A 125,449-nucleotide genomic window follows, 5' to 3' on the forward strand; every position below is an offset into this window, starting at 1 on the left:
CTAGAGCCAGGCAGGCGGGTGATGCCTTGCACCACTCTCCCAGGGCTCATCACATCTGCTGCACAGTCAGCTACAGTAGGAGGGCTTTCCAGTTACCCATCCCCAGGCATTGGCAGCAGCACTGTTCATGAAGCCTTCAGGGGCCTGCATTCAGCTTCCAGGGCAGGGATGTGTATGGTGGGGAAGGAAGAGATGAGGAATGAAGTAAAGGTTCTCCCAGCTGCATTCAAACCTCCGTTTTGGTGCTTGTTTCTCTGACACCATCTTTCTGTACACAATAAGGGTGACTGTGTCAGACCTTGGTCTCCTATTCTGCCATCGCAGGGCTTTCCGCATGGACAGTTATGTGGGCACATGGAGGATTTACATTTCAGAAGTGACATGAGCTGACAGCTTTGGTGTAGTTCAGAGGTGGGTAAACTACGGCCCGTGGGCCACATCTGGCCTTTGGGACCGTCCTGCCGGGCCCCTAAGCTCCTGGCCCAGGAGGCTAGCCCCTCCCCCTCCCCTGCTGTTCCCCTTCCCACGCAGCCTCAGCTCACTTGCTTTGCCGCAGGCGCAATGCTCGGTGGTGGGGCTGTGAGCTCCTGGGGCAGCGCCTGACCCAGTCTTTGTGCTGTGGGGGCAGCGGCGTGGCCTGGCTCCAGCACCGCCAGCTACCAGTGCTCCAGGCAGCAAGGTAAAGGGGCAGGGAGCAGGGGGGTTGGATAGAGGGCAGGGGAGTTTGGGGTGGTGGTCAGGGGGTGAGGGTGTGATTTCCCTACACCCCCCCTTAAATTTCCCCAACAACCCTCCCAGTTTTTTGAACTAGTGACACGCCAAACCTGGTGGCTGAACTTTGCGACTTTGTCCTCACCCACAACTATTTCACATTTGGGGACAATATATACCCTCAAGTCAGTGGCACTGCTCTGGGTACCCGTGTGGCCCCATAGTATGCCAACATTTTTATGGCTGACTTAGAACAACGCTTCTTTAACTCTCATCTCCTAATGCCCCTACTCTACTTGCGCTCCATTGATGACATCTTCATCATCTGGACCCATGGAAAAGAAACCCTTTAGGAATGCCACCATGATTTCAACAATTTCCATCCCACCATCAACCTCAGCCTAGACCAACCCACACAAGCGGTCCATTTCCTAGACACTACTGTGCTAATAAGTGACGGTCACATAAACACGACCCTATATCGGAAACCTACTGACCTCTATACTTACCTACATGCCTCCAGCTTCCATCCAGGACACACCACACGATCCATTGTCTACAGCCAAGCTCTAAGATACAACCTCATTTGCTCCAATCCCTCAGACAAAGACAAGCACCTACAAGATCTCTATCAAGCGTTCTTACAACTACACTACCCACCTGGGTAAGTGAAGAAACAGACTGACAGAACCAGAAGAGTACTCAGAAGTCACCTACTACAGGACGGGACCAACAAAGAAAGTAACAGAACGTCACTAGCCATCACCTTCAGCCCCCAACTAAAACCTCTCCAGCGCATCATCAAAGATCTACAACCTATCCTGAAAGATGATCCCTCACTCTCCCAGATCTTGGGAGACAGGCCTGTCCTCGCTTACAGACAACCCCCCAACCTGAAGCACATACTCACCAGCAACCACACACCACAGAACAAAAACACTAACCCAGGAACCTATCCTTGCAACAAAGCCCGATGCCAACTTTGTCCACATATCTATTCAAGTGACACCATAATAGGAACCCAATCACATCAGCCCCGCCATCAGGGGCTTGTTCACCTGCACATCTACCAATGTGATATATGCCATCATGTGCCAGCAATGCCCCTCTGCCATGTACATTGGCCAACCCGGACAGTCTCTACACAAAATAATAAATGGACACAAATCTGACATCAGGAATCATAACATTCAAAAACCAGTAGGAGAATACTTCAACCTCTGGCTATTCAGTAATAGATTTAAAGGTGGCAATTTTGCAACAGAAAAGCTTCAAAAACGACTCCAACTAGAAACAGCTGAACTTGAATTAATATGCAAACTAGATGCAATCAATTTAGGCTTAAATAGAGACTGGGAATGGCTGAGCCATTACACACATTGAATCTATTTCCCCATGTTAAGTATCCTCACACCTTCTTGTCAAACTGAAATGGGCTATCTTGATTATCACGACAAAAGTTTTTTTTCTCCCGCTGACAATAGCGCATCTTAATTAATTAGCCTCTTAGAGTTGGTTGGGCAACTCCCACCTTTTCATGTTCTCTGTATGTATATATATCTCCTCACTATAAGTTCCATTCTATGCATCCGATGAAGTGGGCCCACAAAAGCTTATGCTCAAATACATTTGTTAGTCTCTAGGGTGCCACAAGTACTCCTGTTCTTTTTGCGGATACAGACTAACACGGCTGCTACTCTGAAACATGCCAATTTAGTGACTGTTTGGAAATTTGAATTGAAATTGAAACATTAATACACACTTTAAAAGCATATACAGTGCATGATAAAATATGTGTATCTGAAAAAGTATAATAGAGTTGAAAAGTATGAACATAGACTAGCTTCCTTATACAGCTGTTGTTTTTTTATGACAACGTCAGTGCATTCATTTCGGTGATGTTGGCCAACCTAATAATTTCAAATGATGATTTGTAAGCAAAGTCTAAATGAGCTCTCCCTGACAGCTAATGATGAGGTGGAGGGAAAGGCTTCAGGACCAGATTGTATTTACATTCACACCTAATCTACCTAGGTATCCAGCAAACAGAGCTGTGTTGCCCAAGTGATAGATTTTGGCTGGGGTTGGCTTACAAATCACTTGAATGCGGGGGGGGTGGGGGAATGAAATGTTCTTATTGTATGAGTAAAGGGCAGTAGAACTGTACTTAGCCTGTGCTGATTGAGGGCATCAAGAGAGAGGGTGGGACATGTCCATCTCCACTGTTTAAAGACAAAACTGATTAGGCGCCATAGATAGTCTTTTGTTCTGTTAAGTGACCACTGCAGCTGAAATCACTGATAATCAGGTCTAAGTGCTTAGTCCTGCTGTGGGGACAGTGTTCCTGTGGGTACAGTGATTTTGTGTAAAATACAGCCCAGACTGCACTAGCAGCGAGGTTCCCCCACTGAGAGCTCAGCTGAAATCACTGAGAGCTGGTGGAACCTCAAGAGACCAACTCGCAGAGGTCACAGTGGTAGGTGGCAGCAGAAGGTGACTGCACAGGGCCATTGGCAACAGAGTGGTGGAGTGAACAGTGGCACAACGAACAGCCATGGCCAGAGCGAACAGTGAGCAGCTGGAGGAACCAGCAAGGTGCCTTCTTGCCCCCAACCTGGGAGGTGTACTCACGTGAAAGCACCTCTGAACTCTGAGTCTCCACTGACCAAAGACACCACCAGTGAGTGGGGTGCGGTGGAGGGAAAAGTGAGGAGCATGTTAAAGAAACATTTGTTTGTTGGACTATATTTTAGTGACTTTGCTCCAGAATGCTAGATTTGTGACTGGGAATGGAAACTTACATAAATATGTTTCCTAGTAGGCCAAGATTTTTAAAATGCAGTATTTGCCAAGGTTGTTATCTCACATTGTTGCTATCTTGAGAGGTCATTATGTTGGGGAGTTTCTGTACTAAACATTTTTATTATTATAATTAATTTTTACATAAGAATGGTCATACTGGGTCAGACCAATGGTGCATATAGTCCAGTATCCTGTCTTCCAACAGTGGTCAAGACCAGGTGCCCCAGAGGCAGTGAACAGAACAGGTAATCATCAAGTGATCCATCCCCTGTTGCCCATTCCCAGCTTTAGGCAACAGGCTAGGGACACTCAGAGCATGGTGTTGCATCCCTCCCCATCCTGGCTAATAGCCACTGATGGACCTATTCTCCAGGAATTTATCTAGTTCTTTTTTTAATCCTGTTATAGTTTTGGTCTTCACAGCATCCCCTGGCAAAGAGTTCCATGGGTTGACTTTATGTCGTGTGAAGAAGTACTTCCTTTTTAAAAAAAAACAAAACCCTGCTGCCTATTAATTTCATTGGGTGACTGCTAGTTCTTGTGTTATGTGAAGGATTAAATAACATTTCCTTATTCACTTTCTTCACATCAGTCAAGATTTTATAGACCTCTATCGTATCCCCCCATAGTCATCTCTTTTCTAAGCTGAAAATTCCCAGTCATTTTAATTTCTCCTCCTGTTTCATACCCCTAATCATTTTAGTTGCCCATCTCTGTACCTTTTCCATTTCCAATATATCTTTTTTGGGATGGGGTGACCAGATCTGCACACAGTATTCAAGGTGTGCACGTACCATGGATTTATATAGAGGCAATATGGTATTTCCTGTCTTATTATCTATCCCTTTCTTAAAAAAGCAAAGGTTTCAGAGTAGCAGCCATGTTAGTCTGTATCCGCAAAAAGAACAGGAGTACTTGTAGAACCTTAGAGACTAACAGATTTATCTGAGCATAAGCTTTCATGGGCTACATGCGATGAAGTGGACTGTAGCCCACGAAAGCTTATGCTCAAATAAATTTGTTAGTCTCTAAGGTGCCACAAGTACTCCTGTGCTTTTTAAAAAAGCCAACAGAATGTTGGGAATCATTGACTGCTGCTGCACATTGAGTGGATGTTTTCAGAGAACTATCCACAATGACTCCAAGATCTCTTTCTTGAGTGTTAACAGCTAATTCAGACTCCTTCATTTTATATGTATTGTTGAGATTGTTTTCCAATGTGCATTACTTTGCATTTATCAACATTGAATTTCATTTGCTATTTTTGTTGCCCAGTCACCCAGTTTTGTGAGATCCCTTTGTAATTCTTCACAGTCTGCCTGGGACTTAACTATCTTGAATAGTTTTGTATCATCTGCAGATTTTGCCACCTCACTGTTTACCCATTTTTCCAGATCATTTATGAGTATGTTGAACAGTACTGGTCCTGGTACCGACCCCTCAGGGATACCACTATTTATCTCTCTCCATTCTGAAAACTGATCATTTATTCCTACCCTTTGTTTCCCATCTTTTAACCAGTTACTGATCCATGAGAGGACTTCCCATTTATCCCATGATGGCTTACTTTTCAAAAGTCAATTTAAATTAAATACTTTTTTTAATTTATATTTTTTTAGAAATCTAGACCTGTTATGTGTTTTGGTGTAACGTGCATTATTCTTATGTTAAATTTGCATCATCCTAACAAAACATTTACTTTATTCATATCTCTTTTATATATCTCATTGGTCCTGACACCCCCCCTGTAAATTCAAACACCCCCCCCCATTTCAATTCCTGGGGAAACCACTGAGGGTGTGGATGGGGTGGTTGGGGGGGGAATGGGGTTGAATGGGGGCTGGGGTCCCAGGGGTAGTCGGGACAGGGAGAAGGGGTGGTTGGAGGGAGTGGTGGGGGTCAAGGGGCAGTCAAGGGACAGGGAGCAGGGGTGTGTGGATGGGGCTGTCAGGGAACGGGGGGGTTGGATGGGGCAGGAGTCCCAGGGGGGCAGATAGGAGGTGGAGCCTGCCCTCGACCCCCTCCCCTAACTGGCCCTCCATACAATTTATGAAACCCTCAGGCCAAAAAGTTTGCCCACCCGTCTGCTACAAGAATAAAAGTGAGGGAAAGAAATGTCCTCTCCCTCTGTTTCCTTTCTGCTGAGCCTGACCTCCAGGGGAACACTAGTGTGAGCAGGGTTTGTGTGTCTCGTTATGAACTGGTCTAAGATCCCCATCTCATTACCCTAGTCCAGTAACTGTACCACACTCCTAACCATAGCAGCTGCACGCCTTGCAGCAATGCACTTGGTGATGTTACTGCCAGCTGTCACGCAGGCTGATTTCCCTCTGCCTCTCTTCCTTTCCCCAGGGGGAAGTTGTGGGTAAATTTAAAATAACCTATTCTATTAGTCTGAGCTGTGTGTGAGGGTGATGAAAGGCAGGGTTAAAGCAGCAGTGCACTTTCTGCTTGGAGTGGAAAGTGCAGAGGCTTGTGGTAAATGCATTAGCCTTGCTAACACCACTCCCCCTTCTCTCTCCACAACTATCCCCGTGTAAACACAGGAGATAGCAGGAGGATACCGCCTGCTGTATCCTCTGCATGGAGAGCCAAAGTACAGGGTACATGTGACCAAAGGACCCAATCTCTTATCCATCTTCCCGTACCCCAGCCCTTGGAGACTTGATGCAACTCCCTCAGGGCCTCACTCACCCTGTTCCTTCAGTTGGCCAAAGGAGGGTTTGTCAGTGGAAAGCCACAAGAGGCTCCCCGCCCCTTGCATGCACAGTTCCTACTGAGCCAGCGGAGCAAACTGGATTCTTTCACACAGAGCCCCTTTGGGGCCACAGCAAGAGGATGCTTTGCAGATTGCAAACATCAGATACCTCATCTCAACAACAGTGGCCACAACCACCAGATTTGTGTTTCAAGAATCGCCTTCCTCCTTCAACAGTGGAAAGGCTGCAATGGCCCTGGCCACACCATCCTCATTACTGCAGACCAGCAGAGGGCAGCAAGACGCATTAGCTAGTCTTCCCCTGCACTGGAACAGGGCAAGCATCCTACACACACCACCCCTGGGGTCTGGAACCAACCACCCTTCAGGAAGAGAAAGGAGACCCTTCTCTCTAGGGCACTGGTGGTAGCTTTGGTACTAAGTCTCCCAAGAAGAGGACTGCTTAGCACCAAGGAGTACCAGTCCTACTAGCAACTACACCAGGGGTGGGCAAACTTTTTGGCCTGAAGGCCGCATCGGGTTTTGTAAATTGTATGGAGGGCCGGTTAGGGGAGGAGGTCGGGGCCAGGCCCCCACCTCCTATCTGCCCCCCTCCCCAGGACTTCTGCCCCATCCAACCCCCCTGTTCCCTGATGGGTCCCCCAGGACCCCTGCCCCATCCACACACCCCCGCTCCCTGTCCCCTGACCACCCCTGGACCCCTGCTGCCCCATCCAGCCACCTCTTCTCCCTGTCCTCTGACTACCCCCTACCGCTCCATCCAACCCCTGCTTTTTCTTGACTGCCCCCCGTGACCCTTGCCCCCATTCAATCTTCTGTTCCTGTCCCAACTCCTATCCACACCCCTGCCCCCTGACCACCACCCTGAACTCCCCTGCCCTCTATCCAACCCCCAATACCTGCACCCTTACCGTGCTGCCTGGAGCACCAGTGGCTGGCGGCGCTGCAGCCAGGCCACACCACTGCCACCACGCAGCACAGAGACCAGGTCAGGCCGGGCTCTGCAGCTGCGCTGCCCCAGGAGCTCACAGCTCTGCTGCCCAGAGCATTGCACTGGCAGCGGAGCAAGCGAGCTGAGGCTGAGGGGGAGGGGCCGGGGCTAGCCTCCTGGGACAGGAGCTCGGGGGCTGGGCAGGACGGTCCAGCAGGCTAGATGTGGCTGACGGTCCCGCGGTCCGTCGTTTGCCCGCCTCTGAGTCTGGGCTATGAGGTGGGGGCCTCAACTTTCTCTCCGGTGCTGGTGGGGTCTATACATGCAGAGGGTCCTGCAGCATTGTTTGCAGTAATGCATGGAGACAGCGCACACACATACCTGCACTCAGCTGAAGCATCTGGGGAGCAAAATCCAGCCTGTGTTGCTTTAAGCCATGGGCATGTACAGGAGAATGAGCTGGAGGAGTCTAATCCAATACTCGCCCCTAGAAGCCCATGAGGTGACGCTCCTCTGTTTATACAGAGTAAAATGGGATCTTGGGCAGAAATTAGCTTTCTTTACTGGGCCATCTGGTTAGTTTCCATGGGGCAGGGCGTATACATGAAGGATCTCAGTCACTGAGACTGCAATGAGCTGTGGCCATTTTAGTGAGACTTGTGCCCTTTAGTAGGTACTAAGGTCCAGATCCTCAAAGGTATATCGGCACCTCACTTCCAGGTGAAATCAGGGTGTTAGGCACCTAAATACCTTTGAGGGTCTGGGCCTAACAGGCCCCCTCATTGGCAGCATCAGCCACAAAGCCAACAGCAGCATGGGCCATGAAGGGTGAACGCCCTGTTCCTCCCGATGGATGGTTCCTCCAGAACAGGGGTGAGGCACCTTGCGGTGTGTGTGGGAAACTTGCACTGCCACTACCTGTTCTGTGTGTTAACAGAGCCGTCCAGGCAGTCGTGCTGACAGTCTGGCAAGTTTCGTAAGCGCGGAGATCAATGTAGGAGGCTGACAATCCGGGGTTGGTGTGCATTTGCCAAGGTATGTGCAAGGGTGGCTAGGAGAGTGCAATCCAGCAGGAGGGTGGGGCCACCTCCTCCCGCTGGAGGTTGTGCTGTCTCCTCCATGCCTGGGGCCAGGGTGTCCTGGGTACTCCAGAATGAGAGGACTTTCCACGGCTAAAGGAAATGTAGCCAAATGTAGTGCTTATGACAACTGCTGCTGCCTAAAAGATGTTTCAGCTGTTTTCAAATTGCAAAGCATCCTCTCGCTAGGGAAGGTGCCTCAAGAGAGCCTCTGCTGGACCAGACCCATCTCTGTGTTCTTGCTCAATGGGAAGGAGCTGGGGTGAGGGGTATGGCACAGAGAAACCTTGCCTCACTTCCCAGCAACAAGCCCTCCTGAGGGAGCTGTGTCGAGCTTGTCTGTGTGGTTGCAGGACCGTGTGTCGATGGGGTAAAGAAGGGGTCCTGTGGCTCCCTCACCCCTTGGGGCGGAGTCCTACGTGGAGAATGAATTAGGAAGTGCAGCTTTCCCTCTCTTGCTGCCTCACATTTGCCTCTTTTGTTTGCACTGGACTAGTTGTGAGACCTGCTGCACAACCTCTGTTGTCAAGGCTGTTGGTGGTCTCAGTCCACCTCCAAAGGGTGGCTATGCCATGTAAACCCCATTCACCGGCTAAGGCCAAGATCTGCCAAAGTTATTTGTGATTCTGAGTACCTAATTAGGGACCTGTGGCGCTTTAGCAGGGCCTGATTTGCAGAGGTTGAGTGCTCAGCACTTTCTGAAAATCAGGCCCCCTAAAGTTGTCTCAAGTTGGGTTCCTCTTAACCAAGGCACGCAAAATCGCTAGTCACTTTTTCAAAATCTTGGCCCGCTTGCCTCCCTTGGTGACAGTCTGAGCAGAAATGCTAAAGGTGGCCGGAGCTCAAGTGAATTCCCCATTTTAGCCTGTACGTGTCCCCTACAGTGGGGTTGCCAAGGGGTGATATATGTGGGAAGCCGGCAGTCCTGCTGTTTGTCCTGTGCATAGAGAGGACTATCAAGTGCCCCGGAGCACTTAACAGGTGCCTCTTGCCAAGACTGAGCTTACTGTGGGGATGGGGCAGACCTGCCAAAAGTTGGGGATCTGAGAGTACAACTGGTGGAGACGGGGCAGTCACTGCATCTAGCTGGGCCTCTTGCCATCTCCTCCGGCTGCCTGGCAACAGGGTCATCCTGCCCACAGGTGCTGGGGACTTTCCATTGCTGAAGGAGGCTTCTTCACCCTGCAAATGTAGCTGCTTTGCCACCCAGTGGTCACGTGACTTATCAGCTATTGTTGATCTTAAAAGCATCCTGCAGCTGCTAGAGACTGCACGGAAATTAGATGACATGAGATAAGGCCCCGGCTTGCTGTTCTATGTTGGTGCATTTACCCATCTCTTTCCAATGATGCACTCGCACACCCACCCTTGACTTAACTGAGGCAGATGCAGAGCTGCATTCAGCTTTTATCGGCTTAGAACAGCCCCTGTCTATGGGGGGTCGTACGGTTGTGTTCATCCCTTTACTCCCGTGAGGTGCCTCTGCCATTCTCCATCTGTCTGTACGTATTAAAGTGCAACCCTGAGCTGGTATTGGCCTTCTTTGGCTCCACTGGTTTAGCTGGTAGGAATGGAGAACTTCAGCCATCAGGAAGGCAATGAGCTGCAATGTTCACGTCCTAGGGAGACTTGTGTCCAGTGGTCGGCCCCCTTGTCAACATTCCTACCTCCCAAGCCCAGGGCAGAATGGAGCACCGAGGGGGAACTCCCTGCTCATCCCAAAGGACGTTCCTTTGCAGCAGGGCTGAGGCACATGGGCAGGGTGGTGTGCAGGGGAAGCGTCCACTGGCCCTATTTGTTGTGTGTGTATACAGCAGCCCAGGCACTAGGGCAGCACCTTTTACAAGTGCTGAGTTCAGTTTAGACCCCTGAGAATGCAGGGCTGGGGTGAGTTTGCCAAGCGATTAGAGAATACGGCCTCCCGAGGAGTAGGCAGCCTCTCCCGCCGGTCTCTCCCAGGTGTCGAGTGGTCTCCCACACTTTGGTAACCGGGGCACCCTGGCCATTGGCACTGAGGACAAGCCCTTGCTGAAGAAGAAGCGGGACATTTCACACCACAACAGTGGTGGTTGTGACAACATCTGGGCAGATGGTTTTTCAGCATCTTTCAATCTGCAAACTACATGCGAAGGGAGTGAAGGGCCCCATGCTGTTCTTCTGGGTTGGGGGTGCTGTGCAGGCAGATCGGGAGTGGCAAGGCTTAGCAACACGTCCCAGGAACACCCTCCCTCTGGCTGATGAAAGGAGGGGGTGACATGCAGCCCTCCTTGCCAGACGGAGAGTCCTCCATGGGGGTGGGCGAGAGGGTAAAACCAAGGAACCCTTTCAAGAACAAGCAAATGGGCATGGCTGAGACATTGGGAAACTAGATGGGGTTTGACTAGATGACTGTGGGGAGGGGTGAGAGGCACATGCAATGTATCTAATGTCCAGGAACCTGCGTGCAGCTATTTCATGTGCAGCCACAGCCTCCCCTCTATCAGCCTCCCCTCCATCAACCTTGCCAAGTCACAGAAAAGAACCATGCAAATCAGCCCTGCTGAGCCCCTTCCAGGAAAGAGCAGGGCAAAAGCCAGCTGTTGAGCAGCTGGGCCCTGACATTTACATCTGTAAAGGGAGGTTTTAGAGCTGTGGAGAAAATGAAACACAAATCAGTCCCCTGCCCACGGGAAGTGCCGTCGTGCATTTTCAAGAGCACATTGTCATCCGCTCTGTCTTGGGGGTGGGAAGGGAGCTCTGCCCAGTGTTGGCTGGGAAGGGGAATGGCACACCCTTTGCTCTTTCTTGAGCCTCTCTCCCAAACACACTGGTCCCAGGCCAGTCCTGGGGTGACACCCTGGAGTCAAGGGCGATCACTGAGGAGGCCTGTCTTTTTCTTACACTATGGCAACGCGTGTGTAGCTTGGCATGCTCGTGCAGCCTCACTGAATTGGACCTATTCTTTCCCCAGCCGCACTGGGGAACTCATGCCTCTCTCTTTCATTCTCTGGTAACACTGTTTCTATTAATGATTCTGGCTGATTGTGTCCATGGCATAGAGTCAACCAGGCTCTCCTGCAGTTGCTAATTCAATTTCTATGGGCAGTCATATTCGGATGAGTCACCCCAGGGAGATGCTGCCGGGGACTGATTTTTATCACAGGCATCTGCTAAGAGCTCTGCTATTTGACTCAGGGAGTTTGCGGGGGTCAGCAAAGAGGAGCCTGTGACTGAATATAAAAGGCAACAGCATTCCCACCCTTTTGGCCCAGGAGTAGCTGATTATTTTGGAGCTGGGAGTGTCTATTGCCCTGCAGCATGTCTGAGGTCCCCCTGCTCAAGCCCCTACACCTATGCAGATCTCTGCCAATGCACCACAGCCCTGACCTGCAGCACCCCCATATCTTTGCCAAGGTGCCTCTCTCCTGCACTACAATACCTCCTGCTGTACCAATCCTGCCCTGCACCACACCACAGCTCTGCCCATGTGCCCGATTCCTGACCTGCTGCCCCTCCTGCTATCCCGGTCCTGAGTTCTCCCTCCCAGCTCTGCTGATGATCCTCTGTCCTTTATGGTTCTATCAAGCAATTAAATGGACTCTAGAGTTAGTTTTTCCCTTGGGGGGGATGGGAGCCCCACACAGTAAATGTGGGCATGGCGGGCCTCTCAGAGAATGAGCGCACATGCATTTCATTTCTGGGACTCTTGAAGGAGCCTCTCAGCTTGCCTTGTGATTTAGAAACAAAAAAAAAAAAAGACAAGCAAAGCCGTAAACCACAAGAGCAGAGGCTTGGCCCACTGCCTGGATTCACTCTGTTCTTTAGATTTAATTATAGTTGAGCCGTTTTGCAATGAAGTAACTTTTTCCAGAGCAGCCCTTTCACTCCACAATGAATCACCCTCACATGGACCTAACCCGATGTGGTAGATAATATGCAGAACCTATGGGAACGGTCCATTGTGACTGAGCACAATGCTACCCACACTGTCTACTCAGGGGTGGATTTGAAATTTGGGACAGATCTGCACAAGCACTGGGTGCCCCAGAAAGCTTCACCCACCTCCCCCCAGAATGGTGGTGGGCATGCACCATGCAGGACAGCTGAGTTGGAGTCACTTGCCTCCCAGCTGTTATGCCTCTCTTCCCTGAGTGACTTGACAGGGGGCTGTATGGATCGGGGCTGTATCAGGTGGTGGGCTGGCCAGCATTGGGTGTGCACTGGTGGCCACAATGTCAGGAGCTGAGAATGGAGCTCAGATCCCAAGAATCCTGTCCCAATCCTCTCTGGATAGGCAGAGAAGCTCCCATTTCATTTTGCATGGACCACTTCTGGTCCCCCATGCATGCACCACTTTGGCTGTGGTGCTTCTAGCCACCCTAGGCTGTCTGGAATGAAGGATCTAGCCCTGCTCCACCCCACCCCACCCTGCCAATTCTCATTCAGTTTGACAGTTTGGGATATTTTTCTTTGAAAATCTTGGATTTTTGTTTAAAACACTCTCATCCTAAAACTATTTTCCATTGGCTCTGTGGCGACTGGAGCAGGATCTGACTCCAATGACTGGCTGGCTGCTTGTGGGAGGTGGGGTTTAGCATCCGGGGGCTGGGGAGAAAGCTCTGCCTGGATAGCTTTTGGGAGGGTGTGACCTATCTTCAAAATCCCACCCCATCCCACCACCAGTTGCTATTTCTGATTGGCTGAAGGAGGGGTGACTCAGGGGGTGACTCATCAGCTGCCCAACTATTTAAGGGCATGGGAGCAGCCCAGCCCTTGCCCACATCTGTCTGTTAGATCTCAGCAGCTGGAGGGAGAGTTAAAAGAGCAGCACCATCATCATGTCTCATGTGAGTGAATGGGGCAGCTTGTGCCTGGGGTGTTGGCTGCAGGAACAGAGGGGTGAAATCAGTGGGGTGTTGCAAAGGGTGACTGCGCTGGCAAGCTGGAGGGAGTGGGGGGGGGGCTTTGCTGAGGGTTGTCTGTGCTGCCTAGAAGGGATGAAAGGGTGGTGTGATCCGAAGTGGGCTGTGCTGTCCCCTTTTAATGTCCTGTAATCCAGGAGAAGAGTGGGGCAGTGAGGTTTTACAAGAACTGAACTCCGATGAGAGCAGTGAGGTCTGTCTCTGCTCCCCAGCAAGGCTCTTCTCTGCTCCTTTCATGGGGACGGGGTGGGGTTTTTTGGGTGGGGAATAGTTTGCAGTTGCTTCAATGCCAAGATGACTCTTCCGCTAGTGACTTCCCCCTTTCCTACCCGCAAATGGGATACTATTGTAACAGCATCAGGCTCTTTCTGAACATCCTATGCCCAGAATACCTCGCCCCATTACTTGTACTTGTTTGTGGCATGAAGCTGTCAAAAAAAAATTTTTTTTTTAAACTATTTTCAAAGGCGGCTGTTGGGGAGTGAAAGGACCAGCAGGGTGGAGTTGCAACAGGGAGTGGCTGCAAGGGAGTTGCTGGAAGGGGCTAATACCAAAGGAGTTGTTGTACCTACTGGTCTTCCCCCTCCTACCTTAGGGGAATGACTAGGAAATACCCACTCTCTCTCCTTTCTCATCCCTAGCGTGGTAGGAGGAGGAATGACTTTAGACAGTGCAGCCCAGATGCATAGATTGTGCCCAGGGTCTCTGTTCCAACTAGTTGCTATTGTTTGCTCATTGGCTGCTGGGGGCAGAGACGGGTGTGGGGCTGGGACCCTGGGTATGCTGGAAGCTGCAAAATGAGTCCACAGCTAGGAGGCTGGGCCTGGGAGTGGGTGAAATGCCTGAGCCATGGTGAAAGTGCCTTGCAGTCCTAATCTGAACCCTGTGGCACTATGTGGTTCTAGAATGGGTGTGGGCAGGGGCGGCTCTAGGTATTTTGCCACCTCAAGCACGGCAGGCAGGCTGCCTTCGGTGGCTAGCCTGCGGGAGGTCCCCGGTCCCGCGGATTCGGCGGCACGCCTGCGGGAGGTCTGCCGAAGCTGTGGGACCAGCGGACCCTCCGCAGGCGTGCTGCTGAAGGCAACCTGCCTGCCGCCCTCGCGGCGACTAGCAGAGTGCCCCCCATGGCTTGCCGCCCCAGGCACACGCTTGGCATGCTGGTGCCTGCAGCTGCCCCTGGGTGTGGGCACGACTCTCTCCTGCTGAGGCTCTGGTCTTTGGCAGGCTGCCCTCTTTCTCCTGTTTCCCTAGTGGTGCAGAGGAGAAAGAGCAGTTCAGAGAAACTCTAGGCTGGTAAAAAGTTGCTGATCTATGAGCACTGGGAAACTGGGTGGGGCAGAGGGATTCTGGCCACAGAGCAGGGCCAGCACAGTCAGCGGTTACCTCATGTTCAGATCTGGTCTGGGGGAGCAGTTCTGAAGGAGTGAGTTCAGTTGCACATGCCCACCTCAATCCTAGCTCTGAGGCTGCAACAAGGAGCCCAGTTAATACCATTTGGGTCACCCGGGGGATGCAGACAACCATTCAGACCACCCCACCATACAAATGCATGCTTCACAGTAGCTATCCTGGGGCAAAAGCTTCAGATGCTACCAATCCACAACGGGGCTGCAACCAGTGGTAGGAGTCTGTGCTCATACCTAACCAAAGGGGCTTCTGCTCCAATGCAGCTGGGCTGGTGTGTTAAGACTTGGGAGCTGCTAAGTCGGGGGATGGGGGGGGGAGAGTGTGTGGCCGAAGCTCTCTTGCATATGGGGTGTGTAGTCAGGTTTAGATTTCAGGAGCCATTTAGGACTCATGTTTCTGGAGGGAAGCCAGGTGGGGTAAGATTTCCCCCTTGTAGAATAAGTTAGTTTCCGTAGGGGAAGCAGTGAATGCCCCAACTGTTATAGGTCACTCCTAGTGGGTGTAGTCTTTGGCACTCCTCCTTGGGTGTGTGGGGAGGTGGAGCCTGTCTCTCACTGCCTGAAGTGATGGGCCAACACTTTCTCCTGTCCCCAGCACTTGTCCCCAAAAAGCTCAGTCTCTCACTTCCGTACTTATGCCCCGTTTCTTACTGCAGGCTGGGTGGGGTGCAGGAGGGGTGCAGCTAACAGAGCCAGAACCCATGGGATTAACATGTCCCGCTCTGGATTCCTCAGGGAATAGTTTGTACCAACATGGGTGTCAAGGCTGGAAAGCGCATTGGTGTGAAGGGTGAAATCGCTGCAGGTGCCAAGAGGTAAGTCATGCTGGGGGGGTGGGGATGGGTAGAGGGGGAGTGTACAAAGGGGTCTAGGGAACATGGTAGGACCTTTTTGACTATGGGGCGGAGGGAAGGATTCCCCCTTGCTGTGGGAGAGGGGAGTGGCTTTGAAAGGGTTAATGCCTAAAGCAGCACTTTCCAGTGCGTCACTACTTAACATACATGGAGGCAATCTCCCCCCTCCCCCTTCTGCCAAGAGGATAAGTAGAACCAGATGTAAGTCCACCAGTCCCCTCCCCTGGTAGCAACCGACATCCCCTGTAGTGCAGAGAGGGGAAATGGAGTAGCTCAGTGTGAAGAAGGAGATGGCCTCCCTCAGGGTGTGGTGAGCAGGCAGGTGGGGCTTTTGGTTGGAGGAGGGCTGTGGTGCAGCTCTGCCAGGCAGAGGCAGCCTTGGTAGAGTTGGTGCCTAGACGTACCTGTGGGGCCTCTACCCAGCAAAATAAAAAACCCCACAAATGCTGTCGCCAGAGCCCCGGTCTCTACACTCAGGCTTGTGTTACAGGGCTAAAAATAGCCGTATAGATGGCTCAGGCTCTGAAACCCACTCTCCTACCTGGGCTTCATAGCCTGAGATCCAGCCTGAGCTAGAATATCTACATGGCAATCTTTCAACACCATAGCATGACCCCAAGTCTCTAGACTAGGGTGACCAGACAGCAAGTGTGAAATATCGAGACAGGAGTCAGGGGGTAACAGGAATCTATATAAGAAAGATCTAAAAATTGGGACTGTCCCTATAAAATTGGGACATCTGGTCACCCTATTCTAGACCCGGGCTCTGAGATTCACTGCTCTGGTTTGTTCTGTTTTTTTTTTTTTTTTTTGCTGTGTAGACTTATTCTCTGAGGGCCTCTACTCTCTCCAGCATGTCTGGCCACCAAAGCCCAGCGAGTCTGTGTCCCCTTTGTGTATGGTTGGCAGGGCTCTCCTGCTTTGTGGGAGGGGAGTTTGGCTCCCACCCTGGGAACAGACTGGCATTCCAAGGAGAAACATGTCCCAACTCTTCCCATTCCCTTTGAAGTGTGATAGCATCTCGCACAGCCTTCTGTGCTGCCTCTCCCTAAACAGTACGCTCTTGTCTGCATGACTGAGAGCCCTGAGGGAGGGAGGAGGCCCATAGGGAAGAATGGCTTTTCCCCTGGAAGATCCTGTGGGATGAGATGTGCTTATTAATAAGTCAGTAATTGCTTCAATTGCCTCTGTGGTGGAAGGTGGCAGCTGTTTAACAGGGAACAGCAACAATTATTCATTTAGGATACGAAGGGAAGAATGTAGCACCCAATTGAAACCCCAGGGGGACTTCAGGGTGCAGAATGCAATTCTCCAAGCTGGTCAGGGCTAATGCCCCACCCTTCCTCTTCTGAAAATTTCTGTGGACCCAAGTATCTAGGGCCTCTGTCTCTAGCCAAAAGACTGCACCCTGCTGAGGCAGTGCCTCAGAGGAAAGCGCACCCCCTACTCACTCCTCAATTCCTCCTTTCTTGAAGGGCTCCTATACAAATTCTGACCTGGTGCTGGTCAGATTGAGGTGACCCCCAAGGCCACAGAGGTAAGAGCGTATGGTGCTGCTGCAGTCTGGGGTGCCATGCATGAGGCTGCCAGTGTCTCACTTATTTCTTCCATCTTGCAGCTTTGTGCTGAACCTAGGGAAAGACCAAGCCAACGTAGTGCTGCACTTCAATCCACGTTTTGATGCTCATGGGGATGTGAGGACCATCGTGTGCAACTCCATGGACAAAGGGGAGTGGGGTGCTGAGCAGAGAGAATCAGCCTTCCCCTTCCAGGAGGGCACCAATGTGGAGGTGAGGCCTGGAATGACCTGGATCTGGGTGGTGTCCCTGTGCATGGGACACACTCAGCTGCCTCCCTGAAAGGGAGGGCTGAAGTATTACACAGAGGGGGCTCAGTCTAAGAAGTTGGGCAGGACCCTGTCTGGGCAGGAGACCACACCCACCTTCCACATATCTATGCTGGGTAGGCAGAGTCCTGACAACCAGTAAGTAACTGCTCCGGCCCCATGCTCTAGCTTAAAGATCCTACTACTTGGGCAGGGCAGGAGGAGAAGATGGGCATCTAGCAGACCCTGGCAGACATGTCCTCTGTGTTCCTCCCTTGCAGATGTTCATCACTCATGACCCAAGTAATCTAACAATTGCTTTGCCAAACAACCATCAGTTCAAGTTCCCTAACCGGTTGGGTCTCCAGGTCATCGACTTCTTGAATGCAGAAGGTGACTTCACAATCAAATCCATCCAGTTGGAATAACTTCCCACTCCTCACACTCCAAAGGGATATTTAAAAGGAAACACAATAAACACCACTGAATTTGGTCTACTAAACCAACTAGCTCTTTCTTGTGTCTTCTGTATTTCCCACAGCACTCAACAACCATTCCTGGGTCTGTCACTTCCTTCTGTCAGATCTGATGGCACCTTGTGTAGCTGAGTGGGATTGGGCCAGCTTTTGGCTTGTTGTCCAATAGCCTCTCTGGGGACACTGGAGGGTGGACTTCCTGAAGGACCAGGATAATGTGACCAAAATATCAATAACAGAAAGTAATTCTATAGCAGGGTGGCTGTGCCTGGCACTAATGAATGTAAGAGCAGGTCTTTGCTCTACTTAGCTTATTGCACTAAAAAAAAAAATAATATCACGCTCTAGCTTCACACTCATTCAGACTGAAAGGAGTCTGGTAAATGTGTCTAGTCCTGACTCTACACGTCACTAAACACTGCAGAACTGCTCAAGAGGTCTAAGACCTTGACTAGAATAACAGTGGTTGTTCCCATGTCAACACTGAATGTGTACAGAGTTGTATGGAGGCACAGGAGTGGGGTGTACTAGGTTGTCTCACTTCTACGTACATTCATTGGTGAAAGCCCATCTCACTCCCACAACACCACCTGTTCTCTCTCCTAGAGCTGCTAGCCATCCTGAAGTAGCACTAGTATAACACCGACAGACCCTGGTCGGTGGTGGGCAGAATCAGACTGGGGACTTCTGGAGCTTAGTGCATGAGCCTCTACTGCATGAGCTAAAAGCCAACTGGCTGTTAGCTAAGGCTGTAGAGCAGACTCATTTTCTCTCTCTCTCTCTCTCTCTAAGTGGTCTCAGTGCCACTAGATGGGACAGAACACCACACCCAGAGGTGTGTGTGCTCCACTAGGAGCAGTGCAGTACTTCTTCGCCAGCCATACTCTCAAAGATAATTGACCTATTGTCCCTGCTTCGTATGCACCGTGCCCCTGCTACAGACTACACTAAGGTTTCCCTCTACTAATTTACTTTGGATTCCAAGCATGAAATCTATGTGGCGCTTAGGGCTTGTACACACTACCACGTATGCCAATGTAGCTGTGTTGCTCAGGGGTGTGAATAAGCCACCTGAGCAACATTAGTTACTGACCTCAGTGTCAGTGTGGACAGTGCTACGTCGTCAGGACAGCTTCTCCCGCTGACAGCTGCTGCCACTCGTGGAGGTGGTTTTATTATGCTGATTGGAGAGCTCTCGCCTGGCAGCTGTAGAGTCTTCACCAAGTGCACTGCACTAGTGCTGCTGTAGTGCTTTAAGTGTGGACTAGCCCTTCAATGCTTGCAGAATAATAACTATGGAGGTGGAAGCAGAGGCTAGGCTCTGCACAGACCCATCAGAGACTGTAGGTGGTAGGGGGAAAATAGGAGCCACAACAGTGGGCTCTGATTGTTTTGTGGCACCCATAAGAGCCAATCTCTGTGCTGCTTACTGCTTTCCTGTGTGCAGATAAAGTAATGCAGTGTGCGGGCTGGGCTACAGCATGATGCTTCTACCCCTGCCCACACCTTCCCGTTCCCACATTAAAGTTATACTGCACTGTCAGCACTGAGTGTGAACTGCACTCCTACTCCCAGCAGCTCAAAGCCAGGAGCTGCTGCCTATGGCAAGGCATGTAAGCTGTGCTTTGGTTATCCCTGTTTATGTGCCAGTGACTGGGTGCCTCTTTCAGGCTAGTCCTGGCTCGTGTGACTCTCACCGCTCCTTCCATCTTGGGCATGTGATGATGAGGCATGTTACAAACACATGATACATTTCTCCCCCTGCTGTGGGTAAGCCAGTCTGCTGGACTGAGCCTGGCCCTGCCCTCCGCCGGGAGCTACCCCCCTCCTGCTGGAGCTGTGCTGCCTCAGAAGCAAGGGCTGGCCATGGGTGGGGAACTGGGATAAGTTTCTCTATTAAAATATCTGAGGGGAAAGCCAGGGACTCTGTCCTCATATTCATGCTAATTTCTAAACAGGGCCAGACTAAGGCAATTCTCAGCCTGCCCCTGTGCCATAGCCATGCCCCTCTTGGGGGTTTTAGCAGCAGGAACCACCCACAAGAAAACTGTCTACTGGGCTGGCCAGGGGCCTGCTCTTTCAGCCAGGGAGGCTTCACGCTGCTCCCTAGACCATCACTCCCTGTCTTCAGGCAGACAGGTATCTCCAGGAGGAGGTAGGACAGTATCGCCACCTGTCTGAGCAGGACTCTCTGGGTGTTGTTAGCAGAGCTGGCTCCAGGCACCAGTGCAGCAAGCTGGTGCTTGGGGCGCCCATGGAAGGGAGTGGCACATCCGGGTCTTTGGCGGCAATTTGGCAGCAGGTCCCTCAGTCCCTCTCAGAGGGAAGGAACGGCTGCCGAATTGCCACTGAAGGATGAAGCGGTGTGGTAGAGCAGCAGCCAAAGTGCCGCTGATCGCAGCTTTATTTATTTATTTAGTTAGTTCGCTTTGCCGCCTGGGGCGGCAAAAAAGCTGGAGCCAGCCCTGGTTGTTAGTGAGGCTCTACCTTCAGATGCCTCTGCTGAGGGTTGTGCACAGCTCTCTTCCCCCACCGCAAGCAGTGGGGCACGGATCGGCAACCTTTGGCACATGGCCCGCCAGAGTAAGCCCCCTGGCAGGCCGGGATGGTTTGTTTACCTGCCGCGTCTGCAGGTTCGGCCGATCGCAGCTCCCACAGGCCGCGGTTCGCCGTCGAGGCCACGTCCATGGTGCGGGCCAAGGGATGTGCTGGCCGCCGCTTCCTGTGGCCCCCATTGGCCTCGGACGCTGAACTGCAGCCTGTGGGAGCTGCGATCAGCTGAACCTGCGGACACGGCAGGTAAACAAACCATCCCGGCCCGCCAGGGGGGCTTACCCTGGCGGGCCACGTGCCAAAGGTGGCCGATCCCTGCCGTGGGGAATTCAGTCCCTCCCCCATTAAAATGAATGGGAGCTGTCCACAGGGAGCTGCCCCTGTGCCATAGCCATGCCCCTCTTGGGGGTTTTAGCAGCAGGAACCACCCACAAGAAAACTGTCTACTGGGCTGGCCAGGGGCCTGCTCTTTCAGCCAGGGAGGCTTCACCCTGCTCCCTAGACCATCACTCCCTGTCTTCAGGCAGACAGGTATCTCCAGGAGGAGGTAGGACAGTATCGCCACCTGTCTGAGCAGGACTCTCTGGGTGTTGTTAGCAGAGCTGGCTCCAGGCACCAGTGCAGCAAGCTGGTGCTTGGGGCGCCCATGGAAGGGAGTGGCACATCCGGGTCTTTGGCGGCAATTTGGCAGCAGGTCCCTCAGTCCCTCTCAGAGGGAAGGAACGGCTGCCGAATTGCCACTGAAGGATGAAGCGGTGTGGTAGAGCAGCAGCCAAAGTGCCGCTGATCGCAGCTTTATTTATTTATTTAGTTAGTTCGCTTTGCCGCCTGGGGCGGCAAAAAAGCTGGAGCCAGCCCTGGTTGTTAGTGAGGCTCTACCTTCAGATGCCTCTGCTGAGGGTTGTGCACAGCTCTCTTCCCCCACCGCAAGCAGTGGGGCACGGATCGGCAACCTTTGGCACATGGCCCGCCAGAGTAAGCCCCCTGGCAGGCCGGGATGGTTTGTTTACCTGCCGCGTCTGCAGGTTCGGCCGATCGCAGCTCCCACAGGCCGCGGTTCGCCGTCCGAGGCCACGTAAATGGTGCGGGCCAAGGGATGTGCTGGCCGCCGCTTCCTGTGGCCCCCATTGGCCTCGGACGCTGAACTGCAGCCTGTGGGAGCTGCGATCAGCTGAACCTGCGGACACGGCAGGTAAACAAACCATCCCGGCCCGCCAGGGGGGCTTACCCTGGCGGGCCACGTGCCAAAGGTGGCCGATCCCTGCCGTGGGGAATTCAGTCCCTCCCCCATTAAAATGAATGGGAGCTGTCCACACTTCCCCTAGCCCTTCTTTCAGGCCGTCTCATGCAAACATCAGCATGTTGGTCACCTGGAGCGCCATTTATTTTCCTGAAAGCTGAGATTCCAGGAGCCAAGCCCCTTAGTCCAGCCTTGATGCTAAATCCAGGGCTGCCCAGAGGATTCAGGGGGCCTGGGGCAAAGCAATTTCGGGGGCCCCTTCCGTAAAAAAAAAGTTGCAATACTATAGAATACTATATTCTCGTGGGGGCCTGGGGCAAATTGCCCCACTTGCCGCCCCTGCCCGGCAGCCCTGGCTAAATTGGGTACTGCTGGAAATGACTCTGCAGTCTAATCTCCCCAGAGCCTGCTGTGACTCATTGCTAGCCAGAGCTTGCTAGGGCTCAGCCTGTTGCCAGAGTGGAGAGAGCAGGCTTCCCTGCTAGAGGCACTAACAGCACGTGTCTGTGCCCCTGTTTGGAATCAGCAGCTGGGAACTCCTGCTCACTTTTTGGTGAGAGGCATCAGAAGAGGAGGAAGCCTAGGGTTGAATTCCCTTTCTCCCACCAGCAGAGGGCCAAGTAAGAATCCAAGAGGATTAGCATTCAGAGGAGCGTCTTTCTTGGAGAGCACTAAGGGCTGGTGGAAGGTTAAGTGAGTGGGGGCTATAATGGACAGTGAATGAGCAGGGGCTCTGAGACATTTGGGAAGGAGAAGGTGCCAGGCAGAGACCATCAGTGCTGCTCGGTAAGAGAACAGGAGACACTGCAGGTAAGTACAGAAGGCAGAGCTGGAGATGTATTTAATATTCCTTGGGAGACTACTAAGCATCAGCAGAGAGTTGCATTAAGTCCTGACTGCAGCTGTTCTTGGAGTTTAATTGCCAGAGGTTCCTCCCTGCCTTCCTTTCCCAAGCCCCCTGCCTGGTAGTCCCTTGGAGGTCATGGGCATGCCTTCTGCGTGGACCCTACCCTGCTTCCCCATCGGGATGAGGACCTGCTCCCCTGCTTGCCTCTCCCCACTATGGGCCAGGTGCTCGCGGTAGTTCCGGGTGAGCAGAGTGTAGAGGAACGGGTTGATGCAGCTGTTGCCGTAGGTCAGGCAGGTCACTCCAAAGTTCAGGTATGCCTGGGTGGTAGGGCTGAGCCCCAGGCCCTCACTCCAGTACAGCTTAGCGAGCTGCCAGGCCCAGAAGGGTACAAAGCAGGCCCAGTAGGCTGCGATGATGCTGAAGATCCTGGAGAACAGCTTCTGCTTCAAGGCCGGGCCTGTCACCCACGGCTGCATGGCCGCCACTGAGGTCCAGTAGGCTCTGGCAAGGCGGCAGTACAGGAAGCCTAGGATCAAGCCAGGAGCTAGAATGCTGGTGGTGAAGAGCACCGTGAAATAAATGCGGAAGGCCTCGGGCGTCCAGGTGGGGAAGCAGATCCGCTTGTTGTGGCTGCTGCTGTCCCGCAGTTGGATCATGACCATCATAGGCACCGTCAGCAGCAGTGAGAGGAGCCAGAGGGCCAGGCTGGTGAGTTTGCGGCAGCTGTTCCCGGCCTGCCTGGCCCTCAGTGGCCTGGTCACTGCCCAGTACCTCTCCAGGCTCATGGCTGTCAGCAGGAAGATGCTGGCATGCATGGTGAGGAGGTCCAGGCTGAGCAAGAGTCTGCAGCCCACATCCCCAAAGAACCAGTCCTGGGCAAAGTATGTGCATACCACGAAGGGGATGGTGGAGAGGTAGAGTAGGTCAGCCAGGGCCAGGTTGACCACATAGACACACAGGGAACCAGCTGAGCGGCCAGACACGCCTCTGGATGTCACCACTAGTGTGTAGACATTCCCTGTCATCCCAAAAAGGCACATGATTGTCAGGATGGTGCCCAAGAGCCCAGTAAGTGGGCTATCCTCTTCTAGGTTAGTACCATCATCTGAGAAATTACCACACTGAGCTTCCTCTCCCCCCACTGCCATCACTGGCCCAGGGTCACAACACACGTTCTGGTAATGAGAGAAACTACAGCATGCACTGCCAGAGATGCATTTCCCCTTGGTGTGTGGTACTCTTGTAGACTCAGTGTGGGGACAGCTGGGGAAGGAAGGAATGAGAAGAGACCTTGGCTGACCTGACACCAAAACATTCAGGGAGAGTCTATTTCTCACACCAAACAATACAGCGCATTAGGTTGTCCCAATCCTTTACAAGCCCAGCTCAGCAGGATTCCTTACCAGTTGTCAGCCCCATGGAGTTGAGAAGAAGTGTATGCCTTCAGATCCAGGGTAGCCAAATACCCTTCCATGTACCGGGAGGTGCCTTCGGCTCTCTTCATCTCCTTCTCCCCTCCCTAGTGTTCACTGGCCCTTGGAGACCAAGAGAAATTCCTCCTCAGTGGGCAAGTCATTTGTCTTTCTTCCGGATCTCTCCTTTCTCTCAGCTCAGAGAAAACCACAGGAAAATTGTGATCCCCCTCAAAACTATCCCATCATGCCCTCCGGGCGGAGGAACTTGTCTAACTCACAGCTTAACACCCAAGTGTCAATGCTGTCAGAGTTTGTACTGGGCTCTTCGCCACTAGGTGAGGAATTGCATTAGATTTCTCCCCCTTCTCCACCCACTTTCAGATCTTTCTCCTTTTCTTTCCTCCTCCTTTCACTGTTCATTTTCTTTTCACTCTTTTGGTCCTGCCTCTAATTTTCCCCTCTGCAGTTGCTACTTCTTCCACTCCTGTTAAGGAGGCTTTAGACATAGGATGACACTCCTACTCTGTTGGCTGGCTGAGAGCATCAGGGAAAGTCATTGCATCCCAGAGTCAGACTAGAAATGCCAGGGTCAGTGTTGGAAATGTGTTAATAGGGAACAAGTTGTCAGGGCAGCCAACACACTGCTTTTTTGCCCCTAACCTGGAAGGGGATGGGAAAAGAGGCATATGTGCTGCTTCCTTCTCCAAGGGGGTCCTGGGTGGACTGGACACACTGTGGAGTGGCATTTGGGGTTGAATAAATGCAGTAATGCTTTGCATTGTAAAGCCCCACATATGCCCCACCAATAGTCATACACTGGTGCAAGATTTCCCACTGCTGCTGACGGGGCTGCAGTCCACCACTTGTCCCATTGTCAATAGCACTTCAAGGGGTGTGAGCACCACTCCGAGACACCCAAAGGGCTGGTATCGTTAGACCCCCAAAGTGTGATGCCCTGTCCCCTACCCCTCAACCAGGTGTACCTACAATGGGGTATCTATGTTTGCATCACTGCCCCCTAGTGGAATATGACAGACCTGCCTTTCTAGAGGGTAACTTCCCTTTGCTAGCTGAGCTACTGGAGCTGCTCCTTCCTTTAGCTATGGGGTGAACTGGATTGTGCTTGTCCACACACTCTACTACGTCTTACTGACCTTCGCACATCCATCCCCTTTGCCCAGACATGTGCCATGTTAGCTATCCACTTGGAGACAGCCATACTTTGAGGCCAGGGTTACATAAGCAAAGCCTATGTTTGCATAGTATAGGCCTACATGTAACCCAGAGTTATCAAATGTACCATTGTGTGTATATTGGGGAGCCTCCTGATCCACTGGATTCCATCCTCAGTATTGTTGCTTGTCTGCGCTGGAGCCAAATCCCCCTGATTGTATTTAGTTATTGGCAGAATCGCAGGGATTCGAGTGTACAACAGCAGGCGGGGGAAGCAGTCTGTACAGGGTCTATAATGCCCTCAACGCTGTAGTATCTGAATGCCGTCCCAGGATTCACTAAGCACTGTGACCAATATGTGTCCCATTTGGTGCATTCTCTCACGCTCATCCTCTCCCCAGGGGGAGAATTAAGTGTGCAGTGGAGTGTTTTGGTTTGGTAAGGTTTTGTTTTGGGGGTGGGGGGGCAGGGGGTGTTGTTCTTTTTAATGTACACACTGCTCTGTTTTTATTGGAGAAGGCAGGGCAAAGAAATGCACCTTGCACTTACAGAGGAAGGGGTGTGGTTTGTGTTGGTCCTTAGTTCCTGGGGGAGTTCATGCCACAATCTCAAACCAGCCCCTGAGAGAGCTCTAGCTCCTGCACAGATGAGCTTTACCCTCATGGAAGAAAGTGCCATCGTGCCAGGGGAGCAAGGCGGTCGACCACCGTCTTCATCCCTGAATGTGAGGTGATCTCCCGTCAGAAGATGGAAAGTCCCTCAGATCATGGTGGTTTCAGGCCAAAAGGCAGAAAGGGATCCCCCCAACAGGGGCAGAGAAGGAAAGTGAAGCTGGCTACATTTCTTCTTTGTAGGGTGTAACTTGACTCTGATGGAAATAGTCATGGCCCTCTCTGCTCACTGTAGAAAAATACAGACTCTGCCCCCTTTATTCTGCTATCATGTTAGCTTCTTTCCTTCAAGAATGAGTCCTTTGGGTTAACTTTTAACTGAACAGGAGTTCACCTAACCAACGATAAACTACAATGAAATTTTTTATTCATTTCTTTCTGAGCTTATTACATTACTGAGTGCACCATTAACTCTAGTTAGCCCCTGTTAATAGATGCTATGTACATACACATGCTGCTTGTGTAATAAACCATGGAGACATCAGAAGGGGTTGAACCTGCAACTTCCAGGATCCAAAACACAGGGTTCTACTGCTTGAGCTAATGAAGAATTCCTTTAACTATGTATAAGTAGCAGGTTGTTATACTGTTGGGGCCAGGCACTAATAGGAGAACATGAACCCACATGCCAATCCAGTGTATTACACTTCTTTGGAGGCAGTGTGGCCTAGTGGATAGAACATTGAACTAGAAATCAGGAGACCAGGGTTCTGTTTTCAGCTCTGTCATGGTCTGCTGGGTGACCTTGAGCAAGTTACTTCACCTCCCTGTGCCTCAGTTTCTCCATCTGTAAACTGGGGATAATGATACTTGTTCCTTTGTAAAGTGCTTTGGAGTCTATTGCTAAAAAGCACTAGATAAGAGCTAAGTAGTAGTATCATGGAATGCACACAACTGTTAAAATGTACAGCTCAGAATGAAAACAGTCTCAGCCTTTGCCATACTGTCGATAGTCATATAGTGTCTTCCCCATACTCGTATCAGTGATTCCCTAATTTATATATGCACATGTACCCCAGTTCTTTAATCTTTGCAGCAAAATTTTGGAGGAAGGTTGCCTGTGAATATGTGACTTGATAGTTGTTGAGTTGGGTTATTGTGTGCAGCTGGCATGGTCAATGAAAAAGAAGGTGCCAGCCCTGGCTGTAGAACTAATTTTCTACACGTCCTTCCTGGATTTATGATGGTAAAATGTCAAACGTCATCATATTTCCAGAAAAATTCAATTCTCCCTAAGCAACTGAGAAGCCGTTTCCTTGTAATGTTATAATTGCTTCTAGACTACGCCAGAGCTGCACTCCACCCTGCAAACCACCCATGTTGAATGAGTGCTTAACTGTTTCCACTTTTATGGTAGCTTCCCCTTTTCCAGTAAGGTGCGATAACGGAAGTTTAAAAGACAACACCCCCTCCCCAACCCTTCACCACTCCTGGTACTCAAACCTTCAAAGCCTGATTGGATGACAGACCCTTCCAGTCTCCAGTTCAATCACAACATTGCTTAGGAGTGGTCTCAGTGACTGGTTGCTTTGAGTATTCAGTCTTGAAGTGTCTTCCATTTAAAGGGGTACAGCCCAATTTGCCCCCCCCCCCCCCCGCAACAAAGGGAGGTTGGTTGATCTGTTTAAGAAAAAGTGCTCCAAACCATGAGGTACTGGGAGAGTGTAGATTCTCTGGTGCACAGCTCCTCTTCTCTCCCATAGCACCCTCCCAAAGGGCTAAGGCAGAGTAGAGTTGCAGTCCAGTTCTCCGGGGAGTTCCTAAGAGCTGAGCTTGAAGTAGGCTTCAACTGTAGGGAAGGCAAATAGAGGGTATATCAGAGCAGGGAGACAGGCCAGCCTCAGTTCTCTCTGTTATGAGGCTGGTGGGCGGGCACAGAAGGAGAGAAGTGAACACCATCCTGGCACTTACTTGCATACTCCTGGGGAGTCATGGGCTGTTCAATGACCCGACTGAAGGCCGCGATCCAGTCCTGCTGGTCGCGCGCTGTCTCGCAGGTGAAGAGATACTCCCGGTCGGGGGTGACAATGGTGAGGCCGTACTGCCAGGAGAAGCCACCCTGAGCCCCCGCTGGCAGCCCTTGTTTGACGCTGTATCCATGCTCCCTACTGCCCACAAACACCTCGCCTTTAGCAAATGCATCCTACACAGCAGGAGAGAAAGGCAGATGTGTCATGGGGAGGGATTCGCAGGCATCCAAACAGACATGCTCTCAGCAGCGCCCGAGCTAGGGGAGTTTGGGAGACGGGGCAGAGCAGATGAGTGCTGAAGGTCTAAGGAGGGTGACAACAAACGGGATAAAGGGAACTGGTGGTTCAGAACACCAGGGGAGTTATACTCAGAGGAAGCAACTAAGAGGGGATGGGATTTGGGACGTGGGGGTTGGGGATGAGCAATGATCTTTGGAACAAGAGACCAAAGAATATGGCGGGAGGAACTGGAGGCTCTAGAAAGGCATTAAGGGGGATTATGCAGAGGGTGGCTGGATAAGAAGGGTCTTCTGTCCTCTTCCTGCTATCTTGAGATAGCGTCACTTCCACCATATCGCTATTATAACCCAGTTCCCATTGCTCGCAGGACTGATGCAAGCACAGGACTTGGAATGACTGGGTGGTGAGGGAGAGATGTGTGTGGAACGGGGAGGCCAAGCATCTGTTGATGGACATTTGGGGAGTTGTGTCTCGCCTCCACCCCACTAGGGAAAGGGACCCTTTGGCTGTTCCTCGCCCCAGAGCACAGCACAATAGAGCTGGATGCAATCCAAGTTCTGACTTACCAATAGGGTGACCAGATGTCCTGCTTTTATAGGGACAGTCCTGATTTTTAGGTCTTTTTCTTATATAGGCTCCTATTACCCCCCACCCCCTGTCCCGATTTTTCACACTTGCTGTCTGGTCACCCTACTTACCAATGGATCCTTGAAGTACATGAGTCTGCGGTGATCCAGTGTGAACCAGCGCTTCTTGAAGGCCTCTCTCTGCTGTGGAGGTGAAGAGAGGACATTTATAGGAGGAGAGTGCCCTCTGCGGGGGAGAGAGGGGAATTGCTACTGCATTTCATTTAAATCCGGGGCTTCATCTAGACCAGGGGTCGGCAACCTTTCAGAAGTGCTGTGCCGAGTCTTCTTTTATTCCCTCTAATTTAAAGTTTCACGTGCCAGTAATACATTTTAATGTTTTTAGAAGGTCTCTTTCTATAAGTCTATAATACATAACTAAACTATTGTTGTATGTAAAGAAAATAAGGTTTTTTTAAATGTTTAAGAAGCTTCATTTTAAATTAAATTAAAATGCAGAGCCCCCTGGACTGGTTTGCCAGGACCCAGGGGCAGATCTATGTATTTTGCTGCCCCAAGCACAGCAGTCAGGCGGCTTTCGGCAGTGCACCTGTGGGAGGTCCTCCGGTCCGCGCCTTTGATATACCCGCTGCCAAAACGCCGCCAAAGGCTGCCTGACTGCCACCCTCACAGTGACTGGCACGCCACCCCCCGCTGCTTGCCACCCCAGGCATGCACTTGGTGCGCTGGTGCCTGGAGCCGCCTCTGCCAGGACCCAGGCAGTGTGAGTGCCACTGAAAATCAGCTTGTGTGCTACCTTCGGCACATGTGCCATAGGTTGCCTACCCCTGGTCTAGACCAGGGGTGGGCAACCTATGGCACGCCTAGACCTAGACCAGGGGTGGGCAAACTTTTTGGCCTGAGGGCCACATCGAGTTTCATAAATTGTACGGAGGGCCGGTTAGGGGAGGGGGTCGTGGCCTGGTCCCCACCTCCTATCTGCCCCCCCAGGAACTCCTGTCCATCCAACCCCCCCCTTTCCCTGACGGCCCTCCCAGGACCCCTGCCCCATCCACACACACCCACTCCCTGTCCCCTGACCACCTCTGGACCCCCGCCGCCCCATCCAACCCCTCCTCTCATTCCTGATGGCCCCCCCAGAACCCCTGCCCCATCCAACCTCCTGTTCCCCGCCCTGACCCCTATCCACAGCCTCGCCCCCTGACCACCGCCCCAAACTCCCCTGCCCTCTATCTAACCCCCCTGGTCCCTGCCCCCTTACCGCGCTGCCAGGAGCACTGGTGGCACTACAGCCACACCGCCCGGCTGCAGCCAGGCCACACCACTGCCACCATGCAGCACAGAGACCGGGTCAGGCCAGGCTCTGCAGCTGCGCTGCCCCAGGAGCTCACAGCCATGCTGCCCAGAGCATTGCGCCTGCAGCACGGCAAGCGAGCAGAGGGCTGTGGGGAAGAGGGAACAGTGGGGGACGGGCCAGGACTAGCCTCCCGGGACAGGAGCTCGGGGGCCAGACAGGACGGTCTCAAGGGCTGGATGTGTCCCGTGGGCTGTAGTTTGCCCACCTCTGATCTAGACACACAAACTGGGCTCAAAATCCCTGCCCTGGAGGGAACCCACTTCTGCTGAGGTGAGAAGGGGATTCAGTACCCATGTTCTTTCAATCCTGAGTGTCTCCACCAACATACAGGCTTCTCACCCAAAGGGCCCCTGAGCTCAGGTGACAGGGAAGGTCAGTCTCCAAGGTCCATGTACATACACTTAATAAACCCACTCTTGTGGGATGAGTGAGGAATTCAGCCTCCATGTTCATCTGATTTTGCATCTCCTCAGTGCCACCCTCACTGCTCCCCAATGAGACCCCGGCTGTGCCCTAGCTGAAGCACAGAGCAGCATTGCCACGGATCTTTGTGAAGTCTGGGGATATGAAGACAAACATGAGGAGCTGAAATGAACCTGGGCAGGTCAGGAACCCTAGTGTCTCTTTGGCAACTCCCCCTCAATTAGATTCCTTGTGCCATCCCATCTTACCCTGGGGCCAGTCTTCTCCATGTACCCCTCCTTCAGGAATTTCTGCATTAGTCGGCTTTTGATCTGCATAAAAGGAGAATGGTATATCCCAGCACACCTTTCACTTTAGCTGGTTCTTCTTGTTCACTCCCTCCCTCTCAGTCTGCCCTCAGTGCTCCAACTCCTCTCTTCTCCCTCCTTCTCATGATCTTAATCCCCTTCTAAGTTCCATCTGCTAATGTCACCTTCCCTGCTTTGTCGGGGAGAGGGCTGTCTCCATGGGATATGTCAGAGAACAGCTCTTCTCTGCCCATCTCAGGCCCCTCTAACCGCACCACTGTTAGCTTGGCATGCTAAGTTCCCTCTAAGCTGTGCAGCCGCGCAGCAGGGTATCAAGGGCCACTCAGGCACGCAGCAGGGAGAGGTGTCTCTCCGCTGGCCCCAGAGCTGCCACAGTAGGGAGAAGCACCTCTCCCCCAGCCCCGGCCCCAGAGCTGCCATGGCCAGAAACTCCCCCAGCCCTGGGTTGCTGTAGTGAGAGAGAGCTGGGGGGAGTCCTCTTTCCCCACCACAGCCCTGGGGCAGCCTGCTCCCCAAACCCCTCATCCCTGTCCCCACCCCAGAGCCTCAACCCTCTGCCCTAGCCCTGAGCCCTCTTCCACACCCCAAACCCCTCATCCCCACCCCAGAGCCTCAACCCTCTGCCCTAGCCCTGAGCCCTCTTCCACACCCCAAACCCCTCATCCCCACCCCAGAGCCTCAACCCTCTGCCCTAGCCCTGAGCCCTCTTCCACACCCCAAACCCCTCATCCCCACCCCAGAGCCTGCATCCCCAGGCAGAGCCATCACTGCTCCCTCCCCACACTCCAACCCTCTGCCCTAACCCTGAGTCCCCTCCCGCACCCCAAACCCCTCATCCTCGGCCTCACACTAAAGCCCACACCCTCAGCCAGAGCCCTCATCCCCACACACCCCCGAGCCCCCTGCCCCAGCTCTGAGCCCCCTCCCACACTCTGAACCCCTCAGCCCCACCCCTGCCACACATCACTTCCATATTGGTGCACATAGCAAAATTCATTCCGCACATGGATGTAAAAAATTAGAGGGAACATTAGCCAAGCCACAATAGTGAGTTCTTCCCCGGCGGACTCTGACAGAACAGATTAGTTCCTCTATCTGGGTGGTGTTAGATACCGATACCAGCAGGGGGGCTGGTTATTACTCTCAGGTGATCTCTTACCTGCAGCAGAGATGAGGAGCAACAACCTGACCCTACTAGGCATTAAAGCAAGAGAGCACAAAATGGTTGGTTGGAGCACATGGTCCCCAGATCATCATGGCATCCACGCAGAACTAAAATGAAGAGGATTAAGATGAATGTTGTTCAGTGCTATGCGCACAGTGGAGAGGAGGGAGAAGACTACTACTACACACAGAAAATATTAGATTAGAGACTCTCCAGACAACAAGACATTACCATTATATGGGGAGACTTTAATGCCAAATTGGACCCTGATAACACAGGAAACAACAAGTCATGGGGACACGCTCTGGGAGAGATGAGTGAGAATGGAGAGAGATTTGTGGATCTGTGTGCACTTAACAACCTGGTCATAGGAGGCAGCATCTTCACACAGAAAAAACCAGATCGACCATGTCTGCATTAGCAAGAAGTTCAGAAGATCCTTGCAGAAGATTTTGGATTGAAGAATGAAGAATAAATAAGTAGGATCAGTCTGAAGAAGAAGGAAGAGAAGAGGAAGACAGTGAGATCAACAGAGAGTGAGACACCACACAGGGTCAGCAGCATGCCAGCTTTGAATTAAAGAAATACCAGCAGAAAGAGGATCACAGCAGCAGAGTTGACAAAGATAGAAGAAGACAGAAAGAAGAAGGCAGCAGTCAACAAAAGTCTATAACAGGAATAGAACTACAGATGAACAGTGATCTCTTACCTCATTGTCACTGGCCACAGGAAATGCCACCTTCAGGTAATGAACCTGCACTGCACGTATCGCATTGAACCAGTCCACTATCTCCTGGGGCAGGGAAGCAGCACAGGAGAGAGAGCTTCAGAGTGACCAGTGCTGACCCACCCAATCCACCCCTCCAAACAGCATATTGGGAATATGTAAGAGCTCCTTCCATGGCCCACACTCTCACAGCGTTCCTCCGTTTCCTCAAAAAAGCCTATATACCAGTCTCTACAGTGGCTCCTAAATTATACAGCAACTCATCCCCCAGCCAATCCTCCTGCCCCTTTCCCTCCAGTGACACCCCCCCCCCCCCGCACACACACATGCAGCACTCCCACAACATTTAGTACAGTGATTCTGCCAGCATTTTCCTACACCATTCCCTCCAGCACCTGCTACTGCTGAAGGCTGGGATTGCTGTCTGGGGCTAGGACAGGCGCCCGTACCTTTCCATCCTCATGGTAGAGGAAGATATTGCGAGTCTTGTTGTCCTTGAGGTAGCTGAGCTGCAGGCCATTGGGGTTCTTGATCTTCACTGGCTGGAATGTGGCATTGATGGTGTCAATTTTAATATTTATTTTGGGCTCTTTTGCCTGCGAAAGGAAATGGAATCGGTGAGATCTGGCCCTAAAGATACAGATGGGATAGAAACCATTGGCTAGAGACTGAGAGGCACTGACAAGGCAAGCGGAGAGGAGTCCTCAGGGCAGAGAGAGTGGAAAGGCTTTCCTAGCACCAGCAGAGGGAGTGTGTCAGAGGTTTGGGCACATTGACTGTGAAGGGGAGAAGAGTAATGTCTCCATGGCACGAGATAGGGGCTTTCTCCCCAGGTTGGGCTGTGCTGGCAGCACCAAGGGAGAATCCCTCTGGGAATGTAGCGAATGGAAATTATCTCCCTTTTACCAGTAAGGGACGCTGTATTCCAGTGTGGGGGACTCTGAGCGTGCAAGGGGAGTCCTCAGGACTGTGTGGGGAGAATAGAAATGTCTCCGTGGCACCAGCAGGGGGCACTCTCCCCAGGTTGGGGTGCACTGAGAGGCAGGAGCTGTCCTTCAAGTAGACCATACTCACGTCCAGTTTGGCAAAATACTTGAGACACCCATCTTGCTCAGACAAGAGAAACTTGCGGGGTAAGAACTGCCCGTTATCCCGGCCCCGTTTCCATAGGATCCCTTCCTTCAGCCCTAGGAACAGAGAGGCCAGTCTGTGTGAGAGAGCTTGCTCTCTGCATGTACACCTCAGCCTCCCAGCCCGCCACACTTAGGCACTTGGCAGTGACCCAGAGCTCTGCCTGCTTCGTTCTGCTCGACCTCGGGTGCAGGAGTTTGCTTTGCTGCACTGACAGGAGAACTTCATCCATGACCACTGTGGTTATTGTGAGTGGGATGGAGGAAGACAGTGATTCCTTAGCCTGGGGCCCTGGCCAGACCAGCACATCAGTGCCAGCTGGGATAGTAGTGCTGTGAGCTTCCTTGTGGCAGTGCCCAGCCAAGATGCCAGCACCATGAGCTTCCTCAAAATAATGTCCTGTAAGTACAAGCCAGCATGTGAGCTCCTTCACAGTAGTGCTGACAGGGCCAGTGGAGATGTCAGCAGGGCCGCCCAGAGGATTCCGGGGGCCTGGGGTCTTCGGCAGCGGGGGGCCCTTCCATTCCGGGACCCGCCGCCGAAGTGCCCCGAAGACCCGCAGCGGGCCCCCCCCCCACTGGCGAATTACCGCCGAAGCGGGACCCGCCGCCGAAGTGCAGCACGGTCTTCGGCGGTAATTCGGCGGCGGGGGGCCCCCACCGCGGGTCTTCGGGGCACTTCGGCGGCGGGTCCCTGAATGGAAGGGCCCCCCCGCCGCTGAATTACTGCCGAAGACCGAGCTGAACTTCGGCGGCGGGTCCCACTTCGGCAGTAATTCGCCAGTGGGGGGTCCTTCCGCCCCGGAGCGGAAGGAACCCCCGCCAGCGAAGACCGGGAGCGGAAGAAGCTCCTGGGCCCGGCCCTGCAAGAGTTTTCTGGGCCCCCCGGAGCGAGTGAAGGACCCCGCTCCAGGGGCCCCAAAAAAATCTCGTGGGGGCCCCTGTGGGGCCCGGGGCCTGGGGCAAATTGCCCCTCTTGCCCCCCCCTCTGGGCGGCCCTGGATGTCAGTGTTGCGAGCTTTCTCATGACAGTGCCCTGTCAACACCCAGCCAGGGCTGGGGCAGTATAAATGTGAGGGATAAATCCATTACATGCTCTTACCGTTGGAATACGGCAGCTGTCTCCCTGGCTTGGTGAATTCCTTGCGTTCATACTTGGCCCGTATCCACTGCTCTCTCAGGACTCTGTGGAGTGACACAATGTGGGGCTTAGTGACAGACTGAAGGATCCCAGAAGTGACCACCCTCTCTTAAGTAATCATTCTTACTGGCAGTCGGCGTGGGTTGGCTGGTAATAGTAAATGGGGATGTGAGCCTCATACATGGCTTTAGCCACCGCATTCCCATGCTGCTCCAGGAACTGCAAAATAAGACAAGAGAGTCAGCGCCTTCCCTTTGATGCAAATTTCACTGTGGGCCTTTCCCACCCCCTACAGGCAGGGTGTAGCCATCTAAGCAGATTCCCTTTCCCAACCACTGAAATGTCCCTGGATGAGTGACTACACAAGGGTCAGCGTCTATCAAGTCTCAAAGGCCTGGTCTGACATAGCAGCAAAGAATCCTGTGGCACCTTATAGACTAACAGACGTTTTGGAGCATGAGCTTTCGTGGGTGAATACCCACTTTGTCGGATGCAAGTCAAGTGGGTATTCACCCACGAAAGCTCATGTTCCAAAATGTCTGTTAGTCTATAAGGTGCCACAGGATTCTTTGCTGCTTTTACAGATCCAGACTAACACGGCTACCCCTCTGGTCTGACATAGAGACTTACATCGATTGTACTGAACCCAATGTAATTATCCCAAAAGTGGTTAACATGGGGGCAATGCACATACATTTGGCATGTGTACATTTGTTTAGTGCTCTTGCTGTTCCATCCCGTGTACTGTGGCAGCAGCAAAGCCTTTTGGGAACATATCCCAGAGTTCTCAGCTCCTCTCCAAAGAGTGGTGCTATACGGATGATTTTGCATGACTGTCTGGGAGTCCTGGTGAGTGCCTAGGGCAGGGGTCGGCAACCGGTGGCTCGCGGCTCGCCAGGGTAAGCACCCTGGCGGGCCAGCCCGGTTTGTTTATCTGCCGCGTCGGCAAGTTCGGCCGATCGCGGCTCCCACTGGCCACGGTTCGCGGTCCCAGGCCAATGCGGGAGGCAGGAAGCCGCGGCCAGAACATCCCTCAGCTCGCGCCGCTTCCTGCCTCCCGCATTGGCCTGGGACCGCGAACCGCGGCCAGTGGGAGCCGCGATCGGCCGAACTTGCCGATGCGGCAGATAAACAAACCGGGCCGGCCCACCAGGGTGCTTACCCTGGCGAGCCGCGAGCCACCGGTTGCCGACCCCTGGCCTAGGGCAACAGTGGGCGGAGAAGACAAGCTCCCATAGATCCAGCACTATTTGGAAGCTTTTCCCAGAGTGCCGTAGAGTCTTCCAAGGTGGAGGTGGAAGAGGTGTCATGCTTGGACTATTGAGTCCTGCGCAAGACCTAGGGCCTGGTCTCCAGGTGGGGAATCAGTTGTGTGCAGCAAAGGGGACCCTGTGGCAGACTTCCACCCTAGTCATAAAATAACATGGCGTAGGAATAATGCAGAACCACTGCCTTCACTCTGCCCACCAAAGGGTAAGTGCATCGTCCATCAGCTTGGGGAGGGATGGGTTGGGGGGAATCCTCTCCACTGTGGTATTAAAACCCTACTACTAGCAAAGAGGCTAGTTATGAAATGAAAGTGAATGTCCAACAGCATGACTCAAAAGGCCTGATCATGTGGTTTCACTTTCCCAGGACCCAAGAAATTGAGTGTTATGGACAAAGAACCCCGACTTGAGTTGCACTGCAGCAGGGATGCAGGTAGAAAGACTCTCACCTGCACCTGGGCCTCATCCCAGTGGTCCATCCTCAAGGATTTAACTTTGCTAATGTTAGGGATATTGCGGTGGATCCCTGAGCAGCTCAGGCAGATAAAGACACCCAAAGTATGAGATGCCCAGTCAGGATCTGAGGGTAAATAAAAAGGGGATCAGTGGCAGGTACTCAAGGGAGATATGCCATGACTGAGAAATGTGCTGTCAAGGCTCCCAGGGAAATAGATGAAGAGGGCTGTATAACCTCAATTTCATGTGAGCTGAGTTAGTCACCTGCTGGGGAATAGACACCAGCTAATAAAATACATCACTATCATTCAGTTCTTCCTGCTGTTCCAAGCAGTAGGATAATGATCTTATATCTATATTGTGCCTTTTATTTTGAATGATCTGCAAAAAATTTACGGACTCTCTCTCTCTCTCAGAATCAGCCACCCAATACAGAAATGCAGCCACCTCTGGGGTGGAATATGGTAGCTATTTAATAATGCACAGCAACACTCCTCACTGTTCAACACAAGAAGTGAAGAACAACACTGAACTCAATTGAAACGAGTAGGAATTTAGGAAGGTAAAATGCGATTTATTACCAAAAATTGAATTTGGGGCTAACGCCCTCATTTTGCTGAAAGTGCCATGGGGTCTTTTAACGTTCCTCCAGGATTAGGACCTTGGATTTCTATTCCTTTCAAAGGATGGCACTTCCAGTAGAACAATATCTCCATGGCAGGACATTGATTCAGTGCTGGCTCCAAGGATGGCTTTCTGAATCACTCACACCACTTTTTGCAGCATATGCAATTTCTTTAGAAGCTTCTCTGTCAAGTCCTGACCGGGCCTGACCCCAAATAATTACTCAGCTTTGACATGACAGCAGCCCAAGGTGGTGTGGTTGCAAAATCTCCCCATCTTTCTGCACTTCAAGCGGTGGGATGTCCCTGTTCTTCCTCCACTGCGCACAATAGGATCTCTTCTACCCAGGTACCATCTCCACACACAGAAAACAAATCACAGCACCTAGTGTCCAGCTAGGTCAATGACTCTCTCACCATACCTTCCCCCTCCATGGAGGAGAAACTCCTCCAGACAGCCCATATCAAACCACCGCAACCTGACATACTGCTCCCCCAAGGCTAGACAGTTTCTGACACCTACTCCTCAGCTTCCTCCCCAAAACTCGCTACTCCAGCTGCCCCTCCTATGGAACTCTCTCCCCAACACCAAGCTCCAATATGGACCCATCTCTGCTAAGTGTCCCCTTCTCTCCGCTGCAGCCTTTTTCCCCCACCCGTGTTACTGAGACCCCAGAGACTCACCTGGCTTCCCACAGTCTGCGCACAAGGCATTCTCAGCTCTCCTCCACACCTCTTTTAGGGCTTTCATATTCTTGTCATCCTTTTCAGCCATTGTCTCCAATAGCTGCCCTTGGGTAGGGCAGGGCCAGGAAGGCAGCTACCTGTGATCAAGCCCACTGGCTCGCCCAAGGGAGAAGGGGCTTTGGGGCAGGGGATCAGTAGGGTTAATAAAATTGGAGAGCAAACCCTATTGGATTGACAGAGTGCAGCAGAGGAAAAGAGACAGAGGTGTATGCAGGCTGAGGAGGAGGAGAAGGCCAACTGTGTGGGCGTGAAGGGAAGTGCAGCAATTAACCACAGAACTGGTTTTTCCGCATTCTGCTGGTAAAAGGACAAGCTCCAGGAAAAGAACAGAAGCAGCAGGCAAGTTGCTAAAGCCAACACAGCCATGGCTCAGAGGCGACACCCAGTGTCAGGAGTAATGGCCACCAGGCCGCCTCATAATTAATAGTGTGCCAGTGTTCATCAGAGGATCTCAAAGCACTTTATAAGCATTACTGAAGCCTCGCAAGCTCCCTGAAAAGTAAATATTATCCCCATTTTCCAGATGGGGACAGTGAGGCAGAGAGAGGTTAAGTGGCTTGCCTGAGGTCATACAACCAGTCAGTGGCAAAGATGGGAGTCCTAATGCCCACTCCCCTGCTGTTACCACCAAATCACACTGTCTACATAGTGATTGGATATTTCAGGGGGTCCTGCAGCTTGTGTCTTGAGGCACGCTGACATGGCTGAAAACAACCACAGCACCCACCCTGTAACTAACAGAACAGCCTGTGTCCTGCTCCCACCAACATGGACCTGCAGCTCCTTTAAAGGAAGTCCGGAGATTTGTCGTATAGACTGATGGAAGAGAAACGGTAAGAACGTGTGACTTGATCTGTAGCTGTGAGTGGTGGGGAGACAGCTAGTTCATGTGACCCGATCTCTGAGGGGACAGAAGAGAGGGATGTAGGACCTGACTGCCAGAGGGGGGTCATAAGATATCATGTTATACACATCTGGGGCCTTGCACACCAGCAGCTGCTTTTAAACACCACAGTAGAAAGTGAACTTCAGCCTGAGCTGGAGGCGCCGAGATTGTGAGAAAGTCCCACCCCTGCCTGAACCTGATTGGGAGGGAGAGGCTCCAATCAGGAACCTGTAATCTTGGAGTTGAAAGGTTCCACAAGGTTCTGTGGCAGTTGAGGTTTGGCAGTAGGCCTTTAGCCCCACCCCCAGCCTGAGGAAGCTGACTGGAGTAGAGGTGAGAGTGACAGAAGATTTCAGCCAATGGGGCTTTGAGGCGGGAAAGCGAGTGCTGAGAGGAATGGAGCTCCTGGGATGATTGCCCTGTGGGTCCCCACTGTAGAGGTGCCTTGGGTTTAGGTCCTGGAACTAGAGGTGTGGGGGGGTGCTGCCGCACCCCCTGGCTTGAAGTGGTTTCCATCGTATCCAGGGTTTACAGTTTGGTTCAGTGGCTCTCAGCACCCCCCCCCCGTACAAATTGTTCCAGCGCCCCTGCTGGGGCACATGAGCGCAGCACGATCTGGAGGGCCATGTCTGTTGGGACTGTGTGTGCACCTTGCCCGTTCGTCATGCCCCCGAGAGCATAAAAGGAGGTGCTGATCCAACAACCACTCCGTTCCTTCAAACCACTGTAGGCAGCAAGTCGGCACTGACAGGGCATGTCACTTCCCGTTTGATCTTTGCTTTGCCCCCTAAGGAGAATTTGCTCTTTTTCTGTATGCAGCTGCTTGTTTAAAATACAGTTAGAGATAGAGTCTGTATTAGATTCCTGATCCACTGGGCACTTAACATCCTCCTTAGCCTCCATCAAGTGTTTCCAGTGCTGACGCGCACACCCTTTCATTGGTCAAAGCCAAGACAACTTACTTCAACCCTGTCTTTTCTTTGGTAGTTTAACATCCATCACAGATGACCACATGAGATCCCTCTTCCATTAAGGAAAAGGGCATGTTCCAGGCTGGGGCCCAATTTGTAAATCCTTTAGTTCTCACACTGTCAAGCCCTCGATACCTGCCTCAATTACATTTTTTACAAAGAATCATAAAGGCAACATCCTCAAGGGCAGAAATACCAGAGAAAGCCACACTGAGATCTCCGTCTCACATGGTTGAATCAGGATGCAGACTGGTTCCCCAATGGGCAGAGACACAGACCCCCAAGCCCCTGGAATCCATGCCAAGGATATTGTGAAATCATCCTTTCAGAGCCAATCAACCTGACTGTCCTCTTCTCCAAAGCCAAGTGTCATGGGCAATAAGGAATCAGCTCCTTCTACAAGCGCTACCTCTACCTCTGTGTCCTGCTCTTGAAGCAGGCCCAAAGACCGCTTCCCATTACAGTATTAGGGTTCTCCCTCACTGGTGAAGACAAAAATGTAAAGAAGCCCCAGGCATATTACTCTTTCAATATTACTCTAGATACGTCAGCCATGTCCTTGACAGCAGAGCAGCCCATCCTACTTCCTCAGTGCCAAGTGCTGCAGCCTCATCTACCTTGGCTACTTCAGCATCAGGACCCTCTGCATTGACTGTGGCATCCGTGTCTTCCTGGGACCTTTCAGCACTGAGGAGGTCCACACCTCTCTTGGTGTCCGTAGGCCTAAGTAAACCAAAGTTGTGACTTTGGGCCTGTGTGAACCAAAGTTCTTCCATGCTGTGAACTTTAACCAGCCTAAGATGCTAATAAACAGCAAGCAAAATGTGTAACTGTCAGCTTTTTTAGCTTGCAGCTGTAGGACAGCTCGAAACAGCAAAAAGCGGCAGTAAGTAAGGGGGAGAAGGGGGAGGAAAGTCTGCATGCGTCTGTGCTGTGAAGGCCATAGATAAATATGCGAATGAGAACAGTTCTAACATTATAGTGTTAAGTGTAACTGTTGCCAGGGGGAGGGAAAAAGGGGGAAAAACAAGGGGGGTATAAATGCTGGGACCCCGCCTGCGTGCGGGTGTGCAGGATTTGAGAATGCTTTTTCTCCCTGGCACCTTTTTTGAGCTCAAATAAACTTGGTTTGCTTCTCCACCCTGGTGTGTTAATTAGTGCGACGCACACCGGGCAACGAACTCCCACTGTTGCTCCTCCTCGGGCCCTTTGGGCCGGCAACACCTCCCTTCAGCTTGGCCCTTACTACTACTTCCTCAGCACAAAATAAAGAAGCCCCCACTTGCACCTTTCTATTGTCCTTGACATGCTATCTATGTGCAGCAGGTTTTGGAGCCAGAGCACCCCAGAGTTAACCTTGTTGTCAGAAACAGGACCAAGGTTCATCCTTGGATCTCTCACTTCCAACATCTTCATTTTGGTGAGGCTCCTTTTACCTCTTGGATGCCTCCTGCTTCCTGGGTTCCTCCTGGCATATCACCTCCATAGCCTTATGGTTCAGTGATATCGTAGCCTCACGGGACCATGTGGGTTCCATTGCCTGTACCTGAAAGGGGGTGAAAATCCAAGAAGGCAGAAAAGAGGTCAGGATGGTTACATTTTCTTCTGCTGTGAGAGCTCCAAAGCATCTCCCTCAGAAATTCTGATCCGAAGAATGGGAGGATGAAGAGACTGATGTGTATCCTGCCACAGAACCTCTTCATCCCTTCTATTCATCCCCAGATGACACTGTGGCTCCTCCAGCAACTTTGCCTAATGACTACAAAAATACCTATGGGGAGAACTGCTGAGACTCTAGACCTGGAGCTGGCAGCTGAGCAGAGAAAGTCTCAGTTTGTGCCACATATTACAGGCCCTAGTAGGGTAGCTATTCCCACAAATGAAGGTTTGAATGCTTTTGCAACCACCCAACCCACAAAAAAGAAACCAATAATCTATTCTTCTTGTTCAACACCTGGGGAGAGAAATTCAAAGAGGTTAGATCTTCTGTGGAAAACGTCATACTCCTCAGCCTCCCTCCAGATGAGGATAGCCAGCTACCAGGCAGTGTTAGCTAAAAACTGCTTCCTCACCTGCATAGGCATGGGAACTAGGAGTGTGCAGGGTGCTGCAGCACCCTCAGGTTTTGCACAGAGCTCTGCTCCCAGCCCCATGCCCAGGGTCCAAGCTGCCAGCCCTGGGCCTGGGGCTCCACTGCCGGCCCTGCGCTCAGGGTCCCGGCCCCACGTTCAGGGTCCCGGCTGCTAGCCGCACACCTGCCCCCAGCTGTGGCCCCAGCCTCAGCCCCCTTATCCCTTTCCAGTTCCCCTCCTCCCCCACTCTCGGAGACATGGCCCTGCTCCTGGCCCCAGCTCAGGGGACGGGGCGCAGACAGGGGTAAGGGAACTGGCTTTCAGCAGCCCCACTATTAAAAGTGTTACAGTGCCACTGCTCACCTGGGATAAACTGTCTCACCAGGATCCTGAGGCTGTTAAAAAGGAAACTAAGTCAGGGATAGCAGAGGGTCATCAAGTGACAAAACATGCCTTCTAAGCAGCTTTCGATGCAGATGATAGCAGCTAGAGCAGTGGCCATACCTGTGATGATGCATTGATATTCCTTGGTCCAGTCTTTAGGTTTGCCTGAGAGGTCCAAAGAACCATTGAGAACCTCCCTTTTGAGGGGCCCTGTATAAAATTAAAGAACTAAAGTTAGCTTAAGTTTGGTTAAGAAAATACATATGTGTTGTAAAAAAAAGGCTGTGACTAGCAAGTAGAAGGAAGGCTTTGGAAATAATGAGTTATAAGTCCAAAAATAATAAAGTAGGGAGGATGTCTGGTTCAAAGAATAACTAATGAGATAAGGGAATTTTTCTAAAAAGAAGGCCTCTGATCAATAGGGGTGACTGCAGATGGCTTTAAATCACATAGAGAATCTGTCTTACAATGAGCCGACGCAGCCCTTCGAACAACCCACACACCAGTGTTAAAGCCTATGTGAACCCAGATGCAATGGGAAAACTGTTCCTCACCAAGAAGGAGGGAAGGAAAGGCCTTGGGAAGAAAGGAGATTGTAAATCTTATCTGGATTAAGAGTGGAAAGAAGGGTGAACTGTCTCCAGTTGGTTTTTAGCTGAAGTCAGTAATTGGCAGTGACATCACTTGTTTGTTAAAAGGTATAAAAAGTAAACTCTTAAAGGGTTCATTGCTAATACCTTCCTGACCAAGTTGGAGCTGGCTGATATGAGTCTGAGAAATCCCTGGGTTTAGCTCAGTTGTAAGTATCTTGATCAAATGGTTCTAAATGTTTTGTTACTGTTTGGATGTAGTAAATTGCGTATTAGTTAGGCTTTTTAGGCATGTTTAGAGCAATTGTATAAGTACCATTGGCCTTTTGATTTAATAAAAGAATTAATGGTTAAATTAGTTGTTTGGTGATTTCCCATATCAATATTAATAATTTAAAATATTATTAATAATTCCAACAGGCCTAAACTAATGATTCCCTGCATTCTCTATTAAAGATTCAAGAGCCATGCTGAGGTCTCTAGAACTATTATCCTCCATCTGCAAAGAAGTTAACTCCTTAGTTTAGATTTCAGTCTCCGGGGTTATATAGGTAACACACTAACCAAAGGCCTTTGCACGAGTCCAGAGAGTTACTTATGGGATAGATGCATTTTCACAGAGATCAGCATCTGCAACTGCTAACTGGATGACCATGTCATCTGCTGCAAGGTCTTATATCTGACAGTCCAGTCAAGAATCTTGGACCAGCCTTCTCTGTGGACCTGTTCCCCTCCTCCTGCTCCTTTGGCAACAACCTTTCTTATTTCCTTGTTGCATGGAGTAGAATTGCCTCAGACCAATTGTTCTTAAAAATCACTTCAAAGGGAAACTTTATCCAATTTCACTCCATGCTGCCTATATTCCTCTTCCACATCCCTTTCAGGGATCCCTAGCATGAGATAGTGCCAAAGGAAGAAATGTTATCCCTTCTCCACTTGGGTACTGTAGAGATGTTCTGGAGAAAGGTCATTCCATTTCATGGAGGATGTTAATATTTCAAAATGTGGTTTAATTCCAAATTTCAAAATTCTCCATGAAAGGGAATGGAGTCCCATCTCTGGAGCAGTGCCCTTTAAGTGCTGCCCAGAGCCAAGGACCCTAGAGGGTTCCCAGCAGCCCACCATACAGGCAAGCTGGGAGGAAAACAGCTGACAGACAGGGTTCCATGGGAACGTCAGTGAAATTGCATCATCTCTGCAAAATATTTTGAATTGACAAATTTGTAACTTTTCCCACCTGCTCTACTCAGCAGCACAGTGGAAATAAAATAACAAAAATAAACAATGTAAATGTTTAAAGCACTGTATGGGTATTAACTTAATAACACCTACCATTTCCTAATGCCCTTTACCAGTTGCCTGCAAGAGGATCCATGTAGGCAATGCTAGAAGAAAAAGTAATTTACCACAGTAACTGTAGTGATCCACATTCTTCTCTACTATTGCAGTTTTGTGATAGATTCTTGAAATAGTAGAAGGTAATGACAGTATGGGCCCTCCAGAAAGTCCTGAGCTTGTGCATGCAAGGAGCATGCATTTCACCTACAAGTGGGATCCATGCAGGCAAATCATCTCAAACAATAATCATTATGGTAAGTAACCATTTTGTAAGTTGTTGTGCCCTTCTGTAAAGAGTGGGCACACCACTCCTGAGTTATGAGAGGGAAGAGTGGATGTGCTACTTCCAGGAGCTCTGATAGTATGGTGATGAGCACTGTATAAGAAGCTAGATAAGGCCATGTCTACAGTACAAAATTATGTCAACCTAACTTATGTTGGTATACAGCCCCCACCGTTATTAAATCACTCGTGTGTGTGCACACTTGGCTCCTTGTGTTGGTGGTGTGCATCTTCACCAGGAGCACTTGTATCAATTGTATTGTCACTGTGAGGTATTGTGGCTCCTGAAAGCCAGTAATGGTCAATGTAAGCAATGCAGTGTCTACACTGACACTGAGTTGACCTAATTACATGGAGTGTGATGCTACGCTGCTCGGGAAGGTGATGTTACTAAATTATGATAGAGAGGCATTGATGTAAGTGAGGGAGGGATAGCTCAGTGGTTTGAGCATTGGCCTGCTAAACCCAGGGTTGTGAGCTCAATCTTTGGGAGGTCACTTAGGGATCTGGGGCAAAAATCAGTACTTGGTCCTGCTAGTGAAGGCAGGGGGCTGGACTCAATGACCTTTTGAGGTCTCTTCCAGTTCTAGGAGATAGGTATATCTCCAATTATTATTATAATAAGTGGAGACATTCCACGGGCAGGACAATGCAAGGCAGCTTAGTAACCGTGACTTGTAGACCAGGCCTAAATAAATACGATAGAGAGGGGAAGATAATGGAGCTAGTCCAGATTGCTCCCTTAAGTACAGTTGCTGGACAAATGTATTCACACTCTTGGTGCCCTGCAGTGCATTAGGCCAGCCACTACATTGAGGGGAACATCTCCAGGCTCGTAAAGAGTTGGGGAACGAATATGCCCTCAGTCCCAGTGGCAATATCTCCAGTGTGTTAAAGGAACAGAGATAAAGGGCCACTTTCATCCCTCATTTGCACCCAGTGCCACTTTATTCTGTGGGGTTATATGGTTGTAACTGAGGGCAGAATTTGACCTACTAAGAGGAGAACAGGTAATTGACAAGAGGTGGGTACAGAAAAGCTGCACACTGAAGAATGAAGTTCAAATCAGGAAACTAGAGGAAAGGCAGCAAGGCTGTCAATTGATTCTGATTTTATTCCCTTGGTTGTTGTAGATAAGGTGTCAGTGCCTCAGAGAAGGACCCCCACAGAATAGCCAACCTAAGCATTCAAAAATCACAAGTCAGTCTCTCCATCTCTGCTCCCTGCCAACCTAGGATCCCAGGATTGGGAACTTCTAGCTATTGTTGTTATTAACGTGGGGCGACTGTTCTGGGAACGGCCTCAGGCATTGGGGGGGGGGAGAAGAAAGGGGAGATGCACCCCAGGAAAGCAGAGACACTGGTTTGAAACTCGCTGAGGAGCTCATCCTTGCCCAAAGCTGAGCCTGGCTGTAAGGGTGGGTCGGCGAGCTAGGGCTTGCATTGTGCATCCTGTCAGCCACACTTGTTGAGGCTGAGGGCCACCTGGCCCTGGTCTCTCCCACGCCCCAGGCCGAATCCTTCCCGGATGGGGCGTGGGGGAGGGACATCGCTTCACCCCCGGCCTGCCAGCTCAGTCTGTATCACTCCCCTCTCCGGAGAGCGGAGCCCATCCGCTGGGGGCGGTGCTGGGAGGCCGCGTGTGAGCCGCCGAGCGGAAGGAGGCGGAAGAGCCGGGCGGGGCCTGGCGGGCGGCTGTTCCCCGGAAGGAGCAGAGCTGCTGGGCCGGGATGGGCCGCAAGAAGAAGGCGGGGAGCGGCGCGGGGCTCCGGCGGGCGGTGATCTTCGATGAGGACAGTCGGCGGTGAGTGAGTGAGCGGGGCTCCGAGCCGGGCTCCATGGCCCGCAGCTGCCTGCTGTCACGAGGCTCCCACGGCACAGACGCCGCCAACCGTCCCCACGTGTGTGAGGGGCAGCTGCCCCCCGCTTCGGAGTCACCTCCCCACGTGTGCGTGTCAGGGGGAAAGGCAGCTGGACCCCCACTTCCTCCAGAGGTGCCTCCCCACGCGCGTGTGTGTGGGGGGGGGGAGAGTAGCTGGACTGCACCCCTTGCAGAGGTGCCTTCCCACGTGGGAAGCAGACAGACAGACAGACAGACACACACACACACACACACCCCATAGGGATGTTTCTTCTCTCCCTGCCCCTTTCTTTGTATGCTGAGTGAGGCGGGCCTCTTGAACTGGCAGGAAGTAAGATTGGCTGTGGCCTCAGCTTTGGGAATGCTTTATGCTGGCCCTCCTCCTCCTCCTCCTCCTCTACTCTGTGGAGAGCTGCAGGCCATATTGCCAGACTGCTGGTTTTCTTCCTCCCATTCCCCACTCCTCTCTCTGGGGACGGGAGGAGCTTCTGCAAGGGTCGGGGCTTCTCTTCTGTTCAGGATGGCTGTAACCTGCCCCATGTGCACTGCAGGGAGTACCTGACCGGTTTCCACAAGCGGAAAGTGGAGAGGCGGAAAGTGGCGGTGGAGGAGATCAAGCGAAAATTGAAAGAGGAGCAAAGGAAGATGAAAGAGGAGGTACTTTCCCCTAGGTGATCTTTGTGGTTAGCTGGTTAGAGGTGTTTAGTTCGTGGCAGTATGTTGTGGCAAGGGGCTATACAGTAGTTGTGGAATAGCTGGAGTGTTTCAGGCTAAGGGTAAGGTGTATTGACAAGACAGGGTGCTGAGAGGGGAACAAGACAGGCCCAGTTGTGGAGGAAGGGTGGGGGCATGCTTTGGGCAGGGGTTTAGAGGTTGTGCCATGGGTGACAGCTGGTAAGACTGGAAGTACTGCAGTGACTTGACTTGTTTCCTTTCTAGCGTCACAAGGAGTACCTGAAAATGCTGACAGAGAGAGAAGAAGCCCTAGGTGAGTGTTGTCTCCTGTGGTGGATCTGTACCTCATGATGACCAACAAATCAGTTGATTGGGGGGCGGGGGGATAAATGGCTAGGCAGCCCATTTAGCCCAGTGATTATTTTATTGCCCCCTGTGCCTGACTGAGAAGCAATGTTGATGGGCTATGGAGAGGAATCCCTCTGCCACCATTTTTCCAGGCAGAGACTGTATATGGTTGGGGTGGGAGATATAGAAAGCAGCAATTGGGAGGTGATCTGTAAGGCTTTGTTAAGGTGTGAGATCCTGTATATGGGGGAGAGGATGTTCTTATTGACTCCAGTCTCTGCCTCTGTGGCTTCAGAGCCTTCTCAGCCCTGTAATGCTGGGTGCAGCAATTGGGGCACCTACCCATATAGAGCAGGAACTGGTCATTGTGAATTTGCCCTGGGAAGCCCATTTGCTTTGTGTTTGCGTTGTTCACACCTTTCCTGCATAGACAGTGGTGTGTTTTGTTGACTCTGCAGATGAGGCTGATGAGTTGGAACATTTGGTGACATCCCAAACAGAGTCTGTGAGCATTGATCACCCAAACCACACTGTAACAGTGACTACCGTCAGTGACCTGGACCTTTCAGGAGCACGCCAGCTAGGACTCAGCTCCTCTGGGGTACGACTCCCTGCTGTGTCTCTGTCCAATCCTCATTGTGTCAGCCTCAAAAATCTCCAAAGCTGGTTGGATGGGACCAACATTCCCTAAATATGACAGTAGTTTGAGTCTCCTGGGGCCCCCAGTAGGAGCAAGGATGGGAAAGGAGACTAGCAACTTTTACACTCTTCCTCAATTGCCATAGTTGGTTCATGAGTGGGGGGTAAACTTTCCCAAAAGGCTGCTTCACGCCCAAAATTAAGTTCTCTGATATTCCACAGAAACTTAGTGTTGGTGAAAGGTGGTGAATTGTATCCCCAGAGCAGGTATGACATGACTAGCAAGTGTACAGACATCCCTACATTGCCTGTCCACTTGGCCTGAGTCCTGTCATGAAGAGCTCATCTCTACGGTGAGAGGGAATTTGTCTCCGTGACCCACTTAGTCCTTGGTCTCTCTGCTGAGACTGCAAATGAGGAATCCAGTTAGTTCCAGCTGTGGTGGCTTTTTGGTGTATGGAAACCCCAGAATTGAACTGAGATCTCAAGCTCATTTCCCAAGGGCCTCCAGGCAGTAATTGGTTGGAAATGCCTTGTGGTCACTATGAGCCTATGGAGTTGAACCAGTAACATAGAAACAAAAGGTTCCCTGTGTGGTAGAGGGAATCCTGCATATCCCTGAGGACATCTGCCCATCCAGAAATCCACCCTGGTGTCTTTTAAAAAATGAAACTCTCTGATTCATAATGAAACTCAGTTCTGTGTCCCTTTAGACCAGGGGTAGGCAACCTGTGGCACACGTGCCAAAGGCGGCACGTGAGCTGATTTTTTCAGTGGCACTCACACTGCCTGGGTCCTGGCCACGGGTCCAGGGGGATCTGTATTTTAATTTAATTTTAAATGAAGCTTCTTAAACATTTAAAAACTTTATTTATTTTACATATGACAATAGATTAGTTATATATAATAAATTTATAGAAAGAGACCTTCTAAAAGCGTTAAAATGTATTACTGGTACACGAAATCTTAAGTTAGAGTGAATAAATGAAGACTTGGCACAATACTACTTCTGAATGGTTGCTGGCCCCTGCTTTAGACCTTAATTACAGGTTGGGTCTTGGAATGGAACAGGATAGTGGTCCCCTCTTGGTCTGTGGAGCCCTTCCTTATGGTTTACTGAGACATTGGGAACCAAGTAGTGGAGGATTTGAAGAGTTTGAGAGGGTCATCTGTGAGAGGATCTTTTTTTTACAAAGTTGTTGTCAGAATGAGAGAGCTGTGGAACCACCTAACACTGCTCAAACTGACCTGTTATGTTTTGTTAGGGAGGAGGTAGTGGATTAGAAGAAAAGGAAACGTCGAGCAGATTCACAAGCACATTGCCCAAGAAGTCTGGAGATCCCTTCCTGTCCCAGAGGTGGGTATAAAACTACTCACCTCTCTCTTCCTGCACCAAACAATCCTGCAGCATTCTACCACCCTCTAACTTGGATATCTGGAGTATGCATGTGGGGAGATAACATAGGATTTTGATGTCCATCCTGGGCTTGCTGTGTTTTGTTAAGCTGATGGTATGCTCATCAGCTACCAGCAGAGGGCACCAGCAGAACACAAGCATAGATGGGCCATGGTGCTCCAAAGCTGGGTTTGCGGGGTGTTTTGCACTGATAGGTTTAGTGCTCAGTAATGTTAATCCCTGCTAGTGGCAGCAGAAGGATATTGGTGCAGTCTGGGTGAAGTCCCGCCCCCTCCTCAACAGATTTGTGAAAGGAGATGGTTTGCCAATCAGGTGACTTTAAAGCTTAAACCTGTGGCGTTCTCAACATTTTCTAGTGTCCAGGATTCAAAGCTGCTTTGGTGGCATTACAGGGTGGTATTTAATGCTAAAGTGACTGGACTGTGCTTCATTTTCAAAGGGATTAAAACTTTATGCAGCATACTTAGACTGCAAGTTCTTTGACATAGGGGTCATTTTTGTTGTGTTTGTACAGACCGAGTATAATGGGGTCCTGATCCATGATTGGGGCTCCTAGGTGCTAGTGCAATGCAAATATTAATAGCATGGTGCCCTGCATCACCACAAGCAGGCAAACTGCCTTTGTGGTGGAAGCTGTAATCCCCTTGTGTTTAGGCACCCCTCCATCCCAGCTAGGTCTCAAGGCTTGTCTACACTGTAGTGCTTAGTGAAGACACTGCCTATGCCAATGGGAGAGCTTAATCCACCTCCTTGAGAGGTGGTAGCTATATCAGTGAGACAAGGTCTCCCATCGACATAGCGCTGTCTACACAGGGAGTTATGTCAGTGTAACTGCATCGCTTAGGGGTGTGGATTTTCCACACCCCTGAGCAACATAGTTATATCAGCATAAGTCTGTAGCATAGACCAAGCCTCAGACTTTCTCTTTCCTCTACAGGATCTCTTCGCTCACTGCCTCACTGCACGCACGCAGCCGGAAGAAGCCCAAGGGAAAGCAGCTCAGGCGTGGCCAAGACCCACACAAGAAAACCCAGAAACCTAGTGCTAGACGAACCAGCAAGTCCCAGCGCCGGAAACTGACTGGCAAAAGAGGGCGCAACCAAGACTGATAGACAAACTGAAGTGGAAATTATCTGCAAGGCAAGGCTCTGCATTTGGCAACAGTCTCTGCCTGATGTGACTGCCCAGTTTGTTGTGGATGGGACCTTGTTTGGATTCTTGTTCGACAAGCTGTACAGCCGAGCCCATCTATCTCTTCTCCTGGTTGGAGCCAGTAAACGCTGGGCCTATCATTTTTCGTTGTAATTGCACGCAGTGGAAGGTTTGTTACAGTCTCTGTTGGGTGAGCTGTGAATCAAGCCTGGACCTGCCTTTTCTGCATAGGTCCCTCTGTTCCCTGGAATTTCCTCTTCCCATGGGAGCAGAGGAAAGCTAGTGTCTTACCTTACAGAAATGGAAGAGCTGGGTGTGGAGCGAATACATCTAGATGGTTTACAAGAGGAGGGAGAACTCAGCTTCCACCCGTGCTCTATTGCATTGACTTTGCAGCCCTCCTTGCTCAAGAAAGCTGGCCCCACTTTGAGTGTCTCGTGCTCTTTGCACAAAGCCACATGCCTGTATACAGATAACCAGGGTGAGATTGGTAACTTCCTGGTGTAAATCTTTATAAATATCACTTTGTAAGAGTGCAAATGTGTGTGCCTTATTACAGGTGGGATAGATAGTAGACTAAGGCCAGTTCCAGCTGGGAGGAAAGGAATGGATCCTGTTGTTGAGGGGTGAGGAGGGCCTTGAATTCTCCAGCACATAGCTCCTCAGCGAGGAGAACGCATGTGGAGATGTTTTAGTGACAGTACTGAGAGAGGCATGGCAGGAGTGAATTGCTCCATTGGTCACTGAAGGCTGCTATCTTACATCTGACAGTGTGACAGTTTAGAAGAGTAAGAAATCCCCTAGTGCACTGGCCCAGCTGTGTTGTTGTGCCCATGGTGATGGCGGCGACCTCTCCAGGCCTTTGCAGTGGTTGTCTTCTAAGCTCTTGAATGTTTGTGCCAGAGGGAGCTGTTTGTTCTCCTGTGGCTTGACTAGAAGATTTTTGGCTAGTCTATGCTACACTGGCATCGCTGTATAGCTGTCTCAACAAAGCCCCCTGGTGGAGACTCCGCGTATAGCTGCAAATGTATAACTCTTCACCCTGTAGTTAAACCACCACTAGATGACCTAAAATATGACTAAAGGAATCTCTTTCAGGTATCAGATGTGTCTACATAGGGGATGTTGCTGGCATAGCTCTGTTGGTCAGGGATGTGATTTTTTTTCACACCCCTAACCAACATAGTTAAGCTGGCAAACTTTGTAGCATAGGCCCGGCCTGTGTCTATAGGAATTGGTGACCCCTGATTATGGAATTTGGGGAGAACCCTCTAAAAGAAGATTAAAAGGGGAGGGAGCTGCCCAGCAAGTTCATTTTGACCTGGGAAAATATTCTCTCTGCCCCTGGTCAACTTTTCACCTGATGTTCTTATCCATCCCTCCAGAAGAGCAGCGCCATGGCACAAGCTCTGCAAGGCTTCTGGGCAATGAAATTACTATCACTCTTACAGTGAGCTCTTTATGGTGACTTTAATATACCAAATCATTTCTTCCCCATTCCACCCCTCAAAAATTCTGCCGGAGTAAAGGAGAAAAGGGCCAAATGTGGGGGTAGTGTCACCATTTGTTTTCTAGCTGCCATGCTAGAAAATTAACCTCTCTATGGCAGAATCTATGAAACCTCATTAGGTGATTCTGTGCTGGAAGAGTTCTGAGCTGCATAAAAATCCTGGGTGGGGAAGAAGCACTTGAGTTGTTTGTTGTTTTCTCCTCTTCGCAATAGAATTGTAGTCTTAATTGAGACAAGGTAAGTTAAATAAAGGAGCAGCTGTGTTCCATTTGTATGCTGTATGGAACACACAGGAGTGGGAGAGCGGAAGTGTGGCTTTATGGTTTAAAGGACTGGTCTAGGAATCATGCGGCGTGAGCTTAATTCTAGCTCAGTCACGGACTCCCTGGGTGACTGGCAAGACACTTAACCTCTGTCTCACTTCCCCATGGGTAAAAAGGGGGTGATAATCCTTCCTTTCTCTCACCTGTTGTCTGGATTGTCTGTTTAGATTGTAAACGCTTTGGAGTGAGGACTGTTTGCGTTGTGTTTGTATGGTGTCTGCCACATTGCAGCCCTGATCTCAGTGAGGGCTTCTAGATGCCACTCTAGTACAAATACATAATGAGGAGCTGCCAGTTCCAGAGGCGGTCTAGAGACAGCAGTGTGGATGTAAAACACTAGGTGATAAACCTATCGCAGTGTAGGTGATTTGAGGGGAGTGCCTTTGGAAGATAACTAATGGCACTTCTGTAAAAACTAGAACAAGATAAGCAGAGCACACATTAAATGAATTAAAAGCTGGCTAACTGATAGGTCTCAAAATGGAATTGTAAATGAGGAATCCTCATCAAGCAGGTGTGTTTCTAGTGGGGTCCTGTAAGGATCAGTTCTTGGCCCTACACTATTTTAACATTTTTATCAGTGACCTGGAAGGAAACATAAAATTGTCACTGATAAAGCTTGCAGATGATGCAAAAATTGGAGGAGTGGTAAATAATGAAGAGGACAGGTCACCGAGAAACAGCAATCTGGATCACGTAGTAAACTGGGCCCATGCAAACAATATGTGTTTTTATGTGGCTAAATGTATACATCTAGGAACAAAGTGTAGGTCATACCTGCGGATGAAGGGACTCTATCTTGGGAAGCAGTGACTGAAAAAGATTTGGGGTTTGTGGTGGAGAATTAACTGAACCGGAGCTCCCACTGTGGCACTGTTGCCAAAAGGGCTAATATGATCATTGGATGCATGAACAGGGGAATCTCAGGTAGGAGTAGTGAGGTTATTTTACCTCTGTGTTTGGCACTGGCACAACTGCTGCTTGGAAGACTGTTAATGAGTTCTGGTGTCTGCTGGCCCAGAAGGACACTTATAAATTGGAGAGGGCTCAAAGAAGAGCCATGAGAATGATTAAAGGATTAGAAAACATACTTTATAATTATACTCAAGCAGCGTAATCTACTTTGCTTAACAAAGAGAAAGTTATGGGGTGACTTGATTACAGTCTGTAAGTACCTACATGGGGAACAAATATTTAATAATGGGCTGTTTATTCTAGTGAAAGAAGGTATAGCACAAGCCAGTGGTTGGAAGTTGAAACTACAAAAATTCAGACTGGAATTTAAGGTGTAAATTATTACCAAGGGGGTATGTGGACTCTCCATCAGTGACCATTTTAAAATCAAGATTTGATCTTGTTCTACAAGATCTGCTCTAGGAATTACTTTGGAGAAGTTCTCTGGCCTTCATTATACAAGAGGTCAGATTTGATGATCACAGTGGTCGCTTTTGGCCTTGGAATCTATGTAGGTGGGAGTGTTAGCCACTCAGGCTTCATAAAGTGAGCTTTCATTTGAACACAACTGAATTTGTAGGCCCTAAAGTTGTGAAGAAAATCTTAAAACAGGGATCAGCAACCTTTGGCATATGGCCCATCAGAGAAATCTGCTGGTGGGCCGGGATGGTTTGTTTACCTGCAGCATCCGCAGGTTTGGCCGATCGCAGCTCCAACTGGCCTCGTCTCACCGTTACAGGCCAATGGGGGTTGCAGGAAGCAGCGGCCAGCACATCCCTCGGCCCGCGCTGCTTCCCACAGCCCCCATTGGCTTGGAACGGCGAATCGCGGCCAGTGGGAGCTGCGATCGGCCAAACCGGCAGACGCTACAGGTAAACAAACCGTCCCGAATGGATTCCCTGATGGGCCACGGTGTCAAAGGTTGCTGATTCCTGTCTTAAAAGCATGAATGAAGTGCAAACTTGGCTCAATGTTGTCTTCCTGAGTCTGCAGCCAGCCTGAAACAATAGGTCTGAGAGCTGTGAACTACCCCACTTATCTCAATAGGATGTTAACACCGAACCCAACAATGGCCATTTAAATGTCAAAGTTAACTATTTCACAGCCACTCATGTTAGCAGTAACACCCCACTCCTGTGTTTATTTAATATCTCTAAAATACCTCTTCTGCCTTCCCAAAAGTTGCCAAAAACTCCAGCTCCTGCTCCTGACAATTTCTTTGCTACCATTTTGTGTTGTCCACACAAAAATCCATGGCATGTGGAAACAATGAAAATGTGGGGATTCAATGTATTTATACCACGAAAGCTCATGCTCCAATACGTCTGTTAGTCTATAAGGTGCCACAGGACTCTTTACTGCTTTTACAATGTATTTATAGTTTACACTATTAAAATCACTAGCACAGGTCTACTATACGAAATGTTATTCATTTTCATATTTATTTTATTAACCTCCCCACTCCCATTTTGTAATGTAAATTGTCACTGCATGATTTCCAGTCTGTTGCAACAGTAATGCAAAATCCAGGGACCTTGGTGCAGGGTTTGGAATCAGACTGCCCTAGAGTAAATAGGTCAGGTCTTGGGTGTGAGTGGTTAAGGACGGCCAAGTGCCAAGTACTGGCCCTATGTATCATGCAGGCATCATTTGTCTGTAACTAAAATTTTCCAGAGGTTAGTCAGAGCCTCCCTCAAGTGTAGGAGTATTGGTTTTCTTTCAGTCATTTATAATTGCATTTCAGCCCTTAAGGAGAAAATGTCTTCAAAATCTAACACCACCTGTAAAAATTAACATGCAAGTCTAGCTCCTCATCTAAAGAGGAAATGTGATAATCCTCCCCCTTATTCACATGCTTGCAAACTGATGTTCATGTATGTATTTGCATACATGGTTATATATGCATGCATGTAGCTTTACATGCTGGGTGCAAGCATGCACCCAGGTTATGCACTCTTGTGCACACAGGCTTATACATGTGAGCACACATGCAATGGACTTTTGCATCTCTTCAGCTATGCTCGAGTTTATTTATGTCCATGCCTATGCACAGGTTTGCAGATGTGCCAGCAAGATTTTCACACTTGCGGAGGGAGAATTCTGTTGAGAGGATATGCAGCAATTTGCATTGCCACTGCTCTGGAGTGACTTTACCTCGAGCACATCACATTGTCTTATGTCCTACTCTGGGTTTGGATTAAATCCAGCCTGAGGGGGAAAAAAAGGGGTGAGGTGGGGGGCAGCTGAACCAATGGAATAAAAGAAACAAGGGCCCCCTGAATCTGGAGAGAAGAGACTTGATGAATTGAAAAGGGAGGCAGTTTTAAATAAGAAGGAAAATGGACGTCTGCATTGCTTTGTCACTTTCCCATCAAGGCCATCCTTCCCCCGATCGTTAGCCGAGCTGGCAACCGGACTAATATTGTAAAAGAGGGGGGGGGCAGCAAAAAACCCCACCAACAATCACACGATGCCCGGTGTCACTGTAACGTGGGTTACAAAACCCGGGCACAGAAGTCAAATCCTTCCCACACAACGCTAGAACACCAGCAAAGCGGAGGGGCTCGCACTCCCAAATCTTCCCCTCCCCGCCCTTTTGCTGGGAGCCACTAAGGGAGCCGTATCCAAATGAGCTGCCTCCCGGCAGCCAACCAAAAAGAGACTCCTGGGCGTGGCCTTCCTCCACTTCCCAGGGAAAGTTTACATTCATTGTTTTTTTAAAAATAAGGCAGCGGCAGATGAGCTGGAGCCGGGCTTGAGCTGGTGCAAGGTAACAGAAGTGCCGAGGGGGTGTGGGCAGGGGAAGGTTGGTATAGGCTATATCCTTCTACTAGAGGGCGAGGGTGTTACGCTATTCTGAAGTGATTGTTTTTATTTTTTGTATTAATAATCACAGCCCTTGTGTTGAGCTATTTTTGCTAGTGATCTCCAAGCCTTTCACAAAGGGTGGGTATCACCCCCCATTTACAGATGGGCCGCCTCAGGCCCTGAGAGATGATTCGTCCCAATCTGCAAAACCTCAGGAAAAAAAGGTTTTATCCATGGCTTGGAATTGGGAGTGAATGCAAGTGTTTTTCTCTTCCTGCCCTTCCAAACAAATCTCTGTGCATGGCAATTCTAAACACAGGGCATGGTGATTAAACAAGCTGGAAAAACATGTAGCGCTAGTTTGGGGAGTGAACCTGTGGGACAAAGAAGTGGATATTGTGTGTGATTTACCTGGCACCCGCAGTGAATTAGTGCAACAGTGACACTAAGAAAACCGTATCCTATTTTAGTTTGGGTGCTTTGGAGAGAAAATTAAACTTCTGGTCAGCAGCACTGCTCTAAGTTCCGACGATGAGAGGAGAAGCTGCAGGCTAGCACCAGGGATCCTTTTCATCTGGCTGTCTTTGACAGACAGTTTTTGGGGAGGAAGAGTACCCCTGAAGGGGAGGATATGTGGCAGCTCGAGTATCCCAGCCCATGGTGAGCCAGGCAGTCTTTGGAAGTAAAGCATGGCTCCTAGGACCAGCTTTGGAATTGCACTTTTGGTGCATTGTAGCTAGTAAATATCCCCCCAGTCTGAATAGCTCAGCTCAGGAAAAGGCTAAGCAGGTTTCTAAAGCTCCTAAAGCACTTGCAAATGGAGCCCCAGGTCAGGACAGCTGCTGGAAGGTATTAATATAGTCCATCCCTTTTAAAGAAGACTCAAATCAGGCCATTCTGCCAGCAATCGCTGAGATGGTGATGTAGTTCCCCTCCTAAAAGAGCTCAAGATAAGAACATTCCCTGGCTGCCAACACTGGCATATTGATGGTGATTCTCCTTCTAAGGAACCCAAGATCAAAACATTCCCTACTGGGGGCAGTGAACACCAGGCTGTTAATAAAGTTCCTCCTCCTAAATGAGCCAAATACCTAGGTATTGAAGTGTCTTGTCTCTCCATCCTTTATTGCTTCTTTCCTTTGCAGTTACCTCCCTAATGCAGCACACCTGAGGAAACGTCTTTCCCCTGGCATGGGCTATGTCAGATTTTGTAGAGCATGCCCCCTGTGAGAACTTTGAGGCCAATGTGTTTGCCAGGAGCCGATGCCAGAATTGTTTCCGGGCAGTTGGTGCTCACCACCAGCCCAGCAACCAGGTGAGCTTTTCATGTGACCTGGAGGGCTATGAATATTTCATGAGAGGCTCCATTGTTTTGGGCTGTGACTGCCTGAGCTGAGTGGATGCAAATTCTCAACACTGCCACCCCATGAGGCTTTTTGGATTTCACTGAGGTGGGGGGGAGGGGGACTGAAATTTCCTCTGTGCACAAAATCCATCATTTAATTATTCCCTAGTGCTCTGATGAATTCTGAGCCCTGATCAAAGAGGGGACTAGTGTTGTACTGCCTGGGAGGGAGGGATGGGAGGGAGGGCTGGGACTAGTGTTGTACTGCCTGGGAGGGAGGGCTGGGAGTTAGGGTTGAGATGCATTGGCAGTGCTGCGTGGGGAGTCTCAGGGCTGGAATAGCAGGGGGGTGTGGCAGGTCAGGACTGAGAGGCATCAGTGAATAATGTGTATGGGGGAAAGGTAGGATTGGACTATCGGAGCCGATACACAGCAGGATGGAGTTGTAGGCTTAAAGCTGTGTGTGTGTATGTGCTGCCATATGTTTAAAATCTTCCTTTTGAGGAAAGCCATTGGTGCAGGATGGGGAAAGGATACTGAGCCTTTCACCTTGTCACTGCTTGAATCAGCCCAAGTTAGTAGGGACTGAAGGTCTGATGGCTTCTGGTGCCCACATCACAACTGTCCCTGATTGGTCCCCTTACTGATAGTCTCAGCACAGAAGCCAAGGTCAGAACAGACCATGGAGACCAAACTCTCCTCTAGTCCCCAGGGCAAGGCGAGGTGCATTAGTGAGGACTGGTGCCAGTGAGGCTCACACTGCAGCTGTCCCTGCAATACATGTCTGAGGGACAGAAGACTTTGGTCTCCCCGGGCTAGGGTGACCAGATGTCCCGATTTTATAGGGACAGTCCTGATATTTGGGGCTTTTTAAAATATGGGCTCCTATTACCCCCCACCCCCATCCCGATTTTTCACATTTGGTATCTGGTCACCCTACCCCAGGCTGTTGATCAGACACATTTCATCAGTGCCAAACTCACTTTAGAAATGCACTGTGGGCCAGGTGTGTCACCTGCCGGCTCCTTGCCCTGCTGCTAGTGGGAGAGTGTGACGCTCCATCCCAGCGTGGGGTGCCAGCTGGTTTCATGTTCACAGAGGGCTTCGCGTTGTTCATTGTTCTCTGGGAGTGATCAGCCCAGGATTATGAAATAGTAATGAGGCTCCCACTCTCTCTGGGCCTGGGCTTCTAGAGTTACTGCCGCCTTGCCTGCGATCGGCTCAGAGCTGTCTCCTCTGAGCAAATCCCAGCGAGGGCGACACAATGGAGAGAAAGCGGCGCTGACAGCCAGGCTGCTAGGAACCTTCCCCCTCGCTGCTCCCATGCTGAGAAGGTAAATGGGCTGGGGAGAAGTGGGAGGCCAGCACCCTGGGGAAATGCCAGAGCGCTATAGAGCCAGGGGGAGGGACTTTGGCTCCAGTCCTCCCTTCGGACTACACCCTCCTTTGCCAGGAAAGCATTTGCCCTGCCCTATGGCACATAGAGCCTTGGCAAAAATCCTCCAGGGGCAGGGGAATGCAGGCGATGAGCAGCTCCTGCCAGTCGGGGCATCGGTTCTCGTGTGATGGGCAGTGTCTGATCTCATGAGCAAAGCCAGACTCTGGCTTTTCCCACTTGTCTGGTGAGCCTGACAGGAGCCTGGCAGCTATATCAGAGGGCACTTACCTGATCAAGCTAAGTCCTGGGGCTCCCCTGGGAAGGTTCCCCCTTTCTCCCCCTGGCCTGACATCCCAGATATCCCTCTCCTCATCCATGCCCTTCAAGTGTTCGCTTGGGTTCAGTGCCTCATCCCTCTTCTCCCTCACTCAATCTCTGTCTTGGGGTGACTGCAGCCCCAGGAGATGGAAGTTAACGGCTCCAGCATCCAACAGGGCCTCGCTAGGCCTCTCTCTGGACTGCTGAGGAAGGAGAAGAACAGCTTGAATGTGAGAGATCATGGAACAGTGAGGGGATCCAGCACTCCCGGAGGCAGGCTGGTGTTAGGGAGATGCCCTGAGAGCCAGGGTAGGAATGAAAGGTCCTCTGGAAGGAGGATGAGACTGATAAGAAAGACAACTTCCCCACTAGCCCTTGGAACGGTGGAGTCACCAGTACTTCCCCTTGCTTCCTGCAGGTGCCAGAGGAACATGCTGTGGAGGCCCCACATGGTGATGCCACCAGTGGGCCAGACCCAGGTGGACTTTGGGACCCCCTGTGCATCTTAGCTCCCCAGTGTGAGCTGTATGTGTGTGCGGGCTTCAAGGACAGGACTGAGGAGTGAGTATTGCACTGTGGGAGAATTCCCTGACACTGATCCCTGCTAGGTAAATAATCAGGGGAGAGGAGAGGTAGGTGTCATCCCATGATAGGAGAAGAGAGGCAGGTGTCTTACCATTGATCCCTGCATGTCGTGCAAAGGGCAGATGGGGCAAACTCTGAAAACCCACCATCACCAGTCCACTAGCCAAGCTCCTCACTGGCAGACTCAGTAGAGGCTAAGGGCTGAATGGGCCATGGAGACTGGACTCCCCTCTTCCTCAGCCTCTCCAGAGCCAGGCTGAGGCCCACTGGCAGCGTGTGCCATGTGGGGAGCCCTCGCTGGCACTGCCCAGCCTGGCCCTACTCTGGGGATTGAGGAGTTGGATCTCTGCTGGGCCAGTTCAGCAGAGCCGCACTCACACAGCTCTCCATGCCGGCCCGCCGTAACGCATTCAGCTGTACAGAGACCACCAGCTGTTTATGTTTCCCTGCCTCACAGCTGGCAGGAGAGCTTGGCATACACCCAGCTCAGCAGCCGAGCCCAGGACGAGCATGAAGACACCAGCACCCGTACTGATATCAGCACCGATACCAGCACCGGTACCGGAACCAGCGCCACGCTCTCAGGGGTGAGATGGGATCATCTTGTCTTTTTGGATTGGGCTGTTTAATTCCCCTTGTGCCTTAACCCCTCAGCACCACTTTCCCTGGGCTCCTTCTGAGACGAGCTGAACCCCAAAGATAAAGGGTAAATAGGCCCGTTTTGAGATATTCTGGGGAACTGCAGAGTTCTGGGTAATTGGGTTTGGAGAGGGATAGATGCTGATGTCATAGGGACAGTCCCAAGGGACCTTTAACACCCACAAAGTAAACTCCTCTAAAGAGCACATCAGCTAATGCTGGGAGTCCACATTTATTCTCAGTGCTCAATCCATTCCCCACAGCACCCCGTATTGGCTGAGGCTGGGATAGGAATAACTCATTGCTCGCCCAAGCCAGTATTCCTATACCATTTCCTATCATGCTTGCTGAAGATAGAGGTTGGCCATGAAGTAATGGTGTACTCGCTATAGCTAGCAGGTCTGTACTGCTCCCTGCAGTGCCTCCTGCTGGAAGAGCCTGGGATTGAAGTGACTGTGAGCTCCACACATCACGTGCATTTGCATCATTCCCCATAGCACCTCCTGCCAGAAGAGGCTGGGACAGTAGCTTTCTGCATCCTTTGTGCTGATGTGGTCTGTTTCATTCCTCAGGACTGGGAAATGACCAGGCTGCTGGACAGCATTTTGGGATCGGACAAACAAGACACAATGAACTACACGGGCCAGAGGAAAGAGGTGCAGATTGGAGCCCTGCAGTCAGACAGACCCAGGTGGGGTCAGACCATATCCTGGGGGAGAACAGAGTCCCAGAGCTTCATGAAAGAAATCTCCCCTCAGAAAGCAGGTTTGTTTTTCTCCCACCGTAGATCATAGTTCTGGATATAGGTGGCTCGTTCTGCATGTGGGGTTGGTCTTGGAGTCTATGGTTCAAGGCTCTATTTAGATTGTAACCTCTCTGGGGCAGGGATTGTCTCTTACTCTGTACAATGCCTGGCAGAATGGGGTCCAGTCTCAGCTGGTCCTTAGGCACTACTGTAATAAACGTGATCAATAGTAATAATAGAGCCCAGGGTCTGTGCAGTTTTGCTCCAGTGTCCCTGTGCTTCTCAGCCTCGCCTGCAATTCTCAACCCAATGTCCGTGCAGTTCTGGTTTTGGAGTCTTTGTGGTTCCTGGTGCTCCTCAGCCCAGCCTGGCACCTGCAGTTCTGAATGCAGTGTCTGCAGGATACTAGGTCTTATCCATGTCATTCTGGATTGTCTCTGGCTCTCATCCCAATATCCACTTTGTATCAGATCTGACCACTGCTGGTTCTGGCCACGCTGTTCCTGTGTGAGGGAGGGGATGTATCTGCTTCTTGGAGCTGCCCTAACCTCAATCTTCTGTTTCCCTCCCAGAATCCAGTCCTGTGAGCCAGAGCACTGGGGATGGCTGGGCAAAGCGTCAGACGGAGAGCAGTTATTTCTCTCTGGAACGCCGGAAATCTGACCCCACCTGGGTCTCCTCCCCTCCACGAGCCAGCTCCAGCACCTTGCCCACACGCAGTGACCCAGTAAGGACTGGCAGGCATCTCACTTCCTCCATCAGCTCACTGGACTCTGACTTACCTGGGTGCACGAGGGGCGGCGGCGAGGGGCGACATGCCCTGGTGCGGCAGGAATACACGGTGTTGGCTGATCTGCCCAAGCCCAAGCGGATCAGTCACAGGGAGGCATTTGAACAGGAACGCAGCAGCTCCCGCACTCGGAGCCCGGGCCGGGCAGAGGTGGAGCGGATCTTTGGATACGAGCGTAGGTGAGACATGGAGCTGGGTGTGTGTTGGGTTGGTATCACTGAAAGCCTGATTTTTGGATGTACGTAAGCGACCACTGCTCTGCTGAGTGCCTGCAAGTCAGCCCCTCCCATTGGTGCTCACACTGAGTTAGAGAGCCATGTTTAAACTCAATTTAAAGATTAGTGTAGACAGGGCTTGAGGCAGGGCCTCCATCTCTCTGTGAAGGGCCTCCTGGGAACTTCCCTATCTGATGTTAAAGTTATAGTGCCCATAGCTGGCGGGGTGAGGAAATGGAGGGAGAGCGAGTATAGATGGGGAGAAGAGATGATGGTGGATAGAGAGCACGAGTGGAAGTAAAAACAGAGTGGCAGTATGGTGGATGGGGTGGGAAATAGGAGGGGTAGATGGGCTGTGGAAAGCATTATTGAGGTACAGAACATGAGGGGGAAAGGAGCCATGGTGGGGCGTGGAGAGCATGACTAGGGATCATTGGGGAGATAGGGAGTCTATTGGGCCTGAGGAGATGCAGGTAGTTGAGGAGTGCAGCATGGGGTGGGATGGTTGATGTAGACGAGAGCTCAGGATGGGAGGCAGGCATGAATGCAGACAGAGCAGTTCATATTAGACTCTGATGGAGCTGGGAATCAAACTCAGAAATATGGTATCACGGTCTTTGTCCTACTGTGGTCTGTGAAGGTTAGGGCTGGTGAGGACTCTGGGCTGGGGGCCTCTTGAAGCCCAGACAGAAGAGCACCTGTGATTGTCTTTGTGTGTGGCTGTTAGGATGTCCGAGACGCTGGAGGCGTTCCAGGCCCTGGAGGACGGCCTCCTGGACCGGCTGGATGGCAAGACCCCACTGCTGGCCAAAGAAGGGCGGTTAGGCAGGAGGCAGTCCAGCCCCACTCTGTACAGAGAGGTGAGTTGCTGGACTCATCACCAGCCCTTTCCTTAGCCAGATAGCCGTAGACACGGCCCAGCTCTGGCTTCCTTTCAGCAAACACCTTCCCAAGCTGTGTCTTGTCCCCATCACCTTTTCCATTCTCTCTCTGTGCCACACAATTCTGTCTTCTCCTCTTATTATCACCTCCACTCCTCCCTTTCCACTTGATTCCCAGATCCTTCTCTCTCCCCATCTCCTTTCTCTGTGTGTGCCCCACTGCTGCCCCTATTGCAAAATTAGACCACTGCTCCTTCACTGGTTGGGTGACAGGGGCCACTTCTTTAGGCATGGGATAGGCAGCTCTGCGTGTGTGCAGATGCAGGTGTGCGCCACTGCCCCCTACTGGAGCATAAGACGTGTTGATGTTTGAAAATTCCCTCTGTGGGCTGAGCTAAGTGCTGCAGGTAGGTCTGTGCATTACTGCCCCCTATTGTAATTCAATGGCCCTGTTGGCATACAGTAGTGCCCCTTCCTTTGTAGGCCATCAGTAACAAGATCCAGCGGCTGGAAGTTGAAGGTAGACAAATTCAGACTGGAAATAACATGTAATTTTTTAACAGGGAGGGTAGTTAACCACTGGGACAATTTACCATGGGCCGGGGTGGATTCTCCATCACTGGCAATTTTTAAATCAAGATTGGATGTTTTTCGACAAGATCTTCTCTAGTTCATACAGGAATCCTTTGGGGGAGTTTTATGGCCCATGTTATACAGGAGGTCAGACTAGGTTATTATATAGTGGTTCCTTCTAGCCTTGGAATCGGTGAACCTCTGAACTGAATGGTCTCCATGTGCTAATTGCCTCTTTCCCTGAATGTGCATGAAGGATGTGGACAAGCTCGTTAGAGAACTCACTCCTTTATTCTTCCTCTGATCTCATCCCTAGGGGAACAAGAGGCTCCCACAGCAGCTGGAACAGCCAGGCAGACGTGGAGGACAGGCCCTGCACTCAGTGAGCCCGGCTCGGCGATCAGAAAGAGACTGGAGGAGCCAAGTGGACTCTATGTGCCACATGAGTACAGACAAGTGCATGGACAGAGAAGGGGTTTCTCCTCAGCCCTTGAATCCTGGAAAACACACAGACAGTAACTGGAAAAGCCAGAGGGATTCCCTGCACCCCACAAACCCCGGGAAGAGCTCAGATAACAGTTGGACTAGCCGAGGGGTGCACCTGCGCTCCTTGAGTCCTGGGAAGCACTTAGAGAGCAACTGGAAGAGCCCAAAGGAGACCCACCCTGTGAGTCCAGTGACGAGCACTGAGAGAAAGTGGAAGGGTGCAAAAGAACCCCTGCACCCTATGAGTGCTGGAAAACGCATGAGTGCACGACAGAGCCTAGAGGAGAAACCCCACCTTGTGAGTCCGGGGAAATGCACAGAGCGAGATCAGAAGAGCCAGGGCAAATCACTGCGCCCCGTGAGTCCACCCAGGAAACTGGAGAGCGACTGGAGGAGCCAGGCAGAGACCCTGCGCTCCAGGAGTCCAACCAGGAGGCCAGAGAGGGACTGGAGGGGCCACGCAGAGACCCTGAGCTCCAGGAGTCCAACCAGGAGGCCAGAGAGGGACTGGAGGGGCCACGCAGAGACCCTGAGCTCCAGGAGTCCAACCAGGCAACCGGAGAGGGACTGGAGGAGCCATGCAGAAACCCTGCGCTCCAGGAGTCCAACCGGGAGGCCAGAGAGGGACTGGAGGAGCCAGGTAGAGACCCTGCGCTCCAGGAGCCCAGCCGGGCAGCTGAAGAGGGACTGGAGGAGCCAGGAAGAGGCTCTGTGCTCCAGGAGTCAAACTCAAAGATCAGAAGACAACTGGAAAACCCAAGAGAAGTGCTTGTGCCACATGAATCCAATGCAACAGCTGGAAAGGGACTGGAGAAGCCAAGGAGAATGTCTGTACTCAGTGAGCTCAGGGCACCAACCAGAGACCAAAAGCCCGGTGAGTCCAAGTCAATGGTTAGAGAGTGACATGAAGAGCCATGAGCAGTCCCTAGACCTAAGCTCAGAGAAGCAATTGGAGAATGACAGGGGCAAAGAGGAGACCCTCTTACATCAAGTGAGTAGAACTATGGAGGAGTGAGAGTCCTGAGAGAACCAGTGGATGATGGGAACCCCTCCCCCAGCAGATCCAAACCCTGGCAATCAATCCTCAGTTTCCACAGAGAATCCCATTCCTTGCAGCCCCACCCAGTGAATAGCACAGAGGTTGGCTTCTCCTCTGGTGTTTAGCTCTGTCCCATTCCTTGTGATGCCTCCTGCTGTCCAGGACAGAAATAGAGCTCTGCCCCTGCATGTTTCCCTTTCCCCTGGTGTCCCCTACTGGCCTGAATGAAGAGTGCTTTGTCCTCAGCGCTGTGAGGATGAATTTCCCCAGGAGTGTGTTGGGAAATGGGCACATGCTTATGGAAAAAGAGGGCAGAATCCTAGGGCTTAGATCCTGATTTCTCTCCCTGTAGTCCCAGCTAGATCGAGGCACAACCCGACCCCTCAACAGTGCCAGCTCCATGGGAAGCCAAGATCTTTATTTGAACACTAACGGGCAACGCCACAAGGTACACCAGAAACTGGGGAAGAAGTGGGGGGAGGGGGAGAGAGCGCATGGTGTATGTGCATGTGCATGAGGGAACCTCTCAGAAGCTCCCAGAGTGAGTAGTATGACAAGGAATTGGCTGGGCCATTCTCTGTGACAAAGGCTGCTGGCTTCTCACACAGATGCTGTCTCAGCATGCAGCACCTCTCTCTCTGACACTGTGTCTGAGCTAGTCTCTGCCCGAAAGGCAGCTGTGAGGTACTGAATTGCTGGTTTTTGTGAGAGGTGGGTAAATGCATCTGCAATTGCACCTCCCCTCTCCCAATACATTTTCCATGCTCGTTAGCACATTATACACACTAATTAATCCTTCCAACACCTCCATTAGGCAGGAAAACATTACTCCCTGTATTTCACAGGTGGGGAAACTGAGGCGCAGAGTGGCAAAGTGATGTGCCCAAGGTCACAGAGAGAGTTGGTGGCATAACTGGGTTTAAAATGCAAGTGTGTCTGACTGCTAGTGCTGAGCTCAGCCCAACCTCTTTCTTTCTCTCATATCCTACGATGAATAAGGTGTAGTTGACCATTGCATATGGATAAAGGGAGGGGCTTATTTTACAAATAGAATCAAAAGTGCGTTATTGTGCTGGTGCTCTTGTGATTTAGTGATGATCTCTCAAGTGAATTTGATGCTGATGAAAGGTACCAGCCTATCTGATCATTCTGGAGCCTGAATCTTCTGTTGAACCCAGGTCATGTGCTGTGTAGACACCAGTAGTGCTCTGTTCCCTGCCTCCCTCCCCTTCAGTGTGCCTTAGCTCTCCCGGGGAAAGATCTCCTCCCAAGAGAGGGGAGTTGTCTCCATGGAGAAAGGGGAGTTGTCTCCATGGCCCATTCGCACTTCCGCTGAGAATGTCAAGGAAGGGGCCAATGGAGGAGGATCATGAGGGTACATTTGTTGTGGGATGTGGGCATCCATTCGCTCTGGACTGTGACTTATCAACTCATTTCCCATGAAGCATCAGACAGGAATGCCTTGAACTCCGTGTCCCCCAGGGTTGGATTTGAAGGGGTGACCCACATGCCATTCCCAGTCCCCTGAGCCATGAAACTCTTGATCAAGAGTTGAAAGGCTCTGTATCCCATCCCCCATCTCTGAACCAGCCACCTAGTACAGGGAGGTTGTGTGTGTGTCCCTCTTCTGAAGTTTGTATTATTTCTGCTAACAACACTGAATTTGCTTCAGGCTTGTTTTTCCCTCCTTTGTAGGGGGCATCTTCTCAATGCTGCAGTGTCCTGGGGCCCTGGCCATATGAGAGAACTGGCTCTAGCTAAACAGCAGCCAGGGTTCAAATCTTTCCTCCTCCCTACCCCCATCCCACCCTTCACCTCCCCCACAGGGGCTATTAAAATGCTAATACTCTTGAGTACCAGGCTGTCACTTGTAGGGAGGCCCAGCACTCTCTCCTCCACTTCCCGGAGCTCCTATTGCTTGCTTTCCTCACTTGTGCAGCTGAAAGCAGACTGAGTCCTGAGGGAAGGTGCCCTTTCCTCCTTGGCATTTTTTCTTTCTTAGTGCCCTCCTCTTTTGGCCAGGCTGGTGAACACAGAAGGAAGTAGAGGGCCACAAGGGTCACCCATCTTTAAGTGTTCTTTATAGTACCTGTCACCATAGTACTGAAGTACTTAAATACATGGTTTAACCGTCGGGTCCCCAACGCGGTGCCTGCGGGCACCATGGTGCCCACCAGGGCACTTCACAGTAAGTGCTCCCGCTTACTGGCCAGCAGACGAGCAGCCGCCGAAATGCTGCCGACAAGCAGCAGCATCCAGAGGCGTTGCCGCCGAAATGCTGCCGAAACGGCGGCATTTTGGGGGCGATGCCTCTGGATGACACCGCTTATCGGTGGCATTTCGGCAGCAACGCCTATTGACGTTACCGCTTGTTGGCAGAATTTCGGCAGATGCTCGTCCGCCGCCACGGTCCTCCGTGGCTCGTCGTCTGGCACCCGCCAGACGAAAAAGGTTGGGGACCACTGGTAACCTATCTCTATCCATTTTGATGGACCCGTCACCATAGTATCTGGGTGCAGCACCCACATTAATGCATTTAGCCTCACAACACCTTTGTGAGCTGGGGAAAGGTTATTAGCTCAATTTTACAGATACGGCAACTGTGGTAAAGAGAGATTGAATGACCTGCAGAAAGTCCAGTAGGAAGCCTGTGATAGAGATAGGAATTTGACTTGGACCTCCTGAGGCTCAGTCCAATGCTTGCTTTAACCACGGGACCACCCTTCCTTCTTACACTTCACCCTGACCCCAACATATACCTCTTCAATTCTCACAAAATGGCAAATGACATTTAATGTGGATAAATGTAAAGTAATGCACGTTGGAAAAAATAACCCCAACTATACATACAGTATGATGAGGGCTAATTTAGCTACAACTAATCAGGAAAGAGATCTTGGAGTCATTGTGGATAGTTCTCTGAAGACATCCACGCAGTGTGCAGAGGCAGTCAAAAAACAAACAGGATGTTAGGAATCATTAAAAAAGGGATAAAGAATAAGATGGAGAATATCTTATTGCCCTTATATAAATCCATGGTGTGCCCACATCTTGAATACTGCATACGGATGTGGTCTCCTCATCTCAAAAAAGATATACTGGCATTAGAAAAGGTTCAGAGAAGGGCAACTAAAATGATTAGGGATTTGGAACAGGTCCCATATGAGGAAAGATTAAAGAGGCTAGGACTTTTCAGCTTGGAAAAGAGGAGACTAAGGCTTTGGCTACACTTACACTTCAAAGCGCTGCCGCGGCAGCGCTTTGAAGCGCTAAGTGTAGTCAAAGCGCCAGCGCTGGGAGAAAGCTCTCCCAGCGCTGTCCGTACTCCACCTCCGGTTGGGGAATAACGTACAGCGCTGGGAGCCGCGCTCCCAGCGCTGGGGCTTTGACCACACTGGCGCTTTGCAGCGCCGCAATTTGCAGCGCTGGAGAGGGTATGTTTTCACACCCTGCTGCAGCGCTGCAAATTTGTAAGTGTAGCCAAGCCCTAAGGGGGGATATGATAGCGGTATATAAAATCATGAGTGGTGTGGAGAAAGTGAATAAGAAAAAGTTATTTACTTGTTCCCATAATATAAGAACTAGGGCCCACCAAATGAAATTAATGGGCAGCAGGTTTAAAACAAATAAAAGGAAGTTCTTCACACAGCACACAGTCAACCTGTGGAACTCCTTGCCTGAGGAGGTTGTGAAGGCTAGGACTATAACCATTTAAAAGAGAACTAGATAAATTCATGGAGGTTAAATCCATTAATGGCTATTAGCCAGGATGGGTAAGGAATGGTGGCCCTAGCCTCTGTTTGTCAGAGGGTGGAGATGGATGGCAGGAGAGAGATCCTGTTAGGTTCACTCCCTCTGGGGCACCTGGCATTGGCCACTGTCAGTAGACAGGATACTGGGCTGGATGGACCTTTGGTCTGACCCAGTATGGCCATTCTTATGTTCTTATGACCAGTCCCTTAAAGACCCACAGTCTGGTTGCAAATGGTCATAGGCAATATCGTGTCGATCCCAGGATAAGAGAGAGACCAGGTAGATGAGGTAATATCTTTTATTGGGTCAACTTCTGCTAGTGAGAGAGAGAAGCTTTCGAGAGAGCTCTTCTTCAGATGTGGCTTGAAAGCTTGTCTCTCTCACCAACAGAAGTTGGTCCAATAAAAGATATTACCTCACCCACCTTGTCTGTCTATAGGCAATATCCAGAGCTGTGGCCTAGTCAGAGGCTCTGCTGGGCATATGAACCTTTCTCAGATACCTGTAACCATGTGCCAATTTCCCAGTATCTGAGGTTCATGGAGCCAGGTGCAGGGGGCAAAAGATCAGCCAGTGTAATGGTAGATGATGGGGATGTTGCAGAGGGAGAAGGGCTTGTGTGTGTAAAGGCAGCTCTGCCCTGGGAGAGGATGGCGGATACTGAAGGTGGGCAGAGGAGGGAGGGCTCATCCAGGGTTTGTATTCAACTTGCCAGCTTCAGCCATGCTGTGGTTAGATAGGAGCACCTTCTCTGACTTTATTCCCCTTGTACTGCCAGTCAGTTACAGGAAAGATGTTTCTAAATGAATTATATTAAATGGGTTCAGGTGTGTATTTCAGAAGCAAACAAAGTAAGCAGCAAATCTGGTCTTCTGGGAATTACAGTTCATTCAGTCAGGGGCTACAGAGATCTCATGAAATCGCCGTAAAGAGTTGTAAGGCTGCTCTTCTGCTCACATTTCTGTGAGGCTAAAGGCAAGAGGGCATTTTCGTTCTCCTGCCCTTTCCTGTCTGACAGTCCTGCTGCAGGACAGGAAGCAGCAGTAAGAAGATCCCAGGTGCTACCAAGTGGATGATGCCCTCTGTGGGTGCGCAACTTTTGAGAACAGGAGTACTTGTGGCACCTTAAAGACTAACAAATTTATTGTAGCATGAGCTACATGTTAGTCTTTAAGGTGCCACAAGTACTCCTGTTCTTTTTGCGGATACAAACTAAGACGGCTGCTACTCTGAAACCAACTTTTGAGAGAGGAGCTGTGCCATGGGCAGTGGGCTCAGCTAGGAGCTGAGTGTGAACGTGGGGTGGGGGCAGCAGTCCTGGCCTGCTTGCACCGGGCACCCCCTTCCCCCTGCAGCTCTTCCCGGCAGGGGTCACCTGGCTTAACACTTCTGTTGCATCTGTGCTGCTGATCCCTTAGGCTCCCCCTGGCCCCTCCTAACCCTGCTCCCTTCCTCATTGGCTGCTCAGCTCCGCCTGGCTCCCCCATTGGCTACCGGCCCCTCTGGCCGCGTGCGCGTGCCGGCTCCGCGGCCTCCCATTGGCCGGGGGGACCCTCCCAGGAAGTTTAAAAGCGGAGGGGGAGGGGGAGGAAAAGTTTCTGGGCGGCTGGGAGCGAGCGGAGGGAAGGAGCCGTTGGCGGGGCTGGCGCCGCGGGAGCGCTGAGGCCGGGCCCCTGCGCGGGCCGGGCTCCCCCCTCCCGCCCCCGGCATCATGACAGTGAGTCTCTGCTCCGGCCCGGGCGCGGGGCGCCTTCGCCGGGAGCTGAACCGGCCGGGGCCGAGTGGGTTTTACTGGGGACCGTGGAGCCGCCCTGGGGCCTCTCTCCTGGCGCGGGGCGGGGGGGGCTGCTCGGTGCATGGGCGAGCCGGTGCCGTGCAGCTGCGGGCCGCCATCTGCTGCGCTGGGCGTGCGGCTCGCCCGGTCGGGAGCCGAGCGCGCCCCTGCTCCGGGGAGCCCGATCCTGGGGTAGGCGGGACCCACCCTCCGGCTGTGCATACGCCTTGGGAAGGCGCCTGTTTCTGCAGTCACTGGCCTCTGGGCGGCTGGCCCCCTGGCATGGACCCTCCCCCCAGGCGGGTCTCCCCAGGGCTTGTGGTTTGTTGCCTTTTATTATTTACAGGAAGTTCAGTCAAGCAGCAGCTGTCTGCTGGGGCCCCGCGGCGGGTTGGGCTCTTGGGGTGGCACGAGTGCAGCTGTGAGGGGCAGGTCAGCTGTGGGGTGGGGGATAGAGGCGGTATGTGCAGAGGGGGCTGTAGGCATGATGCCAGCAGGCGATGGCCTGTCAGTGGTGGGGCAGAGCTCTCAGACTGGTAACAGAGGAGAGGCTGCTCCCTGGCGAGTGTCTGAGGGCATTGGCTGTGCACACATGGGGCAGGGAGGGGAGGAGGAGTGAGTGAGTGAACAGGGCAGTGAGTTTTGGGTTTTTTGTTTTTTTTCCCCTCCACCCCAGCTTGAGAAGGGAGAGACAGCCTGGTCTCAGAGAGCGGGGAGTAGAGATTGTCAGCCTGGTGAGGGACCCATGGCGTGCGAGGGGGTGGGCTGGTGTCCAGGCTGGATGGAGTCCTGCTGGAACTGGATGGGGAGGCACCAAGGGAGGCCGGGATGTGATGACCCTGAGCGCCGTTATGAGCTGTCAGCCTACGCTTCCTTACAACATCCTGCAGCTTTTCCTGTCCTTCCTGGTGACACCCCGTCCTTTTCCTCCTCCCCCACATGGGGTCAGGCAGAGTGGGGCTCATGGAATGGGAACTTTGCCCAGCCTGGGTATAGGAGTGGAGCTCCCTGGTGAGATGCCGTGTTGTAGCTTCCCCCCACCCCAAGTAATAGAGTGAATCTTCCCCCATCGCTACCCCCTCCCTCCCTCTCCTCACTTGTCTGTTTTCTCCCTGATTTGGGGAGAGCAGATCCGTCTTGGGAAACAGCCAAGCAGTGCCCGTGACTGTGGTGGAATGGCTGTTATCTGTAGCAGAGCTGGGTTCCTGCCGATTAGATACCCAAGACTTAACAAATGCACTGCCTAAAGCTCCATTCTCCCCCCCCCCCCCGTTCTGTCCAGATTTGCTGATCCAAGCACCCCCTGCTAATTCAACCGAGGCAGCTCTCCCCACCCACTTCATCTCAGTCCTCAGCTGCATCACCTCTGCCTGTTGATCCCCACCTCGGATATTTCAGGCCTCATCAGGGAGGGTATATGTGTGAAACACACAAACAGAAACTAGGATGCCAAACTTGCATCACTAATGACCTTGTTCAGGATTTGAACTTGGCCTTTATTTAGAAGCGAGAGGCCCTTGCACTGAACCCTGCTGTGCTGCTGCCTCCAGCACACACTGTAAAAGAGGATGTGGTTTAGGGGAGAGGCAGTGGTTGGCTCTATCTGCTGAGGGTGGTACAGGAAGGGGACCAGCATTCCTAGGCCCTGGAGGGAAGGTTGCTGCACACAGCAGAATAATGGAGGTGACAGGCTGGGCTGGGCATCCTTGCGCCTGGAGGCAGTTCTCACAGGGCTAGTCAAAGCACAACATCCACTTGTTTTCATAGCATGAATGAAATTGGGAGCTGTGTAGGCCCTTGATCCAACAGAGGGAGTAATTCTGCTTCCACCAAACAGATCATGGGGCAGCTTTCCTTCCCTTCTGTCCTGAGTCCTCTGTCACATGACTACTCTTATATTAACAAGATGAGGGGGGAGGGTGTCTCCCTGGAGCTGAAATGTTTCAAAAATCACTGTGCATGGTAGAGCTGGTTCAGGCCAGTGGCCCTGGAGAATGTCTGGGAAAATGCAGGTGGTGGTACTGGTCCCCAGAAGTTAGAACTGGAAAAGACCCCTCAGATCACCCAGTCCCTCTCCCTGCAGCCAGGGTAGGATTGTCCCCTCGGGGACACTTCCATAGGGTTCTGGCCAGTCTGGTTTTAAAAGTTTAAGGGATGGGGCCTCCTCCAACCCCCCCCACCACCACCACCACCCTTGATAGACTACTCCATAGCCTAATAGACCTAACTGTGGAAGTGTCTTCTGAATGTTCCCTTTCTTTGCTTAATTCCTTACTTCTAGCTATACCCCCTGGTACCACCCTAATTCCTTTCCTTCTTTGGTGTTTACATTCTTCAGATATTTGCAGACTGTTATCATGTCCCCCACAGTCATCACTTAGCGAGGCTAAGCATATTCTGCGTTTATTGTAAACCAGTCACTCCACTTCTTCTCCAGAGCCCTTCCAACTTGTCAATCTCTTTCTAGAGGTGTGGTGTACAGAAGTGAATGAAATGCTCTGGGTGGAGCCACACCAAAGCTACAAGGCCTCTGGACATGCAGCCTAAAACGGCTGTTTTTTCTGTTTTGCTGCCATATCCGATTGCAAACTTGTCTCTAGTTTGCTGTCTGCTGTCACCCCAAGGCCCCTCAACATCCCTGCTTTCCAGCTTCTCCCTCTTGCTGAATCTGTGTTTCAGAATATTTTTCCCCAGACACACTATCCCATGCTGTTCCAAATGGAATCTTCTTTTTAGCATTCTGCCCATTGACTAGATTCCATGCTGTGCTTCCTGGGACAGAAGGTGCAGCTGGTGGGGGAGAGGGGGCAAAGGTGGCTTTAAGACATCTCTTGCACCTCTTGAAGTACCAGCCCCAGTGTAAGCTATAACTGCCCCAGGGCTGTCCTAAAACTTATGGCAGTCTCCCCACAGCTGCCTATAGGCTGCTCTGCAACCTCAAATAGCTATAAAGAAAGTGCCACAGTCAAGAAGACCCCTCCTAACCCTGGTGCACCCCCACACGTGGCTGCAAGGGAAGCAATACAAAGCCACATATGCTGCCCTTAGGTTGTTCGTGTGTTGGGGTAATTCTTCCTGAAGCCTCCTTTATGGTCCCTATACCGGACATGGGGGCTGGAGTAGGGTGTCAGAATCTGGTCCAATGGCGCTAATATGTTGTTGAAGTCCTCTGGCATTGCTGTGTCCCTTCTGGGGTTTGCAGCTCCTCCCAATGAAATACCCTCTGCTAATATCAGTTCACTTGATAATTAATGATCTGGTAGTGTAAATCACAAAGAAGTTGAGACTTTGCACTGATTCTTTGTGACAACCTCACTAGACACCTGACCTCTTGCTCAGTATACTGCTGTTTTATCTCCCCCTCCCCCCCCCACACACACACTTTTTTTTTTTTTTAGGATCATACTTGGGTTTTAATCCGCCTGACCATGGTATTTATCCAAGGCCATTGGAACTGTTTCATTGGTTAAGATTTTGTAAAGAAACTGAATCAAATGCATTACTAAAATCCAAGTTTGACATGTACTGTGTCCCTCTGTTCATTTAGATTTTTTTTTTACACATTACAAAAAATTAGGCTTGACTGGCCAGTTGTTATTTATAAGTCCCTGCTGCTTATTGGGATATCTATTACTCACCATGAAGTTCTGGGAAGCTGCAGTGTGGACATCTGGTGAAGTAGAGAATGATGCCATACTGCATCTGGGGACAAGGGGTGGGATTGGCTAGCGACTGTGGGGCTGGCTTTGCTCAGTGACCTTAGGGTACCTTAGTTTAGTATATGGGAGTGTATTGTTTGCGATGCACATGTGTTTGGCAGCATGTTGGTTTTATGTTCCATTTCCCTCCCTGCCCCGCCCCCAGTTCACAGCTAGCTGTGGGGGCACTGGATTGGACAGGGGAGCAGCTGCTGCATAGAGGCAACCACATAATGTGAAGAGTGTTGGGGGAGGCATGTGAGGGAAGCCTGGCGTGACTGTGGGGTGGACGACATCAACAGGATAGTAAAAGATTGGGGGACGGATGCGTGTCTCCCTCCTTGTACCCCACCCTCAGAGGCCGCTTTAGGTGAAGGCAAGCCAGCAACTGCCTAGCATGGCAGATTCCTGGCAACCTAGGGTATGACCTCTCCCACAATAACCTGTCCTGGTGCCGGCTAACTGTCCAGGTGGACCCCTCTGCACGTTAACAGTTTCTTAATGCCCTTTGATCTAGTGCCATTTCAGGGCCCTAGATCAAAGAGAATTACCGAACTGTGCTCCCTGTGTGCATTCACTCTCACCGAGACCTCAGCACGAGCTATGTGGCTGGAGGGCCTGTCTAGGTGGGGGCAGCTGCTGCCTGGTGGGAGCCTGCCACCTGGTCGGGCCCCTGGTGGGCTCTCTCTGGAAGAGCCTCAGGATGAGGGACTCACTGGGTGGGTGGCAACCAGGGAAGTGGCATGCCCTCCCATCTGCCCCATGCCCTAGTCTTCCTGCTCCTCTCTGTCTCCCGAGTCCTATGCTCACTCCTTTCCATCGCCCCTCACTTCTCCCTGTGTCTTAGCCCATCTGGCAACCGGGGTCTTGCCCTCACTTCATTTGCCCCCAACCAGAGATAGGGGGGCGGGGGAAGGAGGGCAAAAGGACCATTTTCTACCCACACTTACCCCATTTCTCCCAAAAACCTGGCTGGGGGAGAGCATGCCATGGCCCGACTGACCGGCTCCAAGGTCCCGCTCTATGGCATTCTGGCAGCTGAACCGTCAACCTGCTGGCTGCTGCCCTCTGGCTCACCAGCAGGGAGAGTGAGGTCAGGACTGGGGAGAGTCAGGGCCTTTGAGAGGATTGGGGGAGCAACACACACACACTCTCTTGCACTCCTTCTGGTACCTGTACCCCTGACCCCCAGGGTCTGCCTCCTTCCCCAGGCATCCTGCTCCACTGTACTGTGCCGCCTCCACCCCCCAAACTGCCTGGAGTCCTTTTCCTCCGTTCTGTTGGCTCCCTCTTCAAGCATCCTGCCCCTGTGTCTATCTTCCTGCCCCACCTGTCCCATGAACTTCTCCCTGCCCCCTGTTTTTCTAGCCCCCCATCCCATTTGTCCACCATTGTGTCCTGGTCTCCCCCTGGTTCTAGCTTCCTTCTCCCCCGCCCCCCCCCCCAGGTCCTGACTCCATTGTTCCACCCATCTGTGTGGGGCCCCCTCTCCAGCCTCACGTCAGGGACCCCTTTCTGGCCTGTTGCAGCTCCCGGTGTACCCTTGGGTGCCCTTCATCTCACATCGAGGGGTTTGATCAGGATGCGGGGGGGGGGGGGGCGCAGATGCAGTCCTATGCTGAGTCCCAGCAAATGGCGCTCTTGGGGATAGATTCCTAATGCGGTCCTAGGCAGGGCTGCTGGCTCCTTGGGGTGGAGGATCCCGGAGGAGTTCTTCCCAGGAAGCCTGTTTATGGAGGAACAAGCTGCTGTATTTGTCACTCTGTCACAGTGAAAGGGGAACTGACCTGAGGGGGATGTCGGAGTCACTCCTGTCTGCATGGGGCATCCCCTTTGAAATGTGGGTGCTGTTGAAAAGGAGTCACTTAGGTCCTATGCACCTTTATACCAGATGATGATGACAGGGGGAGGTCACATACCTGCCCGCCAGAGCCAGAGTTGTCTGTAGCCGGGTTTAGCATCATAGTTTGATCCAGTCCATGTGATTTTTCCCTTGAAATACTTGAAAATAAGGATACCTCTATGGGTGGAGGGGGGGGAGCTTCACCCCACAGATCCCCAAGTATAAGGGCTCTGCCCCATACCTGCTGGGGGCTTCACCCACATTGTACAAACCTGGTGCCCATGTTAAGGAGTTGTTAATGTGCGCTGGGTGCACGCTGGTGGTGGGAGGGGAGGGGGCAGCATACTGACCTACTCCCTATGCTGGCATGTTGTCTTGAGCAGCCTCTGCCCACCTCCAGCACCAAGGCTGCATGGTGAAGAGTGGAAGCCTGGGTCACCTGGCTCCAGTTTCCATGCGTCTCAGCTTCCGTGTGGCATATTCTGTCCCTGCAATTGGACACTCCCAGCCCAGGGGGACAGCGATAGGATGGGCCTGCAGCTGTAATAACAGGTGGCCCGCCCTCCCCCGCCTGCTACCAATAGGCTGGTTGGGTTTGGGGCAGGCTGACACTCTGCTGCTGTCTGCCGTAACCTTGGGTGTAACCCAAGAGCTCAGCCCTGCGCGATGGAACAGGAGAAAGCTTCACTCAGTTGGGCCCTGAGCGATCTGGGCTTATGCTGCCAGCTGGCACCAGGTGGATGTTTCCTGGATTAATCGGAAGCTCTTGGAGTACTAAGTACCCAGGCTGTGGTGGAGCTACTCCCCCCGCCAGCCCCTTCCTGGGTGGAGCATGTGGCAGTTAGGGACACTCAGCAGCCTACCCCAGGCTAGCAGACCTGGCACAGATGACTCTCAGGTACAGCTCTAATATTTCCTCTTCTCCCTCTTGCCACTGCTGGCTGACCAAGTGTAGTTGCTGGGACTTGAATGGGGCAGGGGGAGCGTGTGTGTGGTGGGGGGAGGCAGTAAGAGATACTGGCCTTGAGAACACAGCCACTGAGCCGAATTCATCCCTGATTTCGCTCCCCTGAAGTCCGTGGTGTTCAAGGAGGGATGGGTTTGGCCCACCTGGCTTGGTAAAGCAAGGAAGAGTACCGTAGTTGCCCTGCATCAGCTGTTCCCAGTTCCAGCCCTGAAATGGGAGGAAGAACTGGTTGCGCTGCAGTAGCAGGGTGAGGTTTGGAGGGGGAGGCGGCACCTCTCCCATGGCTGTTGGTGATCTGGAATAATATCCACACATGGCTGCGTGCGGTGGGGAGGCTGGGGGAGCAGTCGGGGGTGATCTGTGGCACAGAAACAAACTCCTGCATTTAAGAAAGAGAAGTTTGTTCCTGGATTCTAGTACTGGCTCTGACTTGCCCTGTGGCCTTGGGCAAGTAGTTTAACGTTGTGTGTTTTTCCCCGTCTGCTCTGAAAGGATATCTACCTCATGCACAGCCAGGATGAGGGTTGATAATGTCGAGCTGTTCCTGCCTTTATTAAGTGATCGGTGTTGGTGTCAAAGCGTGGCCCTGGGCTCTGGGGGAGCGCTGGATTTGGAATGGGTTTCTCTAGTTTTGTGACCAAAATCCTTTCCAAACTGAGACGATTCAGGGGCCATGCAAGCTTTTTTTATTCCCCCCCCCTTTCCTCCCCCTCCCTCCCCTCCCCCCCCCAAAAAAACAACCTCTGAATAAATGTCCGCAGAGCAACTCGTGAAAACTTCCCTGGTGCATACTTCCCTTTACTTCTTCAACCCCTCCTTCCCAGGCTTCCTCTTGCAGGAATACCTGTCTATCACTGTGTGAGGACCCGTCCCTTCTGCTACTTGGTCCTAAATTCATGTGGGTTTGGAGGGCGGGATGCTGGACTGTCCTTGCTTGCTTACATTGTACCATGGGGCTCCATTTCCAGTCACCGCTAGACCTGGAGTTGTGGAATCTGTGTCATTCCTGACCACCAAACTCTGCCGAGTCTCAGTCCCAGCCCAGTTGTTAACCCCCTGCTCTGTCTGTCTCTCTCTAGCCGGATCTCCTCAATTTCAAGAAGGGATGGATGTCCATACTGGATGAGCTGGGAGAGGTAAGATGGATGGTGGGTGCGTGACACCCAGAGGTCTCTCTCCTCCCCAGTCCCTGTCAAAGACCCCTGTGTACGCAGAGACTTGCCTTCTCCATTGTGACTGTCCCCCTTGCTGGGGAAGGTGGAGGTGAGCTGCTGATTTAGAGACTCCCCATTGTGGCTGAACTCTGCCAAGGAGGTTCCCTGGCTCAGGTGCCTAATTTGCTGTGTGCAGTCTAATCGCCATCACACAGTTCCATCAGACTCCTCTCACTGCCCCTCTCCCAGCTGATTGACAGAAAGGGGGTCGGGGGAGGTATCTTTGGAGGAGGAAGGGGACAGTTGGACTTGGAAGCTGCTGAAAGGTCAGTAAGCAGAATACCCTCCTCTGTTCCAACACGTTTCCTCGGTAATCTAGTCTGTTCATTGTCCCCTGTCTCTCCCGTTCCCTTCCCTTCCCTTCCCCTTCACTGTTCTGTCCGCAGTGGAAGAAACACTGGTTTGTGCTGACGGACTCGAGCCTGAGATATTACAGGGACTCCAACGCTGAGGAGGTAAGCATGGGGAGTGCACTTTGACCTGTTGTTCTTTCCTTGGGGTGGGGTAGTGGTGGGATCCTGGAGCTGCCTTGTGCCCTTTCTGGAGGGGAGTGTGCTTTGCTCCTGGTGGAAGGGGACTGCAAAGGTGGCAGGGCTTATTATATAGCTTAGCTGCAACCACTCCAGTGCCTGGGTCTGAAAAGGCATCAAGAAAATTAATGACTAGAATGTAGGACCTCAGCTCCAGCAAGGATGGGACAGATACTCTGAGTGGGCACAGACTGAATGTGAAGTGCAGAGAAATTAATGCTTCCAACTGGGATCCAGGCGGCATTGGGGAGATGGCATGAGGTTTGCTCAGGGACTCTCACAGGTGGTCTGGGGCTTGTTTCAGGCTGATGAGCTGGATGGTGAGATTGACCTGCGCTCCTGCACAGAAGTGACGGAATATGCCGTGCAACGCAACTATGGCTTCCAGATACACGTGAGTACCTGGAGCCATGCAAACTTGTGCTGGGCTCCTGCTGGAGCTTGCGAGCTAAACGGAGTCAGGGCTGGTCAATTCTTATATGGGAAGCCTCAAAGGATACTCGGGTCCACAGGAAGCTGCTAATGCTCACCTCTCTCTAACGAACGCAGTCCTCCAAGAGGATGCAAGGAGCTGCTGTGCAGCTACTGTGTGTGCCATTTTCAGATGAGGTGGCCAGCCAGGACCCTGAGTGCTTGTGGGCCATGATTCCATGGCAATTCTGGCAAGAGCAGGAGTGTTAATCCAAGAGACCTAGGCTAATTCCAATTTGGATGACTAGATTTTTGCCTCCTTCAGCTATCCCACTGAAACTGTATGGAGATGGAATTCTTATTCATTCCCTTTCTGTCCTGAAGAACTGCTGGGTATTGTTGCCGTGTGCTGTTAACAGTACACTTGCTACCAATAGTATCAACTTGCCTCTATTGTGATCGATGTCACAGCACACCAGCTGCTTATCTCACTGATCGTAATCCTCTGTTACGGGGATGGGGGAGAATATAAGGTATCTATCTGTTTGATCCACCTGTTGTATCTCATAATGTACTTAGTCCCCGTCCTGAAGATCTTACAATCTATCTTGTTCTCTGTACAACACCTGGCACAATGGGGCCAGGACCTCTAGGAGCTGTTGCAATACCAATCACTCATTTCTGTGCAGAGGAATTGAGCAGTGTGTGTAGCTTGGTTCTGAAGTGATATAGGATGCTTGAGATTAGAAGGCACTACATCAGTGCAGGAGGGGGATATATTGCAGGGTGGGGGTGGATGGAGCCTTGCTGGGAGTTCCAGCTGACCTTCCCTGGTGATGAAATGACTACAAGGGAACTTAGCCTAGCAGCTGACTCGGCCCAGTGTGCTGTAGGGATGGCCGGGAGCAGATGGTATGGTATCTCGTGGGCGAGGATGGGGAGGTAGTCTAGGCATAGGCTCACTGTGCTGACAGGCAAACCCCAAAGGTTATTTCACATTGCTTGTGAAATCTGTCTTAGAAAAGAGAGAGCAAACTCCAATAGTGGGAACAAACAAAATAAAAGGCAGTATTTCTTCACACAACACACAGTCAACCTGTGGAACTCCTTGCCAGAAGATGTTGTGAAGGCCAAGACTAGAACAGGGTTCAAAAAAGAACTAGATAAGTTCATGGAGGTTAGGTCCATCAATGGCTATTAGCCAGGATGGGCAGATTATGTCACTAGCCTCTGTTTGCCAGAAGCTGGGAATGGGCGATGGGATGGATCACTCAATGATTACCTGTTCTGTTCATTCCCTCTGGGGCACCGGGCATTGGCCACTGTTGGAAGACAGGATACTGGGCTAGATGGACCTTTGATCTGACCCAGTATGGCTGTTCTTACGTTGTACTCCACCCAGGGGACCTACCTCCCCAGTGCCCCGGGAGCGCAGATGGACACATGCAACCTTAACAGAGACACAGGAGCCGGGGGTTCTTTCGTAAGGGAGGAGGATGTCTTGGAAGCTGACCTGTTAATTGGCACCTGTCTAGCAGTGCCCAAGTGATGAATTAACCTCACTTATGCTTTTTGAGGGACTGTTAAGACCCTGCTGGTGGCTGTCCTCCGACTCTGCTCTATCAAAGGCGGGCTTCTCCCAGCTCTGCTTACCAGCACACCCTGCAGTCTGGAGAGCGAGTGGGTGTTGCCTCCATCCCAGGCTGTAGCCTGCTATCCTGTACTGTGGCAGGGACGAGGGTGTCACTGCACATTGTGGGCTGAGCTCCCTTTGGCGTCTCCCTTTCAGACGAAGGATGCCACCTTCACCCTGTCAGCAATGACCTCGGGGATCCGGCGGAACTGGATCGAGGCGCTGAGGAAGAACGTCCGCCCGGCAAGCGCACCAGATGTCACAAAGTACGTATGGGAATGTATGTTGTCCCCCACACACTCCACCCATGGCTCGGACCACTTTCTGTGTCAGCACCTTGGCCACAAGCAGGCAATCCTTTCTGGGACAGGAGAAGTCTCCTTGTCCTCCCCTCCCACCTTGGCGTGGGAGAAGATGCTTTGCCAGTCATGCTTGCTTGCAGCAGTGATACTCGTGAGGGTATCACGGGGGTATCCAGTCTTACCGTGTCAGCGGGTGAGTGTGGGAGGAAGCTCTCTGGGGATTTGTACTCGGGGTCCTGCTGGGTGACCCAAGGGCAGAGAACGTCTTCGGGGTTCCTTTGAAGAGTCTAGGGGTGATGGCTGACTGCTTTGCAGTGCCCCAATCATCTCACCACGAGTCCCCGGACCAAGTGCATGTCAGCACAAGAGTCTGAAAGAAACAGGCAACACCAAGACTGGATTTGCCTTTCTCTCTGCATGCAAAAGGGGAGCAGGGAAGAGTCCCACTCTAGAGACGAGAGCTCAAGCTCCGATCAAAACGTGTGTCCCTGGAGCTGGGCCTGGTTCTCCCCACCCTACAGGAAGTCTGTTCCCATTGCAAAGCCACTGGGAAGCTTAGCGTGACAGGCTAGCTGTGCTCTGGAGGTTCCTAGGACTGGAATTGCAAGGGGTGTGGCTGCAGGCTAGGCTTGCGGTGCATTGACAGGAGTATGCGTGGGCTGTTTGCACAATGCCTGCCTGCTTGACTCCCAGCAGCCATTTCTCTCTCTCTCTCTCTCTCTCTCTCTCATGCCTTCATGCTCTGATTTTCAGGCTATCTGACTGCAATAAGGAAAACTCCTTCCGCAGCTGCGTCCCCCAGAAAGGCTCCCTCAGGTCAGAGGAGCAGTGGCCAGGCTTGGGGTCGGAGGTTATCTCCAAGGGCAGTAACCGGAAGGTGGATGGGCCGCGCCACACCTTTGACTACGTGGAGCTGGCCCCCTTGCAGCAGGGCCCTTTGAATCAGGGGGCCCCGCAGCGGACGAGAGGCAGTTGGAGGGGGATCTCTGACCGAGTCACCAAGCACGAGGACCTGGAACGGGACCTAGCCCTCCGCTCTGAAGAGAGGCGGAAGTGGTTTGAGGCTCCTGACACTGGGGTCCTGCAGGGCGACAGCCCAGCAGGGGCCCTCTGCTGGAAGGCGTGTGAGCAGGAGCTGCTGGGGCCTGCCCTGTCAGAGGACCAGCGCAGTCGGCTGAGTGAAGAGATTGAGAAGAAATGGCTGGAGCTGGAACGGCTGCCCCTGAAGGAGTCTAAGCGCCTTCCTCTGACTGCACTGCTGAACCAGAGCAAGGGGGGCTTTGGAGACACAAGGGAGGCGCTGGAGAAAGAGGTAGGAGCCATCTATCTTTGTGGCCCCGTTTCCTCCTTCCCAGGTTGGGAGAGGGACTCCCCTTATTCCCAGGCCCCTTTGGGCCAGGGGCTCAGCAGGAGGCTAAACCGAAGTGCTGGGGACACAGGAAGCCTTTGTTACACCATCTACTCCCACTGCCGGCCTTCCATGGGCAGGGAAAGCAGCACCATTTGCCACCTCTGGGTCAGGAGAACTCTAGCTTGCGTAGCAGGTTCATAGACCCGTGCTTTGAGAAGCAGCTTGTCCGTATATCAGAGACCCCAGGCCAAATTCAGCCTTAATATAAACTGGTGAAATGCCATTGACTTAACTGGAGTTGAGCCTGTTTACACTGGGGACACCCAAACCTCTTGACCTGCCCTTCATAACTGGGGTTTAACCTGACAAACTTAGCCCTGGCAGCAGTGAGTGTGTCACTAGTTCCGTGGGGATGGCCATGAACCCCTTACGCCAGTCACTGCCAGCCTTTCTGCCTTCAGAGGAGAGCATGGCTTACACCTAGTGTGTCTTGAGGTTGGGAGGGGTCTCTTTCCATTTCTCATGTGCTGGGGCCTCTTTCACTGGGTTTGTCCCATTGGGTGACCACCCCTTTCCCTGTGGCACCCAGTGTCTCCTTTGCTCGTCCCTCACCCCCAAGCTCCTGGCTGAGCCTCGTCTGGCTGAGATGCAGCTTGCTCATTCCAAATCGGAGCTGTTCCTCACGGGTGAGTCGATGTCGTTCTGCTTTCCTGGCGCAGGTCCAGTCCCTGAGGGCACAGCTGGAGTCCTGGCGTGCCCGTGGCGAGAGCCTTCGTGACACAGGAAAATCCCATGGAGATGGCCACATGCCCCAGGGATTCATCTCCCAGGTGAGGGTCAGTTGGCAGTAGGCCAGAAACCCCACTTTGCCTTTGAGTCCACTCTAATCCTGACAAGGCTCCGGGGGGAAAGTGGGAGATGCACACTTTGGCAGCGCAGCCAGGGTAGGTGTGAATTTCATTGATTATCATTGCCATGGCAATCCAAAGTGAGCCCAGCTGCAATCAGTGTTAACTATATAGTGGCTGATGGGCACTGACAGTCCTTAAAGCGGTAGCTGCCCAAGTATGCATGCAGATGATGGGGTGGGATCTGATGGAGCTGACCCTTACCACTGAAGCAGGGTTCTGTTGCTTGGAGGGTTGGGACTCGCCCACCAGAACACCCGTTAACGCTGGGGAGATGGGCTTGACTCAGTCATCCACCTGCCTCCTCAGGCCTGAGCCCCTTCGCTGGGAGAGAAGGGACGTTAATGTGTAGTTGGGTTTCCATAGGTGGAAACAAGCTGATGATGGGTCTCAGGCACATTACAGATAAGTTCATGGAGGACAGGTCCATCAATGGCCATTAGCCGGGATGGGTAGGGATGGTGTCCCTAGCCTCTGTTTGTCAGAAGCTGGGAATGGGCAGCAGAGGATGGATCACTTGATAACCTGTTCTGTTCATTTCCTTTGGGGCACCTGGCATTGGCCACTGTCGGAAGACAGGATACTGGGCTAGGTGGGCCTTTGGTCTGACCCAGGATGGCTGTTCTTGTGTGTAGTTTGGGGCATGATTACACCATGAAAGCCATGGAGAACACAGGTTGAGGACTCTGCTCAAATCTAGCTTGGTCCCGTTTTAACTTAGGAGACTGCCCTGCATTTCACCTCGGCCAGGAGGCACCATGTTGTAGCAGGGTCCTGCTTCACGGTAGTGTAGACAGCTCTTCGGTCTCTTTAAATAGAGGGTGGTTTGGTTCAAACACATGAATGTGTCTCCATTCTGAGCTGTAACTGTCTTTGGTTTTATTTGGACATGAATCAAATGTCAGGCTGTAGCCAAGACTATAAAACCCAGTGTGCCACTCGTCAACCACATGCCACTAGGAGCCCATCAGCAGGCTCTTGTAATCGAGGTCAGCCAGCTCAGGAACAGGGTTTGCTTATGTAAAGCAGTCAAGTCTTATGCAACACACTTCCCGACTGGAGTTAACAGGTCCTTGGAGATAATCCTGGTGGTGCAACCAATTGAGTTGCCTCAAATCACACACAAATCATGGCACACTGAGTTGATTTCACTCCACCCTTTGATCTCTGTGGTTATGAGCAGAGCCCAATCAGTGGAAGAAAAGGCAGTAAGGGCCTAATCCTGCAAGACTCTGAACCTCTCGTTGATTTCAGTGGGCATTAAGGGGCATGGAATCATAGGGCTGCAAGGGACCTCAAGAGGTGTAGTCCAGTCCCCTGCACTCATGTCTAGCCCATCCCTGACAAGCGTTTGTTGAACCTGCTCTTAAAACTCTCCAAAGACGGAGATTCCACAACCTCCCTGGGCAATTTATTCCAGTGCTTAACCATCCCGACAGTTAGGAAGTTTTTCCTAGTATCCAACTGCCCTTGCTGCAATTTAAGGATAGGACAAGCAGCAATGGGCTTAGAGATTAAGGAGAACAATTTTTCTTCCTCCCCCTTGTAACAACCCTTTATGTACTTGAAAACTGTTATCATGTCCCCTCTGTCTTCTCTTTTCCAGACTAAACAAACTCATTTTTTCTCAATCTTCCCTAATGGCTCATGTTTTCTAGACCTTTAATCCTTTTTTCAGAGTAACAGCTGTGTTAGTCTGTATCAGCAAAAAGAACAGGAGTCCTTGTGGCACCTGAGAAACCAACACATTTATTTGAGCATAAGCTTTCGTGGGCATGCAGTGGAAAATAAGTAGGAAGATGCGCGCGCACACACACACACACACACACACACAACATGAAACAATGGATGTTACCATACACACTCTAACAAGAGTGATCAGTTAAGGTGAGCTATTGTTAGCAGGAGAGAAAAAGAACTGTTTGTAGTGGTAATGAAAATGGCCCATTTCCAGCAGCATTTGTTGCTCTTCTCTGGACTCTCTCCAATTTGTCCACATCTCTCCTGAAATGTGGTGTCCAGAACTGGACACAGTATTGCAGCTGAGGCCTAATCAGTGCAGAGCAGAAGAATTACTTCACGTGTCTTGCTCAGCACACGCCTACTAATACTTCCGAGAATGTTTGCTCATTTTTGCAACAGCAGTACACTCTTGACTCATATTTTCCTTGTGATCCACTATGACCCCCAGATCCCTTTCCGCAGTACTCCTTCCTAGGCAGTCCTTTCCCATTTTGTATGTGGGGAACTGACTGTTCCTTCGTAAGTGCAATACTTTGCATTTGTCCTTATTGAATTTCATCCTATTTACTTCAGACCATTTCTCCAGATTATTTTCAAATTTAATCCTATCCTCCAAAACACTTGCAACCACTCCCAGTTTGGTATCATCTGCAATCTTTATAAGGTTTACTCTCTATGCCATTATCTAATTCATCAGTGAAGATATTGAACAAGCCAGAGCCAGAACTCATGGAGTGCTGCTCAGAGTCTGACCCTAATTTTACCATACTAATGAGAGTCCAGTTACTCATGTAAAGTAAAAAGGGAGATCTCATTGAAGTGACCCAGTCACGTACCTTCTTTATTAGCAGCTGAAAAGACAAGATCTCCATGTTGCTGGATTATTGCAACTGATCCATTATATCTGCCACAGAAAAAGCCCGCACAGTGTGGGGCAACTAATACAGCAGGCTAGAAGCTGCCCTGTGAGCTTGATAAATGTTATGAGACCCAGTTCACATGGTAAAAAATAGCCTCTAATCAACTTCCCTCATCAACCCTTGATGAGATATTTTGTAACTATTCAAACTGCCCTTCCCATAAAGGATGGCTTTCTGTCTCCCTCCCATTAACCTGTCAATGTTTGATAGCCAATTTCTGGGCAAATCACAGGGCACCCATGTTTTGCTCCACTGAGGATCATGTTAATAATTTGCCTGGAGTCAATGGGTTGCATTAACTCAAAGTGGATCAAAGAGCAGCTGCCCTTGTTCTAATACCAGCTGCAGATTACAGGTCCCAGGATGCAGTGCTCTCTTAGCGTGAGCAGCATTTCCCAAAGTGTGGCGTGTGCTCCGTTAGGTTTAGGGAGTGGAGGGACAGCAGGCGAAGGACTATGGAGGAGAAGCAGACTGGCCTCTTGACTATCAGCCGAGACTCTGAAGGACTCCTCTAAATGACATTCTCTCATTACGGTTTAAAAGGAAACCTTAAAAAATGACCATGCTGCACTGGTGCAGCAACTCTGCTTGAATTTCTAGAGAGCCTGGAACAGTAGCTCAGAGGCATGAACTTAATTTTAGTGAGTGCCAGTGCCAGTGAGGATATTTTGAAGTCTGTGTTAAGTCCACCTGCACCTCAGACTGCTAATCTGCTTTGAGTATCCAGTCTCTTTGGGGAGGGCCTTTAACAGCAAATGGCTGCATTGAAGGGAGGTTGCGATTGGTTTCATTTTCCTTAAGAGCCAGCTCAACTTTCAATAGTTAAGGGAATGTTTATCCGTGTCATAAAGCCAGGCACTTTGCTGCATTAGGCAGTGTGGTATAGTGCATAGAGCACTGGACTGAAACTTGGGAGACCTAGGCTCTGTTCTCTGCTCTGCCACTGAAGTGCTGGGTGGCCTTGGGCAAGTCACTTCCCTGTATGTGCCTCAGTTTCCCCATATGAGAAATGGGGGATAATGCTTTAGTCAAGCACTTTGAGATCTAAGGATGAAAAGCTTTATTTAACATCTTTATCTTCTTAATAAGACACTTTCCTCCCTCTTGAGGGTATTCACTGCTGGTGGTGGGCCTGGGTGGAGTTCACCCCTGTAGTGCACAGCAAATGCCAGGCAAGTCGTATGGTATCTTACTGCATCTTTCCGTGTCTCGGTCCCACTCCCCTTCACCTGTTTTTCTTTCTCCTCTCTCCTGCGTGACAGGAGGCATGTGAGCGCAGCTTGGCAGAGATGGAATCTCTTCACCAGCAGGTCATGACCGAGCTCCAGCGGCACCATCAGCGGGAACTGGAGCGGCTGCGGCAGGAGAAGGAGCGGCTCCTGGCTGAGGAGGCTGCGGCCACAGCTGCGGGTAGGAGCAAGAACCCAAGCACCTAGAGGTTGGGGAGATGGCTGCCTGCTGCCCCTTGTCCCCTTGCTCCTCTTTCAGACTTTCCTTGGAGTCCACTTGCCACCTCCCCTGAAATCCCCCAGTGCTCCCTTCCCTGGAATATCTCTTGGGACTCTCTAAGCTAAGATGCGTCCCAGAACAGTGAGCCTCCAAGGTGCTGAGCACCCTCGGCTCCTGCTGGCCTCAATGGGTGGCAGCCTGTCTGGGCTAGGCCATGGCTGTAAAGCACAAGGTCGGGCGGTGGTGCTGCAGGGAAGCCGTGTGGTCCAGGCAGTAAGACATTGCTCTGAGAGTCAGGAGACTTGGGTTCTAATCCCAGCTCTGCCAGTGACCTTGGGCAAGTCACTTCCCCTCCCAGGTTTTGGTCCTCCCCTGACCTTTATAACCTCTTTGAGGCAGGGGCTCTCTCTGTGTATGTACAGCACCTAACACAATGGGGCCCTGATCTTGGCTGGGGCCTCTGTGTCACTGTAGGAGTCATTTCTGCTTCTCGATGCAGTTGTTCCCCTTTAGGCTGTGCAGTGGGATGGTTGCTGGCTGAGATCCAAATCTGAGCTAACAAGATTTCTTTGAAAAGACGATTGGGTCAAACGCACTGTAGCTATCTGCTCTCTCCTCATCTGTAGTGTTCTCTGCGGCCTCCTTGGCCCTGAAACTCCAAGGAGCCTGTGCTGTGTATATAGCCCCATGCTGCTAGCTATGCCTGTATGAATAGGGTCATAGGCAGCTGCCCTCCCTTTAATGGGCTCAGAAGTAAGACTGGAAAAACCCCTCCCCATACCTCCTCCTTGGATAAGGGAGGTGGTGAGCAAGCAGCTCTGCTAGCTGAGGCTGGCAAGATTGTGTCCGTCTCCTTTCCCCCCTGCCCCGTTGTTGGCCAAATAGATGCCTATGTGGCTGAGTACCCCATGCACACTGGACTTCTCTCCCTGTGCCCTTCATCCCCGTCTCCTGAGTATGAGATGGGATTCCATTTTTAACTAGCAAGACCTGACCCGGAAGCCCCTTTCTTCCCCACTACTTGTGTGCATGTTGGGAACTGGCCTTACTGCAGCTAAGAAAGGAGAGTCTCTGCACTGACGCTGCAGCAGGAAGCTTCAGACTGTAGCATCGCCCATGAGCAGTGCTTGGGGCTGCCTGCTGTGGCTTGGCATGGTAGGAGTTAGCCCCGGGGAAGATGCCCAGGACAGAGTGGAGGAAGAGGGAAATTCTGAACTGTTCCTGGAGCTGGGGTTTCTGGTAGTAGATTGGGGGGGGGAGCGGGGAGTCCCCAGGAACTCCCCTTGTTCAGTTCTCACCGCCCTCTTCTGCCAAGCTGGAGAGCGGCTGAGTCTCTCGGGACACTTAACTCCACGTCTCCTTTTCTCCTCCACCCTAGCAATCGAAGCGCTGAAGAAGGTGCACAAGGAGGAGCTGAATAGGGAGCTGGGCAGGACACGCAGTTTCCAGCAGAGCGGGTCAGGCTCGGAGGCCCTCCGGAGACAGCACCAGTAAGGAGTCTCTGCACAGTCCCTTCTGCCTAGTTCCCTCCATGTGGATGCTGCCCAGGCCAGGCTCCGTGCTTGCTAGGTCACTCACTTTTAGGTAGTTCTTGCCCAGTGGGACAAGTTGGAAGGGTGCCCATTCCCTTCAACATTGGGCTGAAGGGTGGATATTTATATTCCATCCCTCTCTGCCTTCCAGAGAGCCAGCAGTAGCTTCTAGCCTGCCTCCTAGTGCTGCTTCCAGGGAAGGAGGGGGAAGAATGCGATGGCCTGAGATGCTAACCATGCAGGTGAGAGCAGGATATCCCATCTCCACTAGACCTGAACAGGCTACTGTGCTCCCTGCTTTCTCCCATTAGATTCTTTGCTTCTTTCCTCTCCCACCGTCAGTGAGTTCCCCTCCTCTGATTACCAGCTGCTCAGGGGAGGGGACCCTTCTGAGTAACAGCAGTGGCTGTGGGTGACGGCCATGTGAGTGTGGGCAGGGGCAGCGAGTGCTGTCCAGTGGAGAGCGGTGTTGGTGCAAGAGTGGGCCCTGGGAGGGGGTTGGGGGCATCCCACTTCTCTGAAGTAATGTTCTGAGTGGCTGTGGCAGGTTGGACGTGGACTCTCTGAAGCGGGAGCTGCAGGTTCTCTCCGAGCAATACTCCCAGAAGTGTCTGGAAATCGGCGACCTCACAGAGAAAGCAGAAGAGCGGGAGCAGATGCTGCAGCGCTGCCAGCAGGAGGGGAAGGAGCTGCTCCGGCAGAACCAGGCAAGAGACACGGTTGCCCAGAAGACTGAGCCTTCTGCACAGCAGGCTGGAAGATCCCAGGGGGCATGTTCCCTCTGGAGCCAGAAATCCCTTAACAAATGAGCTGTGCTGTCCAAAGCGAAGTAGGAGATGGGGGAGGGGGAGAGCATCTGAGGAGGGAGCATTATGGGCCTGGCTGGCTCTCACCTGCCTGTGGGCTCTGGTTTATGGGTGTACGTGCACTCCCCTGATGACTCCGCTCTGGCCTTCAGGAGCTGCAGACATGCCTGTCAGAAGAGATCCAGAGGTTACGGACCTTCATCACCTCACAGGGCACAGGGGATGGGGCCTTGCACAACGGCGAGAGGAGCTCCTGTGAGCTTGAGGTAAAGAGGCCTGCTGGTGCTGTGTGCTGCTGATCTGCTTCTGCAGCAGGCATGGTACAAGCTGCAGTGCAGGAAGTTGCTACGCAAGCGTCCTCCGCTCAGCTCTGCCACTGCGTCTAGCTCTAGATCTGCAGCACTTCCTGGCCTCATGCTCCTGGCTCTTCCCCACCCCCTCCAACACTCCCTTCTGCCCTGCACTGATGCCATATCACTCAGCTTGGTCCCTGGAGTCTCTCTTCTCCTCCTCTTTGCAGGTGCTGCTTCGAGTGAAGGAGAATGAACTCCAGTACCTGAAGAAAGAGGTTCAGTGTCTTAAGGATGAGCTCCAGATGATGCAAAAGGTACCATTTCCTGGGAGCTGTTCTCTCCTTCCCGGGGGTTCGTTTTATCAAGGGGAGGGATGTGAAGACCTCCCTTAAGTTGGAGGCAGGAAAATGATGGGGGAAAGCAAGGACCTGGGAAATCATACAGAGCACGAATGCTGATTAGGAGTGGTTTGGGTCTCCTGCCACTGTTGGTCATTAACCCCAGAGCAAGGGTGGGGCGTGCACGCACCCAGTGTCTGGAGCCTTTCTAGGTGGGGGGAAAAAACAGTGAAATCTGGCTAGAACTCCATTTTGTCTGCCTTCCTTCCCCCTCCTTGACTGTGTGTCGGCCCACCCGCGTCCAGGCCTCCTCACAGTATTGTCCCCATCTCCCTCACCACAGTGTTGACATTAGAGAAGGGCGACCGCTACTGAGGGTCCTAATGCTCCTTCCCCTGGCCAAGGTGGGCTCGCTACATGCAGTATATTCACCGTTGCGGTGTCGGCTTCTGTTCTAAATGGCTCAAGCGAGGTGGCTTCCACCACTTCCTGCCTTAGGAGACTTTCACAACCGGCTGGCTCTTGCCATTAGGGGAACCTTCCTGAGATCCAGCAAATTTCCTGTTGCTCCTAGGCATACACCCCTGAACAGGTCCCTCTTCTTGGTGGCTGTAGACAGCTGTCTACTCCCCTAGCCCCCACTCTTAATCCACCTGTTGCTGAATAGCTTCCAGAAACCAGCCCTACCAGTCCGCAATGACTTGTTGCTCTATAGCTGCCCAGCCTCTTGTCCCCCTCCCCCTGTCTCCGAACAGCCAGTCTGAGTTGATCTCTGTGGATGCCATGCCTGTCCCATCTTGTGGGGGTCTCTACTGGGCTCCCACTGCTTGCCTGGCTGAGGCTCAAATTGACCCCTAGGTCTTGCTCTCTCTGGCTTTCCTGATGGAGGCTGCCCTCCCCTGGGATGAATACCAGGAGCTGGGTGGTGACTCCTCGCCTTCCACTGCAGGATAAGAGATTTGCCTCAGGGAAGTACCAGGATGTCTATGTGGAGCTGAACCACATCAAGCTGCGCTCGGAGCGGGAGATCGAGCAGCTGAAGGAGCACCTACGCCTGGCCATGGCAGCGCTGCAGGAGAAGGAGTCGCTGCGCAACAGCATCAGCGAGTAGAGGTGAGCGGCCAAGGGCCACGAGCTGCACTGTGGGGTTGGCACGAGCCCACCTGCAGCAGGGATGAGTGCAGCTTATGGGGCCAGAGCACAGAGGGAGGAGAGAGTTGCAGTTCCTCCAGTACCAGAGGGCTCTCTAGGGCAAGGAAGGACTGTCCTTGTAGTGGGACCCCAGGCATGGGCTCTGTTGTTCCTCGAGCCCTTTCGGTCTAGGCCAAAGTTGTTCCCACTCAGCCAAACACTCACCCGGCACTGAGATGCTCTGGGCCTCTCCTGACAAGGGCACTGTAAAGAGTGGGGCGGGAGGTGGGGGAATAGATGGGGCGGGGGGCTGTTCTGCTTGCTAGGTCATGTCTGCTCAGCTGTGAGTCAGGAGCGAGTGCTATTGCCTGTTTGATGCTCACTGGATCCAATCCATTGGAAATTTTTCCCTCTTTGTGGGGTTTCTCTTCCTGCTCATGCCCCCCTGGCAGAGACTGGGACCTCTCAGCACTGGGGAACCCTGCTCTCTAGGCCCTGCTAACGCCTGTTGGTGGGTGATGTGGGGCATGAGAACAAAGTGGTGAGGAGAGGGAGTGGTAACACCTAAGTGGTTGTCACCCTTCCTGTGGTCCGGGGAGTGTTGCCTGCATGGCCGCTGCAGAGAGAAGGGGACCAAATGCACATGTGGGAGGAGTGCCTGACGGGATCTGAATTGGTCTGGGCCCCCACGGCTGCAGTACAAGCAGTGTCACTAGCTGGCATCTCGGGGTACAAATGACCTCCTGGATTTGGGGAAGCCCCAGAGGTCTGGGGCTCAGCGACTCTGAAGTCTTTTAAGCCATTTGCCGTGACTCTCTTTATTTTCTCCTTAGGTTTGTTTTGCTCGATTTCCTCACTTGTGGGGAGGTGGTGGTGGCTGTATCCCATCCATTGACACCCCCTCGAGGAAACCAGCTCCCATGTCTTTCACCAATCCCCATCCCATGCGCCTGCATATCTGAGCACATCGTTTGGACTGGCTCCTACGTGCACCTTCTTCAGGATTTTATATGTGAAAAGATATATTTTATAGATACTTCACTTTTTTGTTTTGTGGGTGGGGAACATTTTAAATCTACAATATCTTTTAACCAGCAGCTGAAGACCGAAGAAACACAGCTGTTGCTCCTGCCTCAAGTGCTCCTTGTGGGGTGCATCTGTGGGGTCGCGAATGGCCTTCACCCCTCTTATCTTCCCACTCCTCCAGCCTGCTTGGATGTGCTGGAAGGACCATGCACCATGAGACAGACTGTGGCTAGTCATACGAGAGAACCAATGTCCTGCACACGTTCCCCTGGACCGCTGAAAGCAGAGAGGTTGTTGGACAGAGCTGCTCAAGCTGTTGGGGACTGTGCTCTCGCTCTGTGGACTGTATTGAAGGGAGGTTTCGGTACCCATGGGCCATGTGAATGTCCCAGGGCAAGGCCAGTCCCGTGGAGGTTTTGGAAGAGCCTGCCTCCTGCTAACACACTCCTGAGAAGGACCAGGGGACTCTGCACCCGCCACTGCTGCGTCCGCTGGAGCCAAACAATGAAGGCGGCGGCTGCCCTTCCGCACATAGTTTAACTTAATAAAATCTTCAGCTATCTGAGGGGAATCTATTATAATTATTGGATTGGAGGTTGTCCCCTCATGGAGCAGGACTGTCCCTCTCCACAGCACCCTTAACCTTCACAGGGGAGGTTCCACCCATACCGGGCAAAGTAGGAGGCTAGGTTGCAGATCGTGCCTGAGGAGTGGGGCTCTCTTCTAGGACACCTAGAATCTGGCAGGCAGGTGGTGACTAGATCATGAGCTAGCTGCTGGGGGGGGAGGGTGCATGTGTTGACTTGACTCCCTGCCCATCTCTGCTCCTGGCCCCCTTGCCTACTTAATATCATCTAAATCCTGCTTCAAAGCCATAACGTGGTGTGCACAGCTACACAGGAACAGGCATCACAGTTGGCCCATTTCGCAGCCAGGCCCCAATGAAGGAAGCCCTTTGTGACTGTGTTATTGCTCTGCTTCTTGTGGTTTAACCCATTCAGCTCTGCCTTAAATGCTGCAGCCAGAAGGCGATGGTATGGAGGGCAGGGGCCAGGTGGATTTGGGCTCCCTAGCACCAGCTGATGGAAGAACCAGTTTTCACTTTCCTGCAGACATTTCTCCTGGGTCCTGCTATGACAGCCCCTGTGCTGGCTGGAAAAACAAAACCAGGTAGGAATTGAACTTGGAGATCAGCTATAGGGGCCCTGAATACAGAAACACATGGAAATAGTCTCATGTCCCAGAATGTGCAGTTCTCCCTTCCTTTTCTGAGCTGTCTGAAATACCGTTGTCCCATGTGATGCTCTGACAGAGGCATCTGTGTAGTCAAATCAGGGCTGTCAACTACACCATTCAGTGGCGGTCACCTCCAACATTCCCTTACAGTTCTCGTTCAGTCAGATCTGCCTTTGGAGTCTTGAGCCCTGCTGGTGTGAGCAGGAGGTTCTGCTTACTCAGGGCTTTCCTACACTTGGATGCAGAGCAGGAATGCTGACCAGCAGCTCCACTAGCCTTGAGCTTGTGGATGGAGTGAAGGAGATCATTTCATACCCCTACCCCAGAAAAATCCCCAGTCTGGTTGTCCAAGGAAGTGAGAGGATCCCCCTCTGTCCAGCCTGAGGAGACGATAAATATCTCCACACAAGTGTGGTGAGGGGGAAGATCTACCCCACTGATTCCTCAAAAACAAAAAACCCCATGCCCACTTTCTCCCCACCCGTACCAGTAAGAGTATTTTGACTAAATTGAGTGTCCAAACTTTGCCTGTTTTGTTAAACTGATGCTGGATTTATTTTTTACCTTTTTTTTTTTTTGGGGGGGGGGGGGTTCTCACAATCGGCACAATAACAAAAAGGGAGAATGGGCAGTTCACCCCTCTACCCCTTCCCCATCACCAGTCCTTTGAAGGATGCAAACCAGAAATATTTAATTCCTCTCCTCCCTGCCCCCCAATCACTTTGGATGCTACAGATCACTTATTGGTGTGAAATGCTGATGATGGATAGGTCTGATGAGGAGATGGGTGAAACCTACTGGTAACTGCTCCTCACACTTTCAGCCCACTCCCCTGTTGACACCAACAGGTGAACTCTTGAGCTTTTGTTCAGAAAACACAGCTGTGGTGCTTAGACCCCATGTAAGACTCCATATATCAATTGCAGGGGTGAGGTGCCACATGCTGGAACTGTGCTTAGGAAGGGAACATAAGGCATTAACAATTGGAGGGAGAGGTTACATCAGTTCACGCTGAAAGAGCTGAGACACCCTAACCAGCTAAATAGGTATCCAGGCCCAGATCTCTCGGTTATGGACATCCATTGAAATCAGTGGGGCTCAAATAATCTTGGTGGAGCTGGGCACAAACCTGATGCCACAAGTTCCCTGAGCCAACTCTAGTGCTCGGCTTCCTAAAAGGGTAGGGTGGAGTGGCATGGACAGGATGAGATGAAAATCTACTGCTCTCTTGGTGGATGCATTGCTTGGTTATAGAATGATTTGGGATGTATTTGTGCTAGGCTTCCTCCCCCAGCTGGGTGCAGGGCTGCCCTAATCTTTCCAGATCCCTTTGCATTGTGGTTGTAGGTGTTATCTGCTAATTTAATTGTAGGTGAATTCACCCAAGGGTGTCAGGTGTGCAGGGAGCAACAAGGGAAAGTTGTGCATGTGTTCACTTGAAGTGGTCAAAGTCTGTGGCACCTTCATTGATTCTTGGACTATGGAAACTGGTGCCTAAAGATTGTGATAAGCATTTTGTAGGCCCCAGCTCAAATACAACTGGTTTAGCTAAAGACTTCCTTTTTGCCTGTAAAGACGTCCATGTAATAGAAACCAGTGATGCAAGAGGAAGGCTGCTGAGCTGCATCCTCTTCCTTCTTTGAGGGGCTTAAAGGTAGGTGTGGATTCTGCCTGTTCTCGTGTCTTTGCTTATGGGACTAGATCTTGATATATTAGCCCTGCACTGCTCTCTCACAAACCAGTCTCTGGTCTTCAGAGCAACCCTCTGCAGTTCCTCTCCTGTTGAAGCAGGACTTCCTGTGGGTGACACGTTCTCTAACAGCAACAGTCTTCTGTTTTGGGCCAGTGCTCGCTGCAGGCTCCTCAAGACGAATGAAAGCTATTTAGTCACAGAAGCAGTGTTCAAAATCACCCTTGGCTCATCTCACTCCAACCCTCCACCTTCTTCCCCTGCCCCCACCCAGCCATCTTTTCCTGCCACTAGGTTTTATATAGCAGGAGCGGAACAGAAAAGGGGAGATCTGTTTCAGGCAGAGCTAGGTCTAGCGGATGCCAGGGAACTTTTGTACCTTGAGCTTGTGACTTATCTTCCTGGCTGGAGGGGGCTGGCCCTATTAAGTGCAGTAACAACAAATAACTGGCTGATCCAAGGTCCATCCTGTTGGGACTCTTAACTCCTCTCTCTTCTCCTCCCCCTGCCCCCACCCTTAGTGCTCTGCAGTGAAGTCAACAAGAAAACAACATATCGTTCCAAGGCCCTGTGCTGACATCCTAAGCAGGAATGTGGTCATTCCTGAAGAATGTTGGCATGTTAAATAAGGAGAGCCTAGGTGGGTTTTCAGTGTAATTGATGATTGTCTCTGCTGCCATCTGCTGTGCTTAGAGAAAGTGGGAGGCCTGGAGTAACTGGGAGTTTTATCAAAGTCCACTAGATTCAGCCTTGAGGAGACCATTCTGATCATTTAGTACAGTGGTTCTCAAATTTTTGTATGGGTGACCCCTTTCATAGAGCAAGCCTCTGAGTGTGGACCCCCCCTTTATAAATTAAAATCACTTGTTTGTATATTTAACACCATTATCAATGCTGGAGGCAAAGCAGGGTTTGGGTTGGAGGCTGACAGCTCATGCCCCCAATGTAATAACTTCATGACCCCCTCAGGGGTCCCAACTCCCAGTTTGAGAACCCCTGCTCTAGTCTGACACAGGCCTTAACTACACAATTCCTTCTGTGAGCCTGATATGTAGTTCAATCACAAGTTATCTTCTAGAAACACATCCCCTCTGGGAACCAAGCTGAGGAAGAATCCACCAGATCTCTTAGCAAAGTGTTCTTGTAAAAGTTAATGTTCAGACTGATTTAAGGAAGCATGCACCTTTAAAAAAAAAAAAAATTCTAAAGTCATTATGTCGTAACTACTCTATCCCACCACTACTCTCTATTAACAGTGCAGCTCTCGTTCCCTATTGTGCATGGCATGGGGCCTAAGCAACCTGAGCTCTCTGCACTCAAAACCCTGAACCACGTTGAACTGCTTAGTGTGGGACATTAACAGATCATCTTAACATAATTGATTCTCTAGGCCACTGGTTCTCAGCCTTTCCAGACTACTGTACCCGTTCCAGGAGTCTAATTTGTCTTGCATACCCACAGGTTTCACCTCACTTAAAAACTACTTGCTTGTGAAATCAGACATAAAAATACAGAAGTGTCACAGCCACTATCACTGACAAATTGCTTATAGTCTCATTGTTACCATACAATTATAAAATCAATTGGAATAGAAATATTGTACTTAAATTTCAGTGTATAAGTACATAGAGCAGTATAAACACATCACTGTCTGTATGAAATTTTAGTTTGTACTGACTTTGCTAGTGCTTGTTATGTAGCCTGTTGTAAAACTAGGCACCTGTCTAGATGAGTTGATATATCTCTGGAAGACCTCTGTGCATCCCCAGATGTAAACAGACCCCTGCTCTGGTTGAAAACCACTGCTCTAGACCCACTTATTCCATCAAAACTAACACAGCAGTAACAAACTATATAGTTATGCCAACTTGGTGGCATGATCCCAAATGTCATTGGCCAGTTGCATTCCTCCATTGAAAAAGCCTAGTTGTCATTGTCCAAACTAAAATTTTGAAGTAAAACAATGTGGAAAAAAGCACTTAGCACCCCGCCTCTCGATGTAAGTTGAAGGGAGGGGGGTACTCACTACTTCTGAGGAAATAGTTCCTTCAATGAGTTAGAATCCTAGCAAAAGAAAAAAGCCCATCCCTCAAAGACACGGACATTAATAATGAGCCTGCCCTTTCCTCCCCTTAATCCACTCACAGACACTAACAAGTGACCTTTTGTATCTCTTGATTTCAAAAGTCATCAGCTGCTAGCTGCCACATCTTCTGCAGACTTCATATAGCACAATTAGTGTGCAATGTATGACAATTATTTAAGAAGGGAAAGACCCTTATTTTAAGTACTTAATCTGAGGCAATATAGTCAAAAGGGGTGTGGGGAAGGAGAGGAATGTAACTCATGTCACTTGGTTTAGTTAGAGAGCTGTCTACCAGAGGGTTTTGGCTGAAGAATGTCAGACTTCTTAACCACTGTAGATTAGCACCAGCAACCCTTGAAATCCTCACATGTGATGATGCACATTTAGATCATATAATTCTTCCTCAGAGATGACGGCGCTGCACAGCTAGGTCCTGTGCTACCACGATTAGACAGTTCACTGACACCAAGAGACCAAAGTCCAATGCAGCCCACACAGAAACAGTAGATGCAAATTTCCTTGATGCTAAAACACCTGATATGATCAGGCTCTTGCCATCAAGGAAGTTTTGGGTATTGAATTACCGAAGCACCAGATCCATCGGTGGCATGAGACACATACCTCCCTCTCTTCTTCCTCTTTGTGCTCCAAGGAACAAGCACAATCCCACCAACAGAGCTGATCCCTGTAATCACATACTGCTGCATGGTGGTGATTGCAGCTGAGAGGTCAAAGAGCTTCTTTGGGATGGCTGCGCTTGACCCTGTATCTAAGCCTACCATAGGGGATGATGAGAGAGAGTTCCCAGGCATGGGCCTTCTGCTGGACATGCAGCCCACTTGTTAGACTGGAAGGCTGGTTCCTCTGGATGGTCAGCAGGGCTGCCAAGAGCAGGTTCGGGCCCCCCAGCAAGGGCAGATGGGCTAAACAGGGCCAATGAAGCCAGGCCCTGGTAATTTGTACCCACTTCCCCCTTCTCATCGGATGATGGTCAGTACTGGGAGCAGTACCCTCACCGATATCTCCAATAGAGGAGGTGGTAGAACTGCCTTTATCTAGGCAATTGATGAAAGGCTAGCTGGGAATGTGCCCCTAATTAACATGCTCATCTATTACAGACCTCTTGCTTCTCTTCTGATGCCACTGTTGGGAGCTAGTAGATTTGGTCTTAGTCATGGGTCAAAAGACACACGATGCAGAAGATGCTCAAAAAAATAAGAGGGGTTGAGGGGGAGGGCAGAAGTACTCTCTGGAGCCAAAACACTGGCAGATTCCTAATGCTGGTTATCCTAAAACCTTAGTAGCACCATTTTTTCTTACCTACGTTAAATATCCCTGCAAGGGGCTGAGGAGGTAGCACCTGATACCTTTCAGCTACTGCTTGCTGCTTCTAGCTGTTCTTTATACAGCCTGGTGTTGAGCACATGAAGATACAGGTGCTGTGTGCTTGCTAGCCCTAATGGACACTGCTCTCCAGAACCCCAGCTAGATGCACTTCACCTGCAGTAAGGTTCTGTAAAGACCAAGCTCTCAACTCTTTCAATGGAGATGGCAAAATTCCATTCTGAACTACGGTCTGGGGTCTGAATTTCACACTGCGTACTGTTCACTAGCTGTACCACAACTCCCTCTGCTGGCAGTGGGAGGTTTACACAAAGATCAAAGGTTAGAGATGGATGTTAGGTGGTATCTAAACTTTATTTATTTGGTACTTTTTTGTCATTCAGCCTCACTCAATGGGGGAAACGGTGGCATTTTGATGAGCACTGCTGTTTAAGCCCTTTGGTCTTTATGGCTCACCCTGACTTTTTGTGCAGCTCCCTGGTTCTTCCCTGTACCAACCTCGCCAACATTCCATCCACTATTTTGAGCAATATTGACATAGCTAATGTCAATATTAAGTGTTTTCATTAGCCTTTGGCATTGACTCTCCATGGAGATTAGTAAGGGGCCGGGGTGTTATTTCAGGCGGGCTGCAGGCTGAGGAAAGCAAGTGTGTCCGTTATACTCAGCTCCCAATTGGTAAAGGTTTTCTTTCCTGAGAGCTAGAAACATAGAAAAACTCAGATTGTACATCATCTGAATACATCACGTGGACTATGTGAATACATGAAGCAGGCTCTGCATTGAGCCAAGGCTTGAAAATAAGTATTCCTCCAAGATCAAAATACTCTGCATTCAAACAGAAAATAGAAATCAGTAAGAGTACCACCTACTACTATCCCTTCCAGCAGGGTAGAGAACTCCCTGCTATTGTCAATTTTGTCTATAATTAAATATTCATGATTCTAAGGCAAAGAAGATTTGAACAGAGAGTTCAGTACAGCTGAGGGTGCAATGGTAGGAAGGGAAAAGTATTATTAGATTTATTTAAAAAGAAGATGCCAGGTGTCCCTGCCATGAACTACATAAAAAAAATTAGATTATGTATAAAACACTCAACTCTTCTCCCACCCATCTGATGAATCTCAAAGGCCCACCTCCATAGCAGCCCACACAAATAGGCATGTCTTGCAGTATATTCTGAAGTTCAATAATCCTGGGCTATTTCAGACCAGAGAGGAAGCCTGTGTCGGCACAGAGGCTGCTCACAGAAACCACCACCACCACCAGCCCCTGCTCTTTTAAATCGAGGAGGATCCCACACAAATGCCTTCACGGCTTGCAGTTGTGACAGTGTAGCACAGAGAGAGAGTCTCTCTAGCAGCAACATTCCAGCCCATTTAGGGCTTTATAGATCAAAACCTGCAGTTTAAATCAATCTAAAAAACAACAGGTAGCAATGCTGATCATAAATCATCAGTGACACATGCTGCCAACAGGAAGCCCTGCTTTTATAGATGACTGCTGCTTAATTTTTGTACCATCTTAAATTTCCAGATAGATTTACTGCTATGTGATCATCCAACAAGACAACAGCTTGGGATCCATACAACGCCTGCTGTGCAAACACAGGTAATGTGATGGGAGCATAGTCTCAATTAAAGAGAGGTAGGATTACTTCTTGCATTCGTGCATTTTTAATAAATAATGGGCATGCCAGCTTTGCACCACAGGTGCCTTATGTACTACAACTCTATTCCATAAGTTATAACCAATGGCCATGCATTTGATCACAAAAGTATTGCCTGAAAACATCACACAAGGACAGTATGTACTGTGTATATATAGTATCTTTGTATCCTAAACATGATACTGTGGCGCAGTATTAATAAGAAATAACGCTTAGCTTTTATTTTTCATACAGTAGCCTTGGATATCCTTGAAAGGTCACCCTAAGCAGCAGCACGGCCACAGGATTTGTAGCTTAACGCATTGACGAGGATACTACATTTCCCACAATGCAGTGCTTGGGCGTCCTACGGTGGCCTGTAGTTAAACTCAGGAATCCTTTATCTATTCGCTTCTTTAAATGTTAATCAGCTGACTGAAATTCTTCACAGCGGCTATGGCTACCTTCCACGCAGGATTGTTAATGGGTTAGCGTGGGTGATTTTAAATTTAAAATATTAGCGAGCGAGAGAGAGAAGTGTATACTGCTCCCTGAGTGCATAACACAGAACGATATTAAAGTATATCTCGGTGAAGTTTTTTTATTTAGCCTTGAAGATCTATTTACAATTTCCCCTCCCCCACTGAAATAATTCCTGTTGTACGCATAGCCATCACGACTAAATACATAAATAAACATGGGGAAATACTGTATAAATTGATCTCCCCTCCCAGAAGTTTGCCCACCTCAATGTTTAGCAAATACCTTATTGTATTTTGGTTTTTGTTTGCAATGCATTTGATATACTTTTTTGCATTGCGGGTCGTGCATAAAAATGGGATTTTCCATCCCTCTCCACCGTTTATTTCCCCTTTCAAATGGTTTCTGTTGAGGTTCAGGACTTTGCAAATAATTTGATGCATTACTTTTCCACCCCTGTAATACTCTTCTGTTTGCTGCTGCCGTTCTATCTAAATTTTCGTTCTAGCACAGCATGTTAATATAAACTCATTTGCATGAGCCACTCCAAGATGAATGGTGGGTTTAAAAAAAAGATTTATTTGTGTAAAGCTGCTGGTTTCGTTACGCATCCACGTCTTTTTAAAAAAATCCCCTCGTGTTTAATAAACTGTCACATACGCGTTAAACTGCTGCTAAAGTACATTAGGCACTCGATGCAAATATAGCTGCTGAATGAAGCAACAGCGTCCGGCGTCCAATCCCTGCGTGCCTATTGGTAAAGAAACTGATCCACAATTTGGATCAGAATATTTTAGGAGGTCAGATCCTACCCTCTTCTCACCTAATAATCTCACTTTTGCCTAGAGCTAACTGAATAACTTTTCTCCCCTTAAACTATCGAGATGCACCTATTAGGTTGTCTCTTTCTCTGCTTCATATATTTATTTATAAACCGTGCGTTCACCTCTCCCCTTCCCCCCAATTAAAATAAACACCCATCTGAATTAAAAAGGAGAAAGCTATTAGACGGGGTAGACAAGCACACAAAGAGGGGGCTGGAGAGAAACAGATATGGAAATTTCAAGGACAAATGGTTGATTATTTAAATCCTGTATCTAAATAAAATAATGCTTCCCATGCATTGTTTATAAACTGACAAACTATTTGTCTGATTGTTCCTTATGTCATACCCTGTAATTGAGCTGGGAAGGGTGTGTGGGTCCCGACCTATGGGTCCATGTATGTATATATATGAGTTTGGTGTGGTTTTCGTGTTGTTAGGATTCCAGGTTATTTTATGGCTATTAAAAAGTGTTTCAGATGTATTTTAACTCTCTCCATCTGAAGTGACTCGGTACCATAAGGTCTCAGATTTCAGCCCCGCACCTCAATTTTTGTGTCCACGATGTTATTTTATCCATATGTTATAAAAAATAGAAGGAAAAGGGGGAAGAAAAAACAACCTATCCTTCCAGCAAAATGGCGATGGCACGTACATTTAATCTCCTAATAGCAATTAAACACTTTCCCAGGATATGTATGTAAATTACGGTTACACTAGCGCTAATCTTCCCCTCTCCCAGTCCCAGGCTCCCCCTCCCCATGTCCCCTCAACGAGGGTGGAAATATGTTTTGAAACGATAAGATCGAATCCTCACTAAAAAATGCAGGAGGAAATAAACAGCTCAGGATTGCCCCTGTGCAAGTCCCCAAAGCAGTTTGTGGGGGGCACACGGGATGGGGGGGGCAGGTGCAGCCCCGGGGGTACCTGGCTGGGTGTGTGCGGAGGGCTGGGGTAAGGTATGAGGCGTGTGGGGTGTGTGTCCCCCAATTTTTTCTCCATGGCAGCTGGGTTTGTTATTGTTCAGGAACCTGTGCCCAGTGCAGTGGGTTTTGGGGAGAGGGGCAATTGAGAGAACCCCCCTCCCTGCCCCGGGTGCCCCCCCTATAGCTCAGGCATGGGTGGGGCATGTCCCCTGCCCGTGTGCCCCCAGCCCCGGGCAGGGGGCAGCCAGGGGGACTCGGGGGGAGGGGGATGGCTGCAAAGTTCCCATCTAATACCAAAGAAAGTTTTGCAGAGCAGGAGTTTGGGGAGGGGGCAGGAGTGGGGGTCCCGGGGCTTGGGGCGGGAGGTTCCCCCCGGGGACCCCCCCCCAGGCTTGGGGGAGCCACCCCTCCCCCCTCCCCGGCCAGGTCGGGCTGCGCCTCGCCTGGCTCGGGGCTCCCTGTGTTAGTTGGGGTCTGTTCCCGGGGCCCCCGAGGGGGTCCCGGGGCCCGCAGCGGGCCGGGATCGGGGTCTCCCGGCGGCCCAGACCCGGCCCTTGCCCCCGGTGGCTCGGCCCGGGCCGGGCCCCCCCCGGCCGCCCGGCTATGGGGGCGCAAAGGGGAAATGTGGCGGGGCCCCGGCGGCACCCGGCGCCGTTTGGGGCGGCCTGAGCGGGCGGGGGGCGGCGGCGGCGGGAGCGGGGCCCGGCGGCGGGGAGCCCAGGGAGCGGCGCAGCCGTGGGCGGCGGCGGGGGGGCGCGGGGCCGCCCGGGGAGGGGGCAAAGGGCCGCTTGGGGCGGCGGAAGAAACACAGATGTCGGCGGCGCGGCGCCATTCGGGGCCCTGAGCAGGCAGCCAGCAGCCCTGTCCTCACCGCGGTCCGCACCGCGGCGCTAAATACCCGGATGCGCCGGCTGCTGCCTGGAGAGCCAGACACCGCGCGGGAGGCGGAGAGGAGGCAGAGCCGAGCCTGCTGGGGGGGACCGAGACCCGCAGACGGAGGGAGGGGCGGCCACTCACAGCCTGACAGGGGGACCCAGGCCCTGACTGACAGACACAGAGGCGCAGAGCAGGCCCACGAGGGACCGAGCCACAGAGAGGCACCCAGGCCCGCCACCGCCAGGAGGGGACGCCGGTCGCAAGGGGCGAACCCGTCTGCCCGTTGCAAGGAGAACCCCACGCCCGGTGCCCGTTTCACAGTCCGGCCTTCCGCACGCCACTAGGACGAAGCACCGCACGTGGCGAGAGCATCTGGGAACCAGCGGGCAGCGAGGTGGCTTGAGGACCCTGTGCACAGGGCTCTTCCGGTTCCCTTGGCCTGGAGGGAAAGCAAAAGATGACGGAGAATTCTGCCTCGGCCCCTGCCACCAAGCCCAAACGGGCCAAGGTGGCCAAGAAGTCAACAGATCACCCCAAGTACTCTGACATGATAGTGGCCGCCATTCAAGCTGAAAAGAGCCGGGCCGGTTCTTCTCGCCAGTCCATCCAGAAATACATTAAGAGCCACTACAAAGTGGGGGAGAATGCTGACTCCCAAATCAAGTTGGCCATCAAGAGGCTGGTCACCACTGGTGTCCTCAAGCAGACCAAAGGGGTCGGCGCGTCTGGCTCTTTCCGCCTGGCCAAGGGTGATGAACCCAAGAAGCCACCCCCAGCTAAGAAAGCCAAGAAGGAAGTCAAGAAGGCCACAGCGCCCAGGAAAGCAGCTAAACCCAAGAAAGCTGCCACCAAGTCCCCAGCCAAAAAGCCCAAAGCTGCCGCCAAGAAAGCCAAAAAGAAGCCAGCAGCTGCGCCAAAGAAAGCCAAGAAGCCAAAGACTGTCAAGGCCAAGCCAGTGAAGGCATCAAAGCCTAAAAAGGCAAAGCCATCAAAACCCAAAGCAAAGTCCAGTGCGAAGAAATCAGCCAAGAAGAAGTGAAGTGCAAGTCTGGGATCTTCTTTCTTGGACACTCTTCTTCACCTCTACTTCTGTAAATAGTTTTCTCCTTTATTCTCTTCTCTCTTTCTATTGCAACTTTATAAAAGACTGGACTATTATTTCCCTGAAATAGTTAAAATAATTCAATTACTAAAAATAACAACGCAGTGCTGAGACTTGTCTTATAAGTGTTATTGGTTTGTTTTTTCTTCTGTTGTAATCTTAGAGCTCTCTATTTTTTTTAATGTATGAAATACTTATTTGTGTTTTGGGAGCAGGGGAGAATCCATGTTGGATAAAAGGGAATTGAGTTCCCCAGTCTCCTACCAGCTCCAGGGTTTCATACAGGTAAATTGGCTGTGCATGGAACTTGCCCATGCCAGAGTATGGGGACAAAGATCCCTAAATGAAGGGGGTCTGAGAAAAGTAATTATGCTGGAAGATCTCGACCACATGGGATTAATTGCTGTAGCATAAATTACATTTTCTTTAACCTCAGTCTGATGGTTCAGAATTTCCCATATATATATATATATATATATATATATATATATATATATACACACATACACACACACTAATGACAGGGAGACCAGCTCATGATGCATGTGGTGTGTCTTCCTCACCCAGTGAGAGGAATAGGCTGGAGTTGGTAATCTGTCCACCTACTTTGCTGTTTTGGGAGGAGGTTGCCTTTTTACTGAGAGGCTTTAAACGGGGATCAGTGGAGATTTCCTGGTGGGATTTGCAAAGTGGATTTTTCCTAAAAAGGATGGATTTGCAGAAAATCGTGGGTGATGGCATTGAAGTGGAAACAGAGGCGTGAGGTCTAATTCCCCCACCCCCTCAAAAGAAATGAGAGAAAAAAGAGGTTCTGCTTCCAACTGCATGAGAAGCATCGTCCTAATCCCTCCAGAGTCTAATATTTTGTGGGTTAAGAGAAGGGGTTAAGAAAACCATCCCTTCACCACTGACTGTTATTCTGGGTTCTCTGAGTGCTTTCTAACTCTGCAGCAACCGCTTCCTGATCCATAGCTTTGGTACGTAGCCATACATCTACAATAGAAAGGGCACACGATCGACAGTTTCTTTAGGTGTGGATTTTTTTGATTGGGGGGGGTGTGGGGAAAAAAATAAATGTAACCGATACCGAATCTGTCAAAAGTTGCTTTGTGGAACTGGAGCTGTGTACTGTTATTGCTTCAGATGTGGGGGAACAGGGAGGGATGGTTGGGAGGGCAATGTGGAGGGGATATTTCCAATATTCCAATAAAAAACAAAAAAGTATATTTGGTGGGTTTGCTGTTTAAAACCAAGTGAAAATCTCATAGGATTGACGCTTGTTCATTTTATTTTGTAAGTGTAATTTGTGCAGGAAATAATTTGCTGTCTTTGTAATTTTAGAGTTTAAAACAACAGCAGCAAATAAATAGAGGAAGGTTGAAATTTCCCTCATTCACTGTCGTCTTTGTATTCTTTAGTATTTAAAAATACACAAGCTGGAGAGGGGAACACGGGGAGAAAGGGTTATGCATGTGTGCACACATGGTTGGCTGGTAAGGTGTGATTCCTCTTCCAAGTTGTAAAAACACTGATAGCTCTCTGGTATGTAAGAAGGTGCTGAAGGGATAAGGAAAGCTTACTGGTGCCTGAACTACGGATAACCCCTAGACCTAGAGCATGTGGTGTCGCACAGGGTCGGAACAATTGAAAGAGATTGGGAGGGAAAGCTTCCTTCAGTAAAAGGGAGTGATGACAAGGGGCATTTCACAAGCATAATGCCTCTTGGCTTTTAGATTGACAGACTGGGTATCCAAGCCAGAATACTCTGAGCACAGAAAGTGCCCAAATCACCTTCCATCTTTCCTGATTTGTCAAATGGACTCTGCCACTGAAATATTGTCAGTGTACTAAAAGAATCTTTTACTGCATCCCAGCTGGCTCTGGAAAAGCAGATTGTGAGGCCATTGTTCAGGCGCTCTGTTTCTGGGGACCATTTGTACAATTTTGCCGATGCTTTTCTGTCCTGGCCTGTACTAGCCTTTGCTATTCCAAATCTTGGCTGGAGTGGCAGATTTAACAGTAAGAAGGGTCAGCAAATGCTGACTGCCTCCTCCCAGTCTGGGTCCCCCATCTCGCTCTCTGCCAGTAGCAGAGAAGCAAAAAGGTGGGCCTCGGTCCAGGTTTAGATTGTGGTCCCCCACATGCCATCACATGTCCCACATTCATTAAAATAAACTCTCACCTCCTCCACCCCTGCAGTCATCTCTGCCTATCCTCCCCCGTTCCCCTCCTCCCCAGTTCCATGCTTTGCCATCTGCTCCCTCTGGTCTGGACTGTGCACCCACCAGTTCTGCTGCCTCCTAGAGCAAGGACAACTGCTCCCACCAAAGCCAGAACTGCTGTCATAGAAGCCAGAGAGCCATGAATCACTGCTGCTGCCACCAGAGTTGGAGTCAGAGCTGCTAGGAAGAGCAGCTTTGCTGGTTGCTGCTGCCCACATTTGAATTTGCCTGGTCAGTTGGAGGGGAGGAGGGGCCTCCGACCATTGGTGGTACCTGCTGATCAGAATTCATGGCAGAGCCACCATTTTGGAGGCCTCCCTCCCCAGGCAAATTCAGACCAGCGCATTGCTCTTTCTACAGGTTCCAGCAGGCTGCAAACAATGGCAGCAGCCTGGGCTGTGGCTGAGCAGTGCTGAGCCTGCAGGGGTCCTCCAAGTGCATACATAACCCACACACCTTCTGGGTGTGGTGTTCTGTCCCCTCTAGTGGCACCAAGACCACTTAAAGAGAGAGAGGTAAAATGTAGAGCAGAGGTCGGCAACCTTTCAGAAGTGCTGTGCCGAGTCTTCATTTATTCACTCTAATTTAAGGTTCCGCGTGTCAGTAATACATTTTAATGTTTTTAGACGGTCTCTTTCAAGTCTATAATATATAACTAAACTATTGTTGTATGTAAAGTAAATAAGGTTTTTAAAATGTTTTAAGAAGCTTAATTTAAAATTAAATTAAAATGCAGATCTTATCAGTTTAGTGTGATCCTTGCCCTTGCTTTTCCTTGCTGAGTTTTCCAATGTCTGGCTCCTATTTGGATACTTTAAGCTCCACCCAGGCTTCTGAGTTGTTAACCGGCTCCAAGAAGGACAGAGGACAGATTTCATGTGTGAAAATACCTGTTCACACAGGTATGTGGATCCAAATGCCGAAAGCATTGCAAACGCAATTTTCTTCAAACAGTTAAATTTCACTGGCAGGGACGTCCAGCAGGTCAGAATATAGGCCCCATGATCTCTCTCGGTAACTTCAAGTGCACTCTGCAGATCTCCAAACTTTGATGCCCACAATTCTGAGCTTTTTAACTGAATGAGCTGCATTTCGAAATCTTCAACACCCATCCACTGAAATACAGACAAATCCAAGTCGCTTTTGTTGAACTTTTCAGGTTTAATTAGAAAAGAAAGCATTGGACCAAATTGCTGGAAATCTTGAAATCTATCAGAAATTCTGATTCCTGTTCTTGCATGTACATTCTAATCTCAACGTCAAACGCAGTGCCCTGTTCCACGTGGCATGATAGTGATGTAAGCAGCAAATCAGGACTTAAAATATCTCAGCACACTGGCGCTGGAACAATTTTTAAGGTGGTGGTGCTGAGATGTGCCCCCTCTTGCCTCTGTCTGCACCCCTCACTGCCCCAGGGTGGGGCCAGTGGGCCACAGCTGGGGGCGGCTGCAGAGCCCTGGGCTGGCGGCTGGGACCCCAGGCCAGCAGCAGAGTCTCTGGGACCAGTGGCCAGGACCCGGGGACGGCAGTGGGCTGAGCGGGGCCAGCAGATGAAACCCCGGCTGGCAGGGGGCCAGCGGCCGGTATCCCAGGCCAGCAGCAGAGCCCCTGGGACTGGTGGCCAGGACCCGGGCAGTGTGAGTGCCACTGAAAATCAGCTCGTGTGCTGCCTTTGGCACACGTGCCATAGGTTGCCTACCCCTGCTGTAGAGGCTCATGCACTAAGCTCAAGAGGTCCCAGGTTCAATCCCACCCCCTGATGACCGGGGTCTATTGGTATTACACATGGACCCCGAACAGCTGCACCACCTGTTCCTCTGCCATCTGCCCCCTCCCACTTGATTCTAGGGCCCCACTCTCACAAGTAATGTAGTCAGTCACCATGGCAAGGGGGCAGGGGTCCTCCTCCTGCTTCAGGGCAACACTCTAACATCTCACCTGGCCATCAGCCCTGGGGTCCCACCCACCAACCTGTCCTGCTCTGCCTTTGCAAACTTCCCACAGCATTTGCGCATGCCCAGGAGTAGAAGGAATTTCCTACCCTATCCAGAGTGGTAGCCGTGTTAGTCTGTATCACCAAAAAGAACAGGAGTACTTGTAGCACCTTAGAGACTAACAAATTTACTTGCGCTTAAGCTTTTATGGGCTAAAACTCACTTCATCGGATGCATGCAGTGGAAAATACAGTAGGAAGAGATATATATACAGAGAACATGAAAAGACTGGGAGTGGATGGGTCATTACACAAAACATCTACCAATGTGATATATGCCATCATGTGCCAGCAATGCCCCTCTGCCATGTACATTGGCCAAACCGGACAGTCTCTATGCAAAAGAATAAATGGACACAAATCAGACATCAAGAATTATAACATTCAAAAACCAGTCGGCGAACACTTCAACCTCCCTGGTCACTCGATTACAGACCTCAAAGTTGCAATTCTCCAACAAAAAAACTTTTAAAACAGACTCCAATGAGAAACTGCAGAATTGGAATTAATTTACAAACTGGATACCATTAAAATAGGCTTGAATAAAGACTGGGAGTGGATGGGTCATTACACAAAGTAAAAACTATATCCCCATGCTAATTTCTCCCCCCCCCACACACACACACGCTGTTACTCACACCTTCTTGTTAACTGTTTGAAATGGGCCATCCTGATTATCACTACATTTTTTTTTCTCCTGCTGATAATAGCCCACCTTAACTGATGAGTCTCATTATAGTTGGCATGGCAACACCCATTTTTTCATATCCTCTGTGTATATATATTTTCCTACTGTATTTTCCATGGCATGCATCCAATGAAGTGGGTTTTAGCCCACGGAAGCTTATGCCCAAATACATTTGTTAGTCTCTGAGGTGCCACAAGTACTCATTCTTTCTACCCTATCCAGCAGGGGTTGCAGCCACTGGGCATGCTCCAGTGCTGAAGGGGCTGCTGCTGGGAAATGTATTTTATTTCCATAGCCTCCTCTTGCGGTGGGACACTGAGAGGCGTGTGTGTCCGCCTGTTCCAGCCTCTCCGACAGCACTCTCCGCAGCCATTCCCCACTCTAGTTCTGCCTGTCACTGCTAAATTCTGCAGAGACAATCAACATTTTGTTAGGACTACCCTCACAACTGAAGGATAAATTAAGAAGCACAAAAATACACTCTATTTAGACCTAGACTTCCAACTTAGTTATTCTCACACGCTGGAAGATGTCTGAAAATGAAAACCATAAACACACATACAAGTCTGGTTTTAGAAAGCAAAAGGACATTTATTACAAACTGCCTCCAGAGATCCTAAGCAGCAGAAACGATCATTCTTCTTCGAGTACAGGACTTGCTCGTGTCGATTTCATGTTAGCTGTGTGTGCGCCACATGCCCTGCCGCCAGAGATTTTCCTGCTAGTTGTATCCATAGGGCCGACTGTAGCATCCCTTGGTGGTCTGCACTCATGCACCAGTATAAGGGGCGCTGCCGGCCCTGCACTCCTCCAGTTCCTTCTTATTGCCAGTGACGGCTGCTGGAACAGTCCTCTTCTCTTGCTTCAACAAGCCTCCCCTAGTGGTTTACAGATTTCTTCTTGTAAACAGTTAGTAGTTGTCAGTTCTAGTTCTTCTTCGAGTGATTGCTCCTATGCATTCCATGTAGCTGTGCGCGCTGCGCGTGCACGGTTCTTCGGAACATTTTTACCCTAGCAACACCGGCGGGCCGGCTGGGCGCCCCCTGGAGTGGCGCCGCTATGGCGCTGTATATATACCCCAGCCGGCCCGTCCGCTCCTCAGTTCCTTCTTTCCGCCCGTGACGGCTAGTAGGAACAGTGGAGTGCTCTCTTACCTCCACAGCCCTAGCGTTCTCAATAGTTTTCCTGTATATAGTTGTTCATAGTTTGTTAGTTTTCTTGTTAAAGTTGATAGTTAGTTGTATAGACATAGTAGTTAGGGAATTAGAGGGGCTAGCCCTCTTCTTCCGCCCCGGTGCGGGCTTATGCCCGGGGCACCGGGATTCAAGCCCTGCGTGGCTTGCCAACGGTCCATGCCGGTGAGTGACCCGCACGACTCTTGCCTCCGCTGCCTGGGAGAGTCGCACCGGTCAGATAAGTGCCCCATTTGTGTGGCTTTCAAGCCGCGTACGAGGAAGGAGCGGGACTCTCGATTAAAACAGCTCCTGATGGAGTCGGCTCTCCAACCTCCGGCACCAGCTCCGTCGGCGCCGAAACCGGCCTCAGTGAGCAGCGCACCGGCAGCACCGAGCCGCTCCGGTGCCGGCGCGGCTCGGCACCCGGCACCAAAGACCCGGCACCGCTCCCACACCCCGGGGAAGAAGCAAAAGGTGCCGAAGACGGCAGCTGCCAAACAACAGCACAAGCCGTCAGCCCAGCCGCCACCGACCTCAGCGGTACAGGCTGAGGCAGTGCACAAAAAGTGCACCGGGCCGTTGACTCCGGCGCCGCAAGGGCCGTCGAGTCCGGCACCGCCCGGCTCCCCGGTGCCGACCGAGGAAGAGCTGAGGCTCCCGTCTACGCCGGAGGCGTTCGCAACGGCAAGGGAGCTCATTGACCTCACGGATCAGGGCCATCAGCTACCGGCACCGCCGGTACGGACTCTAAAATCCATGGGAAAGCCTCTGATGATGCGCCCTCCTTCTCTCGGCCGAGGTGATCGGAGCACCATGATCCGCTCTCGCTCCCGTTCTCCCTCAAGGGGCCGATCACCACTGCACCGGGCCCGCTCCGCACGGCGGTCGACGTCGAGACGACGCTCCCCATCTCGTCGCTGGTCGTAGTCCTGGTACCGCTCGCAATCGCGGTACCAGTCGCACTCCCGGCGGCGTTCCAGGTCCCGGTCGCCGAGTCGCCGGCACTGCACACGCTCCGGCTCCAGACATCGCGGACGTTATCGTGATTCGCGCAGCCGCTCAAGGCGCCGCCGATCGCGCTCGAGGTCAGTCTCCCGGCACCGCCGGTCGAACTCTCGGCGCCGCAGGTCGAGCTCCCGGCACCGCCGGTCGAGCTCCCGGCACCGCGCTTCACGAAGGTCCCATTCGCCGATCAAGCCTGACGACCGGCACCGTCCACCGGCACCGGAGAGACAGTTTATCCCGGCACCGGATGTTCACCCGGGTACCGCTACGGCCCCTCCCTGGCCTTCGAGGGAGCCCTCAGTTGCCTCTCCGGAGGGCAGCGCGGTGGACTTCAGAGCGGGGTCTATTCCACCAGACCATGGACCTCAGCAATGGGGCTTTTGGGTACCCTGGGCCCATCATGAGCAGGGGCCTCCCCTTCCACCGAGACAGCCTGGTTCGGTGCGCTCGGTGCCGGAGGCCACGGTGAGCAGGCCACCTCCGTCTCCCACGCTGCAGTCTGCCCCCCGTGATACACCGTTGGGGCATGAGACGCTGGCACCAGACAGACCAGACGCGCAGCCAGCTCCTGAAGAGGTGCTGCCTGGTCACTCCTCATCCTCCTCTCCCGACGAGGCGGTGGCGGGGGCGTCGCCAGCAGAGCCCCCACCGATAGACCTCAAGGTGCACCAGGACCTTCTTCGGCGGGTAGCGAAAGCTATCAACCTGCCAATCGAGGAGGTCCAGGAGGTCGATGATCCCATCACGGACGTAGTGGGAGCAGACGCCCCCATGAGAGTAACGCTGCCATTTATCCGCACAATCCAGCGGAACAATGCTGCCATCTGGCAGTCGCCCTCCTCCGTCCCTCCCACGGCACGCGGCGTGGAGAGGAAGTATTCGGTACCACCAACAGGGTACGAATACCTTTATGTCCACCCGGCTCCGGATTCGTTGGTGGTCCAATCCGTTAACGACCGGGAGCGTAACGGACAGCCCGCCGCTGCGCCGAAGTCTAAGGAGTCCAGGCGCATGGACTTACTGGGACGAAAGATTTACTCCGCGGGCGGTCTCCAACTCCGCATCGCTAATCAAATGGCCCTGCTCTCCCGGTATACCTTTAACATCCTGGGTTGCCTGGGAAAGTTCGCGGAGCTGACCCCACAAGACTCCCGCCGGGAATTCTCGGCACTTCTGGAGGAAGGGAAGTTGGCCTCCAGGACCTTGATTAAGGCTGCGGTCGACTCAGCGGACTCGGGGGCCAGGACTGTGGCGTCCGGGGTAACCATGCGACGCATCGCGTGGCTACAGTCATCCACTCTGCCACCGGAGGTACAATATACCCTCCAGGACCTCCCCTTTGAAACACAGGGCCTGTTCTCCGAAAAAACTGATTCGAGAATTCAGACCCTCAAGGACGGACGAGTGGCAATCCGTACTTTGGGGATGCATACACCAGCCACTCAGAGGCGTCCGTTCCGCCAACAGCCCTATCGGCCCGGACCGCAGGCCAGGTCTCGGCCATTTAACAATCGCAGGGCCCCATTCCGCCGCAGACCGTCGGGCGGGTGGCGCAACCAATCTCAAGGCTCGTCCAAGGCTCCTCAAGGTCCCAAGCCGGCGTTTTGACGGGACGCCCGAGGACGGCGCACCACTCTCCCCTCAGGATCCATCCCCGTTATTTTCGAATCGCCTTTCCCGCTTCCTCCAGGCGTGGTACTCGGTAACATCAGACGGCTGGGTGCTCAACACCATCCAGCACGGCTACCACCTACAGTTTACTTCGCCCCCTCCCTCCCACCCACCCTCCCCGTCCCTCTTCAGGGACCCCTCTCACGAGCAAGTCCTCTTACAGGAGGTCCAGTCTCTGTTGAGCGTGGGTGCCATCGAGGAGGTGCCTCCCAGCAGGCGGGGCAGGGGATTCTACTCCAGATATTTTCTCATCCCCAAGGTGAAAGGGGGTCTTCGTCCCATCTTGGACCTCCGAGAGCTGAACAAATACCTCTGCAAGCTCAAGTTTTGGATGGTAACTTTGGGGACCATTATCCCTTCTTTGGATCCAGGAGACTGGTTTGCCGCCCTCGACATGAAGGATGCTTACTTTCATGTGGCAATTTACCCCCCCCCCCCACAGACGCTACCTGCGCTTTATGGTCAACGAGGCCCACTACCAGTTTGCGGTGTTACCCTTCGGCCTCTCCACCGCACCACGGGTGTTCACCAAATGCATGGCGGTCATAGCTGTGGCCCTCCGTCGTCGTCGGATTCACGTGTACCCGTACCTCGACGACTGGCTGATTCGTGGCCATACCCAAGAACAGGTGGCAGCTCAGGTATCCGAGATTCTGTGTCTGTTTCGGTCTCTTGGACTGCTTGTCAACACCGACAAGTCCCACCTAGTTCCAACGCAAAGAGTGGAATTCATAGGAGCCGTCCTTGACTCCACTCTGGCCAGGGCCTGCCTCCCTCGGGCCCGGCACGACACGTTGGCATCCCTGATACGGACACTTCAGGCCTTTCCAACGACAACAGTGCGGTGCTGCCTTCGTCTTCTAGGTCACATGGCAGCGTGTACGTTTGTGACCGCGCACGCAAGGCTGCGACTGCGCCCGTTCCAAATGTGGCTGGCTTCGGTGTACCGCCCTCAGCGCGACCCACTGGACATGGTGGTGGTGGTGCGGAGTCCCGCTCTTCAGTCACTCACCTGGTGGCTGGATCCGGAGACAGTCTGCGCAGGGGTTCCGTTCCGCCCTGCTCGCCCGTCGATCACCCTGACCACAGACGCGTCGGCGCTGGGTTGGGGGGCTCACATAGGAGACCTGCACACCCAAGGTCTCTGGTCTGCCCAGGAGCTCTCCCTCCATATCAACGTCCGGGAGCTGAGAGCGATCCGTCTGGCGTGTCTCGCCTTTCGGACCCACCTTCAGGGTCGCTGTGCAGCGGTGTACACGGACAACACCACAGCCATGTTCTATGTCAACAAGCAGGGCGGAGCTCGGTCCTCCCCGCTTTGCAAGGAGGCGATGCTCCTCTGGGACCTTTGCGTGACCCACTCGATTCGCCTCGAAGCGTTTTTTCTACCGGGGGTACAGAACACGTTGGCGGACCGTTTGAGCAGGTCCTTCGCCTCCCACGAGTGGTCCCTTCGCCCAGATGTGGCTTACACAATCTTCCAGAGGTGGGGGTTTCCCCAGATAGACCTCTTCGCCTCCCGGGCCAACAGGAAGTGCCACAGGTTTTGCTCCTTCCAGGGTCAAGCTCCAGGCTCCCTCTCGGATGCGTTTCTCCTGCCATGGACGGAGCCTCTCCTCTACGTGTTTCCCCCATTTCCGCTCGTCCACCGAGTATTACTCAAGCTTCGGAGAGACAGGGCCCGCGTAATACTCGTCGCTCCGGCCTGGCCGAGACAGCATTGGTATACCCTGCTGCTCGAGCTGTCGGTTCGGGAACCCATTCCCCTTCCGCTATGGCCGGACCTCATCACTCAGGACCTCGGCAGACTTTGTCACCCGAACCTGCAGTCGCTGCATCTTACAGCTTGGTTCCTGAGTGGTTGACCGACGCAGAGAGGGGATGTTCGGCAGCAGTGCAGCAAGTTCTGCTGGAAAGCAGGAAGCCATCGACGCGGTCTACCTACCTTGCAAAGTGGAAACGCTTTGCGCTATGGTGCGACCAGCGAAGTCTTAACCCATTCTCGGCCCCCATCCAGACCGTCCTCGATTACCTCTGGTACCTGAAAGGTCAAGGTCTCGCGATCTCGTCCCTGAGGGTGCACCTGGCGGCTCTGTCAGCCTTCCGGCCCGCTGTAGGAGGACGCTCCGTCTTCTCCAACCCGATGGTAGCCCGCTTCCTTAAAAGGTTAGACCGTCTCTACCCTCAGGTGCGTCCGCCTGCTCCGACTTGGGACCTGAACCTGGTCCTCGCCCAGATGATGGGCCCGCCCTTCGAGCCCCTGGCCACGTGCTCTCTGCTCCATCTTACCTGGAAGACGGCCTTCCTCGTGGCGATCACATCTGCCAGACGAGTCTCGGAACTCCGCGCCCTGACAGCAGGTCCCCCATATACCGTCTTCCACGGGGACAAAGTGCAGCTTCGACCGCATCCGGCCTTCCTCCCCAAGGTGGTGTCGGCCTTCCATCTTAATCAGGAGATCTTCCTCCCGGTTTTCTTTCCAAAGCCGCACGCCTCACCTCGTGAACGGCAGCTCCACACTCTGGATGTCCGTAGGGCCCTCGCCTTTTACATCGACCAGACGAAGTCCTTCCGGCGTTCCTCCCAGCTCTTCGTGGCAATTGCTGAGCGTATGAAAGGCGAGCCGGTTTCCTCGCAACGGATTTCATCCTGGGTGACGTCCTGCATACGAGCGTGCTACGAGCTTGCTCGCGTCCCCCCGTGCCGCCTCACCGCACACTCAACGAGGGCGCACGCCTCGTCGGCCGCCTTCCTGGCCCACGTTCCCATCCAGGACATCTGCAGAGCGGCTACCTGGTCTTTAGTCCACACCTTCGCTTCCCACTACGCGTTGGTGCAGCAGTCTCGGGATGACGCAGCCTTCGGCTATGCGGTATTACACTCCGCCACGTCTCATTCCGACCCCACCGCCTAGGTAAGGCTTGGGAATCACCTACATGGAATGCATAGGAGCAATCACTCGAAGAAGAAAAGACGGTTACTCACCTGTAGTAACTGGTGTTCTTCGAGATGTGTTGCTCCTATCCATTCCAGACCCGCCCTCCTTCCCCACTGTTGGAATAGCCGGCAAGAAGGAACTGAGGAGCGGACGGGCCGGCTGGGGTATATATACAGCGCCATAGCGGCGCCACTCCAGGGGGCGCCCAGCCGGCCCGCCGGTGTTGCTAGGGTAAAAATGTTCCGAAGAACCGTGCACGCGCGGCGCGCACACCTACATGGAATGGATAGGAGCAACACATCTCGAAGAACACCAGTTACTACAGGTGAGTAACCGTCTTTTCTTGTTAGTTAGCTAGTCCCCTTAAAGGACGTTGATCCCAGGACGGGGCATGCCCTGATCCTCAGGCTTCAAACCATATGCAGCCTATATTAACCCATGCTAGTGCCGGAGAGCAACCCCCATTCCAGCTGCCAAAAGTGCTCGGGGGAGGCTCACATCCAAGATAAGTGCAGGATCTGCAGAGGCTTCTGGCCGCATACCCCAAAATACCATTTTCTTCAAAGACAAGGTCTGGCTGCTTCCACGCCCAGCCTTTCTATCCAACATGGTGTTGCAATTTCACATCAACCAAGACATCTTTCTGCTGGTCTTCTTCCAAAAACCTCACAAGATAGAAGAACAGTGTCTGCATTCTATGGACATTAGAAGGGACTTAGCCTTTTACATTGACAGGGCAAGACCCTTCCACAAATTGACACAGCTTTTTGTTGCAGTAGCAGACAGAATAAAAGGGCTCCAGGTGTCAGCCCAGAGGAACTAGTCCTGGATCATGGTCTGTATCCAGGCCTGCTACGAGCAAGTGGGGACCCCACCTCCGGCCATCATACAGGCTCACTCAACAAGAGCGCAAGCATCTTCAGCAGCTTTCCTGGCACAAATACCAATACGGACTTTGTCAGGGCCGTGACATGGTCATCAGTGCACACGTTTGAGTCTCACTACACCATTATCCAACAGGCCAGAGACAATGCCAGTTTCAGGAGAGCTGTGTTATAGTCAGCATGCCCCTGAACAACTAGCCCACCTCCAGAGATGCTGCTGGTGAGTCATCTAACGTGGAATCGACATGAACAAGCACTCGAAGAGGAAAAAATGTCTACCTACCTTTCGTAACTGTTCTTCGAGATGTGTTGCTCATGTCCATTCCATGACCCACTCTCCTTCCCCACTGTCTGAGTGGACAGCGAGAAGAAACTGGAGGGGTGCAAGGCATAGGTGCTGACTTCTACTGGCGCCGGTGGGTGCTCGACCCCCTTCTGTCCCGGCCCCAACTCCACTCCTGTCCCACCCCCCTCCCACCCCCATTCCAACCCCTTCCCCAAAGTCACTGCCCCAACTCCACCCCCTCCCTGCCCTTATTCCAACTCCTTTCCCAAATCCCCACCCCATCCCCGCCTCCTCCCCTGAGCGCGCCACGTTCCCGCTCCTCCCCTGTCCCTCCCGGAGCTTGCTACAGTTGTTTGGTGGCGGCAAGCACTGGGAGGTAGGCGGAGGAGCGGGGATGCGGCGTGCTCAGGGGAGGAGGTGGAGACAGAGGAGGAGGTGAGGCGGGGTGGGGAGTTTGGCTGCTGGTGGGTGCAGATCACCCACTAATTTTTCCCCGTGGGTGCTCCAGCCCCAGAGCACCCATGGAGTCGGCACCTATGGTGCGGGGCCAGTGGTGCCCCTTATACTGGCGCATGAGCGTGGAGCTTTAGGGAACACTAGAGCCAGCCCTACGGATACCACTAGGGGAAAAATCTCCGGCAGTGGTGCATGCGGCGCATGTACACCTAACATGGAATCGCCATGAGAAGCACATCTAGAACAACAACAGATATAGGGTGACGAGATGTCCTGATTTTATAGGGACAGTCATGATTTGTGGGTCTTTTTCTTATATAGGCTCCTATTACCCCCACCCCCATCCTGATTTTTCACATTTGCTGTCTGGTCATCCTAAACAGAGATGAAAAGGTAGGTAACTGCTTTTTTATAAGCTTCCTGATCAACCCCTGCATTCTGAAGTAGAAAGTCAAGAACTGCATATCAATTCAGCAAGTAGGAATCTGTCATTGTGTCAACGTTTAAGTCAGGAAAACAAGTAGTGCAGTACCACTGAAATTGTACCTGTAGTTGTAACTGATGATATCTCCAGAGACACTCTGCTTGGAACCAGCACAACTGAAGGTCCTGTAAGATGAGCTACAAACCAACAAAGCCAAAGATACGATAGATTATCTTAAAACAAAAACATCAAAACAAAGATCATGTAGATGAGGATGTTAACAATGAAGCAGATCAAAGCTGTCTTCCTGCTGAAATAGGTTTGAAGTTCCCATCTGATAAAAGTCCCTTTCCAGATTCAGTGTTATCACCTGCCCTATTGTGTATGCTTTATGTATTCATAGAATCATAGACTTTAAGATCAGAAGGGACCATTATGATCATCTAGTCTGACTTCCTGCACAACGCAGGCCACAGAATCTCACTCACCCACTCCTGTATCAAACCTGTGCCTGAGCCATTGAAGTCCTCAAATCATGGTTTAAAGACTTCAAGGTGCAGAGAACCTTCCAGCAAGTGACCCGTGCCCCACACTGCAGAAGAAGGCGAAAAACCTCCAGGGCTTCTGCCAATCTTCCCTGGCCAAAAATTCCTTCCCGACCCCAAATATGGCGATCAGCTAAACCCTGAGCATGTGGGCAAGACTCACCAGCCAGACACCCAGGAAATAATTCTCTGTAATAACTCAGATCCCATCCCATCTAACATCCCATCACAAGCCATTGGGCATATTTACTGCTAGTAGTCAAAGACGAATTAGTATTGATTCTTGCCAGTCAACTGAAAGTGATATACCAACTGTACAGTTTCCTTTTTTCCTACAAACTACCGTTTTTCATTTTAATTTTAAAGAATGAAAAATGCACTGCATGTAGATTTGCATGTCAACTGCCTAGCATCCCCATATCTTTCGGATTATGCATACTGTCGCATTTGTTGGTTGTCCAGGGGTACAGACACTCACAAATCAATGTGGGTGATAGATTTTCAATGATGGGAAGAATATGGTAACATCAATGTCTCTTAATGGGAAGAGCAAACAACATATGCAGTCATATAGCAGCTCTACAGTTCACAAAGGGACACAGTATCAATGAAAATATTAGGAAATGGCAAGAAATACTAAAAATATTGCTTGACACAGTCAACATTTTAACTAGTTTACATCTCCCCTTCCACAGTCACTGTGAAGTGTTGGAGAGCAACAACTGTGGTATGTACTTGAGCATAATTAAGCTACTTGCCAGACGTAATACAGCTTTTGCCCAACATATCAGTGACACCAAGAGAATCAAATACTTGAGCAAGAGAATGACTGATGAACTTATGAGTCTTTTGGTATCAGAAACCAGGAGGTGCATGTTTAATAGCTACAAATAAGGTAGGTTCTTCTTCGAGTGATTGCTCCAATGCATTCCAGTTAGGTGCTTCTCGGAACTTTTGGAGTGGCGCGCTATGGCGCTAAATATATACCCCAGCCGGCCCGTCCGCTCCTCAGTTCCTTCTTACCGCCCGTGACGGCCGGTCAGAACTGTGGAGTGCTCTCTGCCCTCCACCACCCTAGCCTTCACTCTTCGTTTTTTGTATATATATAGTTAGTTGTATAGTTAGTGTTTCAGTTCTTATAGTTGTCTTAGTGTAGTTGTTCTAGATAGTAGTTGGTTAAGGGGCTTCCTTTTCCCTCCCGGTGCGGGCTCATGCCCAGGGCAGCGCTGTGTGCCAAAAGCCTATGCCCGTTGGAGATCCACGGCGCTTGCCTCCGTTGCCTCGGAGAAGGACATCGCACCGACAAGTGCGTTATCTGTTCTGCTTTTAAGCCACGGACACGCAAGAACGGGACCACAGGCTTAAGCAGATACTTATGGGCGTCGCTCCAACCGGCGGCACCAGCGACCTCCTCGGTTCAGGCGCACCAGCGGCACCGGGCCGCCCGGTACCGAGGTCCCGCAGGCCCCACCCGGCGCCGCTCACTTCGCCAAAGCCATAGCTAAGTCCCGTGCTGAGGACTCAGCTAAAGTGCTTGTGTCGCCTGCGCCCCAGTGGTGACGCGCGCAAGGCAGACACTGGGCGTTGACTCCGCCAGGTCCGTCGAGTCGGTACCGCGCTCCCGGTGCCGTCGGAGTTGAGCCAAGGCTGCGAGCTAATTCAGCTCGTAGAGGCACGAGCCTCCGGCCCCGGCACCGCGGTGCGGGCTGTTCCGTCGGCTGGAAAACCGGCGAGGATGGTCCGACCTCCATCTGTGGACCACCGGTCGACTCTCGTCGCTTCCGCGCTCTAGGACCCGTCGCGCTCGCCCGTCCAGCGGTCGAGATCTCGGCACCGCTCCCCATCGCGGTACCGCTCGCCATCTCGTCATCCGGTACTGGTCGCACTCCGGCACCGGTCAAGGTCCCGATCACCGCGGCGGAGTCCCGTCCGGCACCGTTCGGCACCGCAGGTCCGGCTCAGTCGAGCTCCCGGAACCGGTCGAGCTCCGGCACGCGGTGGCCGTTGGTCGAGTCTCCCTCCGGTACGGACGGACGGACACGGGCCTCCAGACCATCCGGCAGTATTCCGCAAGCCTCGGGCGGGCTCGCCCCACCCTGGCCACCGGCTCATGCCGCCAACCCCACGACCATCCGCAAGGTGCTCAGCAGTGGGGATTCTGGGTGCCCTGGGGTCATCACGGCGCCAAGGCATTCCGCTTCCCCACGAGACATCGCGGCGTCGATCAGTCGCCCTCCGGTCACCTCCCGCGAGCCCTCGATGCGCGGGACCACCAGGCCCCGTCCAGCCTGGCCTAGCTGAGGCGCCTCTGGCGGCCCCTCCAGTGGAGGCCATCGGCCAAGCAATGTCGTCATCGTCCCGGACGAAGCGGTGGCTGGGACTTCATTGACCTCAAGGCCCACCAGGAACTACTCCGTCGGGTGGCGGCGGCCATGGGCCTTCCGGTGGCAGAGGTCCAGGAGGATGAGGACCCCATAACTAATGTGGTGATTCGGACACTCCAGTGCGCGTGGCACTGCCTTTTGTGAAGACCATACAAAAGAACGCGCCACGCTCTGGCAAACACCCGCGTCCATCCCCACTGCGCGAGGGTACTCAGCCCCCTACGGGCTATGAGTAAACCCGGACTCCGTGCAGTCTGTGAATGGCAAATCGGCTCAGGCCGCTCGGAGGATGGACCTGCTAGGCCGTAAAGTCCCTGCAGATGCGCTTAGCTAACCAAATGGTCCTCCTGGCCAGGTATGTGTTTGACATCCTGACATCCCTGACAAAATACACCGAACTTCTGCCTACAACTTCCCGCCAGGAGTTCTCAGCGATGCTCGAGGAGGGAAAGACGTCCTCACGCTCGTCCATTACAGCCGGACTGCGGACAATAGCGACAGGGGTGACGATGCGTCGCATCTCATGGCTGCAATCCTCTACGCTCCCACAAGAGGTGCAGTACACGCTGCAGGACCTGCCATTTGACACGAAAGGCCTATTCTCCGAAAAGACCGATTCGCGGATACAGACCTTGAAAGATGGGCGACGCCATACGAACTCTTGGCATGCAGGTCTTTCCGGCAACAGGCCTCGGTCCTTCCAGCCAGCAGCGTTACCGTCCGTCTAGGCGTCAGGGACAAAATCACAGTCCCAGGCCTCTTCCAAGGGCCAAGAGCAAGTCAAGCAGGCCTTTGATGGGGCGCCGGGCGGCCATCACTCTCCATCTCGGATCCTCCCGTTTGTTTTCCAACCGCTCTCCTATTTTAGTCCTCGTGGTCCCGAATAACATCGGACAGCTGGGTTCTTCAGACTGTCCAGTCGGGATACCGTCTACAATTTGTTTCGCCCCTCCTTCCTACCCACCCTCCCTGTCCCTCTTCAGGGACCCATCTCGAGCAAGTCCTCCTGCAAGAGGTCCAGACTCTACTGAGCGTGGGTGCCATAGAGGTAGTGCCTCCAGACAGGCGGGGGGGATTCTATTCCGTTATTTCCTTATCCCCAAGGCGAAAGGAGGTTCGTCCTATTCTGGACCTTCGAGCTGAACAAATACCTGCTCAAGCCCAAATTTCGCATGGTCACCTTGGGGACCATCATTCCTCTCTGGATCCGGGAGATTGGTTTGCCGCCCTCGACATGAAGGGCGCTTACTTCCATGACCCCCTCACAGGCGCTTCCTTCGGTTTCTAGTCAACAAAGACCACTACCAGTTCGCCGTGTTACCTTCGGACTTGCCACGGCACCGAGGTGTTTACAAAGTGCATGGCAGTGGTAGCAGCAGCCTTCGCAGGCGCCAGATCCATGTCTACCCCTATATGGACGACTGGTTGATTCGGGGGCAGTCGCAGGGGCTAGTACAGCGACAGGTGGCGGAAATCCTGTCCCTCTTTCAACACCTCGGACTGCTTGTCAATGCCGAGAAGTCTACCCTGCTCCCAACACAGCGGGTGGAATTCATTGGCGCGATCCTCGACTCCTCGGTGGGCCGCGCCTGCCTGCCGCGGTCTCGGCACCTGACAATGGTCTCCCTCATCAGGGAGCTGGTCAACTTTCCGACCACGACGGTGCGGTCATGCCTCCGCCTCCTCGGTCACATGGCATCGTGTACATATGTCACCGCGTACGCGCGGCTCCACCTCCGTCCGTTCCAGTCGTGGCTGGCGTCGGTGTACCGCCCGCACCGCGACCACATCGACATGGTGGTCACGGTCACGAGACCGACCCTCGAGTCCCTCCGCTGGTGGCTCGACCCAGAGATCGTCTGCGCTGGAGTACCGTTCCACCCTCCTCGTCCGTCCGCGACGCTGACCACGGACGCCTCGGCACTCGGTTGGGGGGCTCACCTGGGGGACCTTCACACGCAAGGCCTCTGGTCGCCCCAGGAGCTCGCTCTCCACATCAATGTCCGCGAGCTCCGGGCGATCCGTTTTGCATGTCACGCCTTTCGGACCAACCTGCAAGGCCGCTGGGTGACAGTATTCACGGACAACACAACAGCTCTAGCCTATGTGAACAAGCAGGGTGGAGGCTCTGTCCCCCTCTGCAAGGAGGCGATCCTCCTCTGGGACTTCTGCGTGACCCACTCCATTCACCTGGGCGTCCTTTCTTCCGGGAGTGCAGAACACGTAGCCGACCGCCTCAGCAGGTCGTTTCTTCCCACGAGTGGTCCCTCCGTCCGACGTGGTACACACAATTTTCCAGAGGTGGGGTTTCCCGGGTCGACCTCTTCGCCTCCAGGGCGAACAGGAAGTGTCTCCAGTTCTGCTCGTTCGAGGGCACTCGCCGGGATCTCTGTCCGGCCTTCCTCTATCCGTGGCAGACTCACCTCCTCTATGCCTTCCCTCCGTTTCCGCTAGTGCACAGAGTGCTCCAGAAGCCGGAGGATCGAGCCACCATGATACTCGTGGCTCGCAGCATTGGTACACCCTGCTGCTCGAGCTCAGCCCATCACCCTCCCATTGTGGCGGACCTCATCACACAGGACTTGGCAGACTCCTCCACCCCAATCTGCAATCTCTCCATCTTACAGCCTGGTTCCTGCGTGGTTGACTACAGCAGGTCCTGCTTGAAAGTAGAAAGCCTTCTACCCGTACTACATACATGGCAAAATGGAAGAGGTTCGCGCTCTGGTGTGACCAGCAGGGGCTCAACCCTTTCGTGGTACCCATCGCTACCATCCTGGACTACCTATGGTACCTTAAGGAGCAGGGTCTGGCGGTTTCCTCTTTGAGAGTCCACCTGCGCGGTGTCCGCCTTTCGTCCGTCGGCGGAGGGTCGGACCATCTTTGCCAATCCGATGGTCTCCGCTTCCTGAAGGGCCTCGACGCGATGCGTCGCGTTCCGCCTGCCCGACCTGGGACCTGAACCTCGTCCTGGCCAGACTCACGGGTCCTCCATTCGAGCCGATGGCCACATGTTCTCTCCTCTACCTCTCCTATAAGACGGCCTTCCTGGTTGCCATAACATCGGCAAGGAGAGTCTCGGAGCTACGAGCATTGACGGTGGGCCCTCCCTATACCGTCTTCCACGCGGATAAGGTGCAGCCCTCACCCGGCCTTCCTACCAAAGGTGGTCTCGGCCTTCCACCTTAATCAAGACATCTTCCTCCGGTCTTCTTCCGCCCCCGCTTCGCCCGGGAGCAACAGCTCCACACCCTCGGCGTCCGTAGGCGCTGGCGTTTACACGACCGGACAAGGCCTTTCCACCCAGCTCTTCATCGCAGTCGCTGATCGCATGAAAGGCGAGCCAGTCTCTACCCAACGCATTGCCTCCTGGGTGACCCAATGCATCCGGTCATGCTACGAGCTAGCTCACGTGACTCCATGCCGACTCACCGCTCACTCTACGAGAGCGCAAGCCTCGTCCGCCGCCTTCCTGAGCCATGTCCCCATCCAGGACATCTGCAGAGCGGCTACCTGGTCTTCGGTCCACACCTTGCCTCCCACTCTGGCGTTGGTGCAGCAGTCTGCGGTTTTACACTCCGTCTCACTCCGACCCCACCGCCTAAGGTAAGGCTTGGGATTCACCTAACTGGAATGCATTGGAGCAATCACTCGAAGAAGAAAACTCACCTGTAGTAACTGGTGTTCTTCGAGATGTGTTGCTCAATCCATTCAGACCCGCCTCCTTCCCCACTGTCGGAGTAGCCGGCAGAAGGAACTGAGGAGCGGACGGGCGGCTGGGGTATATATTTAGCGCCATAGCGGCGCCACTCCAGTAACTGGAATGGATTGGAGCAACACATCTCGAAGAACACCAGTTACTACAGGTGAGTAACCGTCTTTTTTTGTTACTGTCATTGCAGATGCAACCATGGATATTAGCCACGTTGATAAAATAGCCATTTTGCTTCATTGTGTTGATATTGAGCGTACTGAAGGAAAAGTAGATATAAAA

General features: G+C 51.7%; 7 protein-coding genes and 2 long non-coding RNA genes across 16 annotated transcripts; 6 read left to right on the forward strand and 3 right to left on the reverse strand.

Moving 5' to 3' along the window:
• Positions 1-12,931: 12,931 nt before the first annotated feature.
• LGALS1 (galectin 1) lies at positions 12,932-17,734 on the forward strand. Its single transcript, XM_039520601.1, has 4 exons — positions 12,932-13,068; positions 15,285-15,364; positions 17,022-17,193; positions 17,510-17,734. The coding sequence occupies exons 1-4, from the start codon at positions 13,060-13,062 to the stop codon at positions 17,654-17,656; spliced, it is 408 nt and encodes a 135-aa protein (XP_039376535.1). The 5' UTR covers positions 12,932-13,059; the 3' UTR covers positions 17,657-17,734.
• Positions 17,735-22,186: 4,452 nt separating this feature from the next.
• On the forward strand, positions 22,187-50,902 carry NOL12 (nucleolar protein 12). Of its 3 annotated transcripts, none has more exons than XM_039499126.1 (6): positions 22,187-22,307; positions 46,651-46,788; positions 47,071-47,119; positions 47,613-47,755; positions 49,059-49,150; positions 50,148-50,902. In XM_039499126.1, the coding sequence occupies exons 1-6, from the start codon at positions 22,218-22,220 to the stop codon at positions 50,317-50,319; spliced, it is 684 nt and encodes a 227-aa protein (XP_039355060.1). In that variant the 5' UTR covers positions 22,187-22,217; the 3' UTR covers positions 50,320-50,902. The 3 variants fall into 3 exon arrangements, with proteins under 3 accessions (XP_039355060.1, XP_039355051.1, XP_039355069.1); XM_039499117.1 differs by lacking the exon at positions 22,187-22,307 and adding an exon at positions 44,118-44,243; XM_039499135.1 differs by lacking the exon at positions 22,187-22,307 and adding an exon at positions 45,808-46,074 and having other exon boundaries at positions 46,683-46,788.
• LOC120381061 (urotensin-2 receptor-like) lies at positions 22,413-23,495 on the reverse strand. The gene has a single exon (XM_039499105.1). It carries the CDS (start codon positions 23,493-23,495, stop codon positions 22,413-22,415), a length of 1,083 nt encoding a protein of 360 aa, XP_039355039.1.
• Positions 25,992-38,764, reverse strand: LOC120381047 (arf-GAP with dual PH domain-containing protein 1-like). Of its 3 annotated transcripts, XM_039499081.1 has the most exons (11): positions 37,686-38,761; positions 36,372-36,502; positions 34,782-34,873; positions 34,616-34,698; positions 33,458-33,570; positions 32,833-32,979; positions 32,366-32,449; positions 30,432-30,494; positions 28,515-28,586; positions 27,518-27,749; positions 25,992-27,395 (listed from the first exon to the last, which is right to left on the reverse strand). In XM_039499081.1, the coding sequence occupies exons 1-11, from the start codon at positions 37,774-37,776 to the stop codon at positions 27,367-27,369; spliced, it is 1,137 nt and encodes a 378-aa protein (XP_039355015.1). In that variant the 5' UTR covers positions 37,777-38,761; the 3' UTR covers positions 25,992-27,366. The 3 variants fall into 3 exon arrangements, 2 of the variants coding, with proteins under 2 accessions (XP_039355015.1, XP_039355024.1); XM_039499090.1 differs by lacking the exon at positions 32,366-32,449 and having other exon boundaries at positions 37,686-38,762; XR_005587920.1 differs by lacking the exons at positions 25,992-27,395; positions 27,518-27,749 and adding an exon at positions 30,160-30,317 and having other exon boundaries at positions 28,517-28,586; positions 37,686-38,764.
• Positions 50,903-55,794: 4,892 nt separating the features above from the next.
• Positions 55,795-65,745, forward strand: LOC120371568 (TRIO and F-actin-binding protein-like). 2 transcript variants are annotated; one of them, XM_039487459.1, is made up of 10 exons: positions 55,795-55,919; positions 57,103-57,272; positions 58,496-58,636; positions 59,417-59,559; positions 60,041-60,170; positions 60,795-60,987; positions 61,540-61,936; positions 62,700-62,832; positions 63,743-64,903; positions 65,304-65,745. In XM_039487459.1, exons 2-10 carry the CDS (start codon positions 57,156-57,158, stop codon positions 65,466-65,468), a joined length of 2,580 nt encoding a protein of 859 aa, XP_039343393.1. In that variant the 5' UTR covers positions 55,795-55,919; positions 57,103-57,155; the 3' UTR covers positions 65,469-65,745. The 2 variants fall into 2 exon arrangements, with proteins under 2 accessions (XP_039343393.1, XP_039343401.1); XM_039487467.1 differs by having other exon boundaries at positions 63,743-64,786.
• Positions 65,746-70,282: 4,537 nt separating this feature from the next.
• Positions 70,283-93,138, forward strand: LOC120371579 (TRIO and F-actin binding protein). Of its 3 annotated transcripts, none has more exons than XM_039487480.1 (14): positions 70,283-70,421; positions 78,066-78,122; positions 78,587-78,655; positions 79,035-79,124; positions 80,931-81,040; positions 81,830-82,388; positions 83,147-83,257; positions 87,261-87,408; positions 88,826-88,937; positions 89,527-89,686; positions 89,938-90,051; positions 90,306-90,392; positions 91,366-91,529; positions 92,381-93,138. In XM_039487480.1, exons 1-13 carry the CDS (start codon positions 70,416-70,418, stop codon positions 91,525-91,527), a joined length of 1,785 nt encoding a protein of 594 aa, XP_039343414.1. In that variant the 5' UTR covers positions 70,283-70,415; the 3' UTR covers positions 91,528-91,529; positions 92,381-93,138. The 3 variants fall into 3 exon arrangements, with proteins under 3 accessions (XP_039343414.1, XP_039343419.1, XP_039343418.1); XM_039487485.1 differs by having other exon boundaries at positions 92,643-93,138; XM_039487484.1 differs by having other exon boundaries at positions 92,646-93,138.
• Positions 93,139-94,386: 1,248 nt separating this feature from the next.
• LOC120371607 lies at positions 94,387-98,629 on the reverse strand. Its single transcript, XR_005584484.1, has 2 exons — positions 98,207-98,629; positions 94,387-95,671 (listed from the first exon to the last, which is right to left on the reverse strand). It is a non-coding gene; the product is annotated as an uncharacterized LOC120371607 (long non-coding RNA).
• Positions 98,630-100,225: 1,596 nt separating this feature from the next.
• On the forward strand, positions 100,226-100,868 carry LOC120371611. Its single transcript, XR_005584489.1, has 3 exons — positions 100,226-100,361; positions 100,466-100,540; positions 100,833-100,868. It is a non-coding gene; the product is annotated as an uncharacterized LOC120371611 (long non-coding RNA).
• Positions 100,869-103,700: 2,832 nt separating this feature from the next.
• LOC120371604 (histone H1.0) lies at positions 103,701-106,176 on the forward strand. Its single transcript, XM_039487504.1, has one exon. The coding sequence runs from the start codon at positions 104,140-104,142 to the stop codon at positions 104,719-104,721; it is 582 nt and encodes a 193-aa protein (XP_039343438.1). The 5' UTR covers positions 103,701-104,139; the 3' UTR covers positions 104,722-106,176.
• Positions 106,177-125,449: the final 19,273 nt, after the last annotated feature.

Source organism: Mauremys reevesii, linkage group 1, assembly GCF_016161935.1.
Source record: "Mauremys reevesii isolate NIE-2019 linkage group 1, ASM1616193v1, whole genome shotgun sequence".
NCBI classification, from domain to species: Eukaryota; Metazoa; Chordata; order Testudines; family Geoemydidae; genus Mauremys; species Mauremys reevesii.

What these genes read in the sequence shown, in the direction of transcription:
- LGALS1 (XM_039520601.1), top strand. An exon ending in ATCGCTGCAGGTGCCAAGAG is followed by an intron (nt 15,365 to 17,021) that starts GTAAGTCATGCT and finishes TCCATCTTGCAG; the next exon opens with CTTTGTGCTGAACCTAGGGA. An exon ending in AGGAGGGCACCAATGTGGAG is followed by an intron (nt 17,194 to 17,509) that starts GTGAGGCCTGGA and finishes CCTCCCTTGCAG; the next exon opens with ATGTTCATCACTCATGACCC.
- LOC120381061 (XM_039499105.1), bottom strand. Translation starts at nt 23,495, where the DNA reads ATGGCAGTGGGGGGAGAGGAAGCTCAGTGTGGTAATTTCTCAGATGAT.
- LOC120381047 (XM_039499081.1), bottom strand. Translation starts at nt 37,776, where the DNA reads ATGGCTGAAAAGGATGACAAGAATATGAAAGCCCTAAAAGAGGTGTGG. An exon ending in TGTACTTCAAGGATCCATTG is followed by an intron (nt 27,750 to 28,514) that starts GTAAGTAGGGTG and finishes CCTGCTGTGTAG; the next exon opens with GATGCATTTGCTAAAGGCGA. An exon ending in GACTCCCCAGGAGTATGCAA is followed by an intron (nt 27,396 to 27,517) that starts GTAAGTGCCAGG and finishes CCTTCCCTACAG; the next exon opens with TTGAAGCCTACTTCAAGCTC.
- NOL12 (XM_039499117.1), top strand. Translation starts at nt 44,133, where the DNA reads ATGACAGTATGGGCCCTCCAGAAAGTCCTGAGCTTGTGCATGCAAGGA. An exon ending in AAAGGAAGATGAAAGAGGAG is followed by an intron (nt 46,789 to 47,070) that starts GTACTTTCCCCT and finishes TTTCCTTTCTAG; the next exon opens with CGTCACAAGGAGTACCTGAA. An exon ending in TAGGACTCAGCTCCTCTGGG is followed by an intron (nt 47,756 to 49,058) that starts GTACGACTCCCT and finishes ATGTTTTGTTAG; the next exon opens with GGAGGAGGTAGTGGATTAGA.
- LOC120371568 (XM_039487459.1), top strand. Translation starts at nt 57,156, where the DNA reads ATGTCAGATTTTGTAGAGCATGCCCCCTGTGAGAACTTTGAGGCCAAT. An exon ending in GCTGCTCCCATGCTGAGAAG is followed by an intron (nt 58,637 to 59,416) that starts GTAAATGGGCTG and finishes TGCTTCCTGCAG; the next exon opens with GTGCCAGAGGAACATGCTGT. An exon ending in ATCTTTGGATACGAGCGTAG is followed by an intron (nt 61,937 to 62,699) that starts GTGAGACATGGA and finishes TGTGGCTGTTAG; the next exon opens with GATGTCCGAGACGCTGGAGG.
- LOC120371579 (XM_039487480.1), top strand. An exon ending in CCCAGGGATTCATCTCCCAG is followed by an intron (nt 83,258 to 87,260) that starts GTGAGGGTCAGT and finishes CCTGCGTGACAG; the next exon opens with GAGGCATGTGAGCGCAGCTT. An exon ending in AGCTCCAGATGATGCAAAAG is followed by an intron (nt 90,393 to 91,365) that starts GTACCATTTCCT and finishes CTTCCACTGCAG; the next exon opens with GATAAGAGATTTGCCTCAGG.
- LOC120371604 (XM_039487504.1), top strand. Translation starts at nt 104,140, where the DNA reads ATGACGGAGAATTCTGCCTCGGCCCCTGCCACCAAGCCCAAACGGGCC.